The 144,179-nt window shown below is 43.4% G+C and overlaps 1 protein-coding gene across 4 annotated transcripts; it reads right to left on the bottom strand.

Moving 5' to 3' along the window:
• Nucleotides 1–3,510: 3,510 nt before the first annotated feature.
• On the bottom strand, nt 3,511–108,109 carry RAMP3 (receptor activity modifying protein 3). 4 transcript variants are annotated; one of them, XM_089776498.1, is made up of 5 exons: nt 108,056–108,097; nt 107,608–107,656; nt 59,975–60,004; nt 55,610–55,742; nt 3,511–4,896 (listed from the first exon to the last, which is right to left on the bottom strand). In XM_089776498.1, the coding sequence occupies exons 3-5, from the start codon at nt 59,991–59,993 to the stop codon at nt 4,641–4,643; spliced, it is 408 nt and encodes a 135-aa protein (XP_089632624.1). In that variant the 5' UTR covers nt 59,994–60,004; nt 107,608–107,656; nt 108,056–108,097; the 3' UTR covers nt 3,511–4,640. The 4 variants fall into 4 exon arrangements, with proteins under 4 accessions (XP_089632624.1, XP_089632626.1, XP_006133336.1 ...); XM_089776500.1 differs by lacking the exon at nt 107,608–107,656 and having other exon boundaries at nt 108,056–108,109; XM_006133274.4 differs by lacking the exons at nt 107,608–107,656; nt 108,056–108,097 and adding an exon at nt 93,724–93,972.
• Nucleotides 108,110–144,179: the final 36,070 nt, after the last annotated feature.

The following is a 144,179-nucleotide window of genomic DNA, read 5'->3' on the forward strand; positions in this document are numbered from 1 at the left end:
TGTTTCTGTCTCCCTGTACCAGTGCAACTGCCTGTCTTTTCACAACTGCTTAGCCAGGATGCTATCCCCACTCTGGTATTAGCACACTTCTGATTTTGATTCTCAGGGGCTGTGTCTAGACTGGCAAGTTTTTTCCGCAAAATCAGCCGCTTTTCTGGAAAAACTTGCCAGCTGTCTACACTGGCCACTTGAATTTCCGCAAAAGCACTGATGATCTCATGTAAGATTGTCAGTGCTTTTGCAGAAATACTATGCTGCTCCTGTTCGGGCAAAAGTCCCTTTTGCGCAAAACTTTTGCGCAAAAGGGCCAGTGTAGACAGCTGAGATTTGTTTTGCGCAAAAAAGCCCCGATCGCGAAAATGACGATTGGGGCTTTTTTGCGCAAAAGCGCATCTAGATTGGCCACGGACGCTTTTCCGCAAAAAGTGCTTTTGCGGAAAAGCATCCGTGCCAATCTAGACGCTCTTTTCCGCAAATGCTTTTAACGGAAAACTTTTCCATTAAAAGCATTTGTGGAAAATCATGCCAGTCTCGACGTAGCCAGTGTGTTCTCCTTGTGTGAACTCTACTCCAAATCTAAATAGGATTTTTGAACTGTGAGGTTTTTTGAGAGTTTTTTAGTCTGTCCATTTCCTTCAGAGATTCTGTTGTAATATAAAATTAATTAGCATTTATCAAATAGTCTGAGTCCCAGAAAAGATTTGATTGACACAGGATCCAGAAAATCCTAAACAGAAGTAGAGCCAAGATTTTTTTTATGACTTACCCCAAATCTCTTATAGGGTCTGGAAGAGAACTCAAGAGTCCTGTTTACTTCACTAAAGATGGCCTCATTCTCCCTCTCCAGAACATCCCAGCTATGTCTAGACTGGCCCCTTCTCCGGAAGAGGCATGCAAAGCAGGCAAGTCAGAATAGGGAAATCCGTGGGGGATTTAAATAAACATGGCCGCTGCTTTTTTTCCGGCTTGGGGAAAAGCCGGAAAAGAGAGTCTAGACTGGCGCGATCCTCCAGAATAAAGCCCTTTTCCGGAGGATCTCTTATTCCTACTTGCAAGGATCGCGCCAGTCTAGACGCTCTTTTCCGGCTTTTCCCCAAGCTGGAAAAAAAGCGGCGGCCATGTTTATTTAAATCCCACGGGGGATATTTAAATTCCCTGCGGATTTCCCTATTCTGACTTGCCTGCTTTGCATGCCTCTTCCGGAGAAGGGGCCAGTCTAGATGTAGCCCACAAGTCAAAAGATTCACTAGTTTCAGTTACTTCTTATTAACCTGAGGAAGCTGTTAGAGGCTGGACAGCCTGCTCTCTGCTTCTCTGGGTGCTAGAAGTGTGTCAGCAGATTTTTGGCAGTCGTGGCTTGGATGGTCTGAGTGCCAGGGGCCTTTCCCACCTGTTTCTTTAAATGCTCTCTTCATTGTCAACAACAGTGGAAGGTCCTTGTCGGTTTGGAAGAGACATTGAATAGAATTGTATCAGGTTTCACATCCAGGGCAACTTGAGATTTCTCTGTCTTTAAAATTATCTTTTTTTTAGTATTATTGAGGAAGCAAAAATCTATCTTTTTTCATACCTCTCTGATGGGATGGTAGCAATTCTGTTTCATTTCAAATGATATAATCTAGAGAAGTGGTTTTTTAAACTTTTTAAGACCGCAGAACACCAAACAATCTTTTTTTTTTTAATGCGGAACACTGGGGGAAAGTTGTTGAGAAAAAAAAAAGCAGTCATGGCCCCTTTAATTGCCTCACGTGTTGTCGTCCCTCCTCAAAAAAAAGTTAAAAGAGGCCACAGTACATCTCTGACTGTCTTGCGGCACACAGTTTAAGAAACATGGAGCTAGAGTATAATTTTCAAAAAATGCTTAAGTGATTTGGTCACTTTTTTAAACAATTTAGCCTTAGGCTATCAGGAAAACTTGAAATAAAACAAATGGAGACACTCAAGTGGAATTTGAAAATCACCTCATTTAAACACAATGTTGGTTTAAAAGGATAATAGTTATCCACTGTGGAGGCATAATCAAAACACAGACATACTTTCACCATCATGTAGTTTCCAAGGCCAGTCTAGGTTTTGCTAGGGATGTTAAATGGCAGGTATTTGAATAGTCCTATAATAACATGAAATTTTAGTGGTTACACAATTATTTGATAGACCCTGGGGGTGGGGCCAGCAGGCAATGTGCTCCCGGCCCCATTCCTGAGGAGCCCTTTTCCACCCCTGCACTGCTGCATCTGAGCGTAGGGCGCAAAGGGAGCTGGTCCACAAGGGGAGCCAGTTTAAAAAACAGCTCCCCTTGTGGACCGGCTGCCTGCTGCCCCGCATTACTGCCTCTAATCCAGAGGCAGCAGTGTGGCGTGGCAGCAGCCCCTGTCTATCGGAGGGGACGGGGGGAAGCGGGTCTGAGCTCACCATGGACAGAGGCTTCTCTGTGGGATGCAGAGGCAACAAGGGGGGGGAATGCGAATAGTTGACAAGATTAACCAATAAACGTAGGCTTATCAGTTAATCGTCTAGTCAACTACTCATTGACATCCTTTATAGATAACAATGACATACAAGGCTCCTTAATAGCTGTTTCCTTGCCTTTATGTTAAATATAAGAAATGTTTAACACACACAACTTTTCTTTTCCAAATATTTTACAGATATTAACTTATTAGCATCAAAGAGGAGAATGACTCAGCATCTATTACAACAGACATAGATCGTGAGGCAAGAGTCACTCTTTTCCTGGCCAGCATTTGGGCAGGCAACCTTCCCTCTGTGTCGGGGCTTACATCTGGTTTCTGGTGTAGGGAGCCCAGCCACTTCTTTTGGGACTCCCTCCCATGCTGTTTCTAGCTCTGTAACTGCTAGCACTTTGTTTCAAACTCTTGCTCTTGTTCTCTTCTCTACCACGCCTCCCATCCTCTCACTTTCCCCCTGCTTCTAACTAAGAGACTTTTGAAGGCCTCCAGAAGGCCTGAAGTGAAGTCAGCTGGCCCCAATCTGCCTGGGCCAGCTCCCTGCCAGGTGCTCTTAATTGTCCTCCTGCTCTCCACTGCTAATTAGCAGGCCTTTCTCCCTTTTTGGGCTGCCTTTCCCCCACTCTTTAGCAGCCCTCTGGCCTGAGCTTATCATAATAGGAAATAACTGACATAACCAATCATTCCTAGCAATATAACTAATCCAGAAGGGGCCAATGTTAAAATATTGACAAGAGAATGTGAAAATCAAGGAATATAGCTAGAGTTACTGTAATTTTCCATATATATGCAATTTTAATACAGGGAGCACTTCTGTGTCAAGACCCACTTTCTGTGTTCAGCTGGACCTGCATCACAAATATTAAATACAATTCTTAAAGAAGACCATCTAACTAGTACATGTGGAAGACACAGCTATCGGTACTTTAAGTGTGTGAGCTATGAAAATGTGTATTCATGAGGAAAAGATATTGAGCACTTATAAAAATGGAATATTTGGCTTGGAGGACACTTCATGTGACAAACACAAAATTTACAATAGAAACTAAAGTTATTTTATTTGGAGCATATTGTATCTAAATATTTAATTACAGAGGAATGTAATGATTATCAACTTGTTGAATGAAATTTGTTTCCATTTCTCTGCTCTGTCAATTCCAAACATCATTCAAACTGTCTTGCTGTTAATAACATAAGTGCCACATTCTGTAAGTGATGAAAAATGAAGCATTCCAACACTGAAAGGCACCTCAATTAACAAAGCTTGTTATATTTTTTTTATTTACAAGACATCACTTGCACAGAAGATTCGGTGTGAAGTGAGAATGAGGAGCACACAGTGAATACACTCATCAACATACAAATAATTATTAAAAAGAAAAGAAAATGATGAATCTGACATATGACAGTTAAGAAACATGGTAAATTCATGATCAACCCATTTCCTCTCATTTTCCAGCTCTGTAGAAAAAGCCAGCATCCTTCCATCAAGTGCTAAGAAGTCATCTTTATGAGCATTTTAGAAACTGCTTAACCAAGCAGAGTATCTTCTCCACATGGATAATCACAGGCCATATGAATTGTTTCTTACCAAGACAACCTTTCCAGCCCTTGATTGTGTGTGGTTTTTATTAGCCACCGAGACAATGTCCCTCAGCAACCTCCATGTTAAGTTCCTCTGGTGACAAACTTCCATTCAAGTCACAAGGCTCACAAAAGAAAACCTCAAGTGTCCAGCATAGAATTTTCAAAAGAGCCCCACTGTAAATATTACAAATTAGTCCCTCATTGTGTGCATACGTACGCATAGTAGAAAACTAGGCTTACTGACAAGTTTAACTTTTGGTAAGAAACTTTACTTCTGCTGTGGTTAGCAGGTTATTTTGTCATCATAAGTCTCCCACTAGCTAGAACTGATTGTGAATTACATTACACATTAACCATGGGCATCAGTTTTGATGGGGAAAATGATGTCTTTGCATACACAATGAAAACTTTTATTGGAGAAGCATTGACTTTAGATAGATGCAGAATACTTCTCTGAAGATAGGACAGTATTCTCCCTTAGGACCTGACAGGTTAGAACTCTTCAGATCTGATATTTCCAATTCTTCTTCTTTTCTTTACAAAAAAATTAGTGCAGAATGGGTTGAGAAAAGCCAGCAGAATGGCTTACACTAGAATGTCACTTCTCTTACTGCACCACACCACCACAGTTATCATGGCAATCATCAACAATACTGGGATTAAGATCAGAGTCATGAGAATTTCATCCGGAGGATCTTCCCAGTGAACCTTTTCTGAAGTACAGTTTGAAAAGAATTGTTTATGAATTCCAGTGATGAAGCCCTGTGCGAGTGAGTTTGGCCAAAAGCAACTTGCAGCGTTGGCTTCCCGTTCTGTGCAGATACTGAAATTGTTGTAATACCTAGGGAGAAAGACAAGAAAATGGAAGTAAGTCTGAATAAAAATTATTTTGTTTTTCTTTAAAAAAAAAAAGTCTGCTCCCATTTTGCTTTTTTAGATATTTCAGATAGTTGTAAACAGATCATCCATCCCCTTGTCTCTTGTTTTTTCACCCGATACAAAAACTTCTGGAATCCCGGGGGGTTGGGGGGAGGTGGTTGTTGTTCTAAAGCATGGCTTATCAAATAGTAATTTTATTTCAGTAACTACAGGCAAAATTTTGGCATTTGCAATAAAGCATTTTTGAGATTGCCTTTTTATAGGCTCTTTGACAATCTGTTCACCCTCATGGTGTTTTTCATTTGATTTATGCAGTTTTAGTAGAATTGACAACAGTTATCATGTGTCTAATCTATACAGTTGCACCAGTGCTGAAGGAAATACATTGCCCTGAGTGTTCAGCACCTTGGAAAAGCAAGCAGTGTCCGACATGTCTGAGATGACACAGTGAGTCAGATGCAGTGTAGTTGTAGCAATGTTGTTCCCAGGATATTAGAGAAACCCCACGTACCTTGTCACAATGAGTCATAAGCAGAATTAAGAATACACTATTCCTAACTCCTAGACATCTGGTCAGGCTTCTAAACAGGCTCAGTAAAATCCTGGCTCCACTGAAGTTAATGGCAAAGCTCCCAGTGATTTTAATGTGGCCTGTAGTTCACCCTCTCATTTTAACTCATGTAGCATTAGACTGCACTTCCCTTGGCAGAGGTATCAACAATACCCATAAAAATCAAATGTGGCAACTGCAACAAACTGCAAGTGAATTATAAGTAATTCATGCATAGTCTGTTGCCAGGCGGGAGGCTGAGGCCAAGTGCAGTCTCAGCATGAGATCATGAACTGCTGAATAACAATTTCAGTCCTGCTGTGTGCGGACGCAACAATCAGAGAAAGAGCCAATAAAAATGAAATAAAGCCTTGAGATTTTTTTTGAAATCTTAACCTTTCCCACATCAGAGTTAGACTGTAATGCTTGTCTACACCCTTTGGAGAGATCTACTATACCCAGGGACACACGAAACTTAATTTCAGCTCAGTAGAGCATACAGAAAGATGTATATAATGTTTGAAAGTTAACCAAAGTTGGTATTTCTGAATGCAGGCTATGCTCAGAGCAAGGAAACAATAGACCTAATTGAATAATTTGATGGATTGTTGTGATGGGATCATGAGATAAGGGGATTTGAAAAGGAATAGAATGGTGAGAGGTAAGAGGAAATTAGGATGTTGAATTGTGTCTGGACAGCACATAGAGAGGAGAAGGAATGAGGAAACTGAATAATTGTCTGTTGTACTTTCCCATGTACCCTTCAATGATGGGTGACTTAGTAAAATTGTTTCTAAGGGAATGAAACACTACTTGATGCCTTCAGTGACAGCATGCTGCACTATTGTCTGTGAAGCCCTGCTCCTACCCAATATACAAGCACAGTAATTGCCTTTGAATGACACATTTCCTGCAATAGAAAAATAATGTCCCTGGGAACTGATGGTGACTCAATCGTTGGTTGTGTGGGAGCAAAGCTGAACCACTCAGCATCAGAGGCAAAGACTGCAGTCCACTGTATAAGAACAGACATTGCCTCTGAGGACATTGCCTGCCATGCTACTGTTATGCAGGCACAGAACACTGCATCGATAAGGTCTATGGTTACCGTCTTAAAGTCATGTGCATAAGAGAAAACAGCAGCCTGGTAAAAAGACACAGGTCAAAGCCTCGACCTCTTCTCCTTCCCGTTGGAGTTGGCACAGTTTTTAAAACTTTGCTTATAGCTTCCTATACAAATACTAGGTCATCTAAGGCCAAGATGTGCTGGCACATCACCAACTAGCATGAGAATGGAGAGCAGTGGTTCTCCAGCTGTTGAGACACCAAAGTGGGTTGCAACTCCATTTCAATGGGGTCACCAGAGACAACATGAGACTCGCTGAAGCCTGAGAGCCTGAGCTTGGGGAAGCAGAACTCTGGGCCCAAATCTTCAGAGGCCTTATGTTGCTGTGTATTATGCGTATAGGTAAAAATGGCTCTGCCTTGGGGAATTAGGCACCTAGGGGATTAGGCAGCATCTGAGCTGTGGTTTTGAAAATGTTAATGGCAACTTAATGGAGGAATAAGGTGTTTAATGAGGCAGAATAGTGGCTAAATACTTTGAAAGATTTGGGTCCCAAGCCATATGCATTGGGCTACACTCTGTCTTCTGCTAGACAGTACAACTTACTAATAATCGAGGTACGTGTGAATATAAATTACTCTATAAATCTAGAGTACTATATTCCTACCATCAAATTCATCAAGGTGGCTTACAAATTCTGTAGAAAAAATAACATTCTTTTAAGTTCTATAAGAGTTTTTCAGTGCTGTTGGCTGATTTCAGCAAAACAGTTACCCATTGCTTTTGTATCTAAGTCTAATATAGTCCAAAGAAATAGAACCAAACAGCTGCCAAGTTCCCCCACATAGAAAGATAAAAATAATTAGGTTTGTTGTAGTGTGTTCAAAAGACTGAATCCCTAAAAGCCAATCCACACCTACACATGTAATCTTAAGTAGAATTCTGCAGAACATTCACTTAAAACCTCAGACCTCAAAATACTAATGTTTTGCCTACATTATAACTGCATTTTAAAAACACAGTTTTGAAATACAATATACTTCTGATATCCCGAAATAGTGCTGCAATATAGATGTAGCTTTACTGCCTAACTAGAGTTCCCATTTAAAAAAAAAATCTCTATTACCTCAACCTGCAAATTAGACACTTTAGAAGATTTCAGTTGAATTCTGGTTATTAAAATGTGAGATTTCTTTATATGACCAATTGGTTTATAAGTATTTTTGAGAAAGTGGAGAGTATTAATTAATTAAGGAATATTTAATTCTTACTCAAATTCTTACTCAAATTCTTATTCCCTTTGGGTATGTCTACACTACAGCATTATTTTGAAATATATTATTTCGAAATAGTTAATTCAAAATAAGATATTTTGAACTAAGCATCTACACAGCGCTTATTTCAATTTAGCTATTTCAAATTTGGCGTTATTCCTCGTGGAATGAGGTTTACCAAATTCAAAATAAGTGCTCTGCTATTTTGATTTAATTTTGAAATAGTGGTTTGGCTGTGTAGATGCTAGTAAAGTTATTTCTAAATAACGGCTGTTATATTCTTTGTTTTGATTGTGAACTCTTTATGCCAAGAACTGACTTTGTGTTCTGTGTTAGTACAGCACAATGAGGTCCTGATTCATAAAATATGATTTCTATAATGAGGACACTGGTTTACTGTGGACCTGACTCTATAACTCTGATATAAGTAGTTGTACTGAAATCAAAGTGTCCAAATACATTTAGCTGAGAGCTACAACACACTTCACAGAGACTGACAAACCAAATTTACCAGAGCTCCAAAATCAAATTCTGCATTTCTTGTTTTGTGCTAAATACTTCCCACTGTTATATTCACGAGAATTTGTGTATGCTTTCATTAGAAACTGCATATTTTGTCACATTTGAAATTATTGCTGATACATGTTAGCAAATAGCTTTGCACAGCATGAAAAATGGCCAAATTCCTCCTTGGAACAAATTACAAGTTTTCATACATTTGCTATATTCGCAAAACAGTGGTATTGTTTTCAGAGCACAAATAGTTTTTCTTTCCCTGCACTTGAAGTGTTCTAGAAAATAAAGAATAATTCAGAACACAACTGTAATGTTCTTTACTTTTTGAAAGACATGTAAAAATACAGTTTTGCAGTGATTTTTGCCTGTGGTGAAATTGTAATGAATATTTTTACCTGCAGTCCCAGATTGCCATTTAACTTATTTTCCTTGGTGCTGAAATGTGTATTTGTCCTGATTAGTGTGGTCTGGGATATCCATCCAAAGAAATAGAAGATTAGGATGTGTATGTACAGTACTGTGTGTCAAGCCACATCAGAAAAATCCATACATTCACTTGATGGAAATACTGAACAAACTAGTAGAGAAATCCAATAATAAAATTCTACCACACATGCAGCATGTGTGCAGTTAGCTACCCTCTATGGAGTTTTCCCATATCTGTGACCACGGTATGCATCTCAGACACTTTGCAATAAGCTTAAGAAAGTGCTTTGTCCTACTTGGATAAGGTATTTTAAAATCTTTCACCACAATGTCACAATCTACCTTTCTACAATTAACTTAATTATTATGTTATGCCCTAAGCTCCTGGGCGGTCTTTAAATCAAGGCACTGAAATTAGATAGTAAAATACATAAACCATGAATTTATTGATTATATTTTCACTTGAATATTCACACATCACAGACCAAACTTCCAAAGTCCTGTCCCAGGATTCTTGAAGTTTAATCTAACTATTGCAATGGATTCTCTAGAGACAGTATCTTTCTTTTGTTGTTCTAAAGTGACTCATGTAGCAATTTTAAATTAATAGAGAAAGAAAATCCCTTCTTTGTATTCCTCTTGGGAGGGGGGGACAAGCCTCCTTATTCAAATAACCTTCAATTTACAGTATATAGTAATAGGAATAGTAGTAAGAATATTGTAGCGCCTCAGAGCCCCAGTCATGTGCAATAGTAAATATTACATCCTGACCCAAAGGCAATAGGATAACCTATAGGATAACCCCAACCAAGGCTATCTGTATCTCTAAAAACAGCAGCTTGAAATTTTAATTACTGCATTGATTACTATGGACCAATTTTCTTAATTAATCCAAACATTTCATGCTTCTCAACTAACAGTATCTGTTGCTCAGATATATGAGTAGAACCCTGAATGGATACAAAATGTTTTATCTGCATCTGCAATCTGTATCCACAAAAATGAATTAGAACTACCCACATCTATATCCACAGATGCAGATAGCCACAGATATAAAGCGGATAACTGCAAATTTGCAGAGTTCAAGACACAAAATTTATATCCTCATCTGCATCTATATCTGCAAAAAATGAGATGCGGATTTGCAGGGCTGTAGATGTGAGTATCCATGTCAGAATCACAGTGCCTACCAGAAATGTCATTCTTACATGTCACATAACGAAAAATGGATTTCAGATCAGATGATCAGGTGACATGGCGCACATGTATGTCTGTTTTAACTCTTATTTGCTGCAGTGGAATTACATCAGGAATGAATTTGTGCAATAGTGTAACTTTTCACTTGGCACCATGGGAGAAATTAATTCAATCAAGAAATACAAGTGTAAAATAAATGGCTAGTGGAATGATGTCAACTTGCTTTCTAGAAAAAGTTTGAGATTATCAGAATAAAATAGCTCTTTTGTTTCAAGACACTAACTCAATCATAGAAATTGCTAAACCAGTCTGAAAAAAATAACATCCCTTCAAAATAATATTTAGATAAAAATCTTACTTTTTATTCTTTCATTTTTGCACCTCTCTGCACTATGCATCCCTGTCAGAACTAGAACCAGAAGTGCTGAAATAATAATAACTATAAATATCGTACCATGAGACAGGCTGGTCTCATGTTATTTCCACTGCAGTGGAAGCAGGAAGTACCAAAAAAGCCCTCACAAAAAATCTTCTTATGTGATTTCCAGCCAAATTTTGCTGATTTAAAGGGTGTGAATACTTTGAGTAAACTCTAAATTAAGGATCCAGCCTTTTTGCTGATTATCTCCGAAGATATCCCCACCACTGCTCAAGGGAAGTTTAATTTTCTATTTAACATTTCCACAGTTTTATGGGACAAAGAAGACACTATAAAGTGGGAGAATGCTTCTCTGCCTTTCATATGAACCATTAGCCAAGTGAACTTATGACTGCAAATGAAATGATTCCTTTTGGCCAAAAGGTGTGACCTCATACACAAATCCAGATCACTTGCTGGGCAAGTCACATCCTTGTCTGTGCCTCGATTTCTCCATCTGTAATAATCCTGATCTTCTTTCAAAGGCACTTTGAGCTCTACAGTTCAAAAGTGTTATTGAAGAAAGAGATAACATTATTAGACTGTATTTCCCTGATTAAATCATATTTTCCATTTTGTATCATGGACACAGAATTCAGCAGGAAGAAAAATAAAACTCCATACAGCATAGGGAAGGAAATTACCATGAAAGTAAAAAACAGCCGAGATAGTGAGACAATCATAAATTATAATTTACTGCTATTCTGTTGAATTATGGATGACGTTATGACAGATTTACACGCTGAAAATAATAAATATCCTTTTGAGACTTTTTCAGAACTTTGAGTTGAGGTTTAGGTGAACAGGCTGCTAGGAAATGAAAAATGGTTGGATGAACCTATCTGAGAATCCTAATATATAAAATTTAGAACCAAACTATTATTGGGTACCTAATGATAAAGGGGAATATGTAAATATAGAAAGAAACTCTTCATTTATGCAACATCTCTGATCCCAAGTGCCCAATGTCTGTTGAACAGGAGCACCAGTATTCAGCTAAGGGTAGAATCAGGAAGGAAAATGTTGGATACTAGTTAAGTATGATGTACAGACCCACCGATGGGGGAGGAAAAGGGGGCATTTGCCCCGGGGCTTAGTGATTCCAAGGGATCCAGAGCTCCCGGCTGTCACCACTGCTACTGTGGTGGTGGTGGCTGAAGACTTAGGCCCTTTAAATCACTGCCAAAATGTATGTAAAGGAATTAACTTCAAGCCAGGGATGGTGCCTGGCAGTACCCAGTCCCCCAGTCTCCTTCAATTCCTATGGATATGTCTACATCACAATTGTAACTAATTTGCATTCTTGTTGGCAGGGATAGTACACATGGGTGGAATGGAAGACTGGCCTGTCCTCTCCCCCAAGATATGGTTCCTTATAGTATATGTGTATATGATGTGCTGAAGTCCTGCTACAGCTTTCATTCATTCACAGAAGGGTTTTTCCATTGCTGTAGTTAATCCAGATCTCTGAGATGCTAGACTAAGGGAAACATATTTCTATTGGCCTATCTGCATCTACAGTGGGAGCTACTTCAACTTAACTACAGCACTGGGGCAAGAATTTTTTTCACAGCTAGGCCAATTTCACTAAGTGTAGACTAGGCCTGTATGTGCTATACTATAGACAGACACTTGGTCATCTGGGGGCCAAATTACAGACATGTCTTTTGGGGGGGGTGTAAACTCTGCTCCCTTCCACTCTCCCCCTTCCCTCCCCCCAAATGCAGGTCTGTTCCTGTCTAGCACCACAACAGGCACTAGCCGTCCAAAACAGGGCAGGGACGATCTGGCTGGCTGACTACAGAGGAGTAAGCAAGCTGCACCAATCTAAGGAGTGACAGAGTAGCAATACTGGCCAGGACCTTACAGTATCTTATGCCCAGTCCTCTCTGGGTCAGGCTTCCATTCTGCCCCTTGCAGTTTCATACCACCCACCACTCAGTCCCATACGTCAATGGCAAAACGAGTCCCTAGGGCTACGTCTACACTGGCTCCTTTTCCGGAAGGGGCATGTAAATTTCACTAGTCGTCGTAGGGAAATCCGCGGGGGATTTAAATATCCCCCGCGGCATTTAAATAAAAATGTCCGCCGCTTTTTTCCGGCTTTTAAAAAAGCCGGAAAAGAGCGTCTAGACTGGCCCCGATCCTCCGGAAAAAGTGCCCTTTTCCGGAGGCTCTTATTCTTACTTCAAAGTAAGAGCCAGTCTAGAATAAGAGCCAGAATAAGAGCCTCCGGAAAAGGGCACTTTTTCCGGAGGATCGGGGCCAGTCTAGACGCTCTTTTCCGGCTTTTTTAAAAGCCGGAAAAAAGCGGCGGACATTTTTATTTAAATGCCGCGGGGGATATTTAAATCCCCCGCGGATTTCCCTACGACGACTAGTGAAATTTACATGCCCCTTCCGGAAAAGGGGCCAGTGTAGACGTAGCCCAGGTGACACAACGTTATTTCTTTTCAACAAAATGTTGGAATTAAAGAATATACAAAAATACTTTTGATGGCCTGGAATGACAAGCATAGCTGGTAAATCCCATTCCCTTGCCTTCCAGATCAAGGCTTGTTGTGCTTCTTGGGGATGAGTCATGAGGTCATAACACTGCAGTGCTACAAATGCACTCCCCCTCCTTGCTTTACAATGATCCTATCTCAAAAGCTTAAGAGGCAATAGATTGATCTAGTTTGAATAAACAATTATTTTCTAAATTATTATCCAAAATATTTCTCTATCATAAGACACAAAGATTGATCATTAATTCTGCAGGGGTACAAATAATCCAAAGGAAGAAGTGAGTTGAGCTCTCTCATAAAAAACAATCTGGGGTTATTTTTTTAGGAGAAAAAACAAATCAAGAGAGAAATATGTAAAATATACTGTTTCAAGGCACTCACTTGTCAATAAATGAATTTGGAAAGCTTTATACCTTTCTCCCTAATGATGATATAGCCTGATGAGAAAATCAATACTCAGAAAAAAACCTATAAATAAAGATTCTGTGACTCAAGAAAGCCAAGTGATGATATTTTTTCTAGTCTATTTCAATTAAAAATACTTACTGGTGCTTGAAAACATTAATTTTCAGATACAGTGGTTTGCTGAATTCACTGTTGATACTTCAGGTATCAATAATTGTGGCCAGTTCACCTCTGCGTATCCTAAAAATAATATTTTCAAGGAAGTATTTTTTAATTTCTTAAAAAAAGAAATTAAAAGTCATCTGATTTCTCAGAGCGATTAAATCTTGATATAGATAAAACTACTTTAATTGAGTAGCAAGTGTCTTGACAATTTATATAAAACTATGTAAATATTTTTTACAATTTATTTATATAGTTAGTTACTTTATGTAACAATGCTCCTGGTCAAGTTGCCTGTGAGCTCAGAGCCATGACTCCTGGATCTAAAATCAGTATCCTGCGTTGCTTGAGATAAAAGGGCCAGGACCATTAGTTTAGAGACAGTTGCAGAGTTAAAAACTTGTGTATGTGGTCCTGCCAGCAGAGGGAAATAAGAAACACACTGTGTCAGCATGGGTTATGTGTGTGATGATTCAACATAAACACTATAGAGGTCTTTCACTGCTGAAACAGGGCAAATAATAGTTTCTCCTAAACAAGACATTTCAGCTTCCACATGCTCTATGCCAACATAAGGAGAAGACTGAGCTTGATGCTAGTTTTAAGTCATGATTTCCTGGGAATCGATGCTTTAAATACAGGAGAATGAAATCAAATAGCTTACAGATCATCAGTGTTCGCTTTCAAAACAAACTCTTTTGAAAGTTCATCTGAAATACCATTTTTAATGACAGAGCAGCCACTAGTGAACCTGTAGTTAAAATTACAATTAAGTTTCTGTTTCAAACTTCATTAATGTTGCATAAATTTCTGGTTTCGTCCCCTTGGAGGCTAGTCTGATTTACCCCAAGAAGAGAGTCACACTTTCAGGCTGGGTCCAACTCAAGTTTATTGGTTGCAACCAAGGTACGGCTAAGGAACTCAATGTTCAAAGCAGAGCCGACCCTGAGCATAGGCTAAGCATCCTTTTTATACTTTCTTTAACTTTCTTATCTAACTTGGCACGTCTTGATTTGTTACCTTAGCTTCGTGTTGCCGCGTTATTGGTTAGCATATTTCAACTCTATTCCATTCAGTAACAACCACCAGTATAGCTTACTTAAGCAATAGCAATTAGCAAATTTCCCTAACTCAAGTAATACGTGTACTCCAGTCCTTGAGAAATGGGTCTAAACAGCTAGTTCCCCTTTTTACTACAGCTTCTAAAACATGCGCAATTAGCTAAATGATATGTGCTGTTTCAAGCTTAAGTAATGGAAGGGGGAAGAAGCACACATAGTCTTTACTATATTTTACTACATTAACACTCTGAGGGATATTAATGCTGTTTTTTAACCAAGATCATCTGTAATCAAATACCCTATCCTACAGCAACATTCCTGCTCTCTGAATTTAGAAAGAACTTAACATTTAAGATTAAAGATAGGATTGAGGGGGCTGTAGTGAGTACTATTTAAGAAAGTCTGTTCTGATTCTTTGAGGGACAATATCAAAGTAATACTAGCATTTGACAAAGCACAGAATGCATGGCACTGAGAAGCGAGTGTTATTCAACTTAAAGTTGAAAGAAAGTAGAATCGTTTAAACAGACTTAAGATTTCAGACTAAAAAAAGAGTTCAAATTCTGGAACCTTGACCAGAAAACTGAATACAAAATCTGAAGACAGTTGAGAAGGGAGAGAGAGAGGTGAAGAGGAGGACAAGGATTCATTTAAAACTAAAAGAAAGCTGTCTGCTAAATCACATTTTTACCTGTTGAGAAAAACATTAGCCAATCAGAATGGCAGTAATTCTGTTCCTTTTCCATCTTGGAATCCCCTTGCAGATGAATTACTTGGGGATTGTTTGTTGTGGTTGGTTTTTTATATTGCGTATCACCAGAGTTACCAACAGAATTGCTGGGCCCCTAGGAGACTCTGGCTCTGGGCCCTTTGGCCCTTTCAAATCACCAGGCCCCAGGGCAGCTGTCCTCTTTTCCCCCTGCCTCTGTCAGCAGCCCTGCACAGCTCTTACATAAGCTGCAGGACTGCCAGTCCTAAAAAATTGAGCCTTCCATTTATGTACAAAACAACTTGCCCCTACACTGTCCACTTCTGGTCCCCAGCTTTAGCCTCAGCATAACACTTTCAGGAATAAGCATGGCTCAAATTCCACGGCTTAATCAATTTATCCTCTCTGTTCAGGCTGCCAATTAGCTCCTTTTATAGCAAGGCCGCCACAATTGTCTATTTGGAACTGAATGCAAATCACTGAACTACTTTTCCACAGGCCATTTCCATCTGAAGGCTGAAAATGGTAAATAATTTTCAGTGTAAAAGGAGAATTGTTCTATATTTGGAGCAGAGCTGGCTTTGAACTGACCCATCTCAAGCCTGACTCAGCAGGGTGTTGAGTGCCCTCACTTCTCATTGAAGTTAGTGGAAGCTGAAAGTACCTCTAGGAGTTGTGGTGCACCTTGCAGGAACAAGTGCCCAAGGAGAAAGGCTTAGACAATTACTGCATGCCAACATCATCTTTCTTTATTATTTCGTTAATCATGAAAGTTCTGAGCTGTTTATAGAATAAATACAGTACATCCTACACTGAAAGCCTGATCCTCAGCCCACTGAAGTCAAATGGACTCTTTTCATTTATTTCACTGGACTTTGGATCAGGCCTTTAAAGAACCTGATTACAAAGAGAACGCTAAATTGTGTCATTGCATTTCAGTGGACTTGCACTCTTCCATTCATGAAGTTTTGTCTTGTCTGTAGCAAAGATGCTTGCCTTTGCTACTATAACTGAATTCCACTCTGCTACTCCTCTGGGGAACATCATGTACAAGGGAGTAATCATCACCTGCTCCATTCTAGGTGGACAGAGAATGGGGTAGGCAGAATGCTTGGCTATTAGTAGCAGAGTAGAGAGGAAGGTGAAGTAATAACAGTGCTCACCTGGGACTCAAGATATTTGGGCTCCACCACAGACTCTCTGTATGATGTAGGTTCCATGCAGATTTTGTGAGCAAGTCACTTAAGGCTAGACTCTAAAACGTATTCTAGGGACTGAACATACAGATAGGTGCCCAAGTGCTTATGCATTTGCTCAACTACCACTGAAATGTATGAGGCACTTAGGGTATGTCTACACAGAAAAGTTATTTTGGAATAATGGCCATTATTCTGAAATAACTATATGAGCATCTACACAGCCATTCTGTTATTTTGAAATATTTTTGAAATAATGGGCGGCTTATTCAGAAATCTGCAAACCTCATTCTATGAGGAATAACGCCTATTCTGAAATAGCTATTTCAGAATAAGGCATATGTAGTTGCTCCATTGCTGCTATTTCGAAATAGCCCCTCACAAGGGCTATTGTAAGTTATTCCTTCATAGTGCCTCCTGGGGCTCTAAACTGAGATAGCACTTCTACATTAGGGAAGCCTGCCTTGGCCTAATTTTGAGGCTTACCTGTAGTATAGATGTGCTATTTCAAAATAAGTTATTTTGGAATAACTATTCTGTAATAGCTTATTTCATACTTGATGTGCAGTGTAGACGTAGCCATAGATACTTCTGAAAATTCTATTTGGTGCCTACCAATTCCTGTCTGAATTGGTAGCATCAACTTCCAGCCACTGGACTGTTATATCTTTCTCTCTGCTAGACTGAAGAGCCCAATGCTAAATATTTGTTCCATGTAGGTACCTTTAGACTGTAGTCACGTCATCCCTTAACCTTCTTTTTGTTAAACTAAAGAGACAGACTTAAGAAGTGTAAGCAGGGGCTGAACTGCTGCTTGCTATCAGCAAGCTAAAAGGAGGAGTGGGTGTGCCCACTACAGTTGTTTAGCTCTACAAGGTAATTAACTGTTAACTGTTGACATGTAAATACTGCTCAGGAGAGAATCCAAGGTGTGGCTATGTAAATCCCATTCAGCCAGGGCTGATGGAGGGTCAGTGTTGGAATGGAATGTGGAGAATTGTATATAATTTGGGACTGTTGTGGGAGTAACTAATCATGCTACCCCTAAATGTGGGAACTGTAAAACATGCCATCAGTGCTTGCAGGAGAGACACCACCATCATGGTTAGAGGTCTTGGAAGAACAAGCCTCCCCCCTTCCAGAGTTGAGTGAACAGAGCTGGGGAAAAGGGTTAAAGGACTTGAGTCAGCCTGCTTCACACCTGCTAGGTCTGAGCTATAAGACTGGCCTAGCCTGCACCTTTCCCCCTTTGTTTTAACTCCCTGAGGAGTCTTTTCCTTTGCTAGTCCAGTGAAAGCTGGATTCATTTGGCAGCCCAGCTGGTGGCTAAAGAGTTGAAATCACTGAGAGCTGAAATCACTGGTTTGGCTGAGAGTTAAAATCACTGAGCTGAAATCATTGGTTTGGCTGAGAGCCAGACCTATTGCAGCCAGTGAAGTGGCGGCGACGCGTGGCGTGGAGCGGCAGCAGGCGAGGAGCGGCCATCAGCGATGTGGTGTGGAGTGGCGGCGGGCGACGAGTGGTCATCAGCGGTGTGACGTGGAGCGGCGGTAGGCGAGGAGTGGCCATCAGCGGCGTGGCGTGGAGCGGCGGCAGGCGAGAAGCAGCGACCAGTGGCGGCAGCAGACGAGGAGCGGTGACAGGTGCCCAGCGGAGCATCCAGAGGTGTGGGACGAGACAGCTGGTGAAGCGTGGCAGAGTTTCGTATAAGGTGCCCCCTATTTATCCTCCCCACCCCCATTTCTACCCAGGTTGGGAGGTGAAACCCTGCGGGTGAACTTTGGGACTCTGGGTGGCACGGACCAGGGACAGAGACTTTTGGGGAGTCGGACTCTGTGGACTTCGGGTGATTCTTGGCTGGGGTAGGGGCTTGGCTCATGTTTGGGTTATGAACTTTGTTTGTGGTGTTTTCCCCAAGCTAATGCCGTATGAATTCTCTCTCTGTTTCATTAAATGTTTTTTTCCTACACTCAGACTCAGTGCTTGCGAGTGGGGAAGCATTGCCTCTCAGAGGCGCCCAGGAGTGCGTGAATTTCCCAGATCACTGGGTGGGGGCTCGAGCTGGTTCTTTGTGAGACTGACCCCAAGATATTGAACCCAGCCCTGGTTACTGCCAGGCCTACCCGGCAGAAGGGTTACAGAAGCTCAGTGGGTACAAGACATGTTTTTCAATCCTTTAGCCATTTTTGTGGCTATTCTTTGAACCCTCTCCAATTTATCACTGTGGGATCTGAGTGCTTCACAAATGTTGATAGTTAGCATCTACCAAAGGATCTTTTTTCTCACAGCTCCCCATTCTGTGCTGCACAAACTACAGGTAACAGGTTAAGCATGAAAACATGTAAGGTAGTCAGTACAGAAAACAAAGAAAGAGCTATCTCTTGCAGCTTTTACTATAAAAGGCACAGATTCAGATTAATGTTTGTATTGCTTCACCACAAAACTGTACTTAACAACCCACACATCTAAACATCCCCACACAGCATGAGAGACCAGACACTATTAAAGGAAGAAGAAATAAATAAAAACAGCTGTGGGGACTGAAGAGCTTTCAAAGATTCCCAGTTTCAAGTGTCTCCTTAGTTAAAACAAAATCAGACTGGGGAAATATGTTATGTAATAGCACACAAATGGTACAAGTTCCATCTCCCTGGTCTGGCATCCTTGGGACATGACTGGTCCCAGATGAGGGATTTTTCCAGTAGGGGAGGTTATTTCAACCCCTCTTTCCCCTCTCCCATTTCCTGGAGCTCCCCTGCAGCCCGACTGAGCTGTGCACCAGCTCCTGGAGCTCCCACGCAGCCCAGCTGAGCCGCACTCAGGCTTCCTCCCTGCCCCTCCAGCTGAGCCACTCACCAGTCCGGCTCCCCCCTCACAGCCCAACCAAGTTGCACACCGGAGCCAGAGCCCGAGCCCCCATTCACCTGCAGCACTCCAGGTCCTGGAACATCTGTGGTCCAGAATCCTGGATTTTAGAGGTATAACCTGTATTTCAGAATGTTACCTTTATAGCCACCATTACAATAGCCAATGTAATTTGTGTTTGTATGTAAATAAAATAAAACATAAATAATAAAATAGTAATCATGCCTAGCTCTTATAGAGCACTTACTATTCATAGCTCTCAAAGCAGCAGGTCAGTGTCATACCCCTTTTTACAGGTGGAAAAATTGAGGCTGAGAGAGATAAAGCAATTTACCAAAGGTTTAAGGTTACCCAGAAGACGAGAACCCATATTTCCAGAGTCCTACTCCACTGCTTCATCCACTATACCCGTGATCACCAACCGGTAGATCGCGATCTACCGGTCGATCTCAGAGGTTCTAAGAGTCGCTCTTGAGCCCTCTCTGAACTGCGCGCCTGCGCAGTACATTTAAATTTGATTTCCTCATTTGAGGAGCAGCTACTCACCTATCAACAACACAGATGAGTAGCTGCGCGGAATGGTGAGAGCTGGGAGATCGGGAGGGCTAAAACACCCTGGCTAGCTGGCTGTGGCTTTCAGCTGAAAGAGGCTGCCCCACGCTCCAGCTGATCGAGCAGCTTCTCCTCTACGCCTGCCCACGTGGAGAATGGGGCACCCTGGCTGAGCGCCATGGCCAACTGGCCATGGTGCTCAGCTAGGATGTACCACGCTCCATGGGCAGGCGCAGAGGAGAAGCTGCCCGATCAGCTGGAGCGCGGTTCAGCCTCCTCAGGGCTGAACACCACAGCCAGCTGGCCAGGCAGCTTCCCCTCTGCACCAGCCCACGTGGAGCATAGTGCACCTTGGCTGAGCGCCATGGCCAGCTGGCTGGGCAACCGCTTATCTTTGCTCCAGCCCGGCTGCCCTGTGCTCAGCCCAGGGAGGCTGCACCTAGCTCCAGCTGTGCTGGAGCAAGCTTCCCGGGCTGAGCGCAGGGCAGCCGGGCTGGAGTGAAGAGAAGCGGATTCAACCGAAGCAGCTTAAAACAACAGAATTAGTCACCATCAGGTATACCCTGGCAATGTGATGAGCTACAAGATGTTCAACCAAGACAAAAAAACTGCACATCCAAGCAAAAGAAATCAAGCCTTTGAACCAGCCTTTCTAACATGATCAGAAGATCATATATCGCTATTTCATGATACCATTTCAGCAAAGCCAGGCTCTGGAAGTCCATGCAAAGGTAATGAGTGCAAGCAAGGACAATCCATAAAGAGAAGCCACCCCTAGAACACAGGAAGGAGAAGCAAACGGGTCACTTCTGAGGCTGGGACTCTCGCCTGCTGACACCTGAACTCAACCACAGAATGAAGGCTATACTAAGCTAGCATATTTATTATTTATATATTAATCCCATCATGGTGCTTAGCATTATACAAAAAAGAGTCAGACAGGATCCTAGTCCTAAAAAGCTTAATAACATCACCATGTTCCGTTCATACTCCACAAAACATTATGGCTGAACCTTGAATCTGTGTCTATTCAGATTCTCTTATTCTTAATTACAGCAACAGCCAAGCTCTCTGCTTATATAATACAAATTAGCTTTCAACATGCGTGGTTAAGACTTTAAAAGAAAAAGCATCTGTAAACCCTTAGCAATTACGTGTTACATAAAACCTGAAATCGTGACTGCTTTCAAGTAGGAATAAGAAATCATCCGGAAAAGGGCTTATTTTCTGGAGAATCACGTCTAGACTGGCGCTTTTCTCCGGCTTATCCCCAAGCCGGAAAAAAGCGGCAGCCATGTAAATGCAAATGCCGCGGGGGATATTTAAATCCCCCGTGGAATTTGCAATTCCGAAGTCTACATTAGCATCCCTTTTCCGGAAAGGGGTGCCAATGTAGATGTAGCCATCAAGTTTGATGCATTTTTCACCTAAAACCAGAAGTCATCTTAGACTCACACAAAAACCCAGCCCAAACTCAATGAATAGGTTATAAATCAGCAGTGAATTTAGTGTTTCATTGTAATTTTTGCCCAACTCCAGTTGGAAGACTGCTACTTCCCAAGACTCTCCACTGCATCATGGGATTAACATTGTGTATGTGTCGTATAGAATGAAAGTTATAAATAATTTAAAAAAAAACTGCACCCAAAACTCTCTGTTGAAAGAATCTCTCGTTTCTACTGCCATGTTTTCTTCCATGGTCCAAAAAATGGGGAAAAGTCTACAAAAATTAAGTGTATATTAAATAATCCTTGAGCATTTTGATTACATGAAATCATGATCATCTGTCAAAAAGAAGGCAGGAAAGGCAACCAGTTAAAGCAAATTTAACAATTAGTCATCCTAACACAGCTGTTTAAAACTCAAGTTTTCCCCATGTATTTTTTCTCCTCTACCCCAGAACATATTGTAAAAAATGAACTTTGATGACTCGAAAAATGTATGGTATATAATAAAAGAAACAATTCAAAGAAACAATATACCAAACCTTTGAATTTAGTCACATCGAAGGAAGTGTACATGATTTCTGTATATGTGGGGTCATGAAAGTTTTTATCTAGATGGAAACCTATCAGTGTGCATCATCTCTTCAAAAAGTGGGTGGAAAATTTCAATTTATAATCAGGATACACACAGGTAGTCACAAAAAGAAGGAAGCTGGGGCTTGAAAAATATTACTGGTGAAAGTCTTACTGTTATCATGCTGAGTGGAAAGTCTAGCTTCAAGCATCACACTCCTGAAGATCAAGTTTTATCACCACCTAAAAGACACGGCCATGGAGTGGTGTCATGAGACATTCTACCCTTCTCTCAGTATGACAATATAAAGCCTGATGTTCCAAAAGAAAACATCCTCCTTAATAAATGGAGGTTAGGCCTTTTAGTTAAATAACTATCTTGTTTGTGAGATGGTATGCATTTGAAAGCACCTGGGTTTATCCAACTATTCATATTTTGCAGACATGTTTCAGTATAAGATATACTGTATAATGTTTCAGGGTATGTCTACATTACAGAGCTCTTTTGGAAAAAGGCATGTGTGGATGGGGAAGAGGGAGTTCTTTCGAAAGAAGAGGAAAGAGGAAAAAGCACAGGTGCCCACTCCATCCATAGTAATCACAGCTGAAATGCAAGATAGCATCCATTAGGTGTGGACACTATCTTTCTATATGCTTTTCCAGTGTGGACGCTCTCTTTTGGAAGACATTTTTTAGGAAGATCTCTTCCGGAAAAGCTTCTTCTGAAAGAAGCCTGCAGTCTAGACATAGCCTCAAAGAGGCATCACTAAGTTAGACAGTTGCACACAGCCTTCCTGTTGCTTTTCTTTACAGTGGAATAAGTTTTGACTCTTGAGAAGACTTGTTGTGTTGTGTTAGTTTTAGGTGATGTAAGGCTTGTGGCCATGCAGTTTCAATGGAGCAAGGGAGTTGTGTGAGCAGCAAGAGAAATTGCTCTCTGCCTTGGGTCTCATTAGAGTCTATTCTTCAAGCATTTCTGCTGGACTGAATTCCTGAAAGAAGGAATAGCCCTGTATGCTATATGCCCATTGTATTTCATTACTGTTATATGTGATAAAAAAACAAATCACACTATAAAAGTGAGTTGATTGCGATATACAAATACCTTCACAGGGAGGAAATACTAAGTAACAAAGGGCTCTTTAGTCTAATGGGGAAAGGTATAACAAGAACCAACAGCAAGAAGTTAAAACCAGACAAATTCAACTAGGGAATGAGGCAAGCATTTATAACAGCGAGGATGATTAAGCATTGGAACAAGCTACCTAGATGCATGGTGGATCCTCCATCTCTTGATGTCATTTGATCCTGGCTGGAGGCTTTGTGAAAGATATGCAATGAAAGTATATCAGGAGTCCATGCTTATGGTCCACTGAACAGTTCTTTAATCTAATAGGTACCTTATTTTCAGACTGTGAGACTTCTGCTCCTACTGCAGTTTGAATCAGTAACACAACTAAATGAGCTAGATGATAGTTTCCACATGGCTGCACTACTAAAATCCTACTATAGCCACCAGAGATCACCACAATTTATTGGTAAAATATTCATTCATTCATTCTATTTTCAGTCTTCTGAAGACTGAGCAAGTAGGACTTCAGCAACTTCAGCATGGCTGATGCAGTACTCTGTCAATCTCATCCTCTTCCAAATGTATTCCAAGCAACGCTACTGAAAGCCTGAGAAATGCCTTAGCAGCATTTGCCCAGTATTAATACGCTGCATTGTTACAAGGATATCTTTTGTCTCATTGCTGCTTGCATACCAGCACATCTGAAAGTAAATGAAAATTAACAACAAGAGGAAGAGGGGTCTGACATATTTGTTGACGACATCTCCCAATCAGCAGGGTCAGATAGAACAAAACTGAGGGAACCCAAACAATGTGCATGAAGGCTAAATGTTGAGTTCTTATTGTTCCAATATATATGTTTTCCTTCCTGGTTAATTGGTGAATGTGCTAACTGCACAGAATGTTATCTGTAAAAGGAAAACATTCTACATAAAGATTGCAATGCAGCTGCTGACTGAATTCTCAAGAACCCTACCCAAATATGAAATAACGTATACACTTATCATTTTTCCCTGTTTGCCATGCTTTTTCTTTCTGAGATAAATGCAAAAACAGATGGCTATGTTGCAGAAGTAACATTTGCAGTTACATGTGCATAAACAGGTATTTGTTTACACAAACCTGTTTTGCCCATGCATGCAATTATATTTTACAGGTATTATACCAGATACCTCTCATCTTACATGTGAATCTGGTACCTTTTTTTCCAATATGGCCTTTTATATTTAAGAATAATATTAGGCAGCCTTTTAGACAAACTCATTGAAAGATTACAAAGAGGGAGAGTTTTTAGGAGCTGTAAAGGAGTAACAGAATCAAGTCAGCAAGGGACCTGATCATCTCAGACAACACAAAAATGTTTCATGGTATTAACTCTCAAAAAACAAGAATATTTTAATTGCTCATGATAATACAAAATAAGTGTTAAAAATAGCTTCCATCTATGGCCAACAAACGCTATCTCTTCAGATATATATTTGTTAACTACAAAAGCCAGGTCTGGGTCTAGACCAAATTGTAGCCCAGGTGGGAAGCATATTCAGTGCCACCCCCACTTGTTAAATTTTTGAATAATTGCTCTGGTATAGTGCGCCCCAAGCCCAGTATCCCAGGCAGTCACCTGTGTAGCCTGCTCCTAAATCCACTCTGACAAAGGCCTTAACCCTGCAAGCATTCCTGGGTTATAGCTATGCACATGAGTAGTGTTATTAAAGTCAATACTTAAGATTAAGCATGCACTCAGGTGTCTAAAGAATTTTGGCCTAAATTCCATTGTAAGTTCACTAGATACTGGGTGGTGTTTTTATACAATAGTATATCATGCTAATTAATATTGTCCCTTTGTTTCCTTGTACTCCTCCATCCATCTCTGCCTGTTGTCTCACGTTTTATACTTTGATTATAAGCTCTCTGAAGCAGGGGCCATGTTTTCGGTAATGTGTTTGTACCGTGCCTACCACAATGGGGTCTTAGTCAATGACCAGGACACCTATGATAATGCAAATAAATAACAACAATGTACATTTAACTTGTATGGAGTACTTGCTGCAAGCTATCCCAAAACACTTTAGAACGCAATACCAAACATCAAAAACTGAGGTATAAATTAAGCAATGAGTACTTTATAGCCAATACGTTAAAAAATAAGGATTGAATTCTGTTTTGGTTTGCTGTGGCACATTTGCAAACACACACAAACACACCAAGAGGGTGCATCTAGACTGGCAAGATTTTGCGCAAAAGCACCTGCTTTTGCACAAAAACTTGCCAGCTGCCTACACTGGCCGCTTGAATTTGCGCAAGAGCACTGGCGTTCTAATGTAAGAATTCAGTGCTTCTTGCACAAATACTTTGACGCTCCCGCTCAGGGATAAGCCCTCTTGCGCAAGAATACTTGCGCAAGAGGGCCAGTGTAGACAGGCACCTTAATTTTTTGCGCAAGAAAGCCCGATGGCTAAAATGGCCATAGGAGCTTTCTTGAGCAAAAGCACTTTTTGCGCAAAAGCATCCGTGCCAATCTAGACGCTCTTTTGCGGAAATACTTTTAACGGAAAAACTTATCCGTTAAAAGTATTTCTGCAAAATCATGCCAGTCTAGATGCAGCCAGAGAGTATAGTACTGAGCTGATAGCACAGAGGCTTACTGGTCAGTGGAGAATGAAAATATCACCTGAGGGAGAGGTGAGAATTTGCAGAGAAGAAATACTGTCATGGAGCATACAACATGCCATTAACCAGGAATGGACAACGAGAACAATCGCAGGGATCTCTGAAAGTGTTGGGTAGACAATATAAGTGCACGGTGTTGAGATGTCTTAGAAAACAGACAATGTAATGGCAATATTTTCTCTCCCCCCATTTCCCATATCAGTGAAATGAGTAAATGTCCGAGTTCAGGCTTGAAGCATGTGAGTTCTGCACTAGTGCTTAATGCCAAAGGTAATTTATAAGATTATTGGAAATAAACTGTTTTGTAAGTAAGTTGATCTGCACAGGATCTTGTTTGTGAGAAAAAGAAGCATTTCTCATGGACAATTATCTCTAAAAAACAATGTTCTAATACTTCTTTGCTCTCTCTGGGAGGGGAAGATTTTGCCACTAGCAAAATCTTAGATGAACCGTGAACAGAATTAATTTGCAGCCTGGCAGCAAGGTGATCTGCTAAGATCCAATTAACACTTTTTAAATCTATCATGTGCTATAATTTGTTATATCTGCTTTAAGAAATACAAAATCATACTACAGGCATTACAGCTGTCAACAGCCAGAACAGGTTTATCAGAAAGAGGTCCTACAAGTATCCTTATTAATTGCAAAAGCCTATTCTGTCTCCTAACTTTCGAAAGCCTCCTAGTACAGAATACACTTTCACATAGATCAGATTATACATCATCACCAAATCTGTCAAGCTTTGACATAAAAGCCCTAGTTCAAAACCTAACACCAGTCCTCTCCCAACCTGTCAGAGAAAAGTGATTTCCAACCATCCACAAGTAAACATTTTTCCAACTGAAGTAGCCTCTGAAGAGACCGCAGCTAGAAAGCGCCTACTGTTTACAAGATCTATTAGCCCATGAACCCCTTCCCCGGAGGTCAGGAATAAAACATTTTGCTTCAAACAATAGTGAATATCCCAAATGAAATTTAAAAGATAAAAAAGGCTTGTTGGGGTTGCAAGAAGTCTGATCAAGGTGCACATCTGGACTCATAATATTTTTTAGTCTGTTTTCTGGAGCTTTGGGGGGAAAAAGCTTTTACAATCAGAGCAGCCATCAGGGTTTCCTGTTTATCAGCTCACGGATATCTTCTTTGTGGGCAACAAAGGAGGGAAGCAACTGTGTCTCCTTGCTGCTCTCCATGCAGACCAGCTCTAAATCACTTCCAATATGCCTTATAAACCTCCGCAGAAAAATCACCGGTGCCAGGAGAGTCTCCAGCAGCTGGCGCACAAAGGGCTGCTCTCAGTTCTACTTGCAAAGTTGAGATCCTCAAGAAACTGCTAGACTTAGACTGATACATGCCTTTGCAGAGGCCAAGTCCAAATACTCTGAATGCTAATCTCTGGATCAAGGGCGCCATTTCAGAGGGTTTAGGGGGCTATAGCCCCCCTTCCTGAGTTTGAACCCCTGGATTTCATGCTTGGGGTCAGCTTAAAGCCAGGGGAGGCCCATGAGCCTAGGTGAACTAGGCAGTTGCCTAGAGCACCGCTGGCCCAGGCGCCCGATGATGACATCACGGCCATTGACAGCCGTGCAGGGGGGGCGCCAATTGCACCGCCCACCTGCAGCGCCAGCTGCCACAGCCGGCCTCAGGCCACTCCTCCTTAAAGCCCATGCCCTGACTCTAGAGGCAGTTCTTAAATGCAACAGTTCAGGCTGCTTGCAGCTTTGCCTTTGGGGCAGGGAGTTTGTTTTAAAAAGGAGAGGGAGGGGGATTAAGAATAACAAAAGGCTGGTTATTCAAGTAGTAGAATAATCTTTAGATCAGTGATCTCCAAACTTTTTACACCGAAGATCACTTTTTAAATGTCAGAACAAGCCAGTATTTCCCACCCCCATCCTTTCCCCAAGATCCCATTCCTTCCTTGAAGCCCCGCCCTCTCTGTTCTCTTCCTCTCCATCACTAGCTATCCCCAGCCCTTATACATTCTGGCTACGTCTAGACTACATCCCTTTTTCAGAAAAGGGATGTAAATTAGACGTATCACAATTGCTAATGAAGCGGGGATTTAAATCTCCCACGCTTCATTAGCATAAAAATGGCTGCCGCTTTTTTTCGGCACGGAGCTTTGCCAGAGAAAAGCGCCAGTCTAGACTCTGATCTTTCGGAAAATAAAGCCTTTTCTGAAAGATCCCTTATCCCTTATTTCAAGAGGGATAAGGGATCTTTCGGAAAAGGCTTTATTTTTCGAAAGATCAGCTTGTACTGAGCATGCTCCGCAACACTTCTGAAGCCACTGTCCTCAGTCTGCCTCCCCCTCTGCTCTCACTTCCCCTCCCTCCATCATGGCATTCACAGGTCCACCCTGTCCCTTCCAAAATCTGAAATGGCATCCCTGCTCTGGATCCTCACTGGTTCAATTAGCTCTGGTTCCAAAGGTACAGCTTTCACATGGCTAGTTATCTGCTACTCTGCATTTTTTTCTGGCCCCTAGAAATATTGAGTTCATGTTTCAACATCCTTAATACTGAGCTCTGTCCTGAGCACCCTGGTCCATGCTATCCAACATCTATTTCTCACATTTCAGGCATTCAACAGGTGCCTTTTCTGTCTCTGTTATTTAATTCTCCCTAGCCCAGACCTGTCAGATCTTTAGGCTTGTCTATTTGAACCCAGAGTCCATGTTATGAGGGTGTGAGTTGTAAAATGCACTATTGTGGTTAACTCTAGCTCCCCCCCCCTTGCAGAGCCTGCTAGTGTGCACTGATATAGTCCTGTTTAAAACAGGACCACATCATCGTACACTAAAGGTACACGTAGTATGTGCCAGCAGAGTCTACATGCAAAAGAGTACAACACACTGGTGTGCTTTACAGATCAAACACCCAAAAGTCAGACTTCAGTGTAGCAATCCAGCAAACTCTCACATACGGGGTAAAATCACTTAGTTGTGTTTCAGGTATGCTAGAGAGGTATAAGTCTAGCTTATGTTTGCCAGCTGGAAAGCACATACCCCAACCACGCAAGTCAGAGAAAAGGGAACTTCAAATAAGTCAAAGGATGAATGTCTATTGTGGCCAAACAGATAGAAACAAGCAGGGATACACTAGCTTCTACCTTTCCCTTCTTTCCATTGTTTGTTGTTATTGTTTTTAATTCAGCTTCTGACAAAGTAGTCACCGTCTCTTTATCAAAGAAGAGGAAGACTAATCAGGAGTACAACATGTTTAAAGAGAAACAGAGAATTTCATATTTCTGTATGAACATGAAAGGAAAGTCCATATGCCTGATTTGTAAGCAACAGGTAGCTGTGGTAAAAGAATGCTGAATTGAAAGACACTATGAAGCAAGCTGTGGTGAGAAATGTGAGAAGTGCACAGGAAAGTTAAACAAAGACAAATATACTGAATTACCACAGTCACTGAAAAAAGCAACAATCGGTGTTTTTTAAAGCTCATCACGTAAGTAATATTGCTGTTAAAGTGAGATGAGTGAATGTCCATGACATAGCTGTGTCATCAAAATTACTATCTGAGGCAGTGTTTTTTAAATACTGTAGGCTAAAAGTTGCAGAAATAGCTTGTCCAGAGAAGTGGCAAGTTTTTGCAAACATCAGCCTATCAAGAAACACAATTACTGAGAGAATCTATGATATAGCTGACAATTTGAACAGTCAGCTCCAAGAATAAGCAGAGTGCTTTGCTGCTTGCTTTAGCTGTTACTGGTGAAAGTTCAGATGTAAATAACATGTCTCAACTAGCAGTGTTCATTCATGGAGTTGATGAGAACATGTGCATAGCAAAGGCGCTCATAGAATTGGTGTTGATGAAAGATGCAACAGCAAATACAACAGCAAATGACCTCTTCAATGACTTAGTGGAAGCCCTGAACAAACTGGATACAGACGGGAGAAGATCTGTGTGCCTGGCCACTTTCAATGGTGGACAAGAAAGTTGGGTTTGTGACAAAAGTGAAGGCCACATTGCAAAGTAGCAACCATAACTACCAGTTTAGAATGCATTTTACATTGAAAAGCTCTCTAAAGTAGAAAATTTTTCATCACATTAAAACTGAGAATTTTATTTGAGCTCAAGGTCTTTACCCCCACCAGTGCAGACAGCTGTCAGAGAAATGTGACATTAATCAAGAACTGTTAAAACACACTGAAATTCAGTGGCTAAGCCAGGGAATTGTGTTGAAATACTTTTTGAATTGTATAGTGAGATCCAACTTTTGATGGATCAGAAAGAGAAAGATGTCACCTCATTACAGGACAATGGCTTCCAGACTTTGCTTTCATGGCAGAGATTATAGAGCAGCTAAAATCACTCAAAATAAGATTGTAGAGGTACAACTAAGCAGTGACAGAATACTGTATATGACATCTGAAATTAAGTTTCAGCAGTGAAAGAGGCATAACCTGGCACATTTTCCCATCTTGAAATCACTATGCAACACTGTTAAAACAGTGTGATGAAACTACATGAAGGGACATGGGAAACATTGATGAACTGGGAAAGAACTTTTAAGTTTCTGATTTCAGGAACCAGAGTTTGTAATTTTCAGCATGCCATTTTTGTCAGTCTCAGAGGAGTAGTCATGTTAGTCTGTATCTGCAAAAACAACAAAGAGTCTCATGGCACCTTAGAGACTAACAGACTGATTAGGGCACAAGCTTACATGGGTAAATCCCACTTCATCAGATCAATTGGAACGGAAGTTAGAGGCAGGGGTATATATCAGGAAGGAGTTACTTTGTGATTGGTTTTTGAAATTCTTTTGTAGAAAGATGACAACTTTCAAAATCATTAATGAATGTCCGGGGTAAACACATTACAAATGTGTTTTACCATTCCTGATATCTGATTTCTGTCCATTTATCCTTTGGCATAGAGATTAAAAAAATCCAAATTCAACGGGTTTTAATCTAATCCTATAACATCTGTGGGAAAGCTGCAATGGGAAGAGAGGGGATTTGATCTCCACCCCTAATGACTGTTCCGGCTGAGTCCGTCATTTCTCAGATGTTTTTCATATCACCGCTGCAGCTCTGTATGTTTTCTTTCTATCTAGGTTGGCAGAACTGACAGTCAAACAGAGAGAGAGTTTGGCTTGGATTCAGATCAGTACTGCATAGCTGGATCTCCAGCTCTGAAGCCACCTGTGAACTCAATCATTGATCTGACCCAGAGGCAACAATACAGAGGGAGCCAATGATTAATAGTATTCATTTTAGCTATCATCCACAAATACACATTTTCAGATCTCCTTTAAAAAAAAAGACATTAAAGTGTTATCTGTTGAGAACATAGCTGTCATTAGACTTCACTTAGTCCTGGCTATCACAAGTAATGAAGCTGTAAAGTTTTGTCAGTGGAAACAATGAAGAAACTGGGTGATGATACCCAGTGGTAGAACATAAATTATGGGTCAGCCAGGTGTAGGCTTTGAGAAATATCTCTGCTGGAGTGATGAACAGAGAGAAAAAAAATCTTCCACCAACTCTGTGTGTGTGTGTGTGTGTGTGTGTGTTTTGTCCACCAACTCTGTGTGTGTGTGTGTGTGTGTGTGTGTGTGTGTGTGTGTGTGTGTGTTTTGTTTGCCTGTACATGACAAATGAATTTCAGGCTTGTAGCCAGAATTAATTTTATCTCAAAATGTAATTAAATTTGGGGTGAGGCAGAAGTGGTTATTTATATGAATGTTGTCATCCCATTAGGGAACAAAGATAATGCAGTCTGAGAATCAGATGACTAAACATACACCTTGAATATTAAATCACAAATATTGTCTACTCAAAACTTAAAAAGGAAAGTTCATGAGCAACACACGTGCCTAAATTTGTTTATACAAAATCTTCTTACATTGTTGAATAACTAATTTTTAAAAAATTGCAACCTGCTCATTAATAAAGAGGAAAAAGGGCAATATCTACCTGCAAAAGTTCAGGTTTAAAGAAACAGGATCATTACAGAAAAGGGGTTTAAAGGACATTATGAAAATCCCAGGGGGGAACAACTGAATATGGGGGGAAAGTGCTTATTTTTTTCAAATGTATATTAAGTTGTTGTGAAGTTGTAGGCCATACACTTTGCAGAATATGAGTGTGGCTCTCTCCTCTCCACTGTTGTATGCTAGCTGTATGGATAGACAGTAAAACCTCAGCGTTACCAACTGACTGGTCAACCACACACCTCACTTGAAATCAAAAGTGCACAATCAGGCAGCAGAGACCAAAAAAAGCAAAAACCGCACAAAACAGTATTGTGTTAAGTGTAAACTACTAAAAAGAAAGGAAAAGTTTCAAACAAAGATTTGACAAGGAAAGAAAACTTTATGCACTTGTTTCATTTAAATTAAGATGGTTCAAAGCAGCATTTTTCTTTTGCTCAGTAAAGTTTCAAAACTGTATGTTCATGTGTAAACTTTTGAAAGTACAACCATAATGTTTTGTTCACAGTTATGAACATTTCATTTACCAACAACCTCCATTCCCATAGTGTTTGAGGTGCTACTGTATGTAAATAAAGTTGCTGTTGCTGGGTTGGTCCCAGGATATTGGAGACACAAGGCAGGTGAAGTAATTTATTTTATTGGCCAACTTTTGTTGGTGAAAGAAACAAGATTTTGAGATACACAGAGCTCTTCTTCAGGTCTGACCTGAAGTTGGTTCAGCAAAGACCTCACTCACTTTGTTTCTCTATGTGTAAATAGATAGTTGATTGAGGTAGTATTAAGAACTATTAACTATCACTCCAGTTTCCCCATCACCTCTTATTTCCCTTCCTATTTTTTCTAGAACCAAGAACATGCATTCTTCATTTTCCCCACTCAGTGCAGTAGAGATACATTCCCTTATTTCCCACACTGATACACTGCTGTGTTGAGTGACTGCTGTATTCTGATCTGACAGATATCTCTGGGGCTCAGTGCATAGTAGCTGAAGTAGGCAGATGAGCTAGTAGATGTTATTTAATACTATTTGTATGACCCTAGTGCATAGGAACACTAGGAACATGGACCCAGATCCTATTGTGCTAGGTACAGCACAAACACAGAACAAAACCGTACCAGTCCTGAAGAATTGGCAATCTGAATGGACAAGACAACCCCCACGTGGGAGAACAGGTAGAACACACAAGCAGAGTGAACAATGTGAGGACAGCAAACAGAATTTTAGCCCCCTTGGCTACAGATATACATGATATATAAGTGGGTTTAGTTGGCAGAGGATCAGATAAAGGCAAAGGTGAGAGGACACAGAAGAGAATGGCAGGGTGATGATGGGAACAAGGATAGAGACAAGAAGGGAGGACATGGAAGTGAAGAGACAGAGGAAGAAGGGGAGGGTTGAAGCAAACAGCCAATCAGTACTGGGCAAATAAAAGGGGAAGGTACTCTCCCAGTCACATTTTGGGTCCAGAAGAGTGCTTTATGAAGGGTGTCCCCAGATGGCCCCAATTCTCCCCTAAACAGCAGTCCCTGCTTTCATGACTTCTTCCCCTACAGATTATAGTCTCCTACTCATTTCACATGCTCATTTGTGATAGACATGAATAGGGCCCTACCAAATTCACAGTCCATTTTTATCAATTTGATCATCATAGGATTTTAAAAAACAGTAAATTTCATGATTTCAGATACTTACATTTGACATTTCATGGTGTTATAATTGTATGGGTCCTGACCCAAAAAGGGACTGTTGAGGGATCACAAAGTTATTGTAGGGGAGGTAGCAGCACTGTTCCCCTTACAGCTGCACTGTTGGTGGTGGTGGTCCTGCTTTCAGATGTGGATAGCTAGAGAGCAGTGACTGCTGGCCAGGAGTCCAGCTCTGAAGGCAGAACTGCTGCCTATAGCACCACAGAAAGAATGATGTCATGATATGGTTTGGCCACCTTTACTTCTGCACTGCTGCCTACAGCAGGGGTTCTCAAACTTTGTGATACTGCGTCTCCCCTCTAAGTTGCTCGCAACCCCCCTCTAAGTTGCTCGTGACCCCCCAGGGGGGTCGAGACCCACAGTTTGAGAAATGCGGGCCTACAGAGATGGGTGCCCGGCCACCATTCTCCAACTGCCCAGCTCCAAAGGCAGCACAGAAATAAGGTTGGTAATACTGCAACCCTCCTAAAATAACCTTGTGACCCCCCCTGCAACTCCTTAAGACCAGATTTCATGGGGGGGAAACAGATTTCATGGTCTTTGACATGTTCTTCATAGCTAGGAACTTAGTAGGGCCCTAGACATGAGGGTTACTTAAGAGACCACTAATGACTTTGGTAATTTTTAATCACTGATCACTCTAGTAACTTTTTTTATTGTTCTCTAATTCCAAGTCAGATGATGTAAACACTAAAATTGCCTCAATTCCATCATGAATATGTGAATATGAACCTTCCTGAATGTAGATAATTGACAGGGAAGCAGAAGCACGTTCAGCTGTATTGCCTAAAATACATACATACACTTATTTTGAACCATCATCATATAGTAGCCCAATGTCTGTGACTCTGTAATGCTGAAATGCTGGCTGTTCCCTCTGGGTGGTGCGGTTGCCTCCCACCGTGGTGCTCGGCTGACTTCTGCACTGCTCAGCCAGGCCGCTGCGTGGGACCAAGCGGCTCAAGCAGCCGTTTGAGGTCTGCGCTCCCCATGCAGCATCCCCAGGCTGCATGGGGAGTGCGGCCCCCGAATGGCCGCTCATGCTGCTTGCTCCCACGTGGTGGCCCGGCTGAATGGTGCAGAAGTCAGCCGAGCACCACAGCGGGAGGCAACAGCACCACCCAGAGGGAACAGCCCAGGGACAGGGCCTGGATGAGAGTGCGTCTCTGACGTCAGGAAAGGGCGCCAGATTCAAAAGGAGGAAAGTGGAGCAGACACAAAGGATGCGGAGGAGACAGAGAGGAGAATGGAGGAGGTGGAGGACAGCGAGAGAGAGCATGAGAGAGATGCAGCAGGAGAAGGAGAAGAGAAACACAGAGTGAGAGGCAGGAGGGGGAGAAGAGAAAGAGAGAGAGATGGAGAGAGAGGCAGAAGGCGAACAAGAGCTGAGAGAGAGGGGGAGGCAGGAGGAGGAGGAGAGAGAGAGAGAGAGACGGAGTGAGAGACTGGAGGCTCAGGAGAGAAGATCGACATGGAGGAGAGACCTGAAAATCACGTCTTATAGCAGGCTAATTGGCTAGTTTATAATAATACTGAATAGTAATCTTACATACATACAGTATTTCTCAGCCCAAAGAATCCCAAAGCCCTATGCACATACATTATTACTTGATCTACACTTAAACATTACATTGACATAAATATTTTTGTGAGGGGTATGAAAAAATGGCATCTTCAACCCATATGTACACAGCTGTGTTGATGGAAGAATGGTTATGTCAATGTAGCTACTATGAAGATTGCATTTACACTATGGGGTTACGTGGGCATAGCTTTGCCAATATATGTGTTGTCTCCATTGTGCGGGCATATTCAAAAGCCTCACAAATGTGATGGGAACATGTAGTAATTAAAAAATGTAATAAACTATTGATTGTGTGATGGCATGATCTATTTATCTATACCGCTTCACTGGCTCTCTGCCTATTCATTTATTTCCCCAGGGGAAAAAAATCAAGATAAATGACTAACGCAATGTCTCACAGAATCTATGACAGAGCGAGAAATAGAAACCATATCTTCTTAATATCACAAAACCATTCATTTCCCTTCAAAATCCACCCTATAGAATGTTATAAAATGATGCTGGCTTTAAATGGTATAGAATGCACCGCTTTGCAGTCTGTCCATAGCCAATGAAATGTGTGCAATATAAAAAAGCATTTATAGACTCATAGGACTAGAAGGGATCTTGAGAGGTTATCAAGTCCAGTCTCCCACACTTATAACAAGACTAAGTATTATTTAGAGCATCCCTGACAGGTATTTGCCCAATTTGCTCTTAAATAGGAATCTCAAGACTTCTCCACATATGAAGCTGAAAAGCATGCAAATTGGAGTCAGATAAAAAACTGTGGTAAGGCCTAGCAAATCCGTGCTGCATCTAGATCTACAATATGCTGCAGAACTGAGCAATAGTCTCAGAGTTTATACCAACTGCTCTTCAAGTTTCATGAAACTTCTGAAATGACAATGAAGAACAATGCCTGCACCATTATAAAATAGATTCAACAAGTGTATTGCTGTCTTCTACATCTTGTCAAGTTAAAGCAGAGGACAGGACTTAGGAAAGAAGTGACCTATAACTTTACTTATTTGACAATATTAGTAATTAGTTTTAGGACTTTTATATGCTTACACAATTACACCATATGGAAATATAAAATATGGATTCCATTTCTATGACAAATACATCTATGGAAGTTTAAAATATAATCCAAGTTTTTTTTAGATCTAGCCTTCTCTTGACATGGAGGGCCACTAATGGCAACTGGCAAAAGGTTCACTGTTCTTTTCAAACAACTCCTGTCTAAAACCTGACAAACTCACTAAATCTAACCCACCTTCCTGAGTTTTATCCATAAAAAGCAGCATGTCCTTCAGCAAGAGATGTCACATCTCAGAAGAGAGGTTGCAAGTAGGGGTACATCTACACTGCAAGGCTATTTTGGTATACCAGAGGTATCCCTACATCTGATGCTACCCTGCATCTTTTGAACATGTCCACTACAAGCATTCCCCGGTTACGTACAAGATAGGGACTGTAGGTTTGTTCTTAAGTTGAATCTGTATGTAAGTCGGAACTGGCGTCCAGATTCAGCCGCTGCTGAAACTGACCAGTGGCTGACTACAGGAAGCCCAGGCAGAGTTGCTCTGCCCCGGGCTTCCTGGAATCAGCCTCTGATCAGTTTCAACAGGCTGAATCTGGACACCAGTTCCGACTTACATACAGATTCAACTTAAGAACCCCAGGCGTCCCCAAGTCAGCTGCTGCTGAAACTGATCAGCGGCTGATTCCAGGAAGCCTGGGGCAGAGCAACTCTGCCTCGGGCTTCCTGTAGTCAGCGCTGGTCAGTTTCAGCAGCGGCTGACTTGGGGACGCCTGGGGCAGAGCAGCTGGGGTGCTGCTGGGTTGCTCCAGTAGCGCCGCTCCTCGGCGCTACTGGACCAATCCACCAGCACCCCAGCTGCTCTGCCCCAGGCGTCCTGATTCAGCCGCTGCTGAAACTGACCAGCAGCGGCTGAATCAGGACGCCTGGGGCAGAGCAGCTGGGGTGCTGCTGGGTTGGTCCAGTAGCGCCCAGAGTGGCGCTGCGGGACCAACCAGCAGCGCCCCAGCTGCTCTACCACAGGCGTCCGGAGAAAAGCCTGGACTGCTGGGATGGGGGGCGTACTAGCTGCGCCCCCCTCCCCAGCAGACCAGGGAGACGCGGGCGGGGGACCGAGACGCACCACAGTCCCGCCGCTCGGGTCCTCCATGGCTTGCTCCACGTCTCCCTGGTCTGCTGGTATGCTGGAGACCAGCAGACCAGGGGGACGGGGAGCAAAGCCACGGAGCACGCTGGCAGCGGGACAGCCACGGCGCGTCTGGGCTGTCCGCTGCCCGCGTGCTCCCCGGCTTTGCTCCCAGTCTCCCTGGTCTGGGGAGACGGGGAGCAAAGCCGAGGAGCACGTGGGCAGTGGACAGCCCGGATGCGCCACGGCTGTCCCGCTGCCAGCGTCCTCAGAGGCTTTGCTTCCCGTCTCCCTGGTCTGATGGTCTCCAGCAGACCAGGGAGACAGGCAGCAAACCCCGTTCGTAACTGCGGATCCGGCATAAGTCAGATCCGCGTAACTCGGGGACTGCCTGTATTGCGAAATATAGCAGACCTTCTATTTCAGCATCCCTGTAAACCTCATTCCACAAGGGATAAGGAATGTCTTGAAATAGTGTGTTATTTTGAAATTTGGCACTTTGTAGATGTGCCAAATTTCAAAATAGTCTATTTTGAAATAGAATTGAAATAAGGTACACAATTTGCATAGCGCAAATTGCATAGCTTATTTCGAGCTAAGGATGAAGCGTAGATGCACCCTAGCTGACTGCTGGTGGTGTTGGACAGCTAACACCTACCAATCCCAGGCAATATTCCTTCTCAATGGACATGGGAGGTAACAGAGTCACTCAGGGTGTATCTAGACTACATCTCTCTTTCGACAGAGGGATGTAAATTAGGCACTTCGAAACTGCAAATGAAGCCAGGATTTCAATTTCCCACACTTCATTTGCATAATCGCATCATGGCGCTCTTTCAAAAGAAGTGCTATTTCGAAAGTAAATCCAAAATCTAGACATGCTTTGAAAAAAGGAAGCCTTTTTCGAAAGATCCTGTAAACCTCATTTTTTGATTTACATCCCTCTGTCAAAAGAGGGATGTAGTCTAGACACAAACTCAGAGTATATCTACACAGCAACATTTCGAAATAACTAGTGTTATTTAGAAATAACTTAGTCCGCATCTACACAGCAGGCAGTTATTTCAAAATAATGTCGAAATACCATCAAGCTGGAGTACTTCTTACTCCAACTCCTGTAACCTTCATTGTATGATGAGTAAATTGGAGGAAGAGACCTCTATTTTAAAGTAAGTGCTGTGTAGATGATCCCATTTTGTAATAAGTTACGCAACTGACGTAGCTCAATTTGCATAGCTTATTTTGAGTTAAGCCCTGCTGTGTTGACATGTCCTCACAGAGTCTTGGGTACCGCAACAAGCATGACACCTAATAAAATTAAAATAGAACCAAATAATCAATGGGACCCTACAGTGAGTGGAGCGTTATTTAGAGTAACAGAATAGATAACTAAAAAGAGTGATCTGGTCACCTCCAGACATTGCATCACAATTTGAAAACATATCAACATGAAGCATCATGAATATATGGCATTGCTACAATCACAAAAGGAACACAGGAAGCTAGCTACCTACATAATTCATTTCCAAGATGTGGAACAGACCTGTCAAAATCAGTATTCTTGCATGGAAACCAGATGGGTTTCCAATTCTAGTTTATGAAAAATTCTGCTGCCTACCCAGATTCCTATATTCACTTACACTGCACATTTGTCCAATATTGCAGTCATGGTTCAATTGTATTACAGCACATTTTCCTTTTGCCAATGCAGACAGAAATAAATCATAACCGTGTTTAGGAGCCATAGTTCAGCCTTTGTTTCTATGAGGATGAAAGCAATAATGTGCTTTATTTTCTGTTTACATAGGCAAGAAAAGAATCCTCACCTGGGAGAAGTAAAGAAGTTAGTGTGATATTCAGAGACTGGACTGAGTCTCTTGAGCCAACAGTTAGAGGGGAAAATATTCTTACTTGTAAACTAAGCATATTTTATGTGGAAATAATTGAGAAAAATAAAAAATGGAACTTCATCATAGAATTTTCATACAGTCCCCTTTCAGAGTATAGCTGCATTTTAGGAATGTGTCCTCATGTGTTTCTCAGTTAGAATGGCTCATTCTATACAGCATTTATTGGGGGAGTGGGGTTTATCCACAGATAGAACTTAGAGTCATTTCAAGGCACAGAATTAAAATCTCGTGAGATTTTATAAGATATAGGACTCTTTTGTTTGTTTTTAAATTACACATTTCTAAGACTGTCATGCAGAGGGACTTTTGTGACAGAGAATTGGGTTTTGTCAGCAGCCAGCATGGTGTGAGCATGACTGCCCAAAAATTAAACTCATTGTCTAATAAAATAAATGATCAGTATTATTATCGCCCTTGCCTAACTGATTTGTAAACTGGTTTTCTTCACTTTGGAAAGCAAACACATGAATTGCAAAAGGAAAGTAATAGGGATTTGGTGGTAATTAGTAATTGCCACAATTGTATAATTGATGTAATGGCTTCCAGGATGTTCAGCAGGATTTTTTTAAATGTCCATGAGTTTTGACATCTGTAAAGGGAAGACGGGAGGACACAGGGTGAGACATGAACTTTAAAAGTTCATCTGGAGAAAGCATGTAGCTGCATGGCAGTCAGGTGGGCAGAGGTAATCAGTCCCAACACTGACACAAAGATCAGTGAGTGGAGTCACAGAGTTAGAACCGTAATTCCCTAATTCAGCATCAGGCTTGGCATGTTCAAGTTAACCCAGTTGGTTTCACAGCACCTGGAAGTCGGGCTGTCTATCCATGTCCTCCCCAGGATGTTACTGAAAAAGCATTGACTTCTGTTGCAATCACTTCTGCCCACTTGCTCCTGTCTGCGTGCACCTAGCATGACCCATACCACCAGAACAGTATCAACCTACTAAAAAGAGGGGAAGATGCCAACACCATGGTCGTCTCTAATTGTTAATATCTGAGCATCAAACATTTCATTGCAAATGTATTGAACATACATGGGACTATATAATATGCAGCAACCTTTTGAACATCCACCTAATGGACACTCACATGGTTAAGAATATTCCTGCAGGGAGTTTCAGTCACATGGGCCATAGTTTCTGATTTGTAACATTTTTATCAGGATTTGATCTAAGGTTTCACACACCAACAACACATGTAGCTATATTTCTAATCTTATAGATACTCACACAGATAACTGGTTAGAGGCATAAGAAGACTAAGCAATTTCCTATTAATTAATAGTATGCATTGGGGGAGCAAAAAAAAATCATGCTTAGGGTTTCCAATAAGCTAGCATGGCATTGTTCAAGGACATGCAAACGATGAGTGTGATTTCCTTTGCTCTATACTTCTGTACAAAATAATCGAGTGAAAGTCACTTAGGAAAACCAGTTAATCAGTGGCCTGGCCAGGCTGAAACAGCCATCCCCACCTACAGTGTGATGGTCCCAGCCTGGCCAGAGCAGCCCCTGCTCATGTCAGATGGGAGGAGCTCCAGCCCAGCCAGATAGCAAAAATAAGAACTTTTCTTGAGTTTCATTGCTAGTTATTGCATGCTTAGTTGTCTCCATCTTTTGTCTTTACTTCCTAGTCAACTATGTTCTTCTGAAAATCAGTCATTTTTTAATAAACTGCACCAGCTATAAGCCAGATGCTAAATTCTTACTTAGATTAAACACAGGCACAACTTTAATTGACTCTTAGTCTTAGGGGCAGAGATACTAAAATGAATTTGAACAGCTACCACAACAGAATCACAATTTGGCTTCAAGAACCTCACACTACAAATAATAATTCAAGTATTCTGATTCTTTGGTGATTGCTATTTTTTCCAACTCCTGATTCCTTCCAACTGTGAATGCAAGGTTAACTCATGCATGGTATCTGCTTTAGTGGCTTTATTAATCTCTTGTTACTCTCAAATTCTCAAAGGCACATAGGATAGCACTGGAGGTGCATTTTGTCCAACAATATGCCTAATACTTTCAGCAGCTTAAATCGTCTTGTGTATTTAAATTCTGCAACTACAATTATAACACGGACTAAATAATGTAATCACAATTTCCCCACTTCTGTCTGACCTGTACTGGCTTCAGGTTTGACAGCCCATTAACTCTGAATTTCCCCTGAATACCTGTAAGCATTTGAATAGTTTATTCCAAGAATGGGACAATCCAATAGAGTTCAGAGGTATGCAGACCTTTCAAACACATTTTCAATTTACAAACTTACTAAGAGTTCCCTTGCTGTGTAAAGTCAAGCGGAAAGCAATAAAAAAGCACCACTTATTTTGTTTCTAGTGAACTGGAATCATTTGCTATGTATCAGTGATGAAAGAACCACATGTTCCCCACCAGAAATTAAGCAATGTAAGTTATCCCATATACAATATATCTGCAATTCAGTCTTTTTCCTCTTTGCTTCTTTTGACCTCCCACAGAAACTCCCTTTATTCATATTTCATTATAGCTGCTCTACACTCAGTATTCACCACATGGTTTTCCCCCCATCTCCAAGCTGTTTAAATAACACTAATCAGGGTCATGCCTACCCATGTTGCCCCAAATTTCAGGGTGTTCTATGCAGCTGTGTGCTGCCCATTAGCTCCAGCCACTCCCAGCTGAATCCCCTGGGGGCCTGCCAGCCCCCATCTTAGCCCCAGTCTGTGTAGCCCCCACTCCATCCCCCAACCCACTACAGGCTCAATGCCAGGGATCTGGCAGCCCCTAAGCCACACCCTCAGGGCTCAGCACCCAGCCCCTGGCTCACGAAGTGGCAGCAAGCAGCACTCACAGGGCAACAGGACTTGGCGCATGAGCAACCACGCAGTGGGCAGCTGAAAAGAAGTGGTTCTTTCATCTCAGAAGCATTGCTTCTTTCCGGCCGAATGCATGACTGCTCCCTGTTCCTCCAGCCTGTGATTCCCTCCCAGCCTGTGACTGCCAACTCTCCTGGACTATACACCATTGCAGTAAATGGCATCCGATCCAGGAGAGTTGGCAATCCCAATCCCCTCAGCTTCAGGCCCCACCCTGTGTGTCGTGGGCACTGGAAGGTGGGGGGAGTACCAATGCCCGTGCTGGACTGCATAATGGATGGACCTGACAGTAATGTCATGTGCCCCAGGGCGAGGATCCTATTCCACTTCCCTTAGGCTTCTGAAAATGGCATTTTTCTGGACCACAGTGTTTGGTGCTTTTACTTTCACCTGCTGGATCCTCTGCTCTGTGTTTTTTTCTAGGTCAGTGGCAGATAAGGGCAGATTTCCTCCACTGTTTTCAAATTTAATTTATTTAGTTTTTGCTTTTATTTAGCCTTATTGTTTCTCTGTATGAAATATACTTTTATATAAAGTGCTCTGGGGAGTTTAAACTGAGACTACATACAAAATGAGGTGACTGACCAAAGTAAGCACAAGACTTTGGACCAAATCTTGGTGACAAATAAATCCATCACTCGTATACATACACTTGTGGGGTGAGTGTGGCTTCATAACAGTACCAAGCTCAAAGTAATATCCATTCTGCTGGTAGCGAGGGTCCTAAATGAAGTTTAATTCTGCAGAGAGATGAGAATTCTACAGCATCTGTCACGGAGAAGAACCAGAGGCATGATAGTGTAGAAGTCAGTGCATGTGTTGATGATACTACAGTCTCTGTTACAATTCATTCCTTAACTCCCCACTTCAATTGCTCATTTCCTAGGACAGAGACAGAGACCAACAAATAATTTTATACTGAAAACTCAGCTGCTTTCATTGATTCGCTGCTTAAGTATGACTGGATTTGAATGGTTAAACTAAGATCCTGCATTTCATCATCAATACTCTGAGCCAGTCAGTTCCCCAAAAGGCATATTAAAAAAATCAAATTCACCTGCAGAGTACATCACTTTATCACAGAGTACATGCTGAGAGAGCTATGAGTTGGTAGAAATGTTCATAGGACATGAGATTTCAGCAGTTCAACTAATTGCAGTCTTAATAAAGTCGAAGGCCACGCCATAAGTAGGAACAGCCAGAAAAGGAAGAATGACAAGGGTGGACAGGGAATGTCCTAAGTAAGGCCATGTCTAAACAGTACCTTCAGAATACCAGAAGTATCCCAAAATAGCTACTCTGCATCTTTAAACGTGCCCATTATTTCAAAATATATTTCAATATAATGGACATTGTTACCCAGGCTAAGAGAATGTAACATTTCAAAATGGAGTCTGCTGGCCATTATCACCTCAGCAGTTTCTTCCCGCCAAAACCACACGGAGGGACCACCTCAGAAGGCTTTGCACTCTAGCCTGTGCCCATGACTCTAAATCCATGCACTCCTCTCTAATGTAATGTGTACGCATCCAAGTTGTGCACCCGACCCCTTTTTCCCTGGGCACACCGCCCTATTCTGTTGCACCCCTCGTGCTAACCCAGTTTCCCGCCTTAGCGTCTTTATAAACCCTCTCCTGAGAACTGCTCAGGTTGGTTCTCCTTGGTCTGTTTGTAGCTGCCTCTCGTCGTGTTGGTTCTTCATCATCCGTCATCCCTGAGGAGCTCCATCCGCATGTGGTCTGACTGGGATGGCCCGGGTCCAGTACTGACTGTACCCTCCTGAGGTGTGAGGGAAGCCTCCCCTTTAAGGATTTTGGGACCGGTATTGTGGGACTTTGGGACTTTACCATTTACTACTCGTCCATCAGTGGTTCTCCACCAAGCCGAAGGACTGGTGTCAAAGAATCCGGAGTGTGTCAGCCACGTGGAGACAAGGATCCACTTCGAGGATCATTCCAGAGACCGGGATTGTTTTATCTTCGAGGGATCTCCCTGCTGACCCTCCCCTGCGGCTTCCAATTAGCCAAAGGGTAGCAGGTCGCAGGCACCTATCGCCGCCGCCTCTAAGAGTTTGTAATGTATAACCCTTTTGTATTCAGGAACCTTTCTGTCTTTCTTTCCTTCTGGGTTAGGGTGGGACAATTACAGGTATTGTTCTTTGTTCATGCATGTTCTCATTTTCTAAATTATATGGTTTGGCCCTAAATTTTGTGTGCAGCCTGATTTGTCCAACAGTGATTAGATACGTACCACCAGGTCGAATCTATCTTCCGGGGGGGGAGGGGGGAACAGTCTTAGGCTTTAATTAATTGCTTAGGCTTTACCACAGCAATTGTTTACCTTAGTCTCCCAGGTAACAACATGCTATTCCAGCATCTCTGTAACTCTCGCTCCACAAGGGTTACTGGACTTGTCGGAATAGTGCTTTATTTCAATATTTGGTGGTGTGTAAACAAATTGCATAGCTTATTTCAAGATAAGGGTGCAGTGTAGATACACCCTAGCAGTCTTCCCCAGCAGAATAAGAATTCTTATACAGACCAACCGTAAAGTAAAGCTGCTCCGACCTGACATATATTCAAGAGGAGGGGGTCAGGGAGAAAAACCTTCTGGAGCATAGGGAGCTTAGTAAGATGTAATTTACAACTTTCTGTGGCCAACTGGTCTGAATCGGACACCAGATTTCTAGGACATGATTAGAAACGATTCCATATGATGAATTTTGATCACACCAAAGTAAAATGTTTTCTAAAACGTAGAAAACATTTATTTTTTCATTTCTATTTCACCAGAGTGCTGGTGTAATTCACACCAAGATTCACTCATTAATCACCGGCTGTGTCTACACTGGGCCACTTATTCCGGAAAATCAGCCGCTTTTCTGGAATAAGATGCGAGCTGTCTACACTGGCCCTTGAATTTCCGGAAAAGCAACGATGCTCTACTGTACAAAATCAGCTGCTATTCCGGAAAAACTATTCTGCTCCCACTTGGGCATAAGTCCTTATTCCGGTACACTGTTCCGGAAAAGGGCCAGTGTAGACAGCCCAGTAGTCTTTTCCGGAAAAAAGCCCCGATCGCGAAAATGGCGATTTGGACTCTTTTCTGGAAAAGCGCATCTACATTGGCCACAGATGCTTTTCCAGAAAAAGGGCTTTTCCAGAAAAGCAGCCTGCCAATGTAGACGCTCCTTTTCCGGAAAAACTGAAAACGGAATAGTATTCCGTTTTAAGCATTTCCGGAAATTCATGCCAGTGTAGACACAGCCACCATGTAGAGTTAGTCTGCCCAGGAGTGATGCGAACACACCCACCTCCCACCACCCTTCTTAAGCTGGCCTGTGGGAACTACTGTTCATCTCTCCTTTCTCCACAGGGGAAGGCAGGGGCAAATGGCTTGGCTCTAAATATCTAAAGGCTGAGCCATTTCTCTCTTCCCTCCCCCTACCTGATCCTGCTGCTATTCAAGGATGGGGATTGGGGCAGAACAGCTGACTGGTTCCCACCTGCTGAGAAAGAGGGAGGAGAGGATGTTTCTTATGTTGGCAATTTGGCTTTTGTTTAATGTCTCGCCTATACTGAACATACAGGATCTCTTAAGAAGCCAAGTATTAGACCAACTTATGGCCACAATTTAACTGGGGTCTGGATGGGCTTTGCTATATGGCAAACTGACAAATCACTGTCACCTTCTATCCAGCATCAGAAACCCAGTCTCGGGATTTACAGTACATTAATCACAATTTTGTTGAGTTCCAGTGCAGCTGGTTGGCTAAGAACAGGTTTGATGTGAGGTCCAAGTAACCGAATGGGCTTCTTGAGTACAGGGCCTGCATGGTGAGGAGGGTACACCTCAGTGTCTCACACAATGTGGGGCTCATCTCAAATTTCTGATGTCATGAGACCAATGGACCAATCCTACGAGGCATAACGGGGAGGTCGATAAAGGGCTTTCAGGTCGGTGTGGGAGCGTCCAGACTAGCGTGCTGAGCCGACAAACAGCTGATCAGCTGTTTGTTGGCTCAGCGCGGCAGCCATTTAAATTTAAATGAAGCCGCGATTATTTAAATCGCGGCTTCATTTCCCTTTGCTGATCAGCCTAATCTACATGGTTCCATTGATGGAGCCATGTAGTTTAGACACACCCTAATATGGGAGTCTCATTGCTTCCCTGTCTGCAACAAACACAATTTTTACCCTCAGCCTTCAGGTCTATTGTTATTACCTGGCTGACATACCCAAAGGAAATATCATTTTGGGTTAACAGGTATGTCTGTTATGCTTGCAAGATGACTTTGGCAATAGCAGCACAGGATAGAAATAACAGATAATTATACGTTGCACTGAAATACATAATACCTGATTAAATCAAAAGATAGCAACCGAATCCTATGTTCCTGCATTTCAATCCAACAGCAATAAAAATTAGCAAGGCTGACATCTTCCCTGAAGAATTGGTTATTAGACTGAAACACTGGGAATTACACCTCAACACTGTTTGCTGTCTCTTGAATTATTATTACAGGTTGAACCTCTCTAGTGCAAAACTTTCTGGGCCAGAAACATGTATCATCTGGAATTATTTTAGTTAGCCGGATGTCCACTTTTCATGGGCATGGGCATGGGCATGGGCCAAATTTCCAGCAGTCCCATAAAGTTTGTTTACATCTACCAGTCCTGGCTCTCAGTGTTCTGTGCTGTTATTTAGCTCTAATTTACCCCTACATTTTCTTTAACTGCCCAGTAAGCAGTGGAAGTGTTGGTAATGCTGCTAGACAATATTGTTCTCCTATTATACGGAAAATTCTCTGGTTCGGAACAGGTCAGGTTCTGAGAGTGCAAGGTTAGACAGGTTCAATCTCACTACTACTGCATTTAGTGACTGCTACTAGAAAACAAGCTCCCATTCTATCTGATTCAATGAAACCTGGATTGGCCTGCCGTCTTCAAAGGGCAAACCCCAACCACATATGGGAATTCAATTAAACAGTTTTAATGGCATGACAAGACACAAAAATGTTACCCAAGTGTATTAAAAGAAAAAGACAGAAGCTGCTGACTGGACATCTTACAGTATTCATATGATCTTGTGATCAGTATTCTCATTATGGAAATAATAGGTAGATGACAATAGAAAAACAATCTATAGACTTCTGAACCCAGAGGTGTTTTTATGGTCAGGGAACAATAAAGGTATTTTGTGCCATAACTTCCCTTTGAACTGCAGTGAGCAACACAATGGTTAAATTATTTCATGTTCCAAAATTATTTGATATTCCAAACTAGCCCCTATACCAAGTAAGAACAGAAAAGTTTGCATTTCACTTTTCAGAATTAGGGATTCTTAGCAAACAGGTGTGCCACAATTTGTTTATATAAAACCAATTGGCAGTATTTTTTTTTCATTCAAAGACTTAAAGTTAAAAGGTTAAAAGTAAAGTTTACTGTAAGTTAAGCAGCCAAATATTGGAGGCTTCCAGAAGACTTTGGATCTGTTTAGTGACATATTTGACTAGTGATATGTAAATAAGTAGATAATTGCTATGTCATAGTACTGTGCAAACTATATGAAGACACAAAATAATTTCACAAGCCAACAGAGGTGGGCCAAAATCAGAACCCCAGAAACAAACATTCTCAAACTTTAAATAGGACTCCAAATTTTGCAAGCTCAGAGCCATCCTTACAAGCTTTATGGTGGTTTACAGTTATGGAATATGCAATACAGCAATATTCCATCAACATGCCTAAAAGAGTCTCTGACATTGGATATACATTAGTTTCATTCCACTGATCAATGTGATGTGACTCATTTCTACCATTAGAAAGGAGATCTGAAATCAGGCCTCATTAGATATTGTAGGCTTATCAGTAAAATGTTTGAGCTACACAAGACCATCACCAGAAATACCATTTCTTCACAATCCTATGCAGCTTCACTCCAAATAAAAAACTGAATATCCTAACTATCATCCAAGGTTTTTCTGTCAGATGAGCTAAATCAGGGACAACAGTTAATGGATGGTTCGATGGTGGCTTTTTCATACCCTCTATAGTGTAAGATCATATCATTCATCAGACTACCAGTTAAATTGCTAAAGCTGAAACTGAATTTGCTATTTCTTCTATGCACTGAAACTTGAAGGAGAGCATTCAGTCTTGACAAGAAATTGCCAATAAATATTTTATCCATCCAATATGATTTTAAAGAGTATTTTTCCACCTTCTTTTTTTTGTAGCTCATACTTGAAATTCTTTCTTACACATTTTTTTCCTTCTTGCGTATTTTATCATTTTACATCAGAAAAAAACTGATATTTTTCTGACTGTGTTGTATACCAGCTAAAATGAATACAGCTATTGACAAAGGTAGCGTGTGAAACAAAATTAATCTGATATTGGAAAGAGATATGACATGTTAGAACAAGAGGTTTTCTATGGCAATTAAGCACCCAATACTTACTGAAAGTCAATGTGAATGGAAAGCATGAGTCTCCTTGTAAGAATTCCAGCTAATTTAAGGCAACATAAGAGCATCAGAATCTGATTCAAAGGAGCTTATTTCCCCCTGCAGATCATAACATAGTTATAATTCAAATGATATGCTGGGGGGGAGGGGCAGAATGACAGTGTCTCTTTAAAGATGAAAAATGGCCTGCCTGATGAATTAAAATGCTAAATTATTGCTCTACGCCTTATTTTACAAAAAAAAATTTTTTGCATATCTACTTTTCTTCTATGGAGGCATCACCCTTAATTTGTTGCTTTTTGTAGCATGCCAGAATGTCCTCATGATAAAATGAGTATTACTGCAAAGTGCTAAGCATCTCTGCAATATCTCAGCCCAGAAGAGACTTTGATAGAAATGTTAATTTTATTGATGCAGAAATTATGCAATTACATGATAAATCAAAAGGATACTTCCTCGCAAAAGTGCATTATCTGTATTAATGGCTCCCGAACATACAGTGTTATGTTCAAAGTTGAAAAACATACTTATCCATACCAATGGTATGCACCCTGTGATCCTGGCAAGCTAGGCTAACTTTCCATGGTAGTAACAGGAACAAGAGACAGAGATCTCCAATGTGGCAGTCTGCCCAATAGCAAATCTTTTCAACACTTGTCCACTTGACAAGCCTGAATCTCAAGGACACCCCAAAGGTTACACCAGAAAGGTACATTCTCCAGAGCTTCCCTTGGAAGGACACAAGGATTCCTCTGTGTATTTAAGACACTTTTCTTCCTTTTTATTTAACGAGGGAAGTTCAGCTAAAGTCAAATTGCAATTTCTTCTATTGCCTTCCGAGCAACTTATTGCCCTCTACATATCCACTGAGAAGACTTGCTCTTTCACATCTTCCACGGGTTTGGCTTCCTTAAGCAAAAGAGCATTTGACCAGTTTCACATCTTCAACCTTTTTCACAATAAAGCCAGCCCAGGGGAATACTTACTCCTTTATTTTTCTCTTCATTTTTTCTATTTTTACATTTTTCAGTTGAGCAGAAAATATAGTGCAGCCATCTAACTGCGTAGTTGTCTCAAACTAAGTGCTCATTTTTAGCCTGGGTACACAGCACATGGAGTATATGTACATCAATGGCTATTAGCCAGGATGGGCAGGAATGGCATCCCTCAGCTCTGTTTGCCAGAAGCTGGAAATAAGCAACAGGGAATGGATCATTCGATGATTCCCCTTTCTGTTCATTCCTTCTGTGGCATCTGCAATTGGCCACCGTCAGAAGATATGATACTGGGCTAAATAGATCTTTGGTCTGAGCCACTATAGCAATTCTTATGTTAGCAGAGGTAAATGAAGAGGCAGGAAAGCCAGAGCAAGAGGTGATTTAAAGTGATCTCAGACCTGGGGGAAATGTTCCATTCCTGTTTAGTTTTTACATTACTGGAGCTAGTTCACCTGAACCTGAAACTTCAAAGATTCTGAGCACTGGCTGTTCCCATCCATTTCAATTGGCTTTAGGGATAGCCCACTGAAATCTCTGTTCATCTTTATGTATAGTGATGACTCACACTGGGCAGAGCCATGAGAGATAATAAAACAAACCCAGGACCTAACTGGGAGAAGCCATGCCTGGCAGCAGGCACCAGGAAGAAGCCTTGAGCACTACCTTAGGGCAGGGACTACACAAACAAATGATAACATGAAATACTGCTGTAAATAAAAAGAATGAAGTAGCTGTATTTTAAAAATACACCTTGTATTAATAACTTAATGAGAAAACCAGAGAACATTTGCCTTAAATATGCTGAACTCTGAATTAACTATGGATATAATAGGCAGTTGTTAAATCAATATCAGCAACTACAAGCCTATTCATTAACCTCTATTAATATAGTGTAGAGTGGGTGCTGTTTGAGTCAGAGACTGTGCTTCTTTTACCTTTGTGTGGCTTAAAGCCATCTTCACACACTCACAACCCCACCTACGTAGCTGGTGTGGGGTACATTTATGCACACCCATGCATCATGAGCAGGGAGAAACTAGAATATAGATTGTAATCTTCTGTTACAATCAGGTTCCTGGGACATTCCTGTGACAGGGTAGCCATGGTTTAGTCTATGCAAAAGAGAATCAAGTAAATGGGGTTTCAGTGTGAGACACTATCTAGAATATAAGTAATTTATAAATATTAAAGATATGGTACATCTGCTTTCATCTCATAAACTCATAGACTTTAAGGTCAGAAGGGACCACTATGATCATCTAGTCTGACCCCCTGCACAGTGCAGGCCACAGAATCTCACCCACCCCTCCCAGAATAATCCTCTCACCTATATCTCAGATATTGAAGCCCTCAAATACTTTGAAGACCCCAAGATGCAGAGAATCCTCTAGCTGTGATCTGTACCCCATGCTACAGAGGAAGGTGAAAAACCTCCAGGGTCTCTGCCAATCTACCCTGGAGGAAAATTCCTTCCCAACCCCAAATATGGCGATCAGCTAAACCCTGAGCATGTGGGCAAGACTCATCAGCCAGACACCCAGAAAGTTCTCTATAGTAACTCCTATCATCCCTCCATTGACCTATTCCCACTGATAATGAATGGACAATTAGTTACCAAGATCATGTTATCTCATCAAACCATCCCCTTCATAAACCCATCTAGTTTAATCTTGAAACCAGATAGATCTTTTGCCCCCACTACTTCCCTTGGAAGGCTGTTCCAGAACCTCACTCCTCTAATGGTTAGAAACCTTCATCTAATCTCAAGTCTAAACTTCCTACTAGTCAGCTTATATCCATTTGTTCTTGTGTCCACATTGGTATTAAGCTTAAATAATTCCTCTCCCTCCCTGGTATTTATCCCTCTAATATATTTAAAAAGTGCAATCATGTCCCCCCTCAGCCTTCTTTTGGTCAAGGTAAACAAGCCAAGCTCCTTGAGTCTCCTTTCATAAGACAGGTTTTCCATTCCTCGGATCATCCTAGTGGCCCTTCTTTGTACCTGTTCCAGTTTGAATTCATCCTTCTTAAACATGGGAGACCAGAACTGCACACAGTATTCCAAATGGGGTCTCACCAATGCCTTGTATAATGGCACTAACACCTCCTTATCCCTACTGGAAATACCTCACCTAATACATCCCAAGATCGTATTAGCCTTTTTCACGGCCATGTCACAATGGCGGCTCATAGTCATTTTATAATCAACTAGGACTCCGAGGTCCTTCTCCTCCTCCGTTACTTCCAACTGATGTGTCCCCAGCTTATAACTAAAATTCTTGTTATTAATCCCTAAATGCATAATCTTACACTTCTCACTATTAAATTTCATCCTATTGCTATCACTCCAATTTACAAGATCATCCAGATCTTCCTGTATGATATCCCGATCCTTTTCTGTATTGGCAATAGCTCTCAACTTTGTGTCATCAGCAAATTTTATTAGGACACTTCCACTTTTGGTGCCAAGATCAGCAATAAAAAGATTAAATAAAATTGGCCCCAAAACTGATCCCTGAGGAACTCCGCTAGTAACCTTCCTCCAACCCAACAGTTCACCTTTCAATATGACCCGCTGTAGTCTCCCCTTTAACCAGTTGCTTATCCACCTCTCAACTTTCATATGAATCCCTATCTTTTCCAATTTAACCAATAATTCCCCATGTGGTACTGTATCAAATGCCTTACTAAAGTCGAGGTAGATTAGATCCACTGCATTTCCTTTATCTAAAAAATCTGTTACTTTCTCAAAAAAGGAGACCAGGTTGGTTTGGCACAATCTACCTTTTGTAAAACCATGTTGTAATTTGTCCCAATTGCCATTAGCCTCAATGTCTCTAAGTACTTTCTCCTTCAAAATTTTTTCCAGTATTTTACATACTACAGATGTCAAACTAACAGGCGTATAGTTACCCGGGTCGCTTTTTTTCCCTTTCTTAAAAATCGGAACTATATTAGCAATTCTCCAGTCAAATTGTACAACCCCTGAGTTTAGAGATTTATTAAAAATTTTTGCTAATGGATTTGCAAGTTCATGTGCCAGTTCCTTTAATATTCTTGGATGAAGATTATCTGGGCCCCCCGATTTACTCCCATTAAGCTGTTCAAGTTTGGCTTTTACCTCGGATATGGTAATGCCTACCTCCATATCTTTAGTCCCATTTGTTGTTACCATAATCCCTAAGCGCTTCATTAGCCTCATTAAAGACTGAAGCAAAGTATTTGTTCAAATATTGGGCCATTCCTAGATTATCCTTAACCTCCACTCCATCCTTAGTAATTAGCGGTCCTACTTCTTCTTTTTTTGTTTTTTTCCTATTTATATGGCTATACAGGCAGTCCCCGGGTTACGTACAAGATAGGGACTGTAGGTTTGTTCTTAAGTTGAATCTGTATGTAAGTCGGAACTGGCATCCAGATTCAGCTGCTGCTGAAACTGATCAGTTTCAACAGCGGCTGAATCTGGACGCCAGTTCTCACTTACATACAGATTCAACTTAAGAACCCCAGGCATCCCCAAGTCAGCTGCTGCTGAAACTGATCAGCGGCTGATTCCAGGAAGCCTGGGGCAGGGGCTTCCTGTAGTCAGCCACTGGTCAGTTTCAGCAGCAGCTGACTTGGGGACGCCTGGGGCAGAGCAGCTGGGGTGCTGCTGGGTTGGTCCAGTAGCGCCACCGCTCCTCGGCACTACTGGACCAACCCAGCAGCACCCAAGCTGCTCTGCCCCAGGCGTCCTGATTCAGCCGCTGCTGAATCTGACCAGCAGTGGCTGAATCAGGACGCCTGGGGCAGAACAGCTGGGGTGCTGCCCGGTTGGTCCAGTAGCGCCCAGAGCAGCGCTACGGGACCAACTGGCAGCGCCCCAGCTGCTGTACCACAGGTGTCCGGAGCAAAGCCACGGAGCACGGGGGCAGCGGGACAGCCCAGACGCGCCGTGGCTGTCCTGCTGCCCTCGGGCTCCGTGGCTTTGCTCTGCTTTGCTCCCCGTCCCCCTGGTCTGCAGACCAGGGGGACGGGGAGCAAAGCGGTGGAACACGCGGGCAGCAGACAGCCCAGACGCATCTGGGCTGTCCGCTGCCCGCGTGCTCTGCGGCTTGGCTCTGCTTTGCCCCCCGTCCCCCTGGTCTGCAGACGAGGGGGACGGGGCGGGATGGGGGCAAAGCAGAGCCAAGCCGCGGAGGACGCGGCCAGCTGACAGCTGTCAGCTGACCGCGCGCTCTGCGGCTTGTCTCTGCTTTGCCCCCCCCCGTCCCCCTGGTCTGCAGACCAGGGGGAGGGGGGGGCAAAGCAGAGCCAAGCCGCGGAGCGCGCTGCCAGCTGACAGCCCAGACGCGTCTGGGCTGTCAGCTGGCCGGGCGCTCCGCGGCTTGGCTCTGCTTTGCTCTGCTTTGCCCCCCCCCCCCCGTCCCCCTGGTCTGCAGACCAGGGGGAGGGCGGGGGGGGGCAAAGCAGAGCCAAGCCGCAACTTTAACTTAAAATAATTCCAGGCCTCCTCCACTTTAAGATCCATAATTATTTAGTCCAATCAACTTCCCTAACTAATTTCCTTAGTTTATTAAAGTTAGCCCTTTTGAAATCAAAAACCCTAGTCTCAGATTTATTTTTGTTTATCCTTCCATTTAATTTGAACTGAATTATCTCATGATCACTCGAGCCAAGGTTGTCTCCTACAATCATTTCATCTATGAGGTCCTCGCTACTCACCAAAACCAAATCTAAAATAACATCCCCCCTTGTTGGTTCAGCAACTACTTGATGAAGGAATTCATCAGCTATCACATCTAGGAAAATCTGAGCCCTATTATTATTACTGGCACTTGTTCTCCAGTCTATATCTGGAAAGTTGAAATCTCCCATGATTACGCAGTTTCCATGAGTATTTACTTCATTAAAAACATTAAAGAGGTCTCTATCCATATCCAAATTGGATCCTGGTGGTCTATAACATACCCCAAGCACTATCCCAGGGGAGGATTTGATAGTTTTCTTTCCCAATGTGATTTTTGCCCAAACAGACTCTGTCTTCTCCATTCCATCACTTTTTATTTCTTTACAAGCTACCTCATCTTTAATATACAATGCGACTCCACCACCTTACCCTTATTTCTGTCTTTCCTAAACAGCACATACCCTTCAATACCTGTACTCTAATCATGCCTAGTATTCCACCATGTTTCTGTTATTCCTATAATATCTGGTTTCACTTCCTGGACCAATAGCTCTAGTTCCTCCTTTTTGTTCCTAGGCTCCTCGCATTGGTGTACAAACATCTTAATTTTTGCTGTTTGGCCTCATTCACATTCTTTACCCAATTTGGCACGGACGTTATACCTCAAATATGACCTATTAGACTAGTATCCACCCCACCCTTCCTCATGTTCATTCTCCTACCCCCAGTTATGTCCTTTCTTACTTTGTTTTCCTCCCTCTCAGTGTTAAAATCTGGCGTAGAGATTACCTGGGCATCTCCCAACCGTCTCCCCCAAATTCCTAATTTAAAGCTCGTTTAATCAGTTGAGCCAGCCTCCATCCTAGAAGTCTATTTCCCTCCCTACTTAGGTGAAGTCCATCCCTAGAGAACAGTCCTCTGTCCATAAATGCCTCCCAGTGACCATACATCCCAAAGCCCTCCTTATAGCACCACTGCCTAAGCCATCTATTGATCATCATAATCCTGTCACATCTTAAGTTGCCCTTCTCTAGGAACAGGCAGAATCCCACTAAAGATCACCTGAGCCTCAATTTCCTTGAGCATCCTCCCCAGCCTAGCATAGTCTCCCTTAATTCGTTCCAGCGAGAATCTAACCGTATCATTTGTTCCTACATGAAGGATGATCAATGGATTCCTTCCTGCTCCCTTAATAATCCTCTTCAACCTCAGTTCCACATCTCGTATCTTAGCACCTGGCAGACAGCACACCCTTCCATTCTCTGGATCATGCCAGATGACATATCCATTAAGTGCTGAATATAAATCTCAGATATCTAAAAGGAGTGGTAAGAGGTGGATTTCAGCAGAAGAGAATAGTAATGGAGCCAGCAGTTTATATAGCCATTTTTCATACTTCTTTGTTGCTGCAATAAAAAAAAATGCAGGATTTGGTTCTTTACTCAGACAGAACTCCAATTAACTTCCAAATGTCATTAGTGCTTTCTTTTGACTTCAGTACAAGCTTTGCCTCCATGCTGCCATCGCATTTTGCAGGATTTGGCCCCAAAGATTGACTCCAACAAAATAAACAATCTGGTGTCCAGATTGAATCTAGTAGGGAATCACCACATCTTTGGTAATAATAGAGATGCTCCTGACACTTGATGCAATTTACTTCTTAAAAGACTGACACCCTTAAAAGATAAATAATAAAGACGAGAGCACAAAGCTTACGTGATAAATTCCGTTAGATTGCACCATTTTTTAGAGTCCACTCTCTTCATCATCTCTTCAAAGGATTTTCCACATTTGGGCAACTTTTCTAGCATGAGCGATTCATTGCAAATAATCACGTGTTGATGTGCTCCTAGAACAAGCCAGATAGCACTATAAATCCCAATATACTGAAAATAGTAAGAACATTAAGGTAGAATTATTTTCTGCACAACTCTTTGTACCTACAAAGTACTAATCCTTCTATTCAGGAATCTCAAAGAACTTTACAGGTATGGATGGATTTAACTTCACACATCACCACTCCAGTTTGTTATTTATTCCATTTTGTGAATTAGGAAAATGAGCACAGAGACAGGTAGGACCAAATTCGGATCTGGTGTGAGATGGGAATTTGGAATCACTTATACTATAATGCTCTGAATTGTGCCTCAGGTCACACAAGAAATCTGTGCTAGAACCAATAATAGAATCTGTCTGCTCAGGCTAAAAGTCCTATGCTTTAGCCAATAAAAATCTTACTTATCTGTATTTCAATGTTTTTATATATCGAACCTTTTGTACTCCAGGGCCGTGTCCAGACTCAGGGGTTTTTTCGGGAAAAGTAGCCTTTTCCCGAAAAAACTTCCCCTGAGTCCAGACTCAAGCCGCGTTCTTTCGAAATTATTTCGAAAGAACGCGGCTTTTCTTTCGATGGCGGTAAACCTCATTTCAGAGGAAGAACGCCTTCTTTCGAAAGTTCCTCTTTCGAAAGAAGGAGTTCTTCAATGTAAAGAGGCCTCTTCGAAAGAGAGCATCCAGACTCGCTGGGTGCTCTCTTTCGAAAAAGCGGATTTTTCTTTCGAAAGATCCGCCTGCAGTCTAGACACGATCTTTCGAAAGAGGCTCTTTCAAAAGATGATTTCGAAAGAGCCTCTTTCGAAAGAAGCCTGCAGTCTAGACATAGCCCAGATCAAGGGTCCCTAATTCCTGCCTCCCCAGTAATCCATGTCCTTGTGGGACAGGGTGCCATGGTAACGGACAGGCCCACTGGGGCACCTGGGCCAGATTGCACAATTGCTCTGATAGGGATGGCCCTTGGGCTGGGAGTTTGAGACTCCTGCTCTAGATATATCAAATTATTTTATTAAGGAATTGGTTAGATCTAGTGACTGGGAAGACAAAGGCAGCAGTGGCAATGATCTTGATAATTCACATAACCCTCAGAATTAGATAAGTTTTTTTTTATTGAGAGGAAGAATTTTGTCCCTGATACACTTGGATTTGGAAAAGTACCATGAGTGCTGCAGTTTCCAGTGGCTGCTAGACAGTGGTGGCCCATCAATACAGGCAAAGTAGGTGGTCACCTAGGGCGCCAAGATAAATGGGTGCCGATCGCACGTTTCACCTAGGGCACCAGTTGCCGGCAGCTCGTCTAGGGCTGCTCCTGCTGCTAGAGATGGACAGTAAAGTCTCATCTGGAAGCCAACTCTTAATAATGCAATACATTCCTTTCCCTACCTACTTGTATAAAACTATTGGAATAATTAAATATAAAAAGGAATAAATAGTAATTTAAGTGCAATATCATCACTGACTGTGAGGGTAAATCTTGCTGTGGGATTTGAACTCCTGCACGTCCTTTTAGGTTAGAGGTAGACAAGTAAGCCACATTATTTTATATTGCCTTATCTTTAGGAACCCTACATAGAGGGAACTATCCTATTGCATTTGCAATCTTATAGTATTTGTAAGCCTTATTGGTGAAGATAAAATGAAGTGATTGACCTCAGACAATGTTTTAGAAAAGGCAAGCTTTAACACATTAAACTAACTCTTCTGCTGTAGTCATAAAATAATATTTTTAATTGTAGGAATGCTTGAACATCTCATCTACTAAGGACTTGGAAATCAATTTCATAAATAAAAGAATGGGTAGAAGCAGTTCTAGGGTGGGATAAAAGACTCTTCTCTCCATGGGACTGGTTTAGAGGGATTGTCTAGCATTAGTTGGCACTGATGTTATAAGCACACAGCCATGAAGAAAAGGGAATATTAAACTGGACTTGCAGTTTTGGCAAGCCCTAAAACATCTTTGTTCAGAGTTCATGATCTGTAAATAGGCTATTATATATGAAAGCACTTCTACTTTGCAGAATCTCAAGAGTTTGAAATGCTTAGGCCTTCAGAGCATTAGACAAGTCTTTGAGTGTAGACAAGGGATTAGCAGCTGTCAAAGTCCCAGAAGGCCTAAAAGGCAGGTTAGCTGTGGCTACCTAGTGAAAGCCAAGGCCAACAGGAACATGGAATCAGAGAAGCGCCTACGTGGCTGCCATGTGGATGCAGGTAGGGCTTTTCCTACCCAATCCAGTTTATTTGTATGAAAGAAGCCCAAGGGAAGGACTAGCCAACTGTTGGAGGAAAGTCAGCATTAAGCCTAAGAAGATACTGTTGTCCTGCTTACAAACTCAGAAAAGAGAGGAACTTCAATCTGGACCTGATATGTAAATCAGGAAGTGTAAAACTTTCACACTTGTGCCTTTTTCCTTCTGCAGTCAGAAAAAAAAAGAGAGTCTTTATTTGGATCCTGTTTACATCACAGGAAGGGAGCAATCCTTTGCATTCTCTTTGTTATTGAGTTACATTTCAGGAATGGGATCCTTACAGTGCTAGGAAGAACCTGCCACCTTGCTCCTGAGAGAGACGCTTTGTCTATGTCTTCAGAGAACCTGAACTCCTGCTTCCCTCGATGGAAAAATTCTTTAATGCTACTAAACCCAGAGTTTCTTAAAATTGCCTCTAGTTTGGACCTTCCAAATCTCTTTTATCTACAAGTTATTTCAATTACAATTTTTATGTTAACAATCTGGGCCTGTCCCTAAGTATATTTTACCACCAAGTCCAAGTACTTTTTAAATTAAAAAAAAAAAAGCCCTGTGTATTACTATCTTAGATGCAGCATCAGACTGGAACATTGCTAAATGAGAATGGCCAAAGTACTGAAGTCTTCAATTGTTGAGACTTTAATCATGGATCCATTTGTAACAGGATGCATAAAATTGAAGGTATAAAGACTAAACAGACTAATTACCACTAAGATGGGGATGAACTTAATTACAAAAAGGAATATCTTCACTGAGAATGAAAAGTATATTTGTGTAATCCCCTGATGTGTGTTATAGGTCCCCCATCCATAGATAATAGGAGGTTGTTACAGTGACAGCTAAAGAGACTGGTTCTTTAGCTTGAATTGTAGCAGTTCATCTTTTAGCTTTGGGGGCTCCTTGTTCAGTCCCAATGCATCAGCCAAGATGGCAGTATTACATTTGCTCGTAGCACTGCATTGCTTTCCAAGGACTTTCCAACAACAAAAGCCCTGTAGTTCCTATCTTATTTCTTTCACCACCTTCAGTTATCAGCGAGAGATTATTGAGGTTAAGGCTTTGTCTGAATTAGAAAAATTCAAATTAATAATTTATCACTGGTGGTGGTTATTGTAGAAGCTATGAAGTTGAGTTTAGGATTTTGACTCTGTCATATCATTCCACTCTGATTTGGGTTAGACACAATGGTGGTAACAAATGCCTGAGCCTTGTCTACACTTGTATTTACACCGTTCCAGCCATCTGCGGAACAGCACTGGTGGTAAAATGTGCATCAGAATTTTGCTACTGTAAATGAATACTAGCCCGGAGCAAACTCAAACACTGATGTTACAGTATGTGTCTGGCAGCCTAAGACCAGCTGTGATATGTTCACTAAATCTGTGTAGTGGGAAAGTACTAGCAGCAGGTTATTCTAAGTGAGGGGAATTTAACTAGAAAGACAATTCGGTTTTGGCCTGATAAAACTTAAATTTGTTGATTTTTCAGGACACAACACCAAATCTTGCTATTTATTCAGATTCCTAGGCGGAGTGTATAAGCGAGTTCCATTTTTTTTCTTGCGGGGACTAGCATTTTTGATTGCTTCGTTCAGAGAGTAAATATTTTTAAATGTATAATTTAAAGAGAAGTTGAATACAGCCTGATGGGTGCGTATCTTCTAAAACTAATCAGACACAACTCATGAAAGAGTATGATCACACAGTCGTTTCAGTCTGATTCCCTGACCACAGCTTTTTGGTTCCTAAGCTTCTTGGATAAATCAGACCCATAGAGCATTTTAATGTTTTCCTCATCACTATCTGGAAAGGTTAAAAACTAAGACATGTTGACAAACCTGTAGATATATTCCAAATTAAAAGCAAACTGATAATGGATGAAGGGGTCTAGAATTGACTAGATAAATCTACTTGCTTTGTGTTTGTGTATGTATAATATTTTAAAAGCTGTTGTTAACAAAAAAAACTAGTATGTTTGAGTTTTAAAACTTTAAAAAGCTCACCTGTTAATCCAAGTGTCATTAGACCATTAACTAGGAGGGGAAAAGAAAAGAATGATTAGAACTTCTTGATTTTATTCCATCATAATGAAAATTTGTATAGTATTAGATCTAATACACAAGTAATATTGATCACAATTAATGATTCAACAAAACATTCCAAGTCCCTATATAACTTTAGTATGTCATAAGGGTTTATCTTTATTAGAAGTGGGAGGGGAAGATTACCATTTGCTTTACATTTATTAAAAAAGAATCTCCTCTTATCTGTCTTTTGATCTACACAAATCACACATGCATTTTAAAGAACTAAATGATTAATTCCAGGCAAGTGGCTGTATTCTGCTCATATATATACCCTATGCAACATCACTGAAGGCAACTGAATTGCACAGTGTGAGAGAGCAGAATATTCCTCAAATTGCGTAGACACAAACTCTATCTTTGTTGATACCTGCTCAACCCCCAGGCCCTTCAATTAAGAGTTCTTATGCACACATAGCTAAGAACAATTCAGCCCCTATTATAGAATAATCTTCCTATGGTCAAGTCAGGGAAGGCTCAGAAACCCTGGGAACCTGGCGCAGGCTGCAAATTGTGCTACGTGTGTGGCAAAAGGCTCGTGTTACCCAAGTTGTCACAGCAGTACAAATGCAGAAGTTGGGGGCCCACAAGAACACTTCAAAACCTTGCCTCTACAGGCTCTGGTACAAAAACATCCGTCCCCCAAAAAAATCCTAATACCCAGATTTGGGGGAATCCGCTGCCACCATCAAGTGTTTCTGAATCCACAAATAGGGGTAGACACTTGAAACCAAACCCAGGGTACTCTTTTCTCCAAAAGAGCTTGAAAAAGAAAAGAGAAAAACAAGCTGCAATCTGTGGTAGCTGATCCCTCAGTCAGGCATGCAGATACACACTGACAGACCTTCCAGGACACAAAAATCAACCAATACTGGCTAATTAGAAAAAAGAAACAAACTTTTATTATCAAAACAAAACTACAGGTGAAAGCATATCAAAGTAGATAGATGGAAAGAGCCACCAATTGATATAAATACTCAGGGAAAGTCCTTGGGCTAAAATCTTAGTTACAAAAGAAAAAGACATTATTTCTACATCCCTAAACAAGGAAAATAATAAATCCTGACAGGCTAGCTAGACTTTTCCCTACTTACACTTTGTAAGAAGTCCATTCGTGGAGAGAGAAGCATCTCCCATCTCCCTCAGTACTTGGAAGAAAACGCTCTGCCTCTCAAACACCGAACAGAGAGATTCCTACCTGCATTGTTATTGGCTGACCACTGGATACCTGGCTAGGTACAGGAAATACTAGTTAACCCCTTCGTCACCGGGTACTGGTCAGCACTTCTGATTATGACAAAAGTTATGCTTGAGCCTTGGGTCAAATGCAAACATGGGGGCCAACAGCTTCCACTGGCCCTGGGCAAGGTGGGGGGGCTATTTCCATGCTCCGGGATGGGACAGGACCTTGGTTATAAAGGGGTGGGGCCAGGTCAGCCTGCCTTCCACTCTGCCCGCTGCATGCCATGCTGCCTCCTCTTCCCAACCAGTCACCCTTACATTTCCTGATTTCCTCTGGAAATTTCTATCAAGGATCTTTAAGTATTTTGTAGCCATAAATGAAATAACTGTCACTGTACCATTGCAAGGTAAGTCAGGACTTAGCTTACGTAAGAAGGAACAGGTATAAGAGGTAAGAATATAGCCACATTTCACATGTGGCCTAATCAAAGCATAGAGAAGTTACTCGACTTTCACAGTGTCACATAGGAAGAGCAGGGCAAAACCTTCAATAGAGCATAGCTCCTGGCTCTCAGTCTCATGTTTCAAACACAAGATTATCAGCCAAGTGAAAAGGAATTTTAATAGTATTTTTATCTCAACTGATACTCATAACACCTTTTTGCCTCAGGAGTCAGTATTGTGCAGATCTGCAGCCCTAATGCTCTCTTTGGCTGCTGCCTCTGTGGTTATTCCTACACTGCAGTTCTTTTTCAGAAAAAGGTGCCTTTTCCCAATTCTTTTTTTGGAAGAGGCTTTTCCGACATTTGGCCCATCTACAGGGGACCAAATGTGGGGAAAACCTCCTCTTCTGGAATATCCCTTCTTCCTCATAAAATGAGGAATACGGGGCTTCTGAAAGAACGCGCCCGCTTTTTTGGAAACTGATCTGAAAAAGCAGACGCATTCCCTGGACGCAGCAGTTTTTTTGGGATACCTCCAGTACCCCAAAAAACTCTGTAATGTAGACATAGCTTGAGCTGAACATACTCATCCTTTGTCTGTGTTCTGTGACCTACTCCTCTAGCCAAGATGCATCTCTGGTCTCATATCCTCCTGAGATATCAAAAGTCCAACATCACAACCTCCAATCAGTCTGTAACAAAAAGGATCTCCTGCCCCTCTCTAGGGATGTGTTAAGATCCCCTCACTTCTTTCATGGTCCTCTATCTCAGGAATTGTCTTACAAGAGCTTCTCTTGCTCTCACCAGGAGAATTGTGGCATCTCTGTAGACTCTCCATCACCTGAGTTCCCTCAGACTCCTTCCAAGGTCCCACTATCTAATGGATTATTACCTACTTCCACCTCTTCTAGCCAGGAGGAAATCAATCAGTCACCCCACAGGTGCAGAGCATGCCTCTGACTGAGGATTTCTCCCCCTTCTCTAGCAAATGACTGGAGAAAACTGAGCACAGGCAAGTTTTGAGATGTAAAAGAAAAATGGTATGGAAGGAAGACAGGAGAAAGCAACATGCAATAAGGAAACAAGAGTTCTTTTATTACCACACATTTAAAAATCATATGCCTTAAGGCTTTGTTTTCACTGCCAAACAAAGATTTGTTTTTACTGTGGGAGGAGTGAGATGCATCCTACTGTAAAACCCTAGAGGAGACAAGGCACTGTAGTTTTTACAATGATATAAGAGAGATCCCACTAGATCCCACCTCCCCAACTTCTGATTGACCCTCTGATCCATGTAGCTCATAGTAAAACTACAGAGTCTTATCTCTACTAAGGTTTTACAGATAGATGGGCAGCTAATGCACATTAGTTAGCCCCTCGCATATCCTCAGCTGCACTGTGGATTTTTACTGCACATGTTGCACTCTGATCTTGTACAGGGAATTTCTACTGATGTCAACAAGAGTTTTACACTGGGATCCAGGCCTATATAGAAATGTAACCGTGTGGCTGCACAAGAGGAGAATTTTTGTCCTGTAATCATGCAAGCGAAGCTGTCATCACTGGATTTTGGTGACATTGATAAATTGCTCATAGTTCATTCTTACAATAAGCTATCACTAGAACTCCTTCATAGGAGTGTGGGTTTTTTCCCCCACAGTATTATTTGCAGAGTACCTCAATTGCCATATACATTTAAAATAGCATTTGGATTTTATGTCAGTCTCTATTAAAGATGCCCCAAAACACTTTTCAATAATGACTTTCATACCTTTTGAAAGTTCATAAGACAGAAAGTTATTACAGTATTTCCCTCTTGCCTAAATAGTTCTTCAGGAAACTGCAATTTATATCAAGACTCAATGATTTTAGATAATTATAATATTTCCCAAAGGACACGTGAAGTACCTCTTCTTTTATCTGGCTTGCGTATGCACCTCTTTCCTCAATAATGGTAGCACTGTTTAGTGTGTCCTTTGACGTACCCACACTAGTCTTTGAAATTTGTCTTGGCCACTCCAAAAAATTACTTACTCTTTAATCCCATTTTTCATTAGCTGAAAGACAGGAGCAATTTTATTTCTCTATCTTTCTGTTATCACAGAAGTTTTAATATATTGCCATCAGTTCTTATATTTATCCCACTTTAATTCCCAAAAGATTCCAAAGCATTTGAAAGCCACTGATACAAATATATTCTATATCAGATATGTGATATGTGACAGGTTTATCAGTAGTAATGCAGAAAAGGTAGAAGGGTTCAATAAATATTTCTATTCTGTACTGAGAGGAGTCCTGAAAAGAATATTTTCTGAATGTTCTCTTCTGATCTTCTGCAAACATCCAGATAGGGAACAAAATTCACCTTGCAGCCCACTGTGCCAGGGGCTGTAACCAACAGAGAATCATCCCAAGAGAGACAGCAGTGTTCATAACACTGCCCTCAGCGAGAGTTCTGCCAAGGAAAACAAACTTCATACCATGACTGGACTCCACAGACACCCCACAGACACCCCTCTAACTTTTTCCATCTCTGTGCAGAATAAATTTTGTTTTGTGCACCATGGGATGTGCAGATATGCACCACCACCCTTGTGATGACTTTTCAGATCTGTTTCACACCACCCCCAGACTGTGGCCTGAGTTACATGAGCAACTGGATATAGCCAGTGATTTTACAATGCTTTGCCCTGCTTAATTTTCATTTACCAACAACATGAAGATGTTAAGCTGTAAATGGAGATGCTACACCTGGTAGGACTGAATCATAATTCAGCAAAAGTCTGTTGAATAGATTAGCCCTACAGCCATAGACATGCAACATGCTAAAGAGAAAGCTGAACAGACTCATTGAAATGAAAACTGATGACTGATATTTCCAACATGAGCACCCAACCAGACATCCTAGAAGCAGCTCACTAAAGAGCAAGACCTTTAGGGCTACTAATGACTGCATTGTCATTGCAAATTGGTGTCACCAAGGAGCCCATGAAAAGAAACTTGGCCCTCAGGTTAAAGAACATCTAAGGAGGAGGAATAAGCAATGGCAGGAATAGGGCCCGAGAGAATCAACATGGGGGAAACCTCATTAAGAATTAAACACCTTTTTAAATCACTTTTTGTAACACAGATGGAGCTCAGTGTGAGACAACTCAATATGACAACTGTGGTGTTAAAAGTCACTGCAGGTTGCACGTCCCAAAACTGGAATTCTCTGATCCAGCAACATCGGTGATCCAGCAGGACTACGGTAGCCTAGTAGCAGGAGGGCAATCCAGGACGGGCCAGGGTGAAGCAGCAGGACAGGGCAGGAGCTGGGGCTGGCAGCAGCCCCCAGCAATGAGGCTGGAGCAGGCAGCAGCCCCCAGCAGCTCCCAACAGGCTGCAGCACTGGGACCAGGTCAGGGTAGCCCCCAGCAGTGTAGGATCAGGCCAGCGACAGGCTATGGCTGTGCAGGGCCAGGGCCAGAGAGCCAGGCAGCCCATGGAAGTGGGGCCAAGGCCTGCAAGCTGCCACAAGGCTGGGACCAGAGCCCCTGGCAGCCCGACCAGGGCCATAGTCCGCCCCCAGCAGCCCACAGCAGTGTGGACTGCTGGAACCCGGCAGGCAGTCTGGCCGGGGCAGCAGCAGTGGGGCCTGCAACTCAGCAAGCTGCCTAACAGGGGCTGGAGGTAATCTCCTGCCTGCCTCCATTCCTCCACCCCTCCCCGTTAGCTCAGTCAGCAGCTGGGGGCTGTGGCAGCGAAACTTCTCTAGTCGGGCAAATTCCCTGGTTTGGGACCAGTCAGGACCTGAGGGTGCCGGATAGGAGATGCCCAACCTCTAGCGATTTAGCAGGTCTTACCTAAGAACTGTTTAAAGGGCCCTCATTTTCAGAAAGAGCTGAGCTTGCACCTTCTGAAACTCAGACCCCAAACTGTCCAAAGTTGGGTATCCGAAAGCCAACGTACCCAAAATCACTAGTTACTTTGGAGGAGAGGGCGTTACACAAACACACCAGCAGTGGGTTGCACAAACTGTGTTACAGGAGTCTGACTAAAGTTACAAAAATATGTTCCTGTTTGAAACATCACCCTGGTCTAGCAACAACTTCCTCTCCGGTCTTTGGTGATTGGACAACTCTGTGGAAGAGCGAGCGAGTGGTGTCTTAGAATTAGAGTTGGGAATCCAAGAGTCCAACATTAGCTGGACAATTGAATTTTCCATCCCAGAAGCAACTCAAAATGACACTAATGGTTCAGCTGACTAGAAGCACCTAAAAAGAATACCAGCGTGCATTTTACAAAAACATATGATCACAGGGCCTGATGGTAGCTTCAACTTTGGGCCCAATATATCACTAGCCTGCACCTTATTTACAAGAGAACAAAGTGCCCACCCTGAAGAGCTTACACTCTGGAGTCTCAGTCCTGGAGGTTGTTCTGTGGAGGTAGGCACCATTGCATGCATGGTGCAACAGTGTGGGGAAGCCATTGTGTGGATATCACTGAAGAATTAGAGCCTACATTAAAATGAAAGGAAGGGCATGTCTACACTACAAAGTTAATTCGAACTAACAGATGTTAGTTCGAATTAACCTTGATAGGCGCTACACTAGCGCTCCGCTAGTTCGAACTTAATTCGAACTAGCGAAGCGCTTAGTTCGAACTAGGTAAACCTCATTTCACGAGGACTAATGCCTAGTTCGAACTTACTAGTTCGAACTAAGGGCTGTGTAGCCCTTTAGTTCGAACTAGTGGGAGTCTAGCCCTTCCCAGCTTGCCCTGCTGGCCACTCTGGCCAACACCAGGCAAACTCTACTTCCCGCCTCCTGGCCCCAGAGCCCTTAAAGGGCCACGGGCTGGCTACAGTGTTTGTGCCAGTTGCAAGGCTGCCAGCACCGTGCCAGCAGGCCCTGCACCTGACACCCCATGAGCCAGCCACCTGATGCTCCCCAGCCCTCCCCCTCTTCCCGGGACCAGCCTGGCGGCTCCCAGGAGCCTGCCCAGGGACGCAAGAGGAGGGCGCCCCCGTGGTCTAGTGCGGAGATCGTGGACCTCATCCAGGTTTGGGGAGAAGCCTCCAATGTCCACGATCTCCGCTCTAGCCACAGGAACGCGGCCGTCTACGGCCGCATGGCTGCCAGTCTGGCCGCCAGAGGCCACCACCGTAGCAGGGAGCAGGTCCGCTGCAAGATTAAGGACCTGCAGCAGTCCTACTCCCAGGCCTGCCTGCCAGGGGCCGACCCAGAGGCCTGCCCCCACTTTCTGGCTCTGGACCGCATCCTGGAGGCTCATGCCGTTCCTGCCCCCCGGGTGGTGATTGAACCCAGAGCAGAGGGACCACTCCCTGACATGGAGGAGGAGGAGGACGCCGAGAGCCAGGAGCCTAGCGGCAGCCTGCCCAGGACCCCTGAGGCACCCCACTGAGCCGCTCGCCTGTGTCATCCAAGGCCAGAGAGGCCTCCACATGTGAGTACCATCATGCTCCCCTTATGTGTACGGGGGGCTAGAGGAATAGAGAGCACAGGGACCGTGCGCCTGGGCCTTACCCACCACGGAGCAGCAGCTGGGTGTCATGCAGAGGCCCTGGCCTTGCAGAGGGGGGCTGGGTTTCACCCACCTGGGCCCCAGGGAGAATTGACCGCTGCTCTTGTTTCACCACAGCCGCAGCACCTGGGCCTGCAGGGTGCACCACCCCGCCTGCAGCAGCCGCCCGCGCCCGGGCCAGCAGGAGAGCCAGGAACCAGGAGGAGTACCAGCGGCGGCACCTCCACTTCCTGGATCACCAGCTCCGCACCCAGGACCAGTGGGTCCAGGAGGACCTTCGGCTGCGCCAGCGGAGCTTGGAGGCGCTGGAGGAGCAGGGCCGTGCCCTCAGAGGCCACCTCCAGAGCCTCCTCGACCGGTTCCCGCTTCCTCCTGCTCCTGCTCCCCCTGCTCCTCCTGCTTCCTCCGCAGCCCCCATCCCTCCTGCCCCAACCTCCACACCCATTCCCCCCCCCCGAGACCCACCGCACCTGCAGTGCTGCAAGACAGGAGAGGCACACTGACCCCCACCCCTGAGCTTTCCATTCCCTTCCTCCCTTCCCTCCCCTTCCAGCTCCCTCCTCCCAGGTTTCCCCCTCCCCTCTCCCACCCTCCCACCTCCCTCCCTCCACCCCACTTATGTTAAATAAAAAGAGATTTTTGTTGGCAAAACAGGTGTCTTTATCTGACATTAGGAAGGGGTGTTAGGGAGGGGAAAGGGAAAGGTGGGGAGGGTGGAAGAAGGCCCCATTGTGGCATGCAGGGAGAGTTCAGTCCTCCTCCTCCTCCTCCACCAGGAAGCTCTCCCACAGGGCTTCCCAGATCCGGACAGCCCCCCGGTGGGCTTCCCGGACAGCAGCGGTGCGGGGCTGAGCATAGTGGCCAGCCATGCGGTCAGCCTCAGCCATCCAGGCTGGCAGGAAAGCCTCCCCCTTTCTCTCACACAAATTGTGCAGCACAGAACATCCTGCCACTACAGGAGGTATATTGTGCTCGGCGAGGTCCAGACGGGTGAGGAGGCATCGAAAGCGGGCTTTCAGTCGCCCGAAGGCCCCCTCCACCACGATGCAGGCCCTGGTGAGCCTGGCATTGAAGGCCTGGCAGGAGGGATTGAGGAGCCCCGTGTAGGGCTTCATCAGCCAGGTCTGTAGGGGGTAGAGCACATCCCCCACCAGGCAGACGGGCATGTCCAGGTCCCCGACCCTGATGTGGCGGTTGGGAAAGAAGGTCCCGGCCTGCAGCCGCTGGCACACGGAGGAGTTGCGGTACACCTGGGCGTCGTGTGCCTTGCCAGACCAGCCCACATTAATGTCCGTGAACTGTCCCCGGTGGTCACACACGGCCTGCAGGATCACGGAGAAGTACCCCTTGCGGCTGACGTACCGGAAGGCCTGGTGTTCCAAGGCACGGATGGGGATGTGTGTCCCATCGATGGCCCCCCCGCAGTTGGGGAAGCCCAGGGCGCCGAAGCCCCAGATGACGGCGTCCGGGTCGGCGAGGTGGACCACCCTGCGGAGCAGCACCCGGTTGATGGCCCTGACCACCTGCGGAGAAACACAGCAAAGCATGAATCAGTGGGGCACCCGGGTGGCTGGGAGTGTTCGTGCCCTGGCAGTGCCCCGTGCCCCACTCCCGGAAGCAACCCCCCCGGGCGGCGTGTAGTATGGCCAGGAGAGACCGGTGCGGGGCACTTTCGCCTCCTCCCTCCCCCCCCTTTTTCCCTGGGGTGGCCCATCCCCTCCTTGCAGCCCTCCTCCCCCGCTGTCCAGTGGCCGATGAGTGCCGTACCTGCATGAGCACCGCTCCGACGGTGGATCTCCCCATGCCGAACTGGTTCCCGACGGATCGGTAGCTGTCCGGCGTGGAGAGCTTCCAGAGGGCGATGGCCACACGCTTCTGGAGGGGGATGGCGGGCCTCATGCGAGTGTCCCTTCTGCGCAGGGCAGGGGCGAGCCACTTGCAGAGCTCCAGGAAGGTGTCCCTCCTCATCCTGAAATTCTGGGTCCACTGTCGGTCGTCCCAGCGCTCCAGGACGATGCGGTCCCACCAGTCGCTGCTGGTGTCCAGATGCCAGACGCGGCGGGGCACGCCAGCGTCCGGGCGCCACCGCGGCTCCTCCACGGCCCCCAGGGCGGCCAGGCGGAGAGGCAGGGGGCTGACGTGCACCAGGTGGTGCCAGGCAGCCTCCAGCCATTGCTGGCAGGCTTGCAGCAGCAAGTCCAGAAAGTGCACCAGAAGGTGCAGGGCGAGCTCTGGCTCCATGTTGCCACCTGTGGTGGCATCCCCAAAGGGAAGCACCGACACAGACGGGCACAGAGACCAACGCTTTGCTGTCCCTCGGCGAGGTTGGCAAGCAAGCGGAAAAGCTGAGAACCGGCTGTCCGGGGGGGGTCCCTTTAAGCACGAGCCTAAGATAGCCTCAGACAGCAGCCACATAACACAACTACTGACCTGATGCCCTGCCAGAACCGGTTTCAGCCGCCCTTAAATGTGCCCCTGCGTCCAATCAGTGTGGACGCGCTAGTTCGAATTAGCAAAACGCTAATTCGAACTAGTTTTTAGGTCTAGCTGCGCTAATTCGAATTAGCTTAGTTAGAATTAACTAATTCGAACTAAGTTAGTTCGAATTAGCGCTGTAGTGTAGACATACAAGAACAGAGGTAAAGCAGAGGGTGGCAAGGGTACCCAGTGGGACATTTGCCTGCCTATATGTGCATATATTGAGTATTTGCCCCCCCAAAAACAGGTGAGCACAGGTGAATGTGTACCACTGCATCCACCTCAGCTTTGAAAAACGTGGTCTCTATTTAGTCCTTGTCTGCGTAGTAAGATAAGAAAATATATTGGTGCATGGATGTGGAGGAGAAGAGATGTTCCTAAGGCAACCTACCCTCAAATTAAAAATTAAGATGAAATGTCTTTATTTATGACGTGTATGAAGGTTACAGTAGTGGGAGGGAAAATGACCTCACAACAAAAAAGGTTGCCTCCTGCCTCCCATAGTTTTAATAATCCGAACTATAAGTGCCCATGCATGGTTCAGAAAGTCATCTTTTGTTCACATTGTTACTAATTGTTTGTGCTTTGTAAGAGGAGCAGACTATTGAAAAATAGAGAAGCAAGAGAGAAAACAATCATAATGTACTGTGAAAAAGAACAAAGGAAATGAGGCAAATGAAGCCCAGAGATCTGGGCAATGGAAGGAACACGACACAAAGGAAGGATGCAGGAAACAAACAGAAGCTGTAATAAATATAGCACATGAAAGAAATACCGCAGGCACAATTTAAAATAACTTTGGTGAGGTGGGGTGGAGGAACCTACATCAAGGAATGAATAGGGACAAAATGGAAAAAGGGAAAATAAATCTGTGCAGGCAGGTGTAATGAACTGTGCCCTAAAGGAGATCCCTGCATCTCAGCTGTCCACCACCCCAACTATAAGCTTATATCCACACTAGACAGCAGCTTGGGTTCTGGGAGGGTTACTCCAGCACAGGTTCAAGGGCTGCGCAGGGGAAGCACTAACAGCTGGGAGATAATGAGAAGTTGGTAAGCTGACTCCCCATAGGCTCAGCACTTTAAAGAGGGATCAAGTATTTCTTATAGTGAGTGGTTTGTGCTCACTAGAACTGGGATTTCTGGGGGAACTTGGCTATTGTCCTACTCTGCTTCGTATAATAAATAAATAATAATAATTAATACCTAGCTGCTGCATAGCTCTTTCATTGATAGAGTCAAAAAGGCTCTACAAATGATGCAGGTCAGCATCATTTATCTCCATTTTACAGACGGGAAAATGAGGGCACGGAGAAGGGAAGTGAGTTAGTGTTAATTGTTTGTAAGCCACATGAAAAGAATGCAGCCAGATATGGTGTTCCCAATTTACTATTTTGGCTAAGTCAAAATCTGGATGGACAGATGGAAGGAAGGAAAGAATTCCTAAAACCCACAAAGAATTTAGTGGAGATCTAGATTTAAATGAAAAACCATTTTGCTTTGACCTTTGCCCTGCTACCTGGCCCTTTCATATACTTCCCCCAGTCAATTTTTGTTCCTGTATGAAAAACAAGCATACTAAGTGATGTTGTTTAATATTTGGCACTAAACGTCCAATGAAGAGCTATACTTTGTCAGAGTTTGAAACACCATTGTCTGGTATTTGAATTGGGAAGGGAATTTAGGCAGGTTAATCCCTGGGCACTGGCATTCTACTTCCACAGAACAAGGAAAGCATAAGGTGAAGTAATTCAGACTTCTCTTATCCATCCATCAGTGCAAATCAACATGGAACACTTCTAATGTTACCAGTAGCTCAAGTCTCCCCGTCCATTCAGAACTTCCCAACCTTTTCTGAGACTGCCAAGAAGCATGCCACTTATTCTGAAACCTCACTTCAGTTGTGTGATCTGAAAGCCAGCAACACAGCCCTACCTGTGGTAAAGCACTTAACTTGCTGTTGGCAACATATAAAGACTTGACAATTTCTGATTAACCAAAGTCTCTGAAGCTTCAGGAGGTAGGCAAGTTAGTTTGTACAGGATAAATTTAAAAAACAACTAATGGTCTGGTAGCACTTTAAAGACTAACAAACCATATAGATGGTATCATGAGCTTTCGTGGGCACAGCCCAGATCTTCAGATGACCGGAGTCTCTGAGACAGGCTTTCTGCTTCTTGAAACTGTTTTACTTACATCCACCCTGCAATAAAGGATCTTTGGCACAGACACAGAGGGCCAGATCAGCTGACCTGGGGTCATGGGGATTTTGTCTGCAGGGCTAAAAAACTATGGTACAGGCAGTCACCGGGTTACGTACAAGATAGGGACTGTAGGTTTGTTCTTAAGTTGAATCTGTATGTAAGTCGGAACTGGCGTCAGCCGCTGCTGAAACTGATCAGTTTCAACCGCGGCTAGATCTGGACGCCAGTTCTGACTTACATACAGATTCAACTTAAGAAACCCAGGCGTCCCCAAGTCAGCTGCTCCTGAAACTGATCAGCGGCTGATTCCAGGAAGCCCGGGGCAGAGCAACTCTGCCTTGGGCTTCCTGTAGTCAGCTGCTGGTCAGTTTCAGCAGCAGCTGACTTGGGGACGCCTGGGGCAGAGCAGCTGGGGTGCTGCTGGGTTGCTCCAGTAGCGCGGCTCCTCGGCGCTACTGGAGCAACCCAGCAGCACCCCAACTGCTCTGCCCCAGGTGTCCTGATTCAGCCGCTGCTGAAACTGACCAGCAGCGGCTGAATCAGGACACCTGGGGCAGAGCAGCTGGGGTGCTGCCGGGTTGGTCCGGAGCGACGCTGCAGGACCAACCCGGCAGCCCCCAGCTGCTCTACCCCAGGGGTAGGCAAGAAAAGCCTGGTCTGCTGGGTGGGGGGCACTAGCTGCACCCCCGCCCCCAGCAGACCAGGGAGACCTGGGAGACGCGGAGCAAAGCCACAGAGCACGCAGGCAGTGGGACAGTCCAGGCGCGCTGTGGCTGCCCCACTGCTGGCGTGCTCCAAGGCTTTGCTCCCCATCTCCCTGGTCTGCTGGTCGGGAGACGGGGAGCAAAGCCGCGGAGCACGCCCGCAGGGGACAGCTCAAGCGCGCCTGGGCGGTCCCGCTGCGGGCGTGCTCCAAGGCTTTGCTCCCCATCTCCCTGCAGACCAGGGAGACGGGGAGCAGCTTTTCTCGCCCTGGAGGATGGGGGCAGCGGACCGCGGCTCATCTGGGTGTCCTGCCGCTCCCGTCCTCCGGGGCGAGAAAAGCCCCGTTTGTAACTGCGGATCCGACATAAGTCGGATCCGCGTAACTCGGGGACTGCCTGTATAGACATTCCAGCTCAGGCTGTATCCCAGATTCTGAAATCCCACGAGGAAAATGGGTCCAAAGACCAGGCTCCTGCAGCCCAAATCCTGTTAGCCCAAATCAATAGTTCTGGACCCTAACTATCTGTGCTGTGGGGGATTTGTCGTAGTGTAGACAAACCCATGGGTTAGACCACCTCCTCCAGCATGGCTATAGTGCCCTCAGCCCCGCCCATGAAGTCAGACACCAGGATCAAAAGCAAATGTCCCTGGCTGCACTAGTTCAGGAGCATACAAGCTGCAAAGCCTGGTTCAAGAGGGTAGAGTGCAGGTGATACACCAATCCCAGAGGATCTCCCTATGCAGGGAAGCTTCAGTGGGCCCTATTGCAAGGTGTGGGGAACTGACTCTGCAACTCCGGAGGGATGGGGAAGTGGAAGGGCCAGTGCTGGGGGCAGCCATCCCTTAACGCCACACAGCGTGCAGCATGCCACCCCACCCAATCACCCTCAGCGCCACATGGAATGTGCGGCACAGCACTCTGGCTGTGCACTCTTCAACCATTGCCTAGGCCAGGAGTGGGCAATAATTTTTAAAAGGGAGCCACTTCATAAATTTCTGATGTGGTCCTGAGCTGCCCCAGAAGGGGCAGAGCTTTGGGCAAAAGGGACGGGGCAAGGAGACTTCTTGTCCCCCCATCCATACACACACACAGACCCTGATTGGCCTGGGGAGGGAGAGAGCATGAAGTCTTCTCCCCATCCCCGGCACTTAGAAAGAAATGCAGGCTGTTTTAAAACAGCTGGCATTTCTCTCTAGCCGCTGCACGCCCTGGCAGGGGGCAGAGACTTTGCACATTCTCCTGTCTCCAGGTCTTGATTGACCTGGGAGTGGAGGAGCGACAGGATGACTGCAGGACAGATTCCCTGCTTTCACTGCTGTTGTTCCCAGCGTAGCGCCGCAGCCCCTGAAATATCTGCTTTATATCCACAGATATCTACGTGTGGATATAAATTCGGTATCTATGCAGGCCTCTACCCATTCTTACTGTTTCAAGGAGAGACTTTCAAAGGTTACTAGTAAGTTCTAGACACAACATTTCTATCTAGTTTATCATGGAAGCTTTGCACCTACATCTCCAGTTTGGCAACAAAAACCTCAAACAGAGATGTTAAATTAGGGTTCCATCATAACTTTTCTGCCTTATTCAAATTTAGATTGTCATTGTTACAGAAAGATATATAAAGTGGCAGTCTTCACAACACTTAATATACAACTTTGTTAGTCTATAAAGTGCTACCAGACCATTTGTTGTTTTTTAAGTTTATCCTGTACTCGGCTACCCCCTGAAGTTTCTAATTATTTAGTGTCAGTAGCACTTGTGTGAAGTAAACTCACAACATGTTCTTAAATGGATGACACGAACAATTATACAGAGTCATTCTTAGGCAGACATTTCTCCTCCTGAGAACCACAGATCAAATCCTTCCCTGTTACAAAAAGAAAAAAAAGTGTTTGTTGCAAAAGTGTATGTGAGCTTATGGAATCAGGAACTGTTTGTGGCTGACTCCCAGCCTCACACACAGGGAAATCTATGGAGCTCTCTCTCAGGGTGTGTCTAGACTACCTGGCTCCATCGACGGAGCCATGTAAAGTAGTTTACTCGGCATAGTCAAAGAAGTGGGGATGTAAATAATCCCTGCTTCATTAAAATATTAATGGCCGCAGCACTATGCCGATGATCAGCTGATCCAGCACAGCGTGGCAGTCTAGATGCGCTGCGGTCGACAAGGAAAGCCTTTGGGGACCGCTCCGGTAAACCTCGTAACACAAGGCATACCGGAGCAGTCGACAAAGGCTTCTCTTGTCAACCGCATCGCATCTACACTGCTGCGCTGTGCCGGATCAACTGATCGTCGGCATAGCGCGGCGGCCATTTTTATTTTAATGAAGTGGGGATTATTTAAATCCCCACTTCTTTGACTATGCCGAGTAAACTATTTTACATGGCTCCATTGAAGGAGCCATGAAGTCTAGCCGCCCCCTCAGAGACTACATCAATGCAAGTCTAGCAGTGCAGACTTGTCGAGAACTAAGCTAGTCAGAAGATGATCCAGTATAAACCTCTTAAAGGGCAATCAGAAAAGCTTTTCAAATGCTCCTAAATCACTAATTATTGAATTCACATCTGTGTACAGGTCCCTGCATGCTACACACAAAAAATCATTCAATAAGAGTGCAGAGTGATGTGGAGAACCTTACAGAAGCTCTTAGCACTGAGATGAGTTTTTCTTTAGCAGAAAATATATGTATGCAGGTGAGTGGGGAATTATTCCTTCCTTTGCTTAGCACACGAGACCTGAGATCAATGATCAGTGTTTCTCATAAAATATTCTGGGCTTGATCCTTTGCTTACTGCTGTTTTACCTTGACATACACTGCAGCTGTCTACTGAGCACCATAATCTGCAAGTGGTTGTGTTGCAGGAGAAACTTTAAATCTTAACTTAGATCTTGACTCATCATAAACTCAATTCAGCTTTAAGGGCCATAGAGGAGTTTCTGTCTACATGTCCATGTCTTACCTAGAACAGTAGGGTCCTGCTCCTGATTAGTGCCACTGGATTACAAATACTCTATAATTCTTGAGTGTACATCAAGGGTGGGCAAAAGCCTCTCGGTGAGCTGGATCTGGCCCACCTAGGGCTTTGATCTGGACCACGAGGCCCCACCCCCTAACAAGTGTGCACTGCAGGTGAAGGAGTCAGCCCTGCCTCTCCCCTCCCCCCCGTGCAACCACTGAAGAGGAGGCAGCGCTGAGGTTAAGGCTCCTAAACAGCGCCTCAGCCATGCGGCCTGGGGCTGGCCCAGGAGGCGCTGCTACTGCGGCTACATGGTCCGGGGCCAGCCCTGGAGACTGGAGACACTGCTGTCATGACACCTGCAGCCTTCAGGCCCCAGGCGACGTGGCCACAGTAGCGGCACCTCCAGGGTCAGTCCTAGGTCTCCTGGCTGCAGCAGTGGCACCTCTGCCCTCCAAGGCACTCTGTGGCCACAGTGCCTCAGGGCCAGCCCTGAACCAAGTGGCTGTGGCAGCAATGTCTCCTGCCTCCATGGCCACATGGCTATAGCAGCGGTGCCTCTGGGGCTGGTCCCGGGCTGTATGACCATGGCAGTGGTGCCTCCAGCCCCAGGATGTGTGGCCACGGTACAGGTGCCTCTGGCCTCCAGGGCTAACCCGCAGTTGCATAGCTGTGGCAATGGTACCTCCAGGCCCAGCCCTGAACTGCGTGGCCACCGTGGAGGCAGGGACTACCTCAGGGGCAGCTGGGACAGTGTGGTTGCAGCCATTGCTGCAAGGGGGCATGAAGCCAGGTCAGGTTCATCCTCATTCCCAGATGCTCCCCACCCCAATCCTGTCACTTCCCTCCCCATCAAGACCGGGAACCCCCATCATGCTCTGACATCCTCCCTTGTTCTTGCACCCTGTCATGGTCATGAGGGATGGCCAACAGCCTGGGGATTAAGGGGTTAACTGTACCTAGCCAGGTAGCAATCAGCCAATAGAAATGCAGATAGGGATTTCAAACTGAGACAAAGGAATTTGGGGGGTTTTCCCTTCTTTGTCTCTGTGCCAGTTTGCTCTAGACAGAAGACCTGTCTCTCTCTCCAAGAAAAAGACTCTTCATAACCAACCAATTAGCCCATCATAAGACGGGATTTTTAGGTCTCTCCTCCACGTTGGTCTTCTTTCCTGAGCCTCCGGTCTCTCGCTCCGTCTCTCTCTCTCTCGCTCTCTCTCTCCTCCTCTTACTGCCTCCCTCTCTCTCTCTCACCTCTTCTCCGCCTTCTGCCTCTCTCTCCATCTCTTTCTCTTCTCCCCCTCTGGCCTCTCACTCTTTCTCCGCTCTCCTCTGCCTCCGTCGGGGATGCATAGTCATCCAGGCCTCTCCCGCTGGGTGTGTACATAACTGCCCCACCCCCCTTCGCCTCCTGCCATGGCGCTCGGCTGACTTCTGCGCCGCTCAGCCGGGCCGCCACATGGGAGCAAGCAGCACAAACAGCCTCTCTCTCTTCTCCTCCTACTGCCTCGCCCTCTCTCTCTCTCAGCTCTCGTCCGCCTCCTGCCTCTCTCTCCTTCTCTCTCTCGTTCTCTTCTCTCCCTCCCACCTCTCACTCTGTGTTTCTCTTCTCCTCCTTCTGCTGCGTCTCTCTCACTCTCTCTCTTGCTGTCCTCCACCTCCTCCATTCTCCTCTCTATCTCCTCCGTGTCCTCTGTGTCTGCTCCACTTTCCTCCTTTTGAATCCAGCGCCCTTTCCTGACATCAGAGACACACGCTCATCCAGGCCCCACCCCCTGGCAGTTCCCTCTGGGCAGCACTGTTGCCTCCCGCCGTGGCGCTCGGCTGACTTCTACGTCGCTCAGTCGGGCCGCTGCGCGGGAGCAAGCGGTGCAAGCAGCCGTTTGGGCCCCGCGGTCCCCATGCAGCATCCCCAGGGGTGCTGCATGGGGAGCGCGGGGCCCAAACGGCCACTTGCGCCGCTTGCTCCCATGCGGCAGCCCGACTGAGCGGCGCAGAAGTCAGCCGAGCACCACAGCGGGAGGCAACAGTGCTGCCCAGAGGGAACTGACAGCATTTTAGCGTTACAGAGTCACAGACATTGGGTACAATATATATGATGTGTAAGTAGGGCAAAGTTTAGATAAATCTATTAGGTTTTATTGTTTTCTGTGGTGGGACTTTGGATCTGATGTCTGTGCTGTTACAAATGAGTTTTCCTCTCCTTTGTAACTAAGTTTTGGCCCATGGGAGTCCCCATGAGAATATTAATTGGTGACTTTTTCCATCTAGTCATTATGCTTGTAAGAGGAGTATTGTTTTGATAATAAAAGTACTTTCTTTTTTATTAACCTGGTATTGGTTCGTTCTGTGTCCTGGAAAATCTGTCTGTGGGATCTGCATGCCTCTGACTAGGGGATAGCAGCCACAGACTGCAGTTTGTATTTTCTCTTTCTTTTTCAAGCTCTTTGGTGAAAAGAGCTTGGAGTGCCCTGGGGTTGGTTTCAAGTGTCCACCCGTTTGTGGGTTCAAAAGCACTTGATGGTGGCAGCGGATTTTTATCCCCAAAATCTAGGTTTTTAGGATTTTGGGGGGAAGTTTTATACCAAAGTCTGAAGAGAGAAGGTTTTGGAGTACTTTTGCGGGCCCCCACTTCTGCATTCATTGTGCCAGAGTGGGGAAGCAGCCATGACACACCCTCTCTCCTGGCCACACACTCCACCCTCCCTTGTTCCTGTTCCCTCCACCTGGCCAGGCACCCTACTTCAAGCCTGCTTCTGAACCCCAGCTCCCTCCCAGATTCTGTACCCCATTCCTATCCTACTTGCTGACAGCCCTGTCTCATGCACTGTACCCCTCATTTTTGTCCCTACCCCAGAGCCTAAGGAGGTCCATAAAATCCACTAACTGGGAAGCCCTAAACCTCCATCCCTCCCTTCTCTTCCCTTCACCTCATGAGGCTGGGCCACCAGAGGAGTGAGGTGTTTCAGTTGGGACCACATCAGTGAGCACTGGAGGTTTTTGGAGGATTTTTTTGCTTCTCACTTGTGTGGTCCCAACTGATTTTTCTGTGGGTCAATGACCCCCAACCCAAAAAGGGTTCCCCACCCCTACCATAAATAAAGAAAACATTGAAATCTTTTGTGTTGGACATAATATTTTACTTTATTTAAAATGAAGTTTGATAAACTAACATGAGAAAGTTAAAACGCTTAATCTGTTTCATAATTTAAATTAAACTGTTCTTACTAGCTGCAGCTGGTTCAGAAAATAAGGCCACCGTACCCAGCAGGGTAGTTCTCAACCCTGCCCCTTTCCTCCCGAGACCCCGCCCCCTTCTGGGTCGGGACATGGCCACTTCCGAAATTTGTGAAGGGGCCCCCCTTCCAAAATTATTGCCTATCCCTGGTATATACCCACCTTATGGAAAATTTCTATAGAATTCAATTGAAATGAGGATTTTCCTATAGGCTTTTTTGGAGCATCCTATCTCTTCCAGCTAATAGTAAAGAATAATTTAAAAACTATAGAAAGAGATTATTTTGTATTAAATTCTATAGGTTTTTAGAATCTTCTAGAGAATTCTATTGGCTTCATCCCTATTATATTCTGTGCAATTTTTTCAATAAGGTATGTCTGCACATTTGATTTTTTTTTACACCAAAATGTTCTTTAATAGATCCATTGCTTTAGTTTTATGGTGGCTTTGCAAATTTATAAAATATAGTTTGAATTGGTACAAAAATACCAAAAAATCACTGGACAGTTACATTTTTTGGTAATCTTAACTACCAATTAAATTTTCTGTTTTGTTTTTTGTGACTGGAACACTAAAAGTTGATTATTTTAAGTGCTACCCCTTTAACTATTTCATCACTGCCTAAGATAGAGATGCATTTTGCCCTATGTGCACCCTCGTCTACATGGAAAATCTTTTCATAGGCCTTTACAGAACACCAATCAATGTAATATCAAGGTGCTAAAATCCTCAGTGAGCTGTCACAGCAAGTACGTCCTGCTACAGCAGATGCCAGCAACAAAAAGGTTAAGCAGCACAGTTATATTAAGCCCATACCAATTAGAAGGAAAAAGCCAATGGCTTGAAAAGGCACCATACATTTCTGATATGTTTTTTTCAAGCATTTGAACTTATACATCTTCACCACACCTTGTAAAGTAGTTTTTGTTGTTTCCATTTTACAAGCAGGGAAATGAAGGCAGAATACATTAAGTGATTCACACAAGACCACAGCAGAAAGTCAGTGTCAGGGTTGGGATATTCATTCCTAACATCCAGTTCTGTGCCAGGGCGACTAAATCACAGCTCCCTCTGTCTCTATGAAATAGATTATGGCCAAACGAAGTGTTATAGATGTGAACATCTCTATCTAAAAGATGTACATGAGGTGTGGCTGTGCCACATTATGGCTAAGGTGCAACCAAAAATAAAGGCAAAAGCTAAGGTGGAGTACAAAGAATTTCATCAGCTATTTAAATTATTCCTAGGGAGGTATTGCTTCCAGTTCACTGATTGCAATGGAAGATTATCATTAGACTCTAAGAGAGTATATGACCCTTAGTCTACTAATCTACAATGAATCACATGATTTCCAGGAAGCAAATATTTTTAGCATGTGTGATGCTACATAGTCTTTAGCCAAAGAAACATGAAAACACTAAAGCAAAGGTGATGTGGCATAAAGTTTACTTACAATCAGGAAATATAAAGGTCAACCCAATACTGGCTTAACTCAACATCTAGCCACCTGTGAATGGCAAGTACAGTATGAGTCCCTCAAGGCAAATAAGGACTTTAATCACAGGAACTACAAAGAAGAGCCAAGTGAGCTTACATTTTTTTAAGCCTTGGGAAGGGGAAGTGACCCACTTATGTTTCACACACGAGGGTCACAGCACACTCCCTCCTGAGGAAGTGTTTATAGCACGGGACACTTAAAGACATTTCAAGCTTCTTTTTCCCCTGAGAAGCAGAAACTTTCAATCGAGATCCTGATATCACAGGAGATCAGAGAAATGTTTTTTCCTTGCAACAAAATTACCACCATGATTAACTCACCCAGCCCCACATTACTTGTGCTCTTCTTGCAGCCTGCTCATGCTCACCCGTAACAGGCTAAATGTCCCAATGTCGATGTGACTTCATCTGAATCAATTTTTCAGTAAAGTCCATATTACCATAAGAGACTAATTGTGCTTGAGGTCCTTTCCAGCCTGAATTCCCGGTTGTCGGTCACAGATGAGTGCATAAGACTTTTTATGGGAGAACAGTACATTCACCCATCCCAGTCACAAACCGGGGTGACAGTACCTTAATTTTTTTTCTGGTACCCTCATATCATAACCCACGATTGGGATGAGGTGCTCAGGAAAAAGGAATTCAGGTCAAGGTTCCCCGTATACTACAGTAGCAGCTCTCTGCTGAGGACAGAGACTGGGAGAGACTTGCTGCTCTGTCCTCATCTGGGAGCTGCTGCTGCGGTGGAGGGAGAAGTGCCCCTCCCTCAGCCAGGCAGCTCGGTACCCAGAGTCCTGAGTCCCTAGCTGGGCGGGGCTCATTAAGCAGAGGTGAGGCTGTGCTGCCACGCAGCTTAGAAGGAGCCTTGGTTTGGATGGGTTACAATATGACAGTACCTATAAGAAATGTAAGAGTGGAGTGGAGTGTGGAGGCTGAGGTGTGGTGAGGCTTGGCGCAGGGCCCTAGGTATGTGGGTGGAGGTGCAGGAGTCAGGGCAGGCATCTGGGAGTTTGGGGGACGCTCAAGGCATCAGGCTGGGAACATGTAGGATGCAAAAGTCAGGGCAGATGGCTGGGGAGGAGTGCAGGGAGTAAGGTAAGGGATGGGGATATAGGGAGGAAGTATGTGGTGAGGCCTGGGGCTGGGTTACCTTACCTGGCGGTTGGATGGATTCCTGCTCCACTTGCACTTGTTCGCTTCCAAGAGAGCTATGGGCTGCCCCATGTGGGGGCACTGATGCAGGCAAACAGGCCGCAGCAATGTGAGAGACCCTGGTCTGCCACTTCCTTCCCCTGGCTTCTTCCCAGAGCCCCCCCTCCCCCCAGCAGCTGCACATGCCAGGGACTGCACATGCGCTGCCCAGTGTACATCAAGTGAGGGGCAGCAGGACAGCACTGGATGTACCAGGAGCCCAGCTGGGAGTGTGCACGCCTCCCCTACAGTGTGCCCCCAGCCGGCCCCTTTCACACCTGCCTGCCTCACGAGGCTGCCTTCTGCTTCTCATGGTATGTAAGGCCACTAGCTCTAGCCCGTAGCTAGAGACCAGCAGGAGCCTGACAGGGAGAGTGCACCATAAGCCGTACTGAACGCCTTCACCTGCAGCAGAGCACCCCAGCCAGCTCTTACTGGAGCGACGCACTGCAGTGCACTTCCTTATTTTCACCTCTGGTCACAACAGCTGCAAAGTAGCATCAAGATCTCAGACCTTGGCACATACATTGTTACATTGTAATTTATATAGCCTCACACATTTATATAGGTATGCATGGAACTTGAAAAATAAATAAAATAATGGGTCTCTGCCCCAAGAGAAGAGTTTTGTGTAAACTCAAGATCTTATCTCTCTTGCCAACAGAAGCTGGTGCAATAAAAGATGTTCTCTCATTCACCTTATCTCTCTGAAGGTACGTCTACACTAGCCCCCTAGATCGATCTAGGGAGGCTAATGAGGGTGACTGGAATTGCAAATCAAGCCCGGGATTTAAATATCCCACGTTTGATTTACATGTTCCTGGCCGGTCGCCATTTTAGAAATTGACTAGCCCGAAGTAACTGCCCGTGTCTACACGCGGCAATGAAACGGGATTCCGATTTAAAGCCCCTAATTCGAATTAGCTGTTAAACCTCATTGCAGAAGGAATACCAGCTAATTCAAGTTAGGGCTTTAAATCGGAATCCCGTTTCACTGCCACATGTAGATGCGGGCGGTTACTTCGGGCTAGTCAATTTCTAAAATGGCGACCGGCCGGGAACATGCAAATCAAGCACGGGATATTTAAATCCTGGGCTCGATTTGCAATTCTGGTCGCCCTCGTTAGCCTCCCTAGATCGATCTAGGGGGCTAGTGCAGATGTACCCTGACATATTAAAGTGACATTTGAGGTTGGGGGACTTTGCAACAATTCACATTTGAACCAAAGGGAACGTAAATGCATGAAATGACTTGAGTCCAAATGAAGAATCCAGTTCTGCCCTCAGTTACACTAGTGTCACTCATTAACATCAGTGGAATTGCCACGCGTCTGGCTGAGGGCAGACTGGGGCTAATGGGATTGAGTTTTCCTCTGGAAGGGAAAGTGATGATGTTTTGAGTTTTGTTTTTTTAGATAAGACACAGTTTTGAAGATCTATATTTTCTTTAACTTAAAAAATAACAAGTGGCCTGGTAGCACTTTATAGACATTTTGAACTTCATGATTAATAAAATACCATTAATTCATTTTAAAAATTCAGTGGTGAAAACATTACAGACAAAGAGAGATAATGTGGAGGATTAATCTTACCACTTTTTTCCTCTCTCTCCCGTATTACCTTATGCAAAAGAACTACATTCCAGATTTATTACAGTTATGACTGTAAATAATAAAACCAGGACCATTCACGGTTAAGTGTTCCCTAAAAGTCTTCTAGCATCTAAGTTATACATACAGAAAGAAGATGCATTCGTTTGCATTTCACCTTTAAACTGTAGCTTTCTTTGCTTTTTGTCAATTTACCTTTCTGCTGTATTTTATCTCAACGTGTTATTAAGAAAGTATAAGGCAGGTAACATGTACAACACTGCCCAGCCCCAGTGAAAAAGACATTCATTCACTGGAAATTGTGGGAAACAAGGGTTGCATTAGGGGTATGCCACTAAACATGCATGGGAACAACAACAACAACAAAACCCACCCACACTATATGGGAAACATAGTTCTTCCCTCGGATCCCTGGAAATAATCCAAACTTAGTGAAAGTGTGAATGTGTCCCCAATGCCATATATTCCAGCTCCTAAAAATCAAGCTGGAAAACAGAAGTTAATCTGCTGTCAAGAGGCTTGTCTACACTATGGAGAAGATCAACTCCCCGAAGGTCAATGTTCTAATGTTTGAGTTAGCAGATCTAGTGTGGAGCCCCAAATCCAATGCTGAGGTCAGCCCTGTACTCCTCATTCTGTGAGGATTAAGAGAAGCCAATGGAAGTGTATGCGCCCATCAACCTCCCACTGCAGTGACTTAGGTTAAGGAAAACCGAGAAGCATAGCTGGGTGGTATATCTTAAACTGACCTGCCTGGTCTACTGTAGACAAGGCCAAGGACAGGCTCCTATGAAAACTTTGACATGGAGTCTCCTGAGTGCAAAGGTAGCAATATCAGATTGATCCAGAGCAGTATCAGCAAACACCATAGCTACTGAACAGCAAGGCTGTGTCTACATTGGCACCCTTTTCCGGAAAAGGGATGCTAATGAGACAAGTCGGAATTGCAAATGCCACGGGGGATTTAAATATCCCCCACGGCATTTGCATGAACATGGCTGCCGCTTTTTTCCAGCTCGGGCCTTTGCCAGAGAAAAGCGCCAGTCTAGACGGGATCTTTTGGAAAATAAAGCCTTTTCCAGAAGATCCCTTAATCCTCTTAAAATGTCCCTTAGTCCGAACTCCGTGCCCGCGGCTACACGCGACACAGAGTAGGTAGTTCAAATTAGGATCTCTAATTCGAACTACCGGTACACCTCGTTTCACGAGGAGTAACGGTAGTTCGAATTAGACATCCTAATTCGAACTACCTACTCCATTCCGCGTGTATCTGCGGGCACGGAGTTCGGACTAAGGGACATTTAAAAATGGTGGCGCCCGGGAAGATGCAAATGAAGCCCGTGATATTTAAATCCTGGGCTTCATCTGCAACTTCGAATGCCTACATTAGCCTCCCTAGTTCAAACTAGGGGGCTAGTGTAGACAAACCCAAACTGAATTTTATACAATATCCATACTGTCTTCAAACATGTTTTCTCCCCAAACTCTCAGACAGCACTAATAGGCGTACAAAATCTCAGATTTTAAAAGAAAATGTCTGTCTGATTGTAATAAAATATCTGTTTGTATAGGTCAGAAATAAAAATCAGAATTAAGTTTTGTTTTTTTTAAAGGAAATATCAGAACTATTTGTTATCCTGTTATTCCTGCCTTCACTTGGAACTTCTATTTTACAGCTGGCCACAGATAATAGGGTTGGTACCAACTGCTTTGTTTAAAGTAGCCAGGAGACTTTTCATAATTCTTTATCAACAGCAATAACTGCATGCGCCTTATTCTAGCCTTGATTGCTTTCTTAATCCATAAACTCTCTGGTCACTTGATTGAATGCAAAGAAGTTTCAGATTGGCAAATGTGATTTAAAATGGAATTGTTGACGCAGCCTGATCCAGTTGTTTATTAGCTCTGTTCACAATGCAAGAGTTTGTTTGATACAAATGCTATCATTAAGGCTGCAAAGCAGTATTTGTAATCTGTGCTTTCACTTGCTCTTCTTGGGCTGCTATTTTCTATGCTTGATCTCTGACAAAAGGTGATATTTTTGGTAGAAGTTTGAAGAAAGCCCTTTTAAGGCTTTGTGGAGTTATATGAGGCTGAAGAATAGGCAGCAAGGTTGCTTCCCCATCCCTCCAGAAAAAATAAATCAACCATATAGATTTGTTGGATCTGGAAGGGCTCTTGAGAGGTCATCTAGTCCAGTTCCTGTGCTGAGGCAGAACTGAGTATACTTAGGCCATCCCTGACAGGTGTTTGTCCAATCTGTCCTTAGAAACCTCCCGTGATAGGGACTCCACAACCTCCCTTAGAAGCCTATTCCAGAGCTTAACTATCCTTGTGGTTAAAAAGTATTTCCTAATATTAACATACATCTCCCTTGCTGTGCATTAAGCTTCCTTCAGTAGACACAGAGAACACTGTTTTCTTTATAACGGCACTTAACAAATTTGAAGACTGTTATCAGGTTCCTCCTTAGTGTATGTCTGCACTGCAATTAAAACCTGCAGTTGGCCCATGCTGGCTGGCTGACTGACTCGCAGGGCTCAGGCTGTAGGGATGTTTAATTGCAGTGTCAATTTGCAGGTTCAAGCTGATGCCAAGTTTCAGGACCCTGAGAGGCAGAAGGATCCAAGAGCACAGGTAAGAAACTAAGAAATCTACACAGCAATAAAACAGTCCCTCAACCCAAGTCCCATGAGCCCAAGTCAGCTGGCATGGGCCAACCGTAGTGTCTAACTGCAGTGTAGACATACCCTCAGCCTTCTGTTCTCAAGACTAAGCATGCCCAGGCTTTTCAACCTTTCCTCACAGATCAAATTTTCTAAACCTTTTATTGTTTTTGCCTCTGGACAGTCTCCAACTTGCTCATATCTTCCTAATATGTGGAGCCCAGGGCTGGACACAGTTCTCCAGCTGAGGCTTCACCTGTCCTGAGTGGAGAGGGACAATAACCTCCCATGTCTTACAGAAGATGTTCCCGTTAATACAGCCCCAGAATAAAAGCCCTTTTTTCGCAACTGAATTGCACTATCAACTCATATTCAATGTGTGGTCCACTGTAACCTCAGACCCTTTCTGGTTCTCTAACTAGCAATCTTCCATTTTCTAGTTATAGGCTTGATTTTTCTTTCCCAAGTGTGGTACTTTGCACTTGTCTTTCTTGAATTTTATCTTGTTAATTTCAGATCAATTCTCCAACTTGTCACGGTCATTCTGAATTCTATTCCTGTCCTCCAAAGTGCTTGTAATGCCTCCCAGCTTGGTATTACCGGCAAATTTTATGAGCAGACTCTCCACTAAATTATCCGAGTTACCAATTGTAAGCAGGGGAATGGTCCCACTATTGTGGGGAACTGTCCTGGCTTCTATACCACCCCGGTGAAATGGACCAGCGAAGGGATCTGAGTCCCCGCTCCTACTTCCTTTACCCCATGGCCTCCCTGATCCTGAGGGCTCCCCCTCCACACTCCTGAGTAGCAGAGTCCTCAAAACCCCAACAAGGCTGGGCCCAGGTTTCCTGGGGCTTAATCCATGACCTTGTAGTCACTTGGGGCAGGGGCTAGGGTGTCCCCACTCCGAGGTGCTCTCTTCACACTGCATGCTTTCTTGGCCCAGTGATCATTTCATAAGGTTCAAAGCAAATACAATTTATTAAATATCAACTGATTCAAGAGAAAAGAATAAGAAAAATTAAAATGGTTAAATGAGAACACACAGTCCTGTTCTGTAGCATAGGGACATCAAAACAGCAGTCTGCAGAGCGTAAGGGCAGTTAACAGTCTCTTCCTTAGAGGCCCCTTAGAGGCCCTTGATGTGCTGCAGGGGGGCTACAGGCTGGACACGCTTGCTCTGCCAGTGACCACACAGCCTCAAGCTCTAAGTGGCCAGATCCCTCTCCCAGTCTGGCCTGCTGGGCCTCTTGGCTGGTGATATCTCCCTGCCCAGAGCCTCTCCCCACACTTTGCTGGTCCCAGCTGCTCACCACACCCAGCTGCAGGCTGTGCTGCTTGGCCAGTTCCAGCTCCTTGCGTTGCTTCTCTGTCCCTTTTGGCTCTCTGAGCGCTGCCAGTCTGCTGCTCAAGACAGGGTCTGCGCTCCTTGAGCTGTGTGTGTCTGGCTCTGTTGCTGCAGGACTGCCTCTCCACACAGCTTGCTCCTCTTAGCTGTCTCTCAGCTCTCTCCTTGCTCAGAGAGACCCAGAAAAATCCTAGCTCACAGGGAGGATGGGGCCTGGCCTCTTACTTTCCTCACTGGCCTGTCCAGCCTGTCAGTCAGGCCGAGCTGGAGTGTTGGCTGCTTTCCATTGTCTCTGGGATCTGTCAGTCTCATGGACCCTTCCCCTTTTGATACTGGGAGCTGGCGAACCAAAAACTCCTACAGAGTTTTAGTAAGGGGCTAACTATCCCCTTACACAATGAAAATATGGATGAGTAGCAGACCCAGGACATACACCTACAGGAACCCACTAGATTCATACCATAGTTTGAAAGTGCACCATTGATAGCTACTCTTTGAATAGGACCTTTCAACCAGTTTTGCAAACGCTTTATAGTAATTTAATCTAGATCACATTTCCCCAGTTTATTTATGAAAATGTGACATTGGTCTATGTCCCAGCCATAGTAAAATCAAGATCTATCACATCTTCTGCTTTCCCCATCTCAACTATGCCATTGCCTTATTCCCCCCTGTCTTCTAGGCATTGGCAGCAGTGGGGGGAAGTGGAGCAATGTGGATTCATTCCCCTGGCTTCCAGACACATCACTCAGGGAAAGGGCACGACCACCCCTCACACTAACAAGCAAGCAGTGGAGCTGAGGGAGCAGAGCCATGTTGCTCCACTTCCCTACCTCCCCTTTCCCCTCCCCCCACAATTTTGCCGGTGAGTGCGAGAGGTTTGACTGCTGCTTCAGGCACTACACCTCCACTAGTCCCCCAGCCTGCATTGCTCAGGGCAGGGGGCTTGGAGGAAGACAAGAGCAGAGATGGAGCAGGAACAGGCCTGGGATGCAGGGTCATTGTCCCAGCACTCTCCCAGTAGCACAAGGAGGAGTCACATGGCTGGTGTCCCCCTGCCTCCTCCCCCGCGGCCTTCCTCACTAGTCAACCCTGCTTCTAGGGTTGCTGTCTTAAGGCTGGCATAGATACAAACTTGCACTAAAATACCTCAGCCCGTTCTAATTCTCAGACTTTTTTATTTCAGTGCAAGTCTGTATGGACAAACATCTTTCAAAATGAAGTCATATTTTGTAATAAGTGCCTTGTTTTTTTACTGAAATAGAACTCTTATTTTTAAATCAGAGGGCACTCACACACAGACTACCACCAACGGTGTAATTTAAGGGTGGTAGCATTATTATGATAGCAATATGTATGTGGACAAGCACTATAGGGAAAATCAGTTTGCTACAAGAGAGGTGAGATGTAAACAGAGCCACAGATTGGCCACAAAGGGTATTTAGCAAGTGGCCCTATTGCACCACTTTATTTTTTTCTTATTATAGTGGCAGTATTGGAGTTTGATTTCCTTAAAACTAGGGCCATCAGTGAATAACCTCTGTGATCAGCATTGAAGTGGCAGAAAGAAACAGCCTCTTAAACAAATAACAGTTTGGCACTGTAATGTAGGAATATGGCTTAAAAGGCAGAACCACCACAGCTAGCACCCTTTTTATTGAGGGCATCCAGTCATACACCAGGAATTCATCCTCAGCAATATTATTGTAAAATTGAGTGTGTGTGTGTGTGTGTGTGTGTGTGTGTACGTGTACGAGCATGTATGTGTGTGTGCAAGCATGTGTGTGTGTGTGTGTGTGTGTGTGTGTGCAGTGGGGGGGTTTAAATCACACACACTGGCTGGCTGTGTCTAGACTGACAAGTTTTTCCGCTAAAACTTGAAAGCTATCTACACTGGCCGCTTGAATTTCCACAAGAACACTGACTTCCTACTGTCTGAAATCAGTGCTTCTTGCAGAAATACTATGCTGCTCCCGTTCGGGCAAAAGTCCCTTTTGTTCCCGTTCGGGCAAAGCTTTTGCGCAAAAGAGCCAGTGTAGACAGCTCAGATTTGTTTTGCACAAAAAAGCCCCAATCGCGAAAATGGCGATCGAGGCTTTTTTGCGCAAAAGCGTGTCTAGATTGGCACGGACGCTTTTCTGCAAAAAGTGCTTTTGTGGAAAAGCGTCCGTGACAATCTAGACGCTCTTTTCCACAAATGCTTTTAACGAAAAACTTTTCCGTTAAAAAGCATTTGCGGAAAATCATGCCAGTCTAGACATAGCCACTGAGACAGTTTCATATCTATGTAAAGAGAAGAGTCAGAGCCAAGTGCTGCTCTCACTTAAACTGGTGTAAATCAGGAATTCAGTGGAACTTCATCAGAGTAACTGCAATCAGAATCAGGCTGCCAATTTGTGTGTGTCTATCTCCTATCTTTAATCTGCAATGTACCTCTACTCAGTCTTGTAGGTGGTGTCCTTCTTCATTTCTGGGACCAGCATGGTTTTGCTTGAGTATTTGATGCTCTCTGCTGCCACCCACAGCACATGCATGTACATTTCTGAAGAGCTTTCTCTTATGAACGCTACATTTTTTTCTAATCACATTCATTGTATCAAGAATGAGCCTGTACAATGGGATCCGGGCAGGCTGTAGGAATATTCAGGTTACATGGTGGGAGGGAGAGGAAGGAAGATGGCAAGGGTGAAGTATTGTAGGAGCTGTGCCATGATCTAACAAACTTGGAAGCAGGAGCTGCATCAGCATTTGTCTGCTTTGCTTCAAAAGTGATAGCACTCATTTCTGCTGCTTATTTTGTCCCTGTTAATTGCTGTTTGGAAACATGCAGGATCCCTGACAAAGTAGAGCAGTGATTTGGCAGTAGCAGTTGGTCTGGTCTGTTTCAGAATGAGATGTTCTCTTTTTAAAAGTACACACAGACTTGTACTTATGTCTGACTGACACATTGGTCTATTGTATTCAGTGTAGTTCCCAGGCTGATTTTCCCTCCCTTTATCTCAACCCTTCTAGCCACATACAATGGACCAGATTAATCTGTAAGATAATAGGTAACTTTTTTTCAAAGGTAATCCATTTTTTTAAAATCAATTTTTCATCCCTTTATCTTTCTCACTAGAATCCAATATTACAGGGAGTTGAACATGAGGGCACTCTGTATTTACAAAATTCACAAAGTACCTTGCAGGAATGAGTCCTTCTTATATAGCTACAGTAAAAATTAAGTGTGGAGTTGTAATCCAAAGCATAAAATACAAGAGTTGGACCCTAAAGCAATATTCTATTTCCAGATCTGCCACTGATTTGCTGTGCAGCTCTAGCAAAATACTTAGCTTCTCTGTACTACAGTTCCCAAGCTGTAAAATACAGTGATAATGATACTTTCCAATTTTATAGAATGTTTTGAGATCTGGGCATGAAAAGTACTAAAGATCATGATAATTATCACATTTCTACCTTACCATGTTTTGCTGACGCAGATACTAGTACAATTTACAAAAATTAAGTTTCAATATAAATAATAACCTTTTACACACATATATATATAGCCCCTTTCATGTTTACATACAGACATAGCACTACTGATAAGCAGCCATCTTTACAGGATGGAGAAAGAGGAGAGGTTTGGCAAAGGAAAACAGAACAATTAATCATATAAAATATGCAGAGTGGTCAATTAAAGGCAATAGCCTCACTGATTCTAAGATGCATATATGTATTACTTGTCAGAAGAATCAGTGAAAACTGCAATGGGCTTACACTTGCTACAGTTACTGACTACTATTTATAATAGATTCCTCATTGTGAGTATTTTAGTAATTATAAAGTTTGTTTTAAATCAGGGAATTAGTTCATTCCAATTAGATCTTTCTTGTTCATGCAAAATCCATCCCTTTGCTTCTGATTGAAAGCAAACCATTGTCAACTGTAGACCCCCAGGAAATCAGTTCTTCAGTGAAATTCAGATATGTGAGCAACTTGTCTAGTTTAAAACCTCTAGTCTGTTAGTGCCTCTGGTGAGAACTCTGTGTAATTGTTGAAGATACACAAAAAGTAGTCTTCAGTCTTCATTCTCTGAGAAAAATCCTTAGTAAATATGTTTCACTTGTGAGAGTCATGGCAAATCCTAGGACTGGATGATTCACCTACTCAGAAATAACCGATTATTTCCCTATTTTCAGCAGTGAAGATATTACCCATTAGGTATCACAAAAGTTTGGATTCTGAAATATATTTGAAATGGAAATGTATACAACATTTGACTTCCTAAATAGATTTCAAACCATTTTAAAAGAACATTGCACCAAAGTGAACATTTTACTTTTTTAAAAACAAAAATAATGTACTATTAGCGAGCCATTGTTCCTGCAAATAGTCTGAATTGGATGTTCCACTTATTTATTGGCCTTTTCATGTAAAGATCCCTAACTTCTGTTCACACATGTTCAGGGCTGTCCTTACCCATACATAGCTAGTAGGGCACCTGAAAATTTGGGGCACCAGTAGGTCTTAATGTCCACCTACCTCATCTTCCTAGCCCTGTTCTGTGACTGCTGCAGCCTGGTAAGTCTAACACGAGAGAAAAGCTAGTTAATGTAAAAATGAAAAAGCCTTCCTGACCTATTAATAGAACACTGATCCTGCAAAAGAGCCATTTAAGTGGCAATGAAGCTATTTAACAGGCATTTGGAACCCTCAGGTATATACTGTCAGTTTCTGAACTTACTCTGTTAATCTGTAGGACCCAAGTTTAAAATTTGCTTTAAAAATATTTCATTAGTGTGTTACTGAAGATTATAAAAATCACATTTCCACAAAATGTCATCCCCTCCCCAGGCTGTTGTCGGGCATAGGGGCACCAGTTTAATAGTATTGTGTAGGGCCCCCAAAATCCTAAGGACAGCCCTACACACGTTTTTATCCCCTATAAAGTACAGTATTTGGAATACCATTTTAAATACTCTGGGCCTGATTCTCCTTGCTTACATCAAGTAACTGCATTGTCATCACCAGAATTATACAGGTGTAAATAAGATCAGAATAAAGACTGTCAGTAACTTTAGATATGACTATAAGGTGTTAAATCCCGAATTCCTAAAGTTAGCTACAGGGGAGAAAATGAAATATCAATGACTAAAAACAAAGTGTAAATTGAAGTTAAAGAATGTGAAAAATCTGAAAGGTATCTTCACACTTTTAAGTAACTGTTGGAGCAAATCCTAAATAGAATCAGCCAGTCTCCTGACTATAAAACTTCCCTGCTTTCCAAAGAGGGCTGGGGGCCCCACACTGAAGCTGGTGTGAAAAGGATGGCTATAATTCAGAAGGTAGTCAATACATTCTGCCTGGAAAGTTAGTACATATAATATTTATTGCTGGACTCATCTCCTGGCAAAACTGGCTTATGAGCTGTTGTCCTGGTGGTCAAAAAGGAAGCCTGAGTTACTAACTTGCAGCTCTCATTCAAGGAAAATGACCACTGTGCCTGAGTAAGGACTTCAGGAATAGATCATAAGTTTGCTCCAAATCTATAAGAAGCCAGCATTCACTTCAAAGGTGATTATTTTGAAAGATTTTACAGAAAAAAATATATGCTACCTTAGCTAAAATCATTGCACAAGGAAGAGGGGCAGGGGAAACATACAATTCCTTTGTACTTCAGTTCAGTTTGTACTTCAGTTCAGTTCTCAATACTTTTCAGGATTTGGCATCTTGTTTTTATATTTATTCACTTTTCTTCACTGGATTTTACTACAGCCATTGGCTGCATGCTTGAGGAGGTGGTTCTGTACCTATCACAGTATCACCCACACCTTGGGTGAAATGTATACATCTCAGACTGTAATTGATACAGCATGTATGGAGAAAATAAGGAGAGGACTAGAGAAACAGTTTCTCCCTTCTCACCAGGATACTATCAGAGATCTTTCCTCACTGCTTGATATCACAGGAAAAGACTCCTGGTCTTACAAAAAAATCCTTTCCCCCAAAAATCTCTTATTTTATTAGTTGCCTTTCTCTAGTCTTTACTTTTAATATACAGCTCCAACAACTGAGGTGAAAAAAGACAAATCAGACTTAATCGCACAAAAATGCCTATGACAGCAGTAAAACCACCAAGCTTACCAAACACAGCCCTGCACATCTTCCTTGAGGACAGCCACAAACTCAATAATGCCTTAAGGAAGGGCTTCTTTTCAGGCTGCCTTACTCAGAGTGTTACTGAATAGCTTAGGGGAGGTGGGAGTTAGGAAGGGGAAGGTTATTACGGTTGTGTGTGTGGGGGGGGGGGGTCCCCTGGCATGTAAGAAACCCTTATGAAATCACCTTTCTGGAAGGGCTGTGCTTCTCCAGCAGAATCAGGATTTCTGGAAAGAGGGACATTTACACTCAGCGAAAGATGCCTGGCAACATCTATTCCTTTCTCTCTGGCAAACCAATACGTTAACCTCTTTTCTCCCTGGGCTGATATAATACATGCTTTGCGTTCTTTAATTCAAAACCCCTTCCGAGGTCAGCAGAGACTCCAAAATGCTAGCAAAATCGGAGCGCTACCAACTTTTCATGGAGCCTTTTGCCCGACATGTCCTGGGCATCATCTTGCAAGCCAACTACTTACCCCACAGCGCAAAAAGGAAAAGTTGCCCTAGCCAGAAAGCATGCGTCTCCATCCCGCAACCAGGACTCAGAGCCTCTAGGGGGAAGCGCCCGCATGGGGAGGAAAGAGGGCGGCAGGTCTGCAGCCACCACAGCCGCCAGCACACACACCGCGGCTCAACCACAAGCTCGCCTATCAGGCGACCCCTCTTCATTCCTTTGCATCAAAGCGGCAGCAACTGGGGGTGGGCGCCCGAGCTCTCCCCTAGCTCCGCTCCTCCTCCCTGCCCTGAGATGCGCTCATCGGCCTCCCCGCACCAATCAGCGCCAGCTTCCCCGCCAATCCTTCCTCCTCCCCCTTTCCCCGGCGCGCCTTGCATTGGGAAGGAGGAGAAGGATGTTGTGGCTATTCTGGGGGCAGCCGATGGGAAGTTTGGCTGCTGCTGAGAAGGAGCAGCAAGGAGGAGGCCCACCACGGAGGGGGGGCTGCCTGCCCTGCTGGGTGGGAGGAGAGTGAGACTGACCAGCGAGAAGCTTTGCCTGTCTGGGGGTTGTTATCTGAGCCTCCGGAGCGCCTGGGTGTCTGTGTGTGGTTCCTTGGGTGATAATCTGCAGCGCTTCTCTGAGCCAGGCTGGGTCCGGCTGCTGAGGGCTGGGTGGGTCTGTCTCCGCTTGCTTTGTGTGTCCAGCTGTCTCTCTGCACGACTCGTGGCCTTGAGCCAGTCTCCCCTGCCAAATAAAAAGGGGTCGGGGTGCCCATTGATCAGCAAAGGTCAAGGTGCCATAGTCGACAACCTCCCGGGTATAGGGGAAAGTCTCAGAGGGGTAGCCCTGTTAGTCTGCAACTTTTAAAAAAAAGAGTCCTGTGAAAACCTGTCTACACAGCAGGGCAAAAGTTGAATTAAGCTACACAACTTCAGCTACTTCAATTTGAAATAGCTTACTTCCGCCTTTGGCACTGTCTACACAGCAGGAAGTCAAAGGAAGAACACTCTTCCTCTGACTTCCCTTACTCCCTGGCTATGTCCACACTGCAAGATTTTTGCACAAACATGGCCATTTTTGCGCAAAAACCTGCAGAGCATCCACACCTCAAATGTGCTTTTGCGCAAGTAAATCAGCAGTAAAATGGCAGAACAGAGGGCTTTTTCCAGCATAGATAAACCTTTTATGAGGCATAACTCCATTTTTAGCAAGAATTTTTGTGCAAAAAGGCAAGTATGGATGCTCCACAGGGAAAAAACATAGGTGCTCTGATGGCCATTCTGCGAATGGCCATCAGAGCTTTCTTGTGCAAGAGCATCTATGCAGTGTGGATGCTGTCTTGCGCAAAAGCACATTGCTTTTGTGATGTGGTTTGAGGTGTGGACGTGCTCTTGCACAAGAAGTTTTTGCACAAAAAGTCTTGCGCAAAAGGCTTCTTGCGCAAGAAGCCTACAGTGTAGACATAGCCCCTGTGAAATTAGGGCTACAGAAGTCAGAGTAAGAAGTCCTCCATCTTGACATTATTTCAAAATAATGGCTTGCTATGTAGACATATTTTGCTTGCTATGTAGACACAAAATAATGTCAGTTATTCTGAAATAGGCTACATCTACACTGCAGCGCTATTTTGGGATACTGAGGGTATCCTGCAATAGCTATACCGGAGGTGTCCCAAAACAGCTCGCTATTCCAACGTCCCTGTAAACCTTATTCCACGAAGAGCAAGGGACATTATGGAATAGCGATTTATTTTGAAATAAGTGCTTTGTAGACAGCACCAAATTTTGAAATAATCTACAGGCAGTCCCCGGGTTACGTACAAGATAGGGACTGTAGGTTTGTTCTTAAGTTGAATCTGTATGTAAGTCGGAACTGGCGTCCAGATTCAGCCGCTGCTGAAACTGATCAGTTTCAACAGCGGCTGAATCTGGACGCCAGTTCTGACTTACATACAGATTCAACTTAAGAACCCCAGGCATCCCCAAGTCAGCTGCTGCTGAAACTGATCAGTGGCTGATTCCAGGAAGCCCGGGGCAGGGGCTTCCTGTAGTCAGCCACTGGTCAGTTTCAGCAGCAGCTGACTTGGGGACGCCTGGGGCAGAGCACCCAAGCTGCTCTGCCCCAGGCGTCCTGATTCAGCCGCTGCTGAATCTGACCAGCAGTGGCTGAATCAGGACGCCTGGGGCAGAACAGCTGGGGTGCTGCCCGGTTGGTCCAGTAGCGCCCAGAGCGGCGCTACAGGACCAACTGGCAGCGCCCCAGCTGCTGTACCACAGGTGTCTGGAGCAAAGCCACGGAGCACGGGGGCAGCGGGACAGCCCAGACGCGCCGTGGCTGTCCGCTGCCCGCGTGCTCCGCGGCTTTGCTCTGCTTTGCCCCCCCCCCCCCGTCCCCCTGGTCTGCAGGCCAGGGGGATGGAGGGGGGGCAAAGCAGAGCCAAGCAGAGCCAAGCCGCGGAGCGCGCGATCAGCTGACAGCCCAGACGCTCTGGGCTGTCAGCTGGCCGGGCGCTCCGGGGCTTGGCTCTGATTGCCCCCCCCCCCATCCCCTTGGTCTGCAGACCGGGGGGGGGGCAAAGCAGAGCCAAGCCTCGGAGCGCGTGGGCAGCGGACAGCCCTGTCCGCTGCCCACGTGTTCCGCCACTTTGCCTCCTCTCCCTGGTCTGCTGGAGACCAGGGAGAGGAACCCCGTTCGTAACTGCGGATCCGACTTACTCGGGGACTGCCTGTACGCAATTTGCATAGCTCAAATTGCATAGCTTATTTCAAGCTCCAGGTGCAGTGTAGATGTACCCTTTGAAACATATGGGCTACGTCTACACTGGAATGATTTTCCAAAAATGCTTTTAACGGAAAACTTTTCCGTTAAAAGCATTTTTGGAAAAGCATGTCTAGATTGACAGGATGCTTTTCCGCAAAAGCACTTTCCGCAAAAGCCATCTTCGCGATCGGGGCTTTTTTGCGGAAAACAGTACTATGCAGTCTACACTGGCACTTTTGCGCAAAAGTCTTTCGGAAAAAGACTTTGCCCAAACGGGAGCAGCATAGTATTTCTGGAAAAGCACTGACGATCTTACATTAGATCGTCAGTGCTTTTCCGGAAATTCCAGTGGCCAGTGTAGACAGCTGGCAAGTTTTTCCGCAAAAGCAGATGATTTTGCGGAAAAACTTGCCAGTCTAGACACAGCCATAGTATCAAGATCTTTCTGGGCATAACCCACTTCTTCAGATGAGATGATCTACATAAAGAGGAAAGTTTGGACATTTTCTCTCTTCTTTTTGGCACATCACCCCCAAACTATTTGGGTCAGGCCTTATGTCAGGGGCCCCTTGTTTGCTGCATAATTGGCATGACCTAAACTTCTGCTCCTGAGAGATCTTCCTCCACACCTCTTCTCATCATGGTTTTGTTTGTTTGTTTGTTTGTTTGTTTGTATGTTTGTTGACATCATGAATTATAGCAAATGGTAATGTGCTATTTAACATTTTATAATTATAGATTGGCAGCAGCCCCTATTTGACAAAATATATATGCCAAGACAGAATAGCCGGTAGCCTTAAGCAAGTGTTGAATGTGTTTTAATGCTGCCATTTCATCTCCGCATGACCGTGTCCAAAGGGAAAACCATACATTTTCTCATTTTTTCAGTATTTAAACTCTATGTTACTCGATCCATGAGCATCTGAAGTTGGCTTCCTGATTTAAAACTGCCAGGAGGAGAAGCAACAAGAACCTTCCTGGAGAGATTAGCAAGATGAAAAGCATGTATGCTATTCAGTTTAATACATGGTCAGAAAGTATTGCTAGATAAGCAGAAAGATTGCTTCTAGGGAATTACATTTCAATAGTGCATGAAGTCGCTGGCATTGATAAGGTCAAATTACCCACAGCATTTAGAATTTAAAAAATAAACCCTAATGTTATTATATAGTGTGTATTGTGTGGGTGCCTGTGTATACATTTATTTTTTTATAACGACTATGTGTTTGTAATGTTTCAATTAATTGGAAATGCTGCCAGGGAAACAACATTTCAAAACAATTTGAAGAGCGCAAAACAGTATTTGGAGACATGACAGCATGGTGCTATTCATTGCAGGTGTAAGGCAAAGTGAAATTTGCTATAAACAAAATGCCAAAATTTTATTGTCCAGATTGAGAGAAATGGAAAATGGAAAATGGAAAATGGAAAATGGAAAATGGAAAATGGAAAGAAAGAAAGAAAGAAAGAAAGAAAGAAAGAAAGAAAGAAAGAAAGAAATGGTTTCAAATTGAAACATTAAGCAGATGTCCCCCCTTTTCAGGCTTACTTCCTGAGATATCATAGAATCATAGGACTGGAAGGGACCTCGAGAGGTCATTGAGTCCAGCCCCCCGCCCTCAAGGCAGGAGCAAGCTCTGTCTACACCATCCCTGACAGATGTCTATCTAACCTGTTCTTAAATATCTCAAGAGAGGGAGATTCCACCACCTCCCTTGGCAATTTATTCCAATATTTGACCACCCTGACAGTTAGGAATTTTTTCCTAATGTCCAATCTAAACCTCCCTTGCTGCACTTTAAGCCCATTACTCCTTGTCCTGTCCTCAGAAACCAAGAGGAACAAATTTTCTCCTTCCTCCTTGTGACACCCTTTTAGATATTTGAAAACCGCTATCATGTCCCCCCTTAATCTTCTTTTTTCCAAACTAAACAAGCCCAGTTCATGAAGCCTGGCTTCGTAGGTCATGTTCTCTAGACCTTTAATCATTCTTGTCACTCTTCTCTGTACCCTTTCCAATTTCTCCACATCTTTCTTGAAATGTGGCGCCCAGAACTGGACACAGTACTCCAGCTGAGGCCTAACTAGTGCAGAGTAGAGCGGCAGAATGACTTCACGAGTTTTGCTTACAACACACCTGTTGATACAACCTAGAATCATATTTGCTTTTTTTGCAACAGCATCACACTGTTGACTCATATTCAACTTGTGGTCCACTATGACCCCTAGATCCCTTTCCGCCATGCTCCTTCCTAGACAGTTGCTTCCCATCTTGTATGTATGGAACTGATTGTTCCTTCCTAAGTGGAGCACTTTGCATTTCTCTTTATTAAACTTCATCCTGTTTACCTCTGACCATTTCTCTAACTTGCTAAGGTCATTTTGAATTATGTCCCTATCCTCCAAAGAAGCTGCAACTCCACCCAGTTTGGTATCATCTGCAAACTTAATAAGCGTACTCTCTATCCCAATATCTACATCATTGATGAAGATATTGAACAGTACGGGTCCCAAAACAGACCCTTGCGGAACTCCACTTGTTATCCCTTTCCAGCAGGATTTAGCACCATTAACAACAACTCTCTGACTACGGTTATCCAGCCAATTATTCACCCACCTTATCGTGGCCCTATCTAAGTTATATTTGCCTAGTTTATCAATAAGAATATCATGCAAGACCGTATCAAATGCCTTACTAAAGTCTAGGTATATGACATCCACCGCTTCTCCCTTACCACAAGGCTCGTTATCCTATCAAAGAAAGCTATCAGATTAGTTTGGCATGACTTGTTCTTCACAAACCCATGCTGGCTATTCCCTATCACTTTATTACCTTCCAAGTGTTTGCATATGATTTCCTTAATTACCTGCTCCATTATCTTCCCTGAGACAGACGTTAAACTGACCGGTCTGTAGTTTCCTGGGTTGTTCTTATTCCCCTTTTTATAGATGGGCACAATATTTGCCCTTTTCCAGTCTTCTGGAATCTCCCCTGTCTTCCATGATTTTTCAAAGATCATAGGCTAAAGGCTCAGATACCTCCTCTATCAGCTCCTTGAGTATCCTGGGATGCATTTCATCAGGACCTGGTGACTTGCTAACATCTAACTTTCCTAAGTGATTTTTAACTTGTTCTTTGTGTATCCTATCTTCTAAACTTACCCTCTCTCTGCTTGTATTCACTACGTTAGGCACACCTCCAGACTTCTCGGTGAAGACCGAAACAAAGAAGTCATTGAGCATCTCTGCCATTTCCAAGTTTCCTGTTACTGCTTGTCCCTCCTCACTGAGCAGTGGGCCTACCCTGTCCTTGGTCTTCCTCTTGCTTCTAATGTATTTATAAAAGGTCGTCTTGTTTCCCTTTATGCCCGTAGCTAGTTTGATCTCATTTTGTGCTTTTGCCTTTCTAATCTTGCCCCTGCATTCCCGTGTTGCTTGCCTATATTCATCCTTTGTTATTTGTCCTAGTTTCCATTTTTTATATTACTCCTTTTTTATTTTGAGATCATGCAAGATCTACTTGTTATGCCAAGCTGGTCTTTTGCCATATCATAGTGCAAATAAAATCCTATGGTAAAACAGTAGCTCAAATATAGAGGAGGGTATGCTAACTTAGAGGTAGTGAAACTATTTTAAATTCATAAGCTATCTAGCCTAGCTATTTAAACTGACATTTTCAGCAAGTTAAACATAAAGGAGTAATTCTTAGCAGATGTGTTTATGTCTACCTTGTGAGCAAAAAAGCTTTAGGATTAGCATCTTCGATGTGATGTCGTTGTAGGTATAGATGGGCTTATAGTTAAAATCCTGACACTCTCTAATAATGTTTCATGCCCATCAACAACTCAATCAAATTTACCTTTTCAGGAAAACTGAAGTTTATATTTTGCAGTTATGGTTCAGTAACAACATGATAGTAAAATTCTATATTATGCTTTGAATGAGAGATCTTGTAAATGCCAATTATCCATGTATAATTTCATACTCTTTCACTGACAATATGTGATAGCAATGCCCCCCAAAGTACAATTTGTTACAGTTCCCTGAAGCACTGCATTGACAGAACATCACCACATTGTTAGCCATCCGGGATTTTCAAACGCTCCAATAACATTCTGGGAAGTGTAACTTTAATCCTATTACTCAATAAAACAATGGTAATGGCATAGCAATTAGGTCGTAGTTCCAATAACAAACTTCCAAGGATCTATTAAGAGTGGGACATATGGAGTCAAATAAATGGCAGGATTTATGTATTTATTTCATGATCACCAGAACACTTGTCACTGTGCCAGGAAAGGTAATGAAATATCATGCTTCGGTGCACAAGGTTAAGCTGATCCATTGTGGAAGGCAGAGAGAAACTGATTATACCTAATATGTTGTAGAAGCCACAGGCTGCCATTCCCTTAGTCAAGCTACTGGCCTCTGAGGCTATGGCTACACTGCTGTTTTTTTGCGGAAGAGGATATGCAAATTGCACTCTCATTTACATAGCTTCTTCCAATTCTTTTTGCGTAAGAGGTTTTGCCGCTAAAAAGCCCCATGTAGACGGGGCCATTTGTCAGAAAAACTCCCTTTTTCGCAAGATCCCTTATTCCTCAAAAATCAAAGTTTACAGAGCACAATTTACATATCCTCTTCCGCAAAAAAATGGCAGTGTAGCCGTAGCCTGAAAGAGCAGTATTGTAAACTAGAAGGATTGGTGATCTCATGTGGTACTTTATGGTAAATTTCACTTCTCTGTACCTTAAGGCCAATATATCAAGGTAAAGTTGACTTGTTTATATCCTAAGGGTCAATATATCATTTTCTTTGTATCCAAAGATACATTGACATTTTTAAGACAGATTTTAATTGGACTACTAATTAGAGTGAGGGCTGGATGACTGGACCTAAGTTCACTTCATAGTTATTTTAACTAAATTAGGTCAGTTTACATAGAACTTCTAAACTTTCAGTTCCTATTTAATGCTTCTGAAAGTATGCCTTTTCTTGTAAACCAAGAGACTCAGGGTACGTCTAGACTGCAGAGTTTTTCCGGGATACCTGAGGTATCCTGGTAAGTTCTGCTGCGTCCAAGGAATGCGTCTGCTTTTCCTAAATACATTTCGGCAAGGCGGACGTGTTTTTTTGGCATCCCTATAAACCTCGTTCTACGAGGAAGAATGGATGTTCTGAAAGAGGTTTTTTCCCAACATTTGGCCCAGTATAGATAGGCCAATTGTCAGAAAAGCCTCTTTCAGAAGAAAAGCGTGAAAAGATATGCAAATTGCGATAGACTTTTTCCAATAGAACTTTGTTGTCTAGACACAGCTATAAATAGGTCATTAAAACTGTGTGCTCCTCTGAACTCTGCGTAATTTAACACAAATGTTTTACCCAAATCTTTTACTCCAGAGAAAGGAAGAGTGTAAAAGCTATAAAAATATCAAACACAATGCTACATAGATTATTTCTATGTCCAAAGACAAAGTCTTTGAAAAATATTTATATGCAGACTGTGACAGCATTTAAAGATTAGGTGAATTTTAAGTAAAACAAATTCTATGGTTCTAAATTCTTCTTTCTTGAATGATTTGGGATGAGCAGAGAGAAAATTAACATGGATTTGTATGTTAATATCTCGATATCCAGATGGGAAACAGAAAAAGACTGGGAAAATACCCACAAATGCTCAAGTCAATTTGGTATCAGATCCTGAAATGAGAAACATGAGAGCATGAGAACATAAGAATGGCCATACTGGGTCAGACCAAAGGTCCATCTAGCCCAGTATCCTGTCTGCCGACAGTGGCCAGTGCCAGATGCCCCAGAGGGGGTGGACCGAAGACAATGATCAAGCAATTTGTCTCCTGCCATCCTTCTCCAACCTTTGACAAACAGAGGCCAGGGGCACCATTCCTTGCCCCTGGCTAATAGTCTTTTATGGACCTAACCTCCATGAATTTATCTAGCTCTTTTTTAAACTCTGTTATAGTCCTAACCTTCACAGTCTCCTCTGGCAAGGAGTTCCACAGGTTGACTGTGCGCTGTGTGAGAAGAAATTTCTTTTATTAGTTTTAAACCTGCTACCCATTAATTTCATTTGGTGTCCTCTAGTTCTTATATTATGGGAACAAGTAAATAACTTTTCTTTATTCACCCTCTCCACACCACTCATGATTTTATATACCTCTGTCATATCCCCCCCTCAGTCTCCTCTTTTCCAAACTGAAAAGTCCCAGTTTCTTTAGCTTCTCCTCATATGGGACCTGTTCCAAACCCCTAATCATTTTAGTTGCTCTTTTCTGAACCTTTTCTAATGCCAAAATATCTTTTTTGAAGTGAGGAGACCACATCTGTACACAGATCCCTGCACCTGTGCAAAGTTTCACTAATTTCAGAAGACTCTTGATGCCTAAAGTTGGCTTGTAAATCCAATATGTAAGTAATTATAAAAGAGTCCTGGTTTTCAGTGGTGCTAGTTTGTGAACTCTCGGCACCTGTGAAAAAACAGGCATTTTATTGAAGGTGACAAAAGATGATCTGGCTGCCTAACACTGGCCATAATTTGGAGGAAAAAAACTTCTAATATTTTTATTATTTTTGATATCTTGAAAAGTATTGAAACTGATGCTTAAGTGTGCCAGGGATAAGCCCTGGTACCTCAAGGCTTGGCAGTTGAGTCCCAACACCTCTGGGCTTGCTACATCTGTTATGAATGTTAAAATATCACTTGAGCCTCGACACTTCTTTCATTACAAATTAAGCACTGACTAAGGCAAACAATGTTAGAGACATTTAGATGCCAGGCATAATAAAATTAACAACCATGGTTAGTAAAAATGGCTTCACAAATATAACTTCTGATAGAAAAGGAAAACAAAACAGATGGGTGGGGAAAACAAGATGACTTGCACGTTGGAGACAATCAGTAGAGCCGACAGCCTCGTTGGGCCCCTGGGCAAGGCAGGGGGAAGCCCTGCTCTGCGTCCCCAGAGAGGGCAAGGTCGTAGGCAGAAGGAGCAGGGTTAGGGCTAGGTAGCCCACAGCACTGCCCGGAGACCACCGCACCTCCCCCAGACAGCCCTAGTGCTTCCCAGAGAATGCCATATAGCGCTCTGGCAGCAATTTAAAGGCCCCGGGGCTCCTGCCACCGCCGCTGCAGGCCCTTTTGTATCACTGGGCTCCAGGGAAGTTGGCCCCTCCTCTCCCCCCATTGGCAGGCCTTCCAGTAGTAAAAAAAAAGTAACTTGGGAGGCTAGTCAGGTCTTAGCTTGATTGCTCAAACAAGAGGGGAAAGTGTTGCAGTATATTAAGATTTTCCAGCGTATAAAAATGAGCCCATTGTAACTTTTAGGCACATGCAAAAATAATCTTTCAAACCAAATAGATGCATTAATCCTTTCACACAAAAGGTCAACCACTAGTGATTGCAAGGACTCTAAAAACAGCCCCTCTAACCCCTTCCTCATCTACTCCTCTTCAGATCACCTCAGAGGAAGAGTCTAGAGATTCTAGGCAAAGAGAGGAGTCCAGCAACATTCCTGAAAGTCAACACATGCAACTTTTGTTTTACCGGGTGAGGGAGTGAATTCCAGAGTCAAGCGCTGTCCAAGGAAAATGTGTGCTCCCAAGCATTCTAATGTAGTTAAGTGAGTGATGGACCATGGCAGCATAGAATATGGGACAGCTCATCAGACAGAATTGTATCTCTTACTCGTCACAGATCACTGTAAAGCTTTGAACAAATTACTTTTCTTCCCTGTGCCTTGCTTTTCTCAAGTCTGTAATGGGAACAGCATCCAACACCATGAAGAGTTTTGAGAACTATAACTGACCAGTATACTAGAAATACTAATTATTACAAGTCTTTGCTGATCTACATTATTTTAAGATATATGCAGTGAAGAGGGTATTTACAGTGCACCTTAGATCTAGAGCATATCAGCTAAGATTTGTAGTTATTTCTCACTGGTTTTTACTCCTGCAGCAAGAAACATCCTACATTTTTTTCTTTTGTATGTGTTATAAGCACCATGATCCTTTCTGCAAGTTGTACAGTTATTCTTCCTTTTGTACATCAGACAGAAACTTTAAAAACAACAACAACAGCAACCACCAACCGTGGCTCTGACATAGAAATCAAATCATGTTTTAATTTTCAAAATGATAGCCTAATGAAATACATTGAATTCTATTTCATCTTCAAACAAATAAATCTAAAATTCATTCATAATTTTTTAAGATAGTGAATAAACTCTTTACTATCACATGTGCTGTAGTTCTTGGACTTTTTAAACAGAAAGTGCATTAAGACCTGTTATAATAGGCTACCAGAAAGCTTTTTGGAATGCCAGTGAGAAATTTGCAAACTGTTTCCGCAAATGATTGACATCTGTTAGAATAAAAGGGAATAAGTCACCAAGGAAAATTGAGGAAGCATGAGGGAAAATGTGTTAACAATAAAAATATTCTGTAATTACACAGTAGCTTTTATCCAAAAGACCTTAAAACAATTCAGTCATCAGACCATCTTGATACCATTGGTAAGGAATATAAAAGGATCATTTCATTGGCTTCTGTAATGCATCTGGCTCTGTGATGAAACACAGTACACAGTAACACTACATGACAACCTAGAATGAAAAATAAAGCCAACCCAAATTCAATATGAACTCAAGATTTCTAACTTCCAATTTGATAGTAACACCATTCTTGCTTCTGAATAATTCTACTTTCCTAAGATCTTACTAAACCATCTTGTTCTGTGATTTTGCTATCAGTTCCTGTATTTACTTATATGAAAATGGACAAATTAGCCTTCTTGGATACATGAAAAACACATTCTCGGGCTGTGAACTAAGCAGGATAAAGCTGCTTTGATGAGAATCTTCCATTAAAAAAGGGAAGAAAGACACGGAACTATGTAAACATAAGGGCATTACCAGTGCAAATAAAGTGATTTGGAAACACAATGTGCAGTGCAAATAGGAAAAAAAGATGCATGTCTACATTAAAGTGATTTCAGCTAGCTATTACATTCACACAGTTGTGATTCTGTGGTAACAAATAATCCTCTTTTTTATCACTAAATCTTTACCTCCTCAAGGCAACAACAATTTGTGCACAATTTACACTTCTTTACTCAAACCAATGAAAACCATCTCAACTTCCCCAGCATTTGCCACAAGATTTCCCTGACATCTTTAAGCAAGAATAAAATCCATTTACAATATATTATACAAAGGTCTAAACATTTCAGCTTCTGTGTAGACAATGATCGAAAGTGATTTTCCCCAATGTTATTCATTAGCGCTATAGAAATCAAATAGAAAATTCCTTTTTATGTTTTCTTGTTTGAAAAACTTGTGTATTAGCTGTCCTTCTGTTGGTGAAGGTATGGGGTAGGCAATAATTTTTTAATGAGGGCCACTTCGAACATTTTTGAAGTTCTCACAGGCCTCCTCCTAAGGGGCAAGGCCTCACATGGAAAGGGTGGAGCCTCATGCAGAAGGGGTGGGCCTTTAAATATCATGAGCTGAAAGGGCTTGGGCCTCCCCTGTGGTTCCCAGGCATCATCAATAGTAATTCCTGCTATTTAAAGGGCTCACTGCTCCCGGCCTCGCTGCTAGCATGTTGCCTGGGAGCCAGGGATGCTTGAGCCCTTTCAACTGCTTCTATTTAAAGGGCTTGTTGCAAGACAGCTGCGGGGAAGGTGCGAGTTCTTTAAATAGAAGCAGTTGAAAGTCTTGCAAGTCCCTGGCTTCCAGTCATTGGGCTAGCATGGCGCTGGGAACTCTTTTAACTGCTTCTAATTAAAGGGCTCACAGCTCTGGTGCCTCTAGTGCGTTGCCAGGGAGCCAGAACATGCAAACCCTTTCAAATGCTTCTATTTAAAGAGCTCGCACCTTCCTCGCAGCTACCAGGTAACATGTTGCCCACCAGGGGGAAGGTGCGAGCCCTTTAACTAGAAGCAGGTAAAAGGACTCACTCATCTCCGGCTATCAGGCAATGCGCTAGGGGGCAGGACCTGGAACTGCTTCACGAGCTGGATCTGGCCCACTGAGAGGCTTTTTCCCTCCCGTGGTGTGGGTAGACCTCTCTGAGCACAGTTAACATTAATCTAGCTACATCCTCACTGGAGGCATGTCTTCGCTATGCAAATTTTAGTGACAAGACTATGTTGACACTGCCCTGTTGCTAAAAGTCAGCAAAGTGAACGTTGTTGTTGACACATTTGCAGACAAAATACTTCAACCCACCAATGAGGCAGTTTTGGCTTGTGCAGCAGAGACAAATAAGTGCTCACTTGCCACCACAAAACTTTGTCATTCGTGGAGGATGGCAGGGGGTTAAGCACCCATGAAAGACAAATGTTTTGTTGATCAAGTGCAAGAGTAGACATAGCCTAGGAGTTTGGTCAGCATTGCTACGGAGTTCAGGAATGTGGATTTTTTTCATACTGATTTTTTTCCATTTTTTTCATACCAGGTCTACACTATAAATATACATTGGTATATCAAGGGTGTGACAAGTCCATATCATAGCAGTAGACACTCTAGTAAATCTTATTTGTTGTGTTCTGGTCCCTAGGGTGACATACCAACTTAAATTCATAAGCATTACAACTAACCAACTTTACATGGAAAGGAAGTAAACTACCCTACAAATTAGTAGAAACGTTAAATAGCTCAATTAGATAAGATAGGCCACTGTTTTAACTTCAGTAGTGCAAAAAAAAAAAACCCCAAACCCTCCAATTCACCAGAGCTATCTTTATCAGAGTCTCTTGAGATTTCTAAAAATAGAGGAAGGATATGAATAATAGACAAGTGTAGGCTAAGGAGGTGTTGTACTGATTACTCTGTTTCCCTCTTAGATATTCATTGTTTTATTGGCTGTAGTCCAATGGCTATAAATGCAACAGGTTACTGCCTATTAAGTAACAAACCTGGACTGTCTGAAATGAAATTAAGCCCAATAAATTACAAGAATTTAAAAGTCACAACTGGAAAGTAGAACACCATGCTAGTAGGGAGGCAATGTCTCACAGAATTTAATTGTGTAGTAAGTACTTGGTCCAATCCTAAATCCTGCAAGATTAGGCCCAAATGGAAAGCCAAACAGAGAAGATTAGAGGTCTGGGTATGACCTCTAAATGGATACAAAATATGACCTGAATTTTTATGTAGATCAAGTCATCTTCCTCTTCATCCAGGGAAAGTCTAATTATAATTACAAATGAAACTTCTTATGTTTCTGAAATTTCAGACTCTGTTTGAGCAGCCAAAAAACCCCCAAAATTACCCCACTTTCAAAAACATGACTAACCTACATGTATAAAACATGCACAAACAGTTGACTCTGTGAGACCAAGATTTAAAAAGCCAACACTTAAAAAAACACACACAAAAAGACACTTTGAACCATTCACAAGATATTTTACAAACGCTTTTGCATGTAATAGAACTCTCACTACATACCAAAACCTCTGATATAAATTGTCCCTTTAAGTGAATACTTGTGAATATGATTACACAAAGGTAAAAGATATTTCAATATTAGTTGAAAGTAATACAATCAAGTACTATGTTTACTCAACACTGCTCTCTTATATAACTTACCCTGTATTAGCACCCTAGGCTTTACAACATCCTCTGACTCACTTCACTTCACATTTTGAAATAAATGTCCATCATCTCCTAGGGTGAAAATGAAAAAGCCTCATGCATTATTCCACCCACGTCCTGAATTTTTTCAGACTAGCACAGAATGAATATATTCTTTAACTTTCAGCTCCCTCTGCTGTGCAAACAGTTTAAAGATAGAGCTTTCATGTTTCATTTTTAAAACAATTAAGTTGTGAACTGAATGCAAAAGGTCATTGACATGACAGGCTTAGAGACAAAAGTCCACAGGATAGCATAAGGAAATGCTCAAATGACTCTTACTACTTTTTTCTTCATGCTGTTCACCTGCGCATGTCAACCAGCAGTAAAAAGTATAGCTCAGGGCTGCCCTAGTACCAAAGACGCAAAGTGCTGCAGACAGTGCGAAACCAGGCCTAATGATTCAGCCATGTGACTGGGGAGCTGTCTTGTCCCCCATCAATGGAGAACAGCCACTTACCCCACAGAAATAAAAAATGCCACAGGGCCATTAATGTAATTTTCAATAACTCTTGGAACACTGCAGAAGTACCAAGAGACTCAAAGAAAGCTAGGGCCATGCCAATATTTAAATGGAATGACCCAGTAATTGTAGGCCTGTCAGGTTGACATCAATCCTAGGAAAGATAATGGAGCAACTGACACGAGATGCAATTCACAAAGAATTAAGGGAGAGCAACATACTTCATGCTAGTCAACATGGATTTATGGAAAACAAATCCTGTCTAACTTGATATCTTTTTTGATAAAATTACAGTTTGATAGCTAAAGTTAGTAGTGTAGATGTAATACACTTTTGTAGGGCATTTGATTCAGTACAGCATGACATTTGACTAAAAATCTGGAATGGTTTAAAATTAACATGGCACACATTAAATGGATTAAAACCTCACTAACTGATAGATATCAACATGTAATTGTTCATGAGGAATCATCATCTAACAGGTGTGTTTCTAGTGGGGTCCTGCAGGGATTGGCTCTTGACCTATGCTATTTAACATTTTTATCACTAATCTGGAAGAAAACATAACATCTGAGAAAGTTGGCAGATAATACCAAAATTGAGAAATTGGTAAATCAAGAGGAGGACAAGTCATGAAGGCAGAGTGATCTGCATCACTTGGAAAGCTGGGTGGAACTAAATAATACACTTTTTAAATGTGACTGTATACATCTGGGAACAAAGAATGCAGGCCATCCTTACAGGATCGGTGACACTATCCTGGGAAGTGGTGACTCAGAAAAAGATTTGAGGGTCCTCGTGGATAATCAGCTGAACATGAGCTCCCAGTGCAATGCTGTGGTCCCAAAGGGCTAATGTAACCCTTGGGTGCATAAACAGAGGACTCTCAGGCAGGAATAGTGATTTTATATTATGTGATAAGGTCCTTGCCCAGGCTGCTTGCCCTGGGACCTCTTCTTGGGGCACAAATCAACTGGAAACCTTTTATTGCTTATGCCAACTTCCCAACACCTTCTATTTACAGAGCTTGGTTTTCCCACCAGCTAACTCAGCTACCTTCTCCTTGTGGCTGAGGCATGCACACATTCAGCCATATGCTGGTTCCTCCCCCTCCACTTCCCCTCTGGCTGCCTTATCTAGCCCTCTGGCTAGTAAGGCCCACAGCTGCATCCATTAGCCCATCAGGCCTGGGCTTGTTCAACTGGTTGCATTGCATTTTCAGCCAGGCTGTAGTGGCAGAGCTCTGGCTTAGCCAGCAGTCTGTCACAATTACTGGTGCGACTGTTGCTAGAATAGCGCATCCATTTCTGGTGTCCATAATTCAAAAAAGATGTTGATAAACTGAAGAGGATTCAGAAGAGAGCACAAGAATGATTAAAGGATTAGAAAGCATGTTTTATATTCATAGACTAAAAAAGAGATCAATCTATTTAGTTTAACAAAGAGAAGGTAAATGAGTGACTTGATTACAGTCCATAAATATCCCCATGGAGAACACATATGTTATAATTGTCTATTAAATCTAACAGGACAGGTAGGACACAGAAAGCAGAACACATAGCAGCAAGATTGTGAGTCTCAGTATAGAGAAATTGGTACTTTGTACCTCAAAGTGGCACCCTAGAACCTTCATATTTTTTAATAATGGAGATTGCCTATCTCCTAGAACTGGAAGGGACCTTGAGTCCAGTCCAGTCCCCTGCCTTCACAGTAGGACCAAGTACCACCCCTGATGAATTTTTGCCCCAAATCCCCTCCACAAGGATTGAACTCACAATTCTGGGTTTAGCAGGCCAATGCTCAAGCCACTGAGCCGTCCCTCCCCCCCAATTATAGTTGCCACTGTGGTATAATTATGATATGTTTTGTATGAAGTATGCCTTGTGAGGTATCATTTTAAAAGTCTTGATCTGCTGAACACTAATATACCCTGTTGGATCACTATGCTATCATTGGATAGGAAGTTATGAAGTTTTGATGTGTGTGTCTTACTGAAATACGTTGGGACCACTCACAACCAGCCTTTCAGGTACAACAATGAAGTAGCAAGTTGTGCGGATGGCCCACGGAAAGGGTATTCACTTTCCCAATGACCATCTCTTACAGAGTATGTATACAATATAGACTGCTTGGCCGCTTTCACAGCAAAAGATTTTTCCAGCAAGTTGGATAAAACTATAATAGAAGGGGAAATGACATCATAACTTGGCCTCACTTCCCTCACAACTTAACACCTGGAAGAAATATTGAGAAGACAAAGACTTTGGACTGGTGATCCCGGACTGACAGAGAGTCCTGCCCTGTGTACTGAGGAACAATGTCATCTGTCCAGGCGAGATGCTACTTGATTCTAAGCCTGTTAAATTTGTAGAATTTATTTTATTTCTTAAGTAACCAACTTTGATCTCTACCCTTACTACTTGCAATCACTTAACATCTATCTTTCTTTTGTTAATAAATCTGTTTCATATTTTACCTCAAGTAATGTATTTTGGTTGAGGTGCCTGGGAAATCTTAGCTCAGTTTACAAAGACTGGTGTATATCAACTCCACATCAAGGGAGGAGAAAATTGAGTAATGTACTTATGCTAGCCAGGCTTCTGGCCTGGGCAAGAAGGTACAATTCTGGGGTGCAAGGCTGGGGAGAATTGGCTGGCTCCACTTTATTGTTAGCTCATGAATGACTGGGAGAAGCTTTCATGTAACTCAGTTGCATGGATCCCTGCCTGTCAGTCTGTGTAAGTGTAATATCTGCCGTAGGTTTGTAGCTTGCCAACAGCGCCACAGTGTGAGAGGCATCCCAGGTTGGTGGGATGGAGGACATTCCCACAGTCCAGGTTGCACTCAAGGAATCCCACCACAGACACAAGAGAACATGAATGTACAGTACCAGATGTGTAGCCACTAAGGTGCAGTTTCCCACCATCCTCTCAGCAAACTGCACATATACCCTTTCTGTATGAAAATCCTTACCTTGTTGGGTCCCATTCCTTTTGCACTGCCATGAGGTCTGCACAATGACATGGAGAAAATCAAACCGCTCACGACAGCTACTGTACAGGCTGTCACTAGGGAGTTGTCTTCTGGGAAAGGTCACCAATGAACTGTGCTCCACAGAAGCATGACCAAGTGTGACAGGTTGTCACCCTCAGGTGCAGTCTGAGAGCATAGAAACTGCTATGGGCTCTAACCCCCATGCTGGGCAGGCCTCTGTCACACTGCTTTGAGATTCCACCAGCCTCACCAGGCCCTGTTATCACCCAAGGCAGCTGAGTTACTTGAGTGCTTTGCCTAAGCATAGTCCTGATTACAGGGGCAAGGAAACTTTTAATCTTTAAAAAAGAGTACTTTTCTGCAAAGCGTTTTAGTCATGTAAGTGTGAACAAAAAAGTTTTAAAGAGCTCTGAGCACTAACTCCTAGTCCTCTAAATTATGTTTAACTTCCTTCAAAGCCAGAAAGTCAATGTTACTACTTCTTCATAATCTTTAAAATATTCAACATAGAAAAGTATTTCTAAAGTAAACATTGTGCACACTTTTTTTTAAAAATCAACATTTTATAGCTTTTTAAAATCTATGCTATGCATTTTTCCTTTGCAAATTACCTGTAATGAAAACTGATTCAATCATAAAATACTTGAAAATATGAGTTAAATATCACCTATGCAAAGGTCATGATATAGACTTTAAGATGTAGCTAAATGCCAGAGATGGTATAAATATTTGACACCAAAAATCAACCCAGCAAGCTGATTCAGTCCTTCCCTGTAAAGGGATGGTTGATTTTTCTTCCAGTTGTTAATTTGTGATATGTTCCAAGAAAGAAAGAAAAAGCTCTGTTCTCATTATTGTGTGTGGCTTTTTTCTCTGAAATGAACATTCCTCAGTACTTCAGCTAATTGACTTCTTATCTAGAAAACACATTTAAGGGCTTAGCAATGGAAACAACCACAATACAACTTCTTCCCCTCATTGTTCGTACAAGAGCATCCGTTCACAAATTCTGCAAGATGCTTCATGTCCACAGAGAGTGTACTTTCGGTAATCTTAGAGCTTTCATTTTTTGTCCTTTTAATTTCATTTTGCCCCACAGTAATTTAGTACATTTTTCTCAAATTTTTATTGCAGAGTAGTCAGAATGCAACTTTCACTAAGTTGGAGTAGTGTTTGCATTAGTTACACAGTAGCTGCTATCTAGGACTATACAACTCCCTGGCTTGTTTCAAACCTAGTTGATCATCTAAATATGTTATTTGTTTTTCTTAAATCAACTAATGATTCTCAATAAATGTACTTATTAGCTGGTTGTAAAAATTTGGAATGTAAGTGTTTTCAATTTGCCATGATTTTAATTCACCATTGCTTTTTTAATTCAGGGTAGATAGCATTAAGAATTTTGCAAAAAAATCTGATTTTTAAAATCTGTGACTTGTCCACAATATATCCCAGGATCTTCTATCACCCTTCTCCACCTAAACAGTCTCACAAGCAGTTCTTAAACTTCCCTTTTCTTAGTTGAGCCTTTAGCATATCTTACTGGTGACAACTAATGAGAAATAAAAACACTCAGCTTGAATCTCAGGATACGTCTACACTACAGAGGAATATCGAAGCTGCCACTGTTGATTCTTCAGGGTTTGAATTAGCAAATTCAATTTGAGCTAAGAGGGGTGCCCCGCAACACTGCTTTCACGAGGAGCAAGGGAAGTTGAAGAAAGAGTCTTTTCTCTTTGACTTCCTGCAATATAGACAGCACCAAAAGCCAAGTTAAGCTACTTCGACTTCAGCTACGCAATTGATATAGCTGAAGTTGCATAGCTTAATCTGACTTTGTCCTGTAGTGTAGATCTGCCTTCAGTTCCTACAGTAAGAAACAATCCCTACCTTAGAAATACTTAAAAGTCCTAAACAGAAGTGATTGGCACTAGATCCACACATCAGGTCAGTGGCAATTGTTTAATCAGTTGTTTAATCTAAAAACTATTGAAACATAAACACAGAACCTGACAGTACCATTTTCACCACTATTTCACAAAGTAGAACTGTCCTTTTTTAAAAAAAAAGTAATCAAAATGTCTTAAAGGAATTTTGGGTTAAAATGGAGATTGGTTCTTGTTTCATGCAAGCCACAACTTTAATCCATTCCTGTCCTGTAAGGGCAATGGCATACCACTTCATGCTTGTGATACTAAGGCACACAATCTCACATTGGTTCCAGAGTGGAATAATCTGTAGTTTTTTTGCAATATAAATTCACAAGGTCACCAACCCTCACATGATGCTTTTGTAGTGATGCAGTGGAATCCCAAATTGCAGAACAGCATTTCATGTACCTCAGCTGGATTGACTCTCTCTTAGGGTGTGTCTACATAGCACTGTAACTCTTCTTTCGATGCTATTTCAAAATAGCTTATTTCATCATTTGGTGCTGTCTACACAGCGCCAAATTTTGAAAAAAAGCACTATTCCAAAATGTCCCTTACTCCCTGTAGAATGAGGTTTATGGGGACGTTGGAATAGTGAGCCCAAAATAACAGGGTTGCTGTGAAGACACGGGATAGCTATTTCGAGATACTCTGGTATCCTGAAATAGCGTTGCAGTGTAGATGTAGCCTTCCAGGAAATCACAGCTTCAAAGCAAGGTATAGCCTCATGGGGTATGTCTACACTACAACCCTAGTTCGAACTAGGGTGGTTAATGTAGGCAACCAGAGTTGCAAATGAAGCCCGGGATTTGAATTTCCCGGGCTTCATTTGCATATTGCCGGGCGCCACCATTTTTAAATGTCCGCTAGTGCGGACTCCGTGCCCGCGGCTACACGCAGCACGAACTAGGTAGTTCGGATTAGGCTTCCTATTCCGAACTACTGGTACACCTTGTTCCATGAGAAGTAACGGTAGTTCGGAATAGGAAGCCTAGTCCGAACTACCTAGTTCGAGCCGCATGTAGCCGCGGGCATGGAGTCCGAACTAGCAGACATTTAAAAATGGCGGTGCCCGGCAACATGCAAATGAAGCCCAGGAAATTCAAATCCCGGGCTTCATTTGCAACTCCGGTTGCCTACATTAACCACCCTAGTTCGAACTAGGGTGGTAGTGTAGACATACCCATGAAGAGACTAGGAGGCCATGACCCCCCTCACACACTTTTAAAAGTGGCAGGGCACTTTTCACCAGCCATAAGGGCAAGGAACAGAGAAAAGGAGCAGAAGGGAGCAAGTGCGGGACAGGGTTTTGGAGGGAGTGGGGCACTTCAGTGGTGACAGACTATCTGCTAGTTAACATTACATCACTGCTTCTGAAGTAAAAAGCCAGAGAAACTGTTGTTAAACTTATAGATTCACAGGAGTACAAGGACTAGGCAGAGACTACGTACTAGGTGGGAAAAGCTAATGAGCGAAGAGTGTGAAGTCAGAGTTAGCTGAAAGCCATCTTCTGTTCTCTGTTATCTGAGGAGGCTTGGGAGGAAAGCCATGCTCACACTGCAGTCATTGAGCATGTGGCTGCAATAAAAAGACCTAGAGCATGGCCAAGGCTGGCCTGGATTAATTGACTGGGGCTCATGAGGCTTAGGCTTCAGCGCTATAAAATAGCAGCGTGGTCATTCAGGCTTGGTGTGGAGCTCAGACTCCGAGACACAGTGAAGGAAGAAAGTCTTATAAGGTGGGCTGGGTTGCAACCACAGCCTCACAAGCCTGAGTCGTCTGATCTGGGCTTCACGTCGTGGTGTCAAGGGCTGTTTATTGCAGTGTAATCATGCAGAGAGAAAGGTGGCACGTCAGGGAAACCAAACAAGTGATCAAGCAAAAATGTACCCGCTATGCACAATATGAATCGGAGAAAAAGCAGGCAGATTTGTTGTTGTTTAAAATGAAGTAAATGTAAAGCAAACAAACAAAAAACATAGGGTTTTGGCCAAAATCTAATGATGAAAAAGTTTGAATAACTTTTTTTTCTACAGACATGTTAACAAGAAGAAGGTGATCAGAGAGGGTGTGCGGCCCCTACTGGATGAAGGAGGTAACCTAGTGACAGATGATGTGGGGAAAGCTGAAGTACTCAATGCTTTCTTTGCCTCTGTATTCACGGACAAGGTCGGCTCCCGGACTAATGCGCTAAGTGATGCAAGATGGGATGAAGATGGACAGCCCTTGGTGGGTAAAGAACAGCTTAGGAACTATTTAGAAAAGCTAAACGTACGCAAATCCATGGGTCTGGACTTAATGCATCCGAGGGTACAGAGGGAGTTGGCAAATGTCATTGAGGAGCCTTTGGCCATTATCTTTGAAAAAACTTGGAGGTCAGGAGAAATCCCGGATGATTGGAAAAAGGCAAATGTAGTGCCCATCTTCAAAAAAGGGAAGAAGGACGATCCAGGGAACTATAGGCCAGTAAGTCTTACCTCGATTCCTGGAAAAATCTTGGAAGGGGTCCTTAAGGAATCCATTTTGAGGCACTTGGAAGAGAGGAAAGTGATTAGGAATAGTCAGCATAGATTCACAAAGGGAAAGTCGTGCCTGACCAATCTGATTAGCTTCTATGCTAAGGTAACTGGCTCTGTGGACGTGGGAAAGTCAGTGGATGTGATATACCTTGACTTTAGCAAGGCTTTTGATATGGTCTCCCACAATATTCTTGCCAGCAAGTTTAGGGAATGTGGATTGGATAAATGGACAGTAAGATGGATAGAAAGATGGCTAGAAGGACGGGCCCAGCAGGTAGTGATCAATGGCTCGATGTCAGGATGGCGGTCGGTTTCTAGCAGAGTGCCCCAAGGTTCAGTTCTAGGACCGGTTTTGTTCAATATCTTTATTAATGACCTAGATGAGGGGATGGATTGCACCCTCAGCAAGTTTGCAGATGACAATAAGCCCCCCCCCCCGCCCCGCATAAGGGGACAGTGATGGCACTCACATGTCGAGGCCTCCTCGGCCTCAGATGACGCCAGCGACAGGCTTGCTGGGATGGGGCATGCTCCCTCCAGGCTCCTGCTGCTCCTGGCTTTCCTCCTCCTCCTTCGTGTTATGGGCAGGGCCCTCTGCCCCAGGTTTGATGACCACCTGGGGGGCACGGACCATCTGACCCCCCAGGATGCGGTCCAGGGCATCACAATAGGGCCAGGGGTCTGGGTCAGCCCTTGATTGGGAGCTGCTCCCTGAGGCCCTGGCATAGGCCTGCCACAGTTCTTTTATTTTCATGAGCACCTGCTCCTGGGTGCGCATGTGGCCTTTGGTGGCCAGGCTGTCAGCCATCCGCCTGCAGGTGGCCGCATACCTGCGTCTAGTATCGAGATCATGGACATTGGTGGCCTCCCCCCAAACCTCAATGAGGTCCATGATCTCCGCACTAGACCAGGAAGGCGCCCACCTTTTGCGGCCCCTAGCAGGCTCCTGTGAGATGCCAGCCTGCTCCTGGGGAGCGGTGGAGGGCTGGGTGCCACTGGATTGCTGGCTCATGCTGGGCCAAGTGCACGGACTGCTGGCTCTGTGTTGGCAGGCTTGCAGCTGACACAGGCACTGTGGCCAGAGTCTACCCCTTTAAGGGTTCCGGGGTAGGGAGCAGAAGAGTTTTCTGGTTGTGCCCAGAGTGGCCACCAGGGCACCCTGGAAAGGGCTGGAGGCCTCCTATTTCGAAATAAATGTCTACACAGCACTTATTTCGATTTAGCTATTTCGAATTTGGCGTTATTCCTTGTGGAATGAGGTTTACCAAATTCAAAATAAGTACTCCGCTATTTCAATTTAATTTTGAAATAGTGGTTTGGCTGTGTAGATGCTAGGAAAGTTATTTCGAAATAACTTTGCTGTGTAGATATACCCTCAGTTGCTATGGCTTACACTGACTTCCTGTCTTACCAACAGTTATGCAAATTCTACCACCAACTTAGCACATGTTTCCTTGGACTCACCCATCTGCCAATGGATAACTTACGCCCCCTAGCCTCTTAGTCATTTACTCCGAGTTTGACTTTCTTTTTTTATCTCCAAAAATGCTCACCAAATTCCCCAGCTCTATCTAATCTATCTATCTAGGGATTTATACTGCACTCAGCTCTCTCCTTCACCTTCAACAACATGCCCCCTGACAAATCAAATCTATCTTAATGACATGCCTTCGGGATGAGGGCATGTTCACACATTTTGCAATATACTTTGGGCTCAAGTAAGATGATCTATTTAAATGTCACATACTGTTGAGCTCTTCCAGGATATACAGGACCTAGAATTTATCATCTTCTCTTTGAAGCTCCAGCTCACATGAGATTTAGAGGCGTTAGCCAGTTTCATAAAGTTTGACGGGCTTATGGGGAATTCAGCCAAGATCGTAATAAAAGACAGGTCCAGCTGATCTTCCAGATCAGCACCTGGGAGGGGACCAATTGCACATGGGTCTAATTCTAGTCTGTGTGAAAGGGGAGGCTCAGCAGTTCCAATAGCATTGTCTTCCCCCCTTCACTGTGGAGTTCATAATCTATGACAAAGGTGTCTCGTCTCCAAAATGTGGGGGCAAAGGGGCTTCCTTAATTTTTTTTCATTAAAATGTTTTTCAAACAGCTCTACTATGGATTGGAAAAGCTCAGCTTGGTGACAAACCTTTAATTCACTGCACAAGGAATCTCCTTCACTAAGCCCAAGGGTGTATGATTTAAAGCAGTGTTTCTCAACCTTTTTTTATAAAATACCCCCTTTTTAAAACAAATTATAAGTACCCCTGTCTCAGACACGCAGTTTTCAGACACACAATTTTTTTTCTACCATTGCAACACATTTGTTTAAAGAACTTAATTGTAGCCAGGCAGGTGATGAAATTTTTGGGTGTAAAAAATTCAAAAATAATAAAGCACTGTCAAACTTAAAACAAAAATTCAGTTTTCTCCAAATTTCAGTTGTGTTGATGTATCCCCCAGACTTCTCTTGAGTACCCCCTAAGGGTACTCGTACCACTGGTAGAGAAACACTGATTTAAAGGGTGGAGTCACTCTTCCACAGTAATATTCTGTTATGCTGGGGAGTCCAGAGCTAGCTACTGTCAGAAGAAGCTCCGTCAGCAAAGAACTAGATCTCTCTGGAATCTGGGGACTGAACTCCTGACCCTATAACAGAAAAATGTCGAGGAAATGCCACACTGAGGGGAATATCACGGAGATTTCCTTCTGCTTCCTGTGTTATTGTTAGGGTTTATTGAGGGGAAAGAGCGTTCTTCTCCCTACACAGGAGAAGACAACCCCCCTACTTTAAACTTTCATAGCCCCTTTCATCCAAGGATCTCAAAGCATGATATGAGAATGAATTCCTACCACACAGGTTAACAGTATTTGGGGATCTGTTTCCTGTGCCACTGAACTCCAGGCTCCTCTATAGTGAAATACATACCACTAATTTAGAGAAATAAGTAAAGAAGAATACCAAATACAACTAAAACTGCCCGGAGAATTTTATGAGAAAGAAATAATTACCCATGTTGGAATCTGAGCAAGATTTCCACTCATCCAAATGGTCAGGAATTCAATTTCACATCTCAATAAAAAAAATCAGCAACTCAAAAGAGGATATCCTCCAATAGCATACTGATCCTCAGCATCACCCAGGGCAAGGGTTCCACTACTGCTTGAGAAGGAAGAGGTTCCACCAACTGATGGATTATCAACACCACATCCTTCTAAACCTATATCCTTTTGACCAAGTGCTGACCCCATCCAACAGAGCTTAGCTTGTGAGAGATCCCACTACAGAGGAACATGGGCTACAGCACACATACCTAGGAAAGAATTATTTCAATTTTAAAAAAAACTATTTAGTTGGATTTTACTTTTTTGTGTTTGTTTGTTGGGGGGGTTGTTTGTTTTGGGAGTTTGGGGGAGGGGCAAATGGTGTGTTCAAAAATGCATCTGAGAGAATGTAAAATTACAAGTGGGTTTAAATTGTACTGACTAGGAAGGGAAAAACGTTTTTCAAATATTTTCCTAGCTGACATAAAATGAAGAGACAGTAGTTTCAACTACAAAAGAAAAATGAGCTATCAATACAGGTAAGAGACCAGCCAGATTGCTAAGTAGGTTGCATTTGTCTTTTTTACAAAAAAGATAAAGGCATTAGAGACAACAATTAAGTTTGCTGAGGAAAAAGGATTGTCCAAATCAATCATAATTAACAGACAGTGCCTTAAAAAGACAGACAGAAAGAAACAAATAGTAAATGAGAAAACATACAAGATAAAAATAATATTAACAGGAAAAGAGTAAAATATTGACTATAGGTTGAAGAAGCAATATTTAAGCTCACTGGGAAGGAAGAAAAATGTTGGAAGTACTCCACATAACTAGCATTAATGAGATAAAATTAAGAATGTTAAAGGTTAAGTACAGTAGGATCTATAGAGATTTTAATAATTTTCTAAAGTGTAATGGGTGAGACTCCAACCATTCAGACATTTAAAACTAGACTGAAAAAATACTGGAGAACACAGCGTAGGGAACAATCCTGCACTGATAGGGAAAATGTGCTATGTGAATAACTGGGCCTTTTTCATTTCTTACTTCTATGGTTTTAGGGCATGCAGCTTAATGAAAGTCAAGATGAATATCTGAGCATCGGGACAAAGAACTCAGCAGGAAGAGCATAAAAGATACTGGATATAAAAGCTCAATATAAAAGGACACTGGTAAAAGGACACTGCCCTGGTATTTTTAAAAATGATTTCATACAAATTAGTGAAGACTGAGGAGGAACTCTAAGTAGGTGTGGGGGAATGTTATGTGTGGTTTCTAAATCAATATAGCAGATTCAGGAGAGCTTAGCAAGTTAGGGTAAAAATTACTGCTTTTCAAAACTGATACAATCAAGGTTGGCCCAAAGATTATAAACAAAAACTAAATATTAAAAACCAAATCTATAGAATAACTTGAGGCAAGACCTCAAGAAGTGTGGTTTTAAATCACTCTCCCAACCAGAATTATCAACATTTCACATCTTAAACTCAGAAATTATATATTTCAATTTTAATTTGGCAAACTAAAGTGAAACAGCCAAATTAAGACATTTTCTTATACAGTAGAATCCCATTTATCCAAATCTCCTTTATCCAGCTCTCCATATTAACTGAACAGCCAGCGCACACACAGAAATATGGGAAATTCACATCTCCTATATGGAAGCACTACTGTAATTGTTTGTTTTTTCAGCCTTGTAAAATGACTGTGACTACTCAATGAAACCATGTAATATTGTACATAGCCATAAGATGCTGGATGATGCCAAAATCATACAGCCTGTGCTACATGTTGACAATGATCAGGAAGCTGAAGATTCTGCTGAGAAAGAACTGACAGAAAAAATGACTCACTGCGATGCTCAAACAGCAAGAAGCATTTTTCTTCAGTACTTAGAGCAACAGGCTGATACCGACTTCATTGAACAGTTGTTGATTAAGTGACTCTGTGATAGCACAAGGAGGCTGAGAATCGCCCATCTAAAACAAAACAGACTGTCAATTTTTTTCCAGACGTGATAAACCAAGATTTTTTTCCGGACATGAGTGCTGCTATACCCACCATTGTGCTGTATTCTATAATGTTTTGATACATGTATATTGCATGTTACTAATGTTTTTACCATCGATATTGCTGTTGTTGCATCTTAAAATGACCATTTCTCCATTTTTAAAACCTAGTCCTGTTCACTAGTAAGGGTTTTAGGTATGCTGTAAAGAAGGAGTCTATATTTTAATGCCTGAGTTCATCTTTTCTGTATTTTTTAAAACCAGCATTCTTTACTAGAAGTAACAGTTCCTGTACATTGTAAATAATGAAGGGAGCTATGCCTTAATGCTTTGTAATGAACATCATTTTTTAAAGTGCAAAAGGTACTGTTTGTGATGCTATGTGTAAACAAAATAGAAATAGAAATGGTGTCTTGTATAACATAAAGCAGATTTCATAGATAGCCCCTGTAATGTCCAGGGTTAAACAGTAAAGAGTGTAAAAATGATAACTCATTAAAAACTCACATCTGTTTTCCTGTTAATAAATTAACAAAACATTGCTTACAAGAAGTAACAGTTTGTATATACTGTTACTAGATAAGAAGAGGAGGAAGGACTCATTAATTTAAAAGCTTTCCTGGAAGAGGTCAGTTAGTTTAAAAGCAACTCCGCATCTTAAAGTAACAAATAGAAAGTTCTTTGCTCACTGTCCTGATTATCTGAATTTTTTATTATCCAATCTGGTCCTGGCCTCCACTTGGATGAGCTAAATGAGATTTTACTATATTTTTCCCCTTCACTTTTAAGTGAATATATATTTTAATTGAAGTTACTGGTGTTTATTAGTGAATCTCCTATTCAGAGAGAATAATTTTGGGCCTGGGCACTGAGGATATTTTTGACACTTACTGATGAAGTGAATTAGGAGCAATGATTCATTTACTTTAAATGAAAGAACAAGAAATGGTCACATTCATGAACCGTTTATGCCACAGGTATACTACATTTTGCATCAGTTCTGAAGTTAAATCATGCAACTTCTGTGCAACTCACATGGAAAAGACATTCCATACCGGTTTCTTGACAGTCCATGGAACAGTTCTCTAGGATACTGATAGATGAGGAAAATAATGTGCTACATTTAAGTACTTTAAAAACTTTTTGGTCTTACAGATTTGACAATTTGTACAATAGCATATTTTCTTAATACTATTGGAAATCCTGAGAAGCAGGCAGTATTTGGAGACATATACAAGCTATCATTTACCTTTTTTGTACTTCTCATTGTCTGCTGCTTCATAAAAACCAAGAAAATCATTACAAAAATTGAAACTAAATGGCAGCAGGGCTGGAGGAAACAAACAAACATCACAAGAAAAACATACTGATGCATTAACAAAAAGGTAGAAATGGTAAGACAAGACAAGCAAGTCAGAGTAACTCCACAGCAAATCTAACTGGTAAGAGCAGAAAAAAAATAGTTATGAGGAAATTCAAGAATCAGAAAATCTATTTAGACTGAATAACAGAGGAAGAAATAATCATGTCACAGAATACAAATACCATTGTGTGAAGAGCCCGAAGGTCCAACTGATACTTACTTACCCGAACAAAGCAACAGCTGTCAAGATGATGAATGCCAGAACTATTCAGTACCGTTCAGAGACTGGTTTAAAAAAAAAAAGTACTCACTTTTTATCAGTTCTCTCTCAGACTCTGAAAGAATGTTTGAAACCAATCAAGAAATCAGTCTATTATGCACTAGAGAACAACACTATGAGCATTGAGTCCTGGCAGCTTTAAAATCCATGAATACATGGAAATTCATTAATGATCAGGAACCTTTGAACTTGTCCACTAAATTTTGAAAGGAGCTTCATATTGGAAAAGACTAGATTGAAAGGAGATTGTCTGACTTCATTTCACATTTCAAAACCAGTATTTATTGAAGAAAACAGCTTTCTGTTCTGGAAGCTTAAGTTATAATTAGAGCTATACTTTTGTCATGATGAAAAAAAGGCAAAAATTATTGAATTATAGCTTTAAAACTCAGAAGTTCTGAGCATGTTATAATAGTGGTGCTTTGCCATGGAGAGCATGTACTTCATTTGAAGATCTCAAAAATCTTTGTAGATGTTAATTACATTACAAAATGACCCTCATAGGTGCTTGGGTAAGCCAAGGCACAGAGAAGTTAAGTATGTACAACAAATCTGTGAGAATTTCTGCTACGGAGGTGTAGTGAGGGTGTTATGTGCCCGGAGGTAAAGGCAAAATTTGTGACACACTCACTCCCTACCCCACCGCCACTGTGTGGCGGGGCCCAGAACCTGGCACACGGCTGAGTCCAACCCTGGGAGGGAGAGGGAGTTTGTATCATGTCTTCCTTACCTCCTCCAGTTTGGGACTGGGCCCCCACATGCACTAACCTCCTGGTGGAGATGGAGGAGGGTTGGGCTGGGGACACAGAGGTGGGGAGGATGCTCTCACTGGTGGTGGCGGGCGGATGAGGAGCAGGCAAGCCGAGGGATGATGGGGAATGGAGAAGAACTAAATTGGCGTTCCCCTAGCATGGCACCCGGGGGCAAGTGCCCCCCTCCAGTACACCACTGTTCTGCTAACAGAGCCCAAAAAGCCCACCAACCAAATTTATTCCAATTCCCAGATCATGTTGCCCAAAACAACCATTTTTTAAAATACAAACAACATGAACAGTCCATGGACAATGATAACAATGACACTAAGAGCAGCACTATCATACCAATGCCTTCCTTAATAAATTCTTATAATCTCCCACCAGTTTATTTATACACACACAGTCTTTTTTCACTTAGGAGCCAAGAGTTTTTATTTTGCTTTGGCGAATTCACATTTTCACTGAAAGGCCAATGGGCTTTGGGGTGATACAATGTTGAAGGAGCTCTCACTTCCTTTCAGCTGCTAGTGTCAATTCTGGAAAAGTCTGCTAAATTTCTTCAACTTTTACCATTATATCTGATTCCTTTCTACCACATATGATCCTCTTCTTCCCAGCACAACCCTACGTTCCAAATCTATTTTATGGCTGTGGTGAAGGTCATAGCAGAAATGCATGTTGCTAAATTTAGGAATTAGTATTTTATCTGAAACAATGTAAAAACAGATGGGCAAGGCAAAATAAACTTTAATATATATGATGTGAGCTGATTTCTGCAGGTACACCCAATCACAGTCCATAAAAGGTTCTCCCTTTTCTTTGGCTAGAGAAACCCAGGTAAAACAGCTCTAAGAGATAGGGATGGATTGGTTGAGCCAGGTAGAAAAGCTGCTTTGTGTTACAAAGAAATTGAACATAGGCTTAGTCATGCACATTCCTTAGAACCAAAGAGGCCATGAGGTGGGGAAAGATAACCCACCGAGCGGAGGAACTTCCAGGCCAGAGTACAAGGACAATGCATAGGAAAATGGGATATAAGATTTATGGTAAAGTATTTCAGCTGGGGATCTGTAAGTGTACTACTTGGCTAAGCCTAGACTGGCCAGTTTTTCCAGAAAATCAGCCGCTTTTCCGGAAAAACTTGCCAGCTGTCTACACCGGCCCTTGAATTCTGCAAAAGCACTGACGATCTCATGTAAGATTGTCAGTGTTTTTGCGGAAATACTATGCTGCTCCCGTTCGGGCAAAAGTACTTTTGCGCAAAACTTTTGCACAAAAGGGCCAGTGTAGACATCCCAGATTTGTTTTCCACAAAAAAGCCCTGATCGCGAAAATGGCGATCGGGGCTTTTTTGCGGAAAAGCGCGTCTAGATTGGCACAGACGCTTTTCCGCAAAAAGTGCTTTTGCGGAAAAGTGTCCATGCCAATCTAGACGCTCTGTTCCGAAAATGCTTTTAACGGAAAACTTTTCCGTTAAAAGCATTTCCGGAAAATCATGCCAGTCTAGACGTAGCCCTTGTGTGTAGATTTGCCATTGCTCTTGACCTCTTTTGTCCCAGGTGGGCAGGACTTGTTTATACATAATGAATAAAACTTATAACAAGCATATACTCTGAGGGTATGTCTAGACTACATGCCTCCATCACAGAGGCATGTAAATTAGACTACCCAACATAGTCAATGAAGTGGGGATTTAAATATCCCCTGCTTCATTAAAATAAAAATGGTCGCTGCACTGTGCCAGCTCAGCTAATCGTCGGCACAGCGCGACAGTCAAGACACGGATCGGTCGACAGGGAACGCCTTTGTCGACCGCTCCTGTAAACCTTGTTTCACGAGGCATAAGGAAGCGGTCGACAAAGGCATTCCCTGCTGACCAATCCACATCTTGACCTCCGTGCTGTGCCGATGATCAGCTGAGCCGGCACAGCGTGGCAGCCATTTTTATTTTAATGAAGCAGAGGATATTTAAATCCCTGCTTCATTGACTATGTCAGGTAGTCTAATTTACATGCCTCTGGCGATAGAGGCATGTAATCTAGACATGCCCTGAGTGTCTCTCTATGACTGCCAGTTGGAAAATGGACCTCCACTATCATGCCAGGCTCAGGGTCTAAAATTGTATGCTCATGGCATTTGTTCAGGTATGAATCTGATCCTCCAGCTTTCTTCCTCTCTCTCCCTCCCTCCATAAAGGCCAAATATATTTTAAAATACTATTTAGACTGTGGTAGGGGTTTTTTTACATAAAAGTTGAACAAAAATGCATGACAGAACCTGGAATTATTAAAAAAAACACTTTGTAGACAATTTAGTTCCTATAATACTTAAAGAAAAGTCAAAATCTTTTACAGGTGTCATATACCCTAATCAACAAGTTAATGTTCTCTCTGTTAGTAGAAAACAACTGCCAGAGTTTTGTTTCATTATAAGAATGATCAGGGAAACCATGAAGGTTCATGAGGAAAATGTGGCTGAGGCTAGGTGATAGGAATTATTGTAACTTCGAGAACTATACAGATTGAAATTCAGCTTTCAACCACAATTTCAATACCCTGCCCATGCTGACCAGATGCCTCCATCATACTTGAAGCTACTTACAAAACTGCTTTTTGAAAATGATTTCTTAAAGGTGGCCCAATTTGTAGCAGGGGCATAACAAATTAGTGAACTCCAGTTAATTTCTCTGGATTCTGGGACTGAGTTATAAGCTAACTTTGGGATCTCAAACTTTTTCATAAGATTGAACATATTCCAATAAATATGATCTTACCATCTTCCCTCTCCTCTCTGTGGCAACTACTACAATTATTTATGTTTAAAACTATATCAGGGAAGTAATGTGTGCGTACCAATCTTTAGTGTGATATAGCACCTAAAATCAAGGAAAGCCACTACCAGGGAAACACCAGCAACCTGTCTCTGGTGCTTGAACCATAGTTCTGAGACTTAGACCCACCTTGTGATGAGGACAAACCTGCTATGTAATTTTCACGCTTTAATTTAGTGGACTTTGGCTGCAGGTAGCCCTATCTACTCACTTCCTTGGAACCCTAAACACCGTAGGCTGTTCATTGTTCATTGATCTCAATACAGTTTTATTTGGGGGAAAAAATAATCTGTTCAGATAAAAGTAAACTGTAGTTCTGTCACTATGCTTCAAGCGGTCACAACTGAGCTGTCAAACTCAGGACAGACAGTGAAATATGGCAAACATCCCAAAAAGGTGTTTCTTATAACAAGATGGTAACAAAAGTGAACTTCAATAGCACCACACTGGTTAACAGGAAGTCAAATGTACAGTCTCCTTAGGCATTCCAGCCCGTGGCTCACCACCGAGATGTTAAGGTATGTGATTACTGAAAACTAACGTTTCAGTCCTATATACGGTCCTTCCAATCCTAAGAGCTCAGCTACTTAGCTAAATCAATATTTAATTCAGATCTAACTCAATAATAATGCTGATGACAATCCTTTAGTATTTAAAAACTAAGGGTATGTGTACACTACAGCACTAATTCGAACTAACTTAATTCGAATTAGTTCATTCGAACTAAGCTAATTCGAACTAGTGCATCTAGACCTAAAAACTAGTTCGAATTAGCATTTTGCTAATTCGAACTAGCATGTCCACATTGAGTGGACCCTGAACCGGGGTTAAGGATGGCCGGAAGCAGTGCCGGCAGGGCATCAGATTAGGACTTAGAGCGTGGAGCTGCTGTCTCAGGCTAGCCAAGGGCTGTGCTTAAAGGGTCCCGACCCCCACCCCAGAAAGACAGTTCTCAGGGGTTCCCTGCTCGCTTGTCTAACTCAATGAGGGAGAGCAAAGCAGTCGTGGCTTGGAGTGCCCTTAGTGCCCACACTCGGCACATCACAGCACTCGGCCATCAGCCCAGCTGCACTTGCCGCAGGCTGCCATCCGGGGAGGAGGGTCAATCGGGGGGTCTGCAGGAGAGCTTCCACCCCGAGGAGCCCACAGAGCCACCCCAGTCCTCCCCATCGGGGGCTCGTACCCCATTCCTCCCTCACCTCCTTCCACTTAACCCTCCCTAGCCCCCATTCCTGATGTACAAAATAAAGGACACGTGTGTTCAAAAATAGAAACTCTCTTTATTGAACAAAACTGGGGGAGACTGGGAAAAGGAGGTGGGAGAGGGGAAGAGAGAGGGTGGGAGAGGGGAGGGCAACTAAAATGATCAGGGGTTTGGAACAGGTCCCATATGAAGAGAGGCTAAAGAGACTTGGACTTCTCAGCTTAGAAAAGAGAAGACTGAGGGGGGATATGATAGAGGTCTATAAAAGCATGAGTGGTGTGGAGAGGGTGCATAAAGAAAAGTTCTTCATTAGTTCCCATAATAGAAGGACTAGAGGACACCAAGGGTACGCCTAAACTACATGCCTCTGTCGGCAGAGGCATGTAGATTTGTTTGTTCAGCAAAGGCAAATGAAGCCGCGATTTAAATGATCGCGGCTTCATTTACATTTACATGGCTGCCGCGCTGAGCCGACAAATTCCACCTCATTCCACGAGGAATAACGGGGCTGCCGACAAAGGGCTTTGATGTCGACAGGGGGAACGTCCAGACTAGCGCGCGAGCCGACAAACAGCTGATCAGCTGTTTGTCGGCTCAGCGCGGCAGCCATGTAAATGTAAATGAAGCCGTGATCATTTAAATCGTGGCTTCATTTGCCTTTGCTGATCTGTCTAATCTACATGCCTCTGCCAACAGAGGCATGTAGTCTAGACACAGCCCAAATGAAATGAATGGGTAACAGGCTTCAAACTAATAACAGAAAGTTATTCACAAAGCAAATAGTCAACCTGTGGAACTCCTTACTGCAGGAGGCTGTGAAGGCTAGAACTATAACAGAGTTTAAAGAGAAGTGAGATAAAGTCGTGGCGGTTGGGTCCATGGAGTGCTATTAGCCAGGGGGTAGAAATGGTGTCCCTGGCCTCTGTTTGTGGAAGGCTGGAGATGGATGGCACGAGACAAACAGCTTGGTCATTGTCTTCGGTCCATCCCCTCCAGGGTACCTAGTGTTGGCCGCTGTCAGCAGACAGGCTACTGGGCTAGATGGACCTTTGGTCTGACCCAGTACGGCCATTCTAAGCTCAGGGCTCAGGGTCAGGTGGTCTCACTGGACCACCTTGATTTTCATGCACACCTGCTCCTGGGTGGCCAGGCTGGCAGCTATCCTGCCCTAGATGGCCACTTTCCTGTGCCTAGTGCGGAGGTTGTGGATGAGGTCCAAGATGTCTGCACTAGTCCAGGTGGGCGCCCGCCTCTTGCGGATCTGGGCAGGCTCCCGGGAGCTGCCAGTCTGGTCCCGGGAAGAGGCGGAGGTCTGGGTGGCAGCGGGTGGCTGGCTTGAGCCGTGCCAGGTGCAGGGTCTGCTGGCTGGGTGCTGGCAGGCTTGCACTTGGCACAGGCACCATAGCCAGCCCGTGCCCCTTTAAGGGCTCCGGGGCCGGGAGGGGGGCAGAAGAGTTTCCCTGGTGGTGCCCAGAGTGGCCACCAGGGAAATCTGGGGAGAGCTAGCCTCCCACTAGTTCAAATTAAGTGGCTACACAGCCCTTAATTCGAACTAGTTAATTCGAACTAGGCGTTAGTCCTCGTGGAATGAGGTTTACCTAGTTCGAATTAAGCGCTCCGCTATTTCGAATTAAGTTCGAACTAGCAGTTTGCTAGTGTAGCGCCTATAAAAGTTAATTCGAACTAACGTCTATTGGTTCGAATTAACTTTGTAGTGTAGACATACCCTAAAGGTTTTAAAGCAAAATAAGAAAAGAGTTGTAAATGTTTAATAGATTATATATATACAAATGATTGCAAAAGTCTTTATATCAAGTTTGAAACTGCTATCTTGCAAAAGTCTCTCTGGAATTACCCAAAACAGATTAAGGGTCAATCTTGTTCAAAGCTTCCTTGTTAAAAAAAACCAATCCAGAGGAATAAAGCAGAAAATGAAGACAAAATAAAGATATTTCACTGGTCTTTTTATATCTTCTGCCATGTGCATGGAATTTTACTGTCCCAAACAAAGTCCACAGTCCAGATTCCTGGAAAATTATTGTGCCAAGATAGAGTCAAGGGTCACATGAGCATATCACATGCCTTTAAATGCATCGATGGCTGAGACAACTATTGCCCTTATTCTTTATGAGGGATCATAAGAAAGGCTTACTGGGCGGGATGAATTTTTTCAATGGCCCATTGTAAGCCAAGAATCCTTAAAGGGCCATCAGAGCATAGCTCTCTAGCCTTAAATTCTATCTGGGTATTACCCAGGAACACAACTCATATGTAAGATACCAATACATAGCCAATATTTATTACTTCAAATACAAAGATGATACATACATATAAATACATAATCATACTTAGCAGATCATAACTTTTCCATTTTCACCTTACATGGCATACTTTGTACACAATTTATGGAAATTGTGCAACAGTAATGATGTAAATGGTTATAGTCAATCATTTATCAACACAAATTCCAAGAAAACAGTGAGGCTACATCTATACTGCCCAGTCTTGCACAAGACTAGGCAGTATAAACGTAGCCTTCTTGCACAAGAAGCCTGCAGTGTAAATGTAGCCAGGCTGTAGAGACTCTATCAACATGCTACATTAGCAAATAGCACTATAAAATATGCACATACACTGTTTCCCTCTTTCTTTATTCCTGCACTATAACTAGGCAGACATTCTATTTCACACAATGTAACCAAGAGCTGACCACATTTGTACAACTACTAACAATGAGTTAAAAGACTTTATAAAGAGCCCAATTACCGTATTATACAAAACTCGATGCTAGTATCTCACATTTGTAGAAGCCAGCTCTGACAGCTATTTTTATACATTATTTGGATGGAACAAATTGAACATGAGTGTCAGAAGCACTACAAAAGGGGATATCAGCAATTTTTCAAAACAGTGATAAGATAATGATGCTTTCACATGGAAGAAAATAAGACACTAAATTAAAAGCTGAAGACATTGCTACAGACAGTTGGCAAGTGTTTACTTTTAGAGATGGAGTCACGTGATAAAGTTTGGGTTCAGATCCACAATTTGCAAAAGTTCAGGGGACTGGTTCCATGTTCCTGATTCAAGTGAGAAGTTTGGACCTAGGTGCAGACTTCCTTATAGGTTAAGGGCATTTGGATATAAGACCTTAACTTGGATATGTCACTATTAATTTCTAAAAGGCCTGAAGACATATCAGCAGATACATAGTAAATATTTTGCCCTAAGTGTTGGCCAGGCCATTCCCCAACTACAGAAAAATTCCCAACTATGCTCTCAAATTGGAGAGTGTGTACCTGGCTTTTTAAAAGCAACCAAGTTCAATCTGGGCAACACAGACTCTAGGCAGATACCGAAAACACTAAAGCATGAACAAATGCAAACACCAAATAAAGTCTAAGGTGTTGTTACACTGGCAGATGTAAAGCACTGTTGGTTACAGTGCTGCTCACAGAGCACAGCAGTTAAACTGCTGTTGTGTATCCATACTGTCAGGCTACATCTACACTGCAGGCTTCTTGCACAAGAAGCTTTTTGTGGAAGAGATCTTCTGCAAAAACTACTTGCACAAGAGTGTGTCCACACTACAAAGGCGCATTGGAAAAGCGATGTGCTTTTGCACAAGAGAGCATCCAGACTGCATGGACGCTCTCTCAAAAGAAAGCTCCGAGTGCTATTCACAGAGGTTACGTCTACACTACGAGTTTTCTCGGCAAAAAATATACTAATGAGGGACTCATTTGCATGAGTCGTGATCTCATTTGCATATTTTCTGCCAATCCTTTTTTGTGCTGGGATTTTTGTGGAAAAACAAGCAGTGTGGACGTTTTCTTTTTGCACAAAAGCCCCTTTTCCCACAAGAACTCTTGCGCAAAAAGGAGTTATTCCTCGTAGAAAGAGGAATACCTACACCACAAAAAAACCCTCTGTTCTTTTGATTTACTGTAAATTTACTTGTGCAAAAATGCACTTGAGATGTGGACAGTCCATGGGGTTTTGCGCAATAATGGCCATTTTTGTGCAAAAACCCTGTAGTGCAGACGTAGCCTCAGCTGCCAATGCAGTAGTATGACCACGCTTGTGGCACTTGTAGCAGTGCACTCTGGGCAGTCATCCCATCTGTCACAGAGGCTTGTGGGAAGGTTCAGAGGGCAGGGGTATTCCAGGGCATCCTTGATGCATCGCTTCACATCCCAGCAACCCCCATGCTTCTGTCACAAGCAGTGGCTGCGGACCTTTTGAATGTGGAAAGCCACTTTCATGGAACTGTGTGATGAGCTCGCCCCCACCTCATGGCACAAGAACACTTTCAGTCTGGATGGGAGAGGAAATGTCAACAAACATGAAACTAAACTAAATGTAATTCCAAGAAATGGTTCCAACAATACTTCCAAAAAGCGACACTCTTATTCCTGTCCTTTTCTTCCTTTCAGTAATTTGAACTGTTAGATGTAATTGTTGGCAAAAAAAAAAAAGCCACTTTATTTTTGGGATCTTGATATAATATGATATAATACTACAATAAAGATTATACGATACATATTTCCAGTCTGCATTTATCTGTATCTAGAAATATGGCCTAGTACATAAACAATGAAGATATTGTGGTTTACAGTCCAGAAAGCACATTAAAATCTTTGCAGTTGTTTGAAAATATGAATATTACTATGCTATCCCCTATATTACTTGTCAGCAATGTTATTAGAAACAACAACATACAGTTAGCACTTCTCTTTCTGGACTGTGAATAGAAACTCTTCTAGATCTAATAAAATTACTGATATTTATGAAAGTAAATGCAAGAAAATAGCTTAGATTTTATTTTTTATTCTCCAGGTCTCTTCTGTTTGCTATCCACATACCTACACACACAGACTCCCTGCATTTGATAGATAGATAGATAGATAGATAGATAGATAGATAGATAGATAGATAGATAGATAGATAGGATTTACACAAAAGAGATTAGATATAGATATAGATATAGATATAGATATAGATATAGATATAGATATAGATATAGATATAGATATGCGGACCATACATCCCATTTTTTCCAGGAAAGTCCTGAATTTAAATGCTCTGTCCCTATGACCCTGTTAAGTAGGGAAATGTCCCGAAAAGCCCCACCAGATCCACCATCCAAGTAATGTGTGAGGGCACAGAAGGCCATGAGGAGAACTGTGGCAGAGGGTGATAAGGGAGTGGGCACCAGGGAGAAAGAGGACAAGGAGGACAGGGGCAGTAAGGGAAGGGGGAGGCACCAGAGAGGTGCAGGGCTAAGGGAAGGTGCAGGTGCCAGAGGATTGTGGGGGTGATGCAGAAGGGCAGACTCATGGAGGGGAGGGATGGGCACCAGAGGACAGAGGACAGATAGATAGGATTTACACAAAAGAGATATAGATATAGATATAGATATAGATATAGATATAGATATAGATATAGATATAGATATAGATATAGATATAGATATGCTGACCATACATCCCATTTTTTCCAGGAAAGTCCTGAATTTAAATGCTCTGTCCCTATGACCCTGTTAAGTAGGGAAATGTCCCGAAAAGCCCCACCAGATCCACCATCACCATTTTTCTTCCCCACTGGGACAGCTTTGCAGACACTAGCACAGCACAGCCGCAATGCCCCCCTCCCCAGCAGGTAGGCGACATCCTGGGTTCTTTGACAAAAGCAGCCAGGGCCGCTTCCAGTGGCGCACAGTTTCTGGGTTGGGTTGGAAGCTGGACCCCGGAGCATTGTGCAGCTCCAAGCTCCTGTGCAGTGCGCACTGCCACCCAGAAACCCTCGGGGACCGAGGTGGGGACCGAGACCACACTTTTAAAAATAGCACTGCTGGCAGCCCCAGCTCCAGCTGAAGTCAAGTGGCAGCCACACAAGGCAAGCTCCAGTTGGGGCAGCCTAACTGGAACAGGCCTTGTGTGGCTGCCATTGACTCCAGCTGGAGCCAGGGCCACCTGTGGGGACCAAGACAGCAGTACTAAATTATTAGCACCATGGGAGGCCCTAGTTCCAGCCCCCACAATCTGGAAAGCAGAAGATGAGGGAAGGGGCAGGGAGAGAACTAAGGGAAAGGGGGGTGAGGAGAGGAAGGGGCTTGTGCTGAGGCAAGGGGGGGCAGGACAGGAGAAGAAAGGGGCAGGCACCAACGAGCAGGGTGGAGGAGAGACAAATGCCAGGGGGCCAAGAGGAGACAACGAGGAAAAGAGCAGGAGAGAGGAAAGGAGAGAAGGCGTCAGTGGGGGTAGAAGAGGAGAGGGGATAGGGTGATGCTGGGAGAGGGGAGGGGCAATGGGGGCAAGAGGGAGGAAGGGGAGAGAGGAGGAGTGGGTGCTAGGAGAAGAGGGGTTAAAAGGAGGGGTGGACATGAGGAAGGCAGGGGATGGAGTAAGTCATGTGTGAGGGCACAGAAGGCCACGAGGAGAACTGGGGCAGAGGGTGATAAGGGAGTGGGCACCAGGGAAAAAGAGGACAAGGAGGACAGGGGCAGTAAGGGAAGGGGAAGGCACCAGAGAGGTGCAGGGCTAAGGGAAGGTGCAGGTGCCAGAGGATTGTGGGGGTGAAGCAGAAGGGCAGACTCATGGAGGGGAGGGATGGGCACCAGAGGACAGAGGAGAGAGGCAGTGCAGGTGGGTAGAGGAAAGCGTTAGGAGAGAGGATGGGGAGGGACAGCTACAGATGATCAGAGTGAGGCTAGAGGAGGAGTGGATACAGGGAAGAAAAGGGCTGGTGCAGGAGTCAAAGAGGATGGGGAGGGAGGCAGATCCCCAAAGAGCTGAGGGGAGAGAGAAGGGCGAGAGCCAGGACAGCAGAGGAGAGTGAGGGGTTGGGGGTCAGCAGGCACCAGGGGAGCAAATGGAGCAAAGAGGGGAGGAGAAGTGGCAGCAGAGGGAAAAGGGAGAGGTTTATAAGATATTTATTAATAACTTGGATGCCACAGTGGCACACATCCAAACAAGTGCACATGAACTTAATACTAGTGCACAAGACAAAACTCACTCTGCTCATGGGAGGAAAGTCTTAGAGGGAACACTGCCCCTGGCCTCTCCCCCGGAGTTAATGCAATGCAAATTGGGTTAATACAATTGCAGGATAGTTGCATGGGGCGGGGGTCTGTGGGGGCCAAACCCATCCCTATTGGAGAGAACAGTGAGAGGAGTTCTTAGAGGGTCATATGATACTCTTTACTTCTGGTCATGTGTCCATCTTGACCCCCGGAGTACTACCTCCAGGGGTGGGATTTCTTGTGGTGGGGGCTTGGCTAACAGGGGTCAGGAGGTGTGGCTAACGTGTCCCTAATTTTGGTTCAGAAAATATGGTCACCATAGATATAGCTATAATTACACAAAAATAGATACAGATATATAGATATAATTACACTAGCAGATTTACCCAGCATTTCTCAGGTCCTCAACTGTAGTAATGATTAGAGTATTTTGGGGGGGTTATTAAAAGGAAAACATACATGCTGTATTTAAATGATTGTATCAGGGAGGGGGTTAGGTGTGAAGGGGCTCAAGACGGGGGGCTGGTATGGGAGGCATGAGGGCTCTGGGCAGGGGGTAGAGGTGCAGGAGTCAGGAAAGGGGGTGGGGCTTCAGGGAAGGGGTGGAGGGCATTGAAGTGAAAGCAGGGGGTGGGGGCCTCAAGATTCAATGTGGGGCAGGGCTCAGTGTAGGGTGTGGGAGTGCAGAAGTCAGGGCAAGGGTTTGGGTGTCGGGAGGCTGAGGGCAGGAAGTGCTGGAGTTAGGGCAGAGGGAGGGCTCATGGTAGGGGTTGGAGTGAAAGAGTGAGGGCCGGGAGCTGGGAGGATTGGGGGCTCAGGGCAGACAGTGGAGAATGCTGAAGTAAGGGCCGGGGATGAGCGACTCAAGGCACAGGGTTCAGGGAGGGGGGGGGGGCCTCAAGACAGGGGGCTGGGAGGTTACCAGGGCCAACTATGGTGGTGAAGGTGGTGAAGCTCCGACAGCAACTCCTCCCAGTGGGTCAGGGCTGAAGGAGCCAGCCCCCCGTCTCCAGTCTCTCTACTTTTAGACCACATGCCAAGGTATCCAAGCACCTTCTCCTGGCCTTATTTCTCAGTGTGCCAAATCTGAGGAAGAGCAAATGCTAATGTTACAATATATTTTTATTCATGATTGCCTTTGATTAAGTTAAAATATTAAATAGAGATTATCAGACTGCACAGCAATGAAACAAACCTGGCTCTAATGGCTTCCATTTGTAAACATTCAAATGCTTTCTAATTTATCTACCACTTTGGTTGGAAAAAGTATGTCACCCCTTAAATGGACTCTACAATCGCCTCATTCATTTAGTTTTCTTAGCATTCAAATATTCACAGAAAAAGCTTTTCCCTAAGTTGGCAAAAACTACTTAATTCCCCCTTCATCTTGTTTCAAAGCCCATTAACTATGGCTAACTGTTAGCACTTACTAGTTTTCAAATGGCTGTGAAAGCTGCAAGGTGCACAGTAATCCACCAGCCCCACTGCTCTTGTTATTGAATCAGGATTTTACATGATTACTATAATCAACCTAAGTATGTGCTCCCATAAAACCTTAACTCTGCTTCTAACTATAAACACTCTGTTTTCCAGGTACATTTATTTACAGTTCTTTCTGTTTCTCCCTCCCATTCTAACCCCTACAAATATGTCAGGTAGCCTTTTGTTATGGATTAATGTATTGACCACTTTTAGACAGCTTACTGGAAAGTGGTAAAGTATATAAACGGAGATAATATAAATGACTCAATAACACCCACCTAAAATGATGTATCTGAAGGAATTAACACATAGTGGTAATTAGGGCTAGAGTGTCAATTTGCAAAACACAAGACATAAAAGTTAGAGCAGTTAAGCATTCAAATAGCAGCAGTGTTGCTGGGCAAGAAATATTGACTTGTTGTTTATGTGACCTCCCACATGACTTTTGTCAGGTGTGGTCAGAAAAAGTTAAGCATAAGGGATGAAAAAACATGATGTGGTCCATGCTTAGTAAACAATGACTTCCCTTTATCTTCCCTGAAAAAAATTGCTTTGTCAAAAGTCATTTTATACTGAAATGTAAGCACAATCCAAATTCTACAGACCTATGTCCACATACATTCAAAATATTCATTAGCTAATCTTTTTTAAAAATAATTATCTAAGTGTAAGGGGACTATTAGCTCCTTACTAAAACTCAGTGGGGGTTTTTGGTTGGCTAACTCCCAGTATCAAAAGGGGAAGGGTCCATGAGAAATCAGGGCCCTGAGACTGACAGTCCCCAAGGACAATGGGAAGAGGCCAACATTCCAGATCAGCCTGATTGACAGGTTGGACAGGCCAATGAGGAAATCAGGAGGCTAGATCCCATCCTTGGTGTGAGCTGGGATTTTCTGGGTCTCTAAGGGTGTGTCTAGACTACGGGGTGGGGTGTCAAAAATAGTGGCCTTTTTTTTTCGAAAAAACTTCCCCTGTGTCTAGACTGTCGCTGTGTTCTTTCGAAATTAAATCAAAAGAAAGCGGCATTTTTTTCAACCGCGGGAAACCTCATTTTTATGAGGAACAGACTGTGAACTGTCCTTACACTCAGCAGACTGCTGTTTGTGATGTCCCCGTGCTACAGAGCGGGGCTATGTGTTCTTTTTTAACCTTTCTCATTTTTTCCTTATTCTTTTCTTTTTAATCAGTTGCTGTTTAATAAATTGTATTCACTTTGAACTGTATGTAGTGATTAGTGAGTCAGGAAAGCATCCAATGAGAAGAGAGCACCCTGGAATGCTATCCCCTGCCCTATCCCCTGCCCTAAGTGGCTACAACATCGGGGATTCAGCCCCAGAAAACCTGGGCCCAGCCTTGTTTCGAGATTTCAAGACGTCTGCTACTCAGGAGAGTGGAAGGGGAGCCCTCAGGGTCAGGGAGGCCTTTGGATAAAGGAAGTGAGAGCAGGGACTCAGATCCTTTTACTGGTCCATTTCGCCGGGGTAGTGTAGAATCCAGGAAAGTTCCCCACAATAGTGGGGCCATTTCCCTGCTTACATAATAATAAGTTATTGTAACTCATCATATTATAGTTCATATCTAAGTAAGATTAAGACTTTAATATGTACCATAATAGAGGGATCTAAAAGAGTACTGAGGTATTAAAACAAGTGTAGCATTTATTTTTGTGAACATTCCACTACTATGATAGGTATTAACAAGGAAACCTCAGTCCTATTAACAGCTCACAAGCTCTCTTCCGCAAAACTGTTGAAGCAGAACACAGGCCCAAAACAATGAAATGCTATGGAAGCAGGAATTTTATGAAGCCTTGGAAATGGTAAAGGTTGAACTGTAGCAACATTTCAACCAGGATGGAATGAAAACTGCAGCACACAGGGAGCAAATTCTTACTGAATCAGATCAACTTCACCTTCCACAATAATTTGATAAATCCAATGAACCATGTTCGGCGATCTTGGAAATTACTGGAGATGGAAGATTTTTGAAAGTCAGCATAAAAAGCTGGAAAATTATCCTGCAAATGTGTATTTGTATGAAAAAGTGTGTTCTCACGGGGAATATAAATCACATGAGAGGACAAACTTATAGTGGTGCTCCAGGAACAGATGACAGAAATAGCTAAATGCATCAAAGATGTTAATCCAAAAGCTGTTTCAGTTCATTGTATGAACCACAATTTGAATCTTATTGTGCAGGAAGCTGTTAGTAACTGTGCCATGATTCAAAGTTCTTTGAGCTTGCTTCATGATCTTCATGAAATTATTAATTCATCACCAAAAAACCTTGCAATTTTTGAGAACCTCTAAGCATCCTATTTCTCCCAATCTGATTCTTTACATTCACTCAAGCCTCTTTATCCTACTTGCTGAATAGCAAGAAGTCAAGCAACTGAATCAGTACTGTACAATTACAAAGCTATTTATAACACTTTAGAGCAGGGGTCTCCAAACTACGGCCCGCGGGCCGGATGCGGCCCGTGAGGCCCTCTCATCCGGCCCGTGGAGACCTTTTTGTCTACGGAAAAAAAATTACGTGAAGAACAATTTGAGAACAAACTTGTCCGATGATAATCTCAGGTCACTGTTGATGTTAGGGACAACAAATCTAAAGCCAGAAATGTCTGCTATTTTGGCATCCAGGAAACAATTTCACCATTCACACTAATACAGGTGTTCATGTGTAGTGTATCAATGTGTTATTAAATAATAACTGAATAAAATAATATTAAATAAATAATTAAAAACAACATCCATGTTTTGATTGTTTTTTATTTGGACCTCAAGTGTGTAATCGGCCCCCGAACTGCTGTTTGATAGTTAATGCGGCCCTCGGGCTGAAAAGTTTGGAGACCCCTGCTTTAGAGGAACTAACTGCCACTGAGAGAACACAGAAACGGCAAAGAAAGCACCTGGATTTGAGCTATGATTACACACTTTGTCACGAATCATGGGTAGTGTGAATGGTTGAAATGAGTGAATTAACAGTAAGTGAGATGAAGAGAAGCCATACTAAGGTTCGAGTCAGTGCCACCGAAGGATTATGGACTTGTTTACAACTATGAGAAAAAGGACTGTGTGTAACCAATGGATATCACTCCACATGGATTGATTTCCCCTCCCCCAAGGGGTTATATACCACACCAATTTGCCCTGCAGAGCGGAGTTCATTGATTTGGCATATTGGGGTGACGTGCATGTTGAACTCCCACCTCAACTAAATTAATCAACATTACCTGGGATTTGGCCAGCCCCAGATGGTAAGTGGTATGTGTGAGTGTGTCTGTGAGAGTATGTGCTAAATTGGGTTAAGAATTAGACTGTTAATTATTAAATTTAAGCATTGCTCTTAATCTGCTTTTAATGCTTTTTAATTGCTAATTTATATATGTATAAATATAAAACTTTTAACACTGCTCCTGAATTGCTTGCAATAAAACTTGTTAAAGGTATATTTGGGCTGCTGTGGATCTATTGTTTTGTGATGCTGATTAAATGCTTGGTGTGCTGCTTGATAAACCATACAACAGCGCCCTCTTGTGACATATGGTGGAGAATGCAGGCACAGGCAAATGAATCCACAGTAAAAGCACTGGTGTGTAAAAGAATTTGCTGTTAAAGTAATAAGGAATGGGTTGTTAAAGTGATACTTAAAGTGATACTTATTGACTATGGGTGGGGCTATCTGTCTGAAGAAAATACCCCAAGTCAAGTAAAATATACCTCAGGAAAGTATAGGAGAAGGACAGTCTTCTTGGCTATACACTGGGGAGGGGAGGGGGGGTCTTGGGACACTATGGTGTCTAGGCCTGTGCTGGTTCTTTTAATCCTTGGAAAGTATAGGAAGGAATCTGCCCAAGGGGCGGCCCGTGGCTATAGGCAGACTCGGCCGCCGCCTAAGGCGCCGCCGCCTGGGGCGCCCAATGATGAGGTCACGGGGGCACCCGCCGATGATGTCAGTTCATTGACGGTCCTGCAGTTAAAAAGATTAACCCTGAAGCAAGGTAGAGCCCCTCTGGAACATATCCATTGTGATTTAATTATTGAGAGCCTACAGCAAAAGTTAGAATTCGCCACCAGGCAAGTGGCTGCAGTTGCTTCCGGGAAGTGGGACAACATCCCTGAGGGAAAAGGAGATCCAGAGGAAATTTGGGAAAGAATAGGAATAAAAGTAAAAGAGCTAGAATTTTGCAATTAATATAAGATGGCACAAACAGTATTCCACTATGCTAACTTCCCAAATAAATGAAAAAGAAATCGAAAAATAGAGAAAGCAACACAGGCTGTCAAGCACTAGAAAGCTGCTCTGCTGGCAGACCAATAGGCTGTCCAGGCATATGATTTTCTTGAACAAGTAAAGCAGGAAAATAAGAAATTGGAAAAGGTTGTTGAGAACCTGGAAAAGAATGAAGCCCCATCCCCTGCTGTAAACAACAGACTGCAAGCACTTTCACAGTGCCTGAAAAGAGGGGACAGAAAAAAAAAGGTAGCCCTGGCAAATGTAAAAGATTAAATGGGGCTTACTGCATTGCAACCACAAATATGATGAAGCAAGCCCAAAAGAACGAAGGTTAGTGTTTCTGTTATTCCCTCATATAGGGTTTTAAGGGTACATGACAAATAAGACTAAAAAATTCTAGTAAAAACAAACTGGGCACATTGATGCAAAAATTCAGAAAAAAATCCTCATGAAAAGGAAAAGAGGCAAACTATATCTTTGGAACAAATATTGCAAAAGTTTAAGCACAGCCCATGGTCTGACAATGTCTTATCTTATGTTTATACCCAGGGCCGGCCCGAGGTAGTCTGGCGCCCCGGGCACAAGCGTGCGGCACCGCCCCCGGATGCACGGCGCATGCGCAGGCCCACCCGTGGGGAGCGGGCCTGCCCCCATAGGGTGCGCAGGCCCGCCCCTGGGGCACACAGCGCATGCGCGGCCCGACTACGGCTGCTGGCACGCAGCCCGGGGCCCGCCCCTAGGGCGCACGGCGCAAGCGCGGCCCAGTCTGGCTCGGCCGTTGCTGCTGGTGCGCACGCGAGGCCGTGTAGGGCCCCGCGGCCGTGGGGGGAAGGGCGTTGTTGGCCAGCGCTGCAGGGATGCGGGCAGGAGCCGGGTGCGCAGTGCCTGATGGCAGCTGTAAGGGATGCCGTGCGCCCCTTACAGGTGCCATCAGGCGCCCCCCATCAGTTGGCACCCTGGGCAGCTGCCCGGCTTGCCCATGCCTCCGTCCGGCCCTGTTTATACCATGCAGACCTTAAAAGCAAATTGGTGAAATATTTACGGGGTTACAAACCCTTAGTCTCAGTCAAAAGAGATAAGACTGCTGCAGTCTGGCTGTTATGAAAAACCTGGACTGAAGAGTTTAAAAATTATCATTAGCTGACTGCAGAAATAAACATTTGGATTTACCCAAAAAAAGGAACCAGAAGGTGTGGGGACTAATTAAAAAGCCCACTTTTCTTGCTAAATTAGTAAGGGACAAAAACCTGTGTCCATGGAATGGGGCCATTCAGCAGAGAAAGTATGATCAGGCACAAACAAATAAAAAGCAAATAAGTGATAGTGGGAAGCAAAAATGGTTTAAAGCCCTGAGGGGGCATAGTGGCAAGAATAAGGGAAAGCAGTAAGTACAGACATTGGAAATGTGAATTCTTGAAAAATTACTTGGAATGGTAATATTTAAACAAATGAAGTTTTTGGTTGAAGGGTGAACAAGTGATTAAGGGGAAAAAAGTGAGAAATCAACTGTGGAGTGTGGAAGGAATTGACCAATTGTAAAAAATGCTAGAAGGAAAAGTGTTATAAGGAAAAAAAACTCCTTTGTTTCTTTGCAGCCTCTTTCCTGAGGAATGTGTAAATAATCCAGGCAAAAAGTATTCTGATTTAAATAGTTGGCTATGGACACTTTTGTTAAATCTGCTAAAAGGGATATAAGGGGTTCTATTGAATCTTAACCGGTCAAATGCATAAAGGGAATGCAATCTATGCAGTGTAGATTTGAGAATTTGTTTTGTAGGTTTCAAATGAATTGGTTTTGTTTTATTTTGAATAGTGCCCTTTCATTTAAAATTGCAAATTGACAAAACAGCTTTTGCCAGACACAGATAACTAGAGCTGCTTGTCATCTAGCATTTAACCCTTAAGGTACCTCAATGCTTTATAAGGTTCAAAATCTTGTTACAGGCCAAGTTGTGGCTGATATTTGGGACAGCCAAAACCCCCAAAATTAGGATGGGTTCTGGATTTATTTTGGGGGGGGGAGGAGAGGGAGAGTAACAAATCAGTCTATTACTTTGATAAGGGAGCCAATATCAAGAACCGTGAGCCTTAAAATGGTTCTAAGTAATCAGACTGTTGCTTTGATGAAGATACATAATATCTGTAAGACACCTCATGTACTCCAGAGAGAAGGCACAATGGGTTTGTGTTTTTACTGTGTGGTTTGAAAGCAAAACTTAAAAGTGAAAAAATGACCAGAACTTTGGAAGTTTACTGTGTCCCTTTTCAAGTCTGGGATAATAACTTTGGATCTGAAAACAAGCCAGAAAGTGTGTGTGAATGCAGGCTGCCTGGCTGTTATGGGCAGTTCTAATCCTCCATAAAGTGAATAGAAGTGGTCTGCTAGTCAAAAATTTCAAGAGGGAGTAAAGCACACACTGTCCTCAGAAGTAAACTGTCCAAATAAAAGGCACGGTATATAATAAAATGTGTATACATGAAAATAAATGTAGAGTTAATAAGTAACCCTGCAACATTCTATATATGATTCTCTTTCAGGAAAAGAAAACCTTTTGAACTTGCTGAAATGGTAATTGGCAAATACCTAGTGCTAAGTAAAGGAAAATCACTATAAAAGTAAATCATCTCAGTTACTACCTGTACATAAATTTGAAGCTTCACAATAGACAGACAATTAAATCCTGGTCTGCTGTATAAAAAGGAAACTGAGGCATGCCACCTCATTAACTTAATAATTGAGCAGTGAAATAATTTACCCGGAACCCTCCCACGGACTACAGGTTGAATCTCTCTGATCTGGGACTCTCGGTCCAGTGACATTTGTGGTCCAGCAGGACCATGGATGCTGCAGAACTAGAGAGCTCCAGAGCAAATGGGCCCTACCAGCCCTGGAGCAGCTAAGTCTGGCAGCCTTGGGGCAGTGGAGTGCCAGCAGCCCCAGAGCTGGCAAAGGAGCTGGAGTTTGGTGGCCCAGGGGCAGAGGAGCCTGGCAATTTGCTGACAGATCCAGGCAGAGCCTGGAGTCTGTCAACAGAGGGGCCAACCTCCCTTGGTTTGGCAAAATCCCTTCTTCAGGACCAGTCAAGTCCCAAGGATGCCAGACCAGGGGGATCCAACCTATAGTTTAGAAGCCAGTTTGACTTGCTCACTGCTATAATTAACTGAAGGTTTGACTAGTCCACTTTGTTATTTCTTACGATCAGGGCTCGACAAATACATTCGCCCGCTCACCCGTGGCGAGTAGATTTTACCAGCTGGTGAGTGCAGGGGCAGACTGGCCCGGTTGGGCCATTGTGACGGGCTGACTGAAGCCCGCACTAAGGGTGGCACAGCCCCATCTGATCCACCGGCTAGCGGAGGAGCAGAGCACCGCTGAGAAGGGGGAAGTGCGGTGATTTTTGCCACGGGGCTGCCTGCGTGCACCTCTGGCACGAGGAGACGGGGCAGGATGCCAGGACGTTGGCATGACTTGGCCCCATGGATTTTAAAGGGCTGCGGCAGCTCGGCTCTGGCCGCATGTCCCTGGGAGCTGGCTGCGGCGCATGGCGTGGCCAGGGCCCGCCCCGCCGGCTCCAGTCCTGCCATAGCCCCAGCTCCCCTTTGTCTCCGCGTCGCCCTTTTCCCATGCCGCCCCTGCTCCCCTGCACCCCAGATCCCCTGCTCTCCCTCTTCCCTGTGACCCTTTGGCTCTGCGCTGCCCTTGCACTCTGCACCCTGCTCCCCCCAATCCCTGCCCCCCCAGCTCTGTGCTGCCCATTCCCTGCACTGCCCCTAGACCCTGATCCCTCTGCCCCTCCCGTTCCCCGCATCCCATTCCCTGTGCCTCCACTGCACCCTGCTCCCCCCAATCCCTGCATCCCTCTGGCTCTGAGCCTCCCATTCCCCGCGCCACCCCTGTACCTCCCCACTATTCACTGCACCCCTCTGGCTCTGTGCTGTCC

This window comes from Pelodiscus sinensis, chromosome 2 (assembly GCF_052426305.1).
Source record: "Pelodiscus sinensis isolate ZL-2025 chromosome 2, ASM5242630v1, whole genome shotgun sequence".
Classification (NCBI taxonomy): Eukaryota; Metazoa; Chordata; order Testudines; family Trionychidae; genus Pelodiscus; species Pelodiscus sinensis.

Coding starts and splice junctions, on each gene's coding strand:
- RAMP3 (XM_006133274.4), bottom strand. CDS start 93,916: ATGAAGAGGGGTCGCCTGATAGGCGAGCTTGTGGTTGAGCCGCGGTGT. Junction 55,743..59,974: donor AATGACACTTGGATTAACAG/GTGAGCTTTTTA, acceptor GGCTTGTTCTAG/GAGCACATCAACACGTGATT. Junction 4,897..55,609: donor AATCTAACGGAATTTATCAC/GTAAGCTTTGTG, acceptor CTTTCTCCCTAG/GTATTACAACAATTTCAGTA.